The sequence below is a fragment of the Emydura macquarii genome, unplaced genomic scaffold (genome assembly GCF_026122565.2).
Source record: "Emydura macquarii macquarii isolate MOO-44397 ecotype Brisbane River unplaced genomic scaffold, CSIRO-AGI_Emac_v2 contig_3240, whole genome shotgun sequence".
Lineage (NCBI taxonomy): Eukaryota > Metazoa > Chordata > Testudines > Chelidae > Emydura > Emydura macquarii.
Genome location: NW_027133377.1, coordinates 3,259,495 through 3,403,673, shown reverse-complemented (window position 1 = coordinate 3,403,673; position 144,179 = coordinate 3,259,495). Strand labels below are relative to the sequence as shown.

General features: G+C 39.4%; 1 protein-coding gene and 3 long non-coding RNA genes across 11 annotated transcripts; 1 reads left to right on the top strand and 3 right to left on the bottom strand.

Moving 5' to 3' along the window:
- Nucleotides 1-34,879: 34,879 nt before the first annotated feature.
- Nucleotides 34,880-45,228, bottom strand: LOC137142684 (uncharacterized). Of its 2 annotated transcripts, none has more exons than XR_010916993.1 (3): nucleotides 45,216-45,228; nucleotides 38,351-38,522; nucleotides 34,880-35,364 (listed from the first exon to the last, which is right to left on the bottom strand). It is a non-coding gene; the product is annotated as an uncharacterized lncRNA (long non-coding RNA). The 2 variants fall into 2 exon arrangements; XR_010916994.1 differs by having other exon boundaries at nucleotides 34,880-35,361.
- A 24,064-nt stretch (nucleotides 45,229-69,292) lies between these two features.
- Nucleotides 69,293-115,895, bottom strand: WT1 (WT1 transcription factor). Of its 4 annotated transcripts, none has more exons than XM_067532131.1 (9): nucleotides 115,182-115,895; nucleotides 109,171-109,293; nucleotides 108,451-108,553; nucleotides 97,544-97,621; nucleotides 86,955-87,057; nucleotides 85,400-85,550; nucleotides 75,946-76,035; nucleotides 74,360-74,452; nucleotides 69,293-71,202 (listed from the first exon to the last, which is right to left on the bottom strand). In XM_067532131.1, the coding sequence occupies exons 1-9, from the start codon at nucleotides 115,570-115,572 to the stop codon at nucleotides 71,081-71,083; spliced, it is 1,254 nt and encodes a 417-aa protein (XP_067388232.1). In that variant the 5' UTR covers nucleotides 115,573-115,895; the 3' UTR covers nucleotides 69,293-71,080. The 4 variants fall into 4 exon arrangements, with proteins under 4 accessions (XP_067388232.1, XP_067388233.1, XP_067388235.1 ...); XM_067532132.1 differs by having other exon boundaries at nucleotides 74,369-74,452; XM_067532134.1 differs by lacking the exon at nucleotides 115,182-115,895 and adding an exon at nucleotides 113,850-113,949.
- An 82-nt stretch (nucleotides 115,896-115,977) lies between these two features.
- Nucleotides 115,978-137,304, top strand: LOC137142666 (uncharacterized). Its single transcript, XR_010916984.1, has 3 exons — nucleotides 115,978-116,197; nucleotides 116,428-116,514; nucleotides 136,935-137,304. It is a non-coding gene; the product is annotated as an uncharacterized lncRNA (long non-coding RNA).
- Nucleotides 121,267-140,843, bottom strand: LOC137142665 (uncharacterized). 4 transcript variants are annotated; one of them, XR_010916983.1, is made up of 3 exons: nucleotides 140,676-140,802; nucleotides 122,876-123,181; nucleotides 121,267-122,079 (listed from the first exon to the last, which is right to left on the bottom strand). It is a non-coding gene; the product is annotated as an uncharacterized lncRNA (long non-coding RNA). The 4 variants fall into 4 exon arrangements; XR_010916981.1 differs by having other exon boundaries at nucleotides 121,267-123,181; nucleotides 140,795-140,843; XR_010916980.1 differs by having other exon boundaries at nucleotides 121,267-123,181.
- Nucleotides 140,844-144,179: the final 3,336 nt, after the last annotated feature.

Sequence of the window (144,179 nt, the reverse complement as noted above, 5' to 3'; positions counted from 1 at the left end):
CTTCAGCCTACCTCTGGATCAACTCTTCTACAACTGACCTGAAGCTGTGAAACAAAGGACTGAGACCCATCCAAGTACTGGATGTACACCAGAGGGACTATACAAGCCTGCAAACTCCACAATTCTACTAGAAACCTGATATATATGGACTTTCCAGTAATTTGTATGTATGTGATTGCTTTAATCCTTTAACACTTCTCTTATAGTTTCTTTCTTTCTTTTTATAATAAAACCTTTGGTTTTATTTACTAAAGGATTGATTGGCAGCGTGGTATTTTGGGTAAGATCCAGACTTATATTGATCTCGTACTATGGCTGACCCTTTGGGGTCAGGAGAAACCTTTTTGGTAAAGAGCATAGAATTTTAAATAACTGATCTCTTTACTGGACCAAGTGGCTGCCTGGGAGCCAGAGACTGAAATGCAGTAAAGGGGGCTGTGTATGTTTTTATTTTGGCTTCTTGATAACCAGTGTGGGGAATCAGAAGTACTGTTTGCGGCTGGTTGGGAAGTCTGACTTCAGTGTCACCCACCAGTGTTGGGAGAATCTGCTCTCCTTTTACAGCCTGCCCTAACCTTGGCATTTTCAGGTGGCTGCCCTAGGCACGGACGGGTCACACCTTGACCCTACAATTCATTTGAGGCTCCAAGTGTGTGGAGCAGTGTGCTAGCATGCTGTCAGCTACAGAATTGCGGGCTTAGTGCATACATATAACGTATAGGATAAATATAGTGGCCTCAAAAGTTTAGAAGGAAAAAAAGATTATACAAGTTTCATGTATTGAACAAGCAGATGGACAACAGATTTATAAACTATCTCAAAGATCAGAAATATAAATTACTGGGAAAGGTTTGTGGCACCAGAAAATGTTTGAGATTTTTAACAAATGCTGCAAGATTAGAGTGTGAAGAGATTTGGATTATTTATGATGCCATGTAAGAGTATTTAATGGTGCCATTTTACTGGTGAAATTAAGAACGAAGAGTATAAAGCAGTGGTTCTCAATCTTTCCAGATGACTGTACCCCTTTCAGGAGTCTGATTTATCTTGCATACCCCAGGTTTCACCTCACTTAAAAACTACTTGCTTATAAAATCAGACATAAAAATACAAAAGCGTCACAGCACACTACCGAAAAATTGCTCATTTTTAGCATATAATTATAAAATAAATCAATTGGAATAAAATATTTTACTTACATTTCAGCATACAGTTTATAGAGCAGTATAAAGTGATTGTCCGTATGAAATTTTAGTTTGTACTGACTTCGCTAGTGCTTTTTATGTAGCCTGTTGTAAAACTCGGCAAATATCAAGATGGGTTGATGTACCCCTGGAAGACCTCTGTGTACCCCCAGGGGTACATGTACCCCTGGCTGAGAAACACTGGTATAAAGAACCTAGATGAATTTCAGAAGATAGGCACATCTGTCTGCCAATAACCACCATGTGTTTTCTTAAGCCCGTCTGTCATTAGTTGTACATATTTTCAAAATGATAATACCTATACTAAAATATGTATTAATTCAACAGACTGAGCAGCTATGGTACACTTGGCAACTTATTTACCAGATCAAAGCTATAGCAGCTGTTTAATCAAATTATATCCATTACAAGTTAAAGACTATTTCAAAAAATGCAAAGAATTTAGTTACAAAAATTAATGTCATATTCATGTTAAGGATACAAACCAACAAAAGTCAGATCATTCAGAGTTAAACAGCATAATCGGTTGTGCCTAGATATAGTGGAACATACCCATAGTAACATTACTCATTTCAGAATCTGTCAATACCTAAGTACAACAAAGTGGACTGGCTGCAAATTAAGCCTGGAGGATGAGTGTGTTTTACCAGAAGTTTTCCCATAGAATTTTCTCTCAGAAGAAAAAAAAAAAAAAATCAGAGATATTGAGTATATCTGTCAGCATTAAAAGAGTAAAATTCAAAGTACTTGGAAGCTGCTAAATGCAATTTACTTGGTATTATCAGTGTCAAAGCCTCATTTACACATACTTTTCTCATACATGGACATACACAAGTCCATGGGGCCAGATGCAATGCACCTGAGGGTGCTGAGGGAGTTAGCTGATGTGATTTCAGAGCCATTGGTTATTATCTTTGAAAGCTCGTGGCAATTGGGGAGGTCCCTGATGACTGGAAAAAAGCAAATATAGTGCCCATCCTCAAGAAAGGGTGGAAAGAGGATCCAGGGAACTACAGACTGGTCAGCCTCAGCTCAATCCTTGGAAAAATCATGGAGCAGGTCCTCAAGGAATCCATTTTAAGGCACTTGGAAGAGAGGAAGGTGATCAGGAAGAGTCAACATGGATTCACCAAGGGAAAGTCATGCCTGACCAACTGATTGCTTTCTATGAAAAGGTGACTGGCTCTGTGGATGTGGGGAAAGCGGTGGACATGATATACCTTAACTTTAGCAAAGTTTTTGATACGGTCTCTCACAGTATTCTTGTCAGCAAGTTAAAGAAGTATGGGTTGGATGAATGGACTATAAAATGGATAGAGAACTGGCTAGAGCATAGGGCTCAACGAGTAGTGATCAATGGCTCCATGTCTAGCTGGCAGCCTGTCACACGCGGAGTGCCCCAGGGGTCGGTCCTGGGGCCAGTTTTGTTCAACATCTTCATCAATGATCTGGAGGATGGGGTAGATTGCACCCTCAGCAAGTTTGCAGATGACACTAAGCTAGAGGGAATGGTAGATACCCTGGAAGGTAGGGATAGGATACAGAAGGACCTAAACAAACTGGAGGTTTGGGCCAAAAGAAATCTGATGAGGTTCAACAAGGACAAGTGCAGAGTCCTGCACCTAGGACGGAAGAATTCCATGCACAGCTACAGACTGGGGACCGACGAGCTAGGCAGCAGTTCTGCAGAAAAGGACCTGCGGGTTACAGTGGATAAGACGCTGGATATGAGTCAGCAGTGTGCCCTGGTTGCCAAGAAGGCTAACAGCATATTGGGCTGCATTAGTAGGAGCATTGCCAGCAGATCAAGGGAAGTGATCATTCCCCTCTATTCGGCGTTGGTGAGGCCGCATTTGGAGTACTGCGTCCATTTTTGGGCCCCACACTACAAAAAGGATGTGGAGAAGTTGGAGAGAGTCCAGCGGAAGGCAACAAAAATGATTAGGGGGCTGGAGCACAAGATTTATGAGAAGAGGCTGAGGGAACTAGGCTTTTTTAGTCTGCAGAAGAGAAGAATGAGGGGGGATTTGATAGCAGCCTTTAACTACCTGAAAGGGGGTTCCAGGGAGGATGGAGCTAGGCGGTTCTCAGTGGTGGCAGATGACAGAACAAGGAGCAATGGTCTCAAGTTGCAGTAGGGGAGATCTAGGTTGTACATTAGGAAAACGTTTTTCACTAGGAGAGTGGTGAAGCACTGGAATGGGTTACCTAGGGAGGTGGTGGAATCGCCATCTTTAGAGGTTTTTAAGTTGCGGCTTGACAAAACCCTCGCTGGGATTATTTAGCTGAGGTTAGTCCTGCTTTGAGCAGGGGGTTGGACTAGATCACCTCCTGAGGTCCCTTCCAACTCTATGATTCTCAACTAGGATTCCATCCTATATCACTAGAGATCGTTTCCATAAATGCAAAGATCACCTGTGTGAATGTAGTTTTCAAGACATGTCTAGCCCACTTCAGGGTTTCAGTTTTCCTCAGTTTTCCCCTTTGTGATGGCTCTCAGGACACCCAATACTGAGAGTCACCTTGTTATACCCCCCTGTGCCTCCAGCAAGAGGAAGATCTGCTTATGCTTAACTGGGTATCAGCTTCCTCACACCTCCAGACTGTTAGCTATCCAAGCACTCGCCTCTTGGCTATGCCAGCCCTTCCTTTACATTGCAGGTTAACAACAGGTGTACCCCACTCCCCGAGCCCCATTGAAGCATTCCCCTGTAGCATCCAGACCCTTATCTACCGAACACTCACAGAAATATTAGGTCTGCAGTCTGCAAGGGAACAGTGTAAGCACCAGCTGGAATGATCAGCACAGGATCAGCTCCTTGTATAATATTACAGCACTGAGAGGGATTTATAGTGAAAACAACAATAAGTTTATTATCAGAGGGTCAAGATTCAAGAGACAGCAAGGAAGGATAATGGAAACAAAAGAATTACATATAAAACAAAAACATGGAGTTGCACAGGTTATATTAAGAGCAAAATTTAGGTATTTTGAGATTTTGCTCTCAGAAAGCCCTCATCAACACTGCTGGAAACTCTGCCATGTAAGAAGAAGAGAACACTGGAGTTAAGATTCACCCTGTAGAACTGATAGAATTTTGCCCAAAGTTATTACCCTATTTCCACAAATTAATCCAAAATGACACTCCTAGAAAAAATTAATTTAGTTATTTACTGCTTAACTACTATAGTCTCATTGCTCCTAAAATATGCAAGATTTATTCTGATGACACAGAACAACATACAGCAAGTAGGTCAAATATCTCCACTAACTTTCTGCCTTTTTTTCAATTTGACCAGTTTAACTAGTTTGTACTAATTTCTAGGGGCTTAATGTTGTATTTTTTCCTACCATAAAACATATCCTGAGATCCATATCTAATTTTCAAACCCTCTCTTAATTTAAGAGGAAAAACAGCAGAACATTTGTTTAAAGAAAAAAATAAAACATTTGCATTTCACTTCAAGAACATCCAATCTCCTCTTAAATTGAGATGCCAGAGTAACTAGATTGCCATTTAAATCAGATAGCAAAATTAGTCCAGGTATAAGACAGTGGAGAGAATGTGGTAAATAGCTTATGAATTCAACTGCAGACTAAGGTTCCCTTGTGGTTTCTCAGTTCTAACAAATTAGATAGATAAATGGCAGTTCACCTACTACATATCGGTAAACAAACATTTTTCAGTAAAAGCCTCTCTCTCCTATGCATTAAGCTGGGCCAGTTTAAAACACTATCAAGAACTGTGGTGCAGTGATGTGTTTTAGTGTTAGAGTTCAGAGTAATCCTTGGCAAAGCACTAATGAAAAAACAACTAATTCTGACAATTTGCCATAGTAACTGAAGCATTCATATTATTAATGTCAGCATGATCTAAAACTGAAAGCACAGCCATAGCGACACACAGTAACCTACAATGGAAGCAAAACTATTTTCTCTTCTCCTAAATGAAGCTTAACAGTATTCATGTTTTGAGTTAAACATTGACATTGTAAATCTAGGCTGATCTGAGCCAAAAGCCAATGCAGAGGAAACAACCAAAGCTACAGAGGCAACAACTACCATCCAAAAAAGACCCTCTTCTGTTTACTTTGTAAAGCACACGCTTTTGGGGTCAAATCTTGCATGCCTTATTTTGGGCAAAATTCTCATAGACTTCAATAGCAGTTTTGCCTAGTTAAAATCTCAGTAAGGAAGGAAGGATGTGGCCCTCTCCTGACAAACAACAGGTCCTTCTTTTAACCTCTCAACTCTCTTGATTGCTATTTCTTGTAACGGAACAGTTAAGTTTATATGGTTTGTGCTTTCCTGTTGCACCAATGATCCATTAAGAGATGGCCAACTCTAACTAGATGTTATGAAATCTTCTCACAAGGCATTTTGAACAACATCCAATGGAATTCCCTTTTGTCATCTACAGCATTAAAGGCCAAGTCCTGCTCCCGCTATAGTCAATGGGAGTTTTGCCAAGGCCTTAAGTGGCCTTATAACTAGTCTTTCCCAGCATACATTACCCACACAGTCATGACTGGTTTAGAAACCTCCCAAAACTGCAAATATGCAATAAAGGGCCTAATTGCCTAAATAATTACAAGGATATTTAACCCACTATATTTCTCATAATCAATATTAGAGAATACAGTTGGTCCTAGGTATATCCATATGCAGCAAACAATTCAAAACAAATCAATGTTCATCTGGCTATATAAAGACTTATTGGGATTCAGAAAATACATACTTAAAAAAAAAATATTAAAGAAAATCAAAAGTGAAAATAAAGTGAAATCCAAAATAAAACTAGATTCTGACTATAAGAGCAGTGAGCAATGGTGCTGTCAGACTGTGTGTATAAATCTCTGACAAAGATTTTTGAGAAAATAGATGCACAACATTCTGTAATTTTGAATACTAAATACAATTCTGCTCTAGACTTTTTTTTCCCCAAGGCACCGGGCTGAGATGTAGCAGTGTACACAAGTGGTGTGTAAAGTCAATGGGATTACATTTTCCTAATTATTTTCTGCTTGAGGTTTACATCACATACACAAAATGAGATCAGCCGGGACTTGCCTCTCTAACAAATCACTCAGACTTAAACATTGCTCAGATAAACAAAAGGGGGAGGGGGCTGAGGCTGAGAAAAGACAGAGAAGTGCTTCTTCAATCACAGTTGCAAGGAACAAAAACCTGGAGGGGGAAAAAAGCTGTTGGACCGCCACCAAATCTTCCCCACTAGAGACAAGAGCCCATCTGCTGAGCTCTGCAACTTAGCTTTAACTACCATTCAATTCGCGTCTCTGCAGAGATCAATCTGCAGAGCTGGCAGATGGACCCCTGCTTCCCTGAGTTGCTGTGTTATTTGTTTAATAAATTTAATTAATATCCATACTGCATTGGATTGCTCCCAGAAAAGGAGCTGAAGCTCTCTCTTTCCCTGATAGCTACATGATGAGTGATTTCCCAGAAAAGACCAGATAACAGTGCCCTTGGGCTACTGAAAAATTAAAAGTGCCATGTGCTTACATTTCTTCGCATGTATTAATTTTTGCAGTGCACTAATGTGTTCTTGAAGGCTATTTTAACTTTATGACAGTATATGATTTTGAAAAAGTCAAAATTAATTTTGTTTTATATCACTTATAAAATTAGATGGAATTTTAAAAAAGCAAAAAATCGAATTGCACTTCCAACAATTTTATCTATTTGGGAAAAAAGAAATAAATTGATAATGAGGAAGTCCCTTCCGGCCAACACATATTCTTACAATTTTTGCTAACAAGTTACATGAATATGTAGTCCAGTTGGACATGTTCTATTTTAATGCTTAAGGATGTGCTTATTCTAACCAATGAAGACACATTCAGCCAATAAAAGTCAAATTAAAAGAACATTAAAGATTACACAAACCACCAAAAGCATTTTGATTTTCATCTGGAATATTAGTATTTCACATTCATTTTACTCCAAAAATTGAATTTTAATTCTAGAAGTAAAAAAATATGAGCGACAGGAATTCCCACTAAGTAACTCAGGAGCTAAGTATTAACATATTAAAAGATTGATGTGTATTGATGTTAGTCAAATCTAGTTAATTTGCTTAGAATTGTGCTAAGCAGGTACATCAATGGTAATACATTATAGACTGAACCAATGGTGTTTTGTTTTCTTTTAGGCTTTTTTTTTTCTTTTCTTCCCCACACTAGCCTTCTCCCCTAGGATTTCTCATCGTTGCTATCACTAGTTAAGCTTGTTGTGGAAACTCCAGTAGACAGGGTACCAGCAGTTGCCAGTGTTTTTAACATTCTATAATCCAAACCCAATTTAAATAAAATCAGAAAAAATGGCAATAAAAATAACCGGGGGTCACAGAAACCCTGTCTACCTTCAGTGGTAACAAATGGTGATAAATGTTAGGGAATAAAGACTAGCATAGACATAGCTTTAAAGTAACTGATGAATCGATTACAAATGTTTTCTAGTCTAAAGAGTGATTATGTTCTAGCCTAAGGATTAAATGCAAATTCACCTGTTGACAGAGAACCTATACAAAGTTTTTCATGTAGCAGAACCCAATAGTAGCCTTGCATGGAGAGCAGAGCAAGTGAAACAGCTGATCAGAGCTGTTTAAGTAGTCCCTGAACATCATGGAAATGGGCTTTGCACCAGCATATTCAGGGAGCAAAGCAGGCAGGATCAACCAATGGATGTAATCCTATGCCTAACCAGTGCCTCAGAAATTCATAAAAAAAAGGAAACAGAGGCTGGAGCAACAACTGTGGGAAGCTTTAGAGCTGCCCTGCCCAGGGCTTCAGGATATGAAGAGTTCATTTAGGGCTTCATGGTAGAGGATTTGGTGATGAATTTAAAGCAATGTGAATAAACCTTTAGAACACCAAAAATATTTGCACACATACTAACAGATTTTATGGAGGTTTTGGGCAGTTTGGTTTGTTTTTAGATAAACTATGTATTTTTCCCTTTAAAACATCAAAGAATTATTCCACATCGTGAACTCATTGTATGAAATGTTTCATTTTAAACAAAGGATTTAAAACAAAATCATAATAGCACAAGATAGCACCTTAAAAAAAATTTTTTTTGTTGTTTTTGTTTCCAACCATCTATGCAGAATGAATTTTTATTGCACATACTTAAACTTAGAAAGAGAAGTCTGACAGATACAGAATCATGACTGGTTACTAAGGCCTAGATTCTCAAAGGGGTTTAAGTACTGTTAGCCTCTCTTAATTGTGATTGTGCCACTGGAAATAAGGAGGAGAGGCAGGTCCTTTGGTCTAGCATGATCTATGTAAGCCATCAGCAATTACTCGCCAGATAATCAATGCTACACAGATTGCATCCAGGGTCCTGTTGAAGTGGGAGTTGTGTGAATAGGAATTCTGATGAGACGTTGTGGTGGGCACAGAGAAAATGGCAGTTTTTGTTAGGGGGCGGGTAAAATATTGTGATGCTCAGTTTCTCTTGGCAACCTTACAGGGGGAAACGTTCTTTGTAAAAATCAATGAACCAGACTCATAACTTCTTCACATTTCTTTCCAAATGATTTGCAAAGTGAATTGATACTACTGCCTCCAAAATAGTCAGAAAAATCCTATTTCCTTAATCAACTGATGATTTTATGAGAGACAGAATTAATAATTTTCTTGTCAACATAAGGCTTTGATTTAACTTTAATTCAGTTCAGTTCTGCTATTTAAATGACACCTCAGTTTGATGATAAATCTCAATCAGTAATGAAATACCATCAGCTTTTAGCATTTTATTATATAACTATATGACAAATAAAATCTGATACAATAAAGTTTACAAAAAATGTCATTTTCTTAATATAGTTAACATGTAGTTTGAATCTGCAAGAGTCATCTAATGGCAATTGTAAAGGTTGCATGAGTCACATGGCTTTCAACAAGATGGATAAAAGATCAGGGTGAGAAAGAGGTAAAGGGGAAATTTCAGGCTAGGAAACACATAATTATGTGTGCCTCTCCCAATTTCAGTGAGGGCAATTCACTTGAGGAAGACTAGTCCAAAAGACTCCAACACTCTTTCCAACAGCTACTGCCAGTTGCAGGGAAAAGACAGGGACTAGTAGTTAATGTTTCTGGTTTTTAAATACATTTTATTTTACATAATTTCATTTTGAACCACAATGTTAACCAAAGAGCAAGTGGCTAAGTGGCAAAGAGCAAGTGGCAAGTGGCTAAGGGGACATATTCCATATGTTTCAGGCAGTACCACTAAGCTAAGGTCAAACAAACATACAGAGTAGCTAATGAAAGATTTTACAGCAAACAGGGAGTTCTGTCTGCCCTCAGGGTGAGGAGGAATCAGCTATGATGAAACATTAGTAAAATATTTGAGTTCAAGAGAGCAAAACATGCTTCAGGGTGACCTCTCATCACAGCAGTATTACAATTAGAGAATTAATTTCTCCACACAAGGAGAATAAAATACAGGAGATTCTTTCATGGATTAACATTACAAATATGCTATAGCAATAAAGAATAAAAACTAAGTATGCTCTAAGGAGCAATATAAAGCAATGAAAATGGATTTACAAACATCAGACAGCACTTCTAAAAAATGCTTTCAACATTAAATTGAGTCATTGCAGATCAGCAATCATAACAAAATAATCCAAATTCCTATGGTTAAAGTCTCATGGAAGATCCACCACTTAATGCCATCATGCCTAAATGGACATTATCTTATAAGACTGAAAGAGTCTCTTGTTCCCTTGAAGTGTGGTTGACCAGGAGCCCACTCCTAAGCAGCAGCCTGACACTTGGACCATATTTTCAGAAAGCTTCATTGATATAAGTGCTTTATCAGCCACAGCAGCCAGAATTAGAGTTCTGAACATAGTAGTCTATAATAGCACAGTGTAGTTCCTATCAGATGAACCTACCTTCTCTAAGGGTGGTGGATTCATTCTAGATTGGGGGGTACTAAAACAAAGAAAGTAATCTCTTTTTTTAAAAAATTTTTTGCAGAGATCCCACATTCTGCAATCCTCACACAGAGGACATAGAAGCTGATAGTTCTGAACCTCTGTATCTAGTTAATGAAAGTTGATTATTTCTCAGGGAAGTTTTGATTGGTGTTTACTCAGCAGGCACTGTACCACCTGGGAGATGGATCATAATTTTACAGAACTCAGTACAATTAATCAGGATGAATTTGCAAACTGACAGGTTGATGTTCACTATTACTGATTTCTGTGGTAACTCAGTAGACTTGTTACAGGACTGTTTTCAAAAATTTTCTCCATACAGTAAATTACAATATTAACAACTATCTATATGCCACTATATTGGCTCACAGGACCAATGTAAAGTAATGAGTGGCAGACTGTACATATGACAATGAAGTAGTTAAGAATTACAATACAATATTAGAAAATATTATGCATTGAGAGACCATTGCAATTGGAAGCACATTGATTTGTGATGTGTTGTGGTCATCCCAATGTAATTTCATAGATTTTGACCAATAATAATGAAGGATATCCAGATGCCATTGTATATCATTTATTTCACATTTATAACTAAAATTAAATAGATGTAACACTAACTCCTGGCAGGAACCCATGTTCCAAACTAGTACCATTTTAATCAACTCACCTGTGGAATCAGTTCACTTGTCAACTGCTGCTGACTACGAGGATGCCTGAAAAGAAAACATGTCCTTTTTAAAATGAACAAGATAGAAAATATTGTATGGCTGGGATAAATAGAATAATACTCCATGCACTGACTGTGAACATGACATTTTAATCCTATAAAATACTAAAAGACGTGTTACAAAGATGGAAACAAGGAGTATGGTATTTATGCTATGATCCAAGTTTTCAAAAACAGCCTCTGATGTTGTTGGTGCAATTCATGCACATTTAGAAGCCTACCTAACTGATCAAACCTCAATCTGGCCTTCTGTATTGCAGGTACAATTTTGAACATGCAGTTAATTGCACCCAACATTTTGTAACTGCAATAAAATGCAGGGGAAAAATTGTATCAGTGATATTGGAAGCAAAGGTAAAGATTGGCCAACCATAAAGAGCCATTTATATGTATGTAAGGGACTGACTTTGCAATGGAATGGAGAAACAGGCCCTATATTTTTTAAAAGGAGCTCAAAAACCCACTACAGAAACAGTATACTTTGTAGGTCTTTGATCCCCACCCCTTGATGGGATCCAATTAGCATCAAAATATTCTAAATTAATGCTATATTACAGAAACTGAAGACCCATCCACTCCAAAGAGTTAAACAAAGTCCATAGGAACCCAAAATCAACAGGAGTTCAGGATGTTCTGCGCCTTTTAGAACCTGTGTGTGTGTGTGTGTGTGAGCAAAATGTTCATCTAAACATCAATATTTCATGTTAAAATATGGTAGCATTTTATGAAAACACTTTAAACATCAATTTACTGTAAACGTTATTTACGTGCCAAGAACATCAAATGTGTGACTGCCTTAGTCTTTGCATATGTTTTATTTTAAAATATATCTGAGTATAATTCTTTTTTTATTTTATCAGTTAATTAAAAGCAATTATGGAAGATGTCAAATTGAAAGCACTACAGATTTCAGATCAATCTTTAGGCACAGACTAGGTACGGTATTGCATTGGCAAAAGAAGCAGGAGTTTCTACCTATGAATTTCTAAGTTAACCATCAGTATAGTATTTATAATGTATATCTGATCCACTAATGAGCCTCAATATAAACATCCAATGTAGTAAGAGTAATTCAGTCTATACTTACTCAGTCTTTGTTCTGTCTGCTGAGACTGCCCATTACTTCCAATTAATGACAAACGTGGTTGTAGTTTTTATGATGTGGACACCTGTCCATTAGGAAATGGAGTAACACCAGCAACTTATTTCACATAGCCTTCCAAACATCCAGTAAATTACAAACTGGAATAAATTTGTGACCTAGAGGTGACAGACCCATTACTAGCCTCATAAGCCATTCACCTCCTTTCCAGTGGGTGTTTCCATTTATTTTTCTTCATTTTATGATGCTGCAGAATTTGGAACCCTGCAAGCTTTCCTAGGAAGTTTTTTAGCCAGTCAATGACTTGAAGCTGGATCTGACAACTTGCATACTTTTTTAACAAACTAAAAAAGTTTGTCATCACAGATAATATAAGCCCTGTGTTACTTCCAGATAGTGCTACACTAAGATAAACTGACTACCCAAATCAAACATCTTTTACACTAAATAACTTTTCTAAGCTTTTCATGATGAGAACTAGAATCTTTTCATAAGACGCTGTCAAATCAATGGGATTTTATTCAAATGTAGGATGGATCAAAATGATCTTATACTGAAATCTGAGTACTCTAGTATAAAATACTTATTTTAAAGTATCGTTATTAGATGGGTATTAGATCTTTCCAAATAAAATATTCTAAAGTAAACAAAACATCTGAATGATGGATGAAAACCATGGGACAAATCTTGAGGTACGACTAATCTGTACAGCCCACAGGGTCAGGGATGCCTGTGCAAAACTAGTTTAAGGCTCACCCTTGCACTCCTCTGATCCTCCTGCTGCACTTTGAAAGACCATTGCCCCTGAGCCAAATTTGAGCAGTCTGACCTTAAAAACATACCTGTTCTCCCTTAGTCTCTAGCTCCCAGACTACATACAACCTGTGTTGCCTGTTATCACCAAATAAGGTCTCCCTATAGTTGGCCTGGACTAAAGAGTGATGGAAGAAATTACACATCGACCTCTAATTTCAACCTGTTTACGTGCCTTCTGACCTCTAATGGAGAGCTGAACCTCTTTATTGAGCAAGAAGCCAGATCCACTCCTTTGCTAAGCAAACTGGAGTTTGTGGTCACTGTAACCCAGTTTTCTTCTGCCAGAGTGGTTTCTTCTTGCTACTTGAGAGATTTCCTCAATCTGATGTGTATTCTGGACCAAGAAAATAGGTTGAAGAATCGTGTAGAGTCCCAACCGGTGAAGGTCAGTCCTGGAAATTCTGCCCCTATTGGAAAAAACACTTGAGGTAGAGTGGGCATGAAGTTTTCTTTTGAGGACTTGACTATTGTGAGCAGCAAGCTTTTGCTGCATTGTGTTATGGTGCTAACCTCTCTGGAACTAGCCTCCCCTACACATCATCTATATCTCATAGACTGATAGACTCTAAGGTCAGAAGGGACCAATATGATCATCAAGTCTGACCTTCTGCACAACGCAGGCCACAGAACCTCACCCACCCACTTCTGTAATAGTCCCCTAACCTATGACTGAGTTACTGAAGTCCTCAGATCATGGTTTAAAGACTTTAAGGTACAGAGAATTCACCAGCAAGTGACCCGGGTACCATGCTACAGAGGAATGCGAAATATCTATATTGCATCCAAAAAGTTTGTTAAAAGAAAGTTATCTAGTTGTTTGCTATTCAGAGAAGATCCACTTTCCTTCACTCCATTTGTAATTTTTTTGCAAAAGGAGAAAGAGCTTTGTCTTCCTTAACTTCTGCAGAAAACTACAAGAGAAAATGTGGTTATTATGCATCAAAGTTTTCCTGGTAGTCTCAACTTCCTTCTGTCTATGCATCCAAGCATGAGAGGAGACCTCCTGCATTGGGAAGTAGCTCACAAGATGTTATTTAACTATGTGACAGTTTCTCTTTGTCAGGGTTAGGAGCAAATGACAGCAGTGCTCTGGGATCTGCACTGGCTGCCTATTAGTCTTCACATAGAGTTTAAGATGTTGATTATGATGATCTATAAATCCTTAAATGGCCTGGCACATGCCTAACTGGGAGATTGTGCCTCTCCCTGTGACAAACTGCTACATTTGTAGTTAGTGGAGGTAATCAAGTTAGATCCCCCTCTCTGCAAGAATGTGAGATTGCCAGCAGGGCATTCTCAGTGAGAGCCCTGGAACTGTGGTACTTGTTCCCCACCCCGCTTTGACTGAAAGTAGTCCAAATCTACTAAACCTTCTAGACACACTGCAAAAGCCATTTGTTTGGGGGGAAGAATGCTCCTGGGTATAATTTGGAGACGAGAGGATTTTTTGAAGATTTCTTTTATTTTTTATTTTCTGCTGGCTGGGGTAAATTACTGCCTCCTTTTGAATAGTGAAGACTGCTGGCTCATGGAGTTAATTTATTTGTATTTATGTTCCTAGGTTTAATTGTCAGGGTGCTCAGAGCTTTGTACTGACATTCTTTTATAGTGTTAATCAATTAATACAATTTATAAATTAAATTAAGTGCCATTCTAACTGCTGGTTAGTTACTCTGCAAATTAATGAAGTCACCCACAAGTATATATGTGATGTAGGCTTAAATGATATCGAACCCAACTGCTGAGTGAAATGTAGTAGCAAATCTACCATGTAGGCAGAAGAGAGAACATTTAGTAGGCACACCACAGGAGATCTGTCTGCCTACTTCAGTGGCTGCCTATGCCCAAGAGTCAGTCTTAACCCACGTCTCAGAGACGCTCCAATGAACTTCTGAATGATGGAGCATCTGCTTCCCTAGTCACCTTTGAGGGCCTCCAGCTTTACAAGCCTTAGATCTTCATACTCTGTTTCTATAGTGTTTATTCTGCAAACCTGGGAAACCTGTCTAAATAAGAAATCCAGTTCCTCACGCTCCTGGGGCTGAAAAGCCTTCTCCATAGATCAGGCTTCTTCACCTAGTATAGAGGGGAAGCTGTGTGCTGCCGTCTTAGGCTTTTAGGCGTTTTAGGCTCCTAGGAACACCTAAGTGCTGAAGGGGTATTGAGCTGGTGATTCAAGTAGGACCTCTGAGTCTTCACTGATGTAATAGCTTAGCATGCTACTTATGCTCCTGGAGCTATTAGGTTTTAAATGAGATGTACAACTGCAGTTCTGACCACTTACTCTGTAAAGACTAAGGATATTAACCCCAATGACCTAACCCAAGTCCAATGTGGGTACCGCAGTTTATTTCTGCATAACTAAATAGCCACTCCATTTTCAAATGGATAGGTTATTCTTCACTTCCTGTCCTAAACAAACATGTAGTTTTACTGTGCACTGTTAAACTGCTTCTGAGTTTCACCACAGAGGTGGTTGCATGTCAAGGGTGAATGAAGTGATCTTTTTTATATCAATTAGCAATTATTGTAAAGTGCTTTGGGGTGAAATGCCACAAAGGATGAGAACGTCAAGTGGAGAATCAGCAGCAGGAGCACACAAACTCATAAATGGCATAGATCCTATTTTTATGTAAATTGCCCTCATAATAAAGAATAGGCAAAAGGTCAGATAAATACAGAAACCATGACATATATGTAGAGTTCTCACTAAATTGAATTTTTCTTCCAGTTTTCTATGAGACGTCAGTGCGTCTTTAAGCCAATAGCACCCTCATCTGAGCACCAGCTAACTTAGCAACCATAACATTCAATCATGTAATACTCCTGGCTCTATGAAACTCTGAGCTAATTAATCCATCCTATAGCTGTGTGGAATTGCAAAATCCTGCACAGCAGGACTAAAAAATTCCCTCAATGTGTAATCAAGTCTCAAGAAACTTCTGGTCCTAAGAAGTTTAATAATATTGGAAGGATTTCAAATAAAGATCCATCAACCTATATATGGAAGAGTTGAAATCTAACAAACTGCTCACAAAGGTTGAAAAGTCCATGTAATCATATGCATTTGCACAACATATACTTTCCTGCAATTTGTGAAATCAAGGTATTCGTCAATAGGAATCAGATTTTCTCACTTGTGTCATGCTATTTTAAGACAGCTGAGTCTACAGATGCATGGCAAGATATGGTACAGCAACTACTCCACAAAACTTATGCAGAAAAACAATTGATCACTAGTGAAATCTAGTATACATTTATCAGATTATCAACATTTTGGATTCTAATTTCATTAGATGGCAAGTAAGAGTTGATGTGAAAAGGTGCCTCTGTCATTTACACCTGAAGTTTAAAACCATGGAAATAAAGGTTGATCCCCTGAAACTTGGTTGTGGAAAAAAATTCTCATTAAGAATTTTAGAAGTGAGGTTATTTGAAATGAATTCAACTCTGGATGCCATTAGCAGTGATAAATTAAACAGTAAATAAAAATTATAGATTCCATGTAATTAGTAACAAACTTTTACTGTACTATGCACCACTTCCTTTATTTTATTTTTCCTTACACACTTCTCATCAAATACCAAATGATATATGAAGATTAAAATATATATGTTGCTTAGTAGTGAATGTGAAATTACAATCCAAGTATGTAACAAAATACTTCATTACTTTATACTAAATACTTCAAAGCTTTAAAAAAAAATCCTTCAATGCATTTAAAACTTACAGATACTTTCTGAGAAGTAAATATTACAGCAATGAATGGCAAACAGAATAATCCAAACTCCATTTGTTTGTAAAATATACTCATTTTCCTTTAATCTCAACGTAAAAATGACCCCATGCAACGTGTTCCATTTAGCATGATTTTTAGACAACACATCTACAATTTCTAGATCATTAACTTGTCTTCCTATGTTTCCACGTCTTGCACATCTGCTGGGTAAGCATTAGTTCATTCATATTGGTAAAAATGTTACCTTTATATGTTTGATATTTTACTTGCTCAATTATTTAATGCACAACTACTGTGGTTGGAAAAAAATATGAATCTTTTATACAGCAAAAACTTACTATTTCTTCTATGAATTCAATTAAAAGGATAAATTGCCCTTTGCTAGACTTCATTTTAAACAGAAACTTAAATATTAGGATCCAATTATTTTACAGAATGATTTCTGATGTAACATATCCTTGTGAAGTTCTGCAGACACCTTAGATGAGCATGAGTGAAAATGCAGAAGCAGAATGACAAACAGGAAAGAGAGGAGGTGTTATGATTAAAGCACAGGATTGTGAGTCAGGAGATACAAATTCTATTCCCAGCTCTGCTACAGACTCCTGACATGACCCTGGGCAAGTTACTTAGTTTCTCTATGCCTTAGTTTCCCTATCTGTAGCCTATCTCACAGGGGTGATCTGACGCTTAATTTCTTAGTGTTTATAAAGCATTGTATGACCCCAGAAGCAGAGGATGTCATGTAAGTGCAAATTACAGTATTATGTAATCAGAAAACTATCTCAAAATACCCATAGTAGACCAGAAAGGATGATCATAGGATCACAGGTGAAATGTGATCACAGGTGAACCCATAGCCTTTTTACATAGGTATACGAGTCTTTTCTTACATTTAAATAGCACCTTTCATCCCAATGAGATTTACAAGTTATAATAAATACATTCCCTTTTATATATATATATATAAATTAATTTAGTAACATCAGAGACCAAAGTTAAACAATTAAACCATTTAATGCCAAAGAAATATTACACAGCCGGGAAGAGCAATATTACTTCTAATTGATAGTGGAAAAGTTTGAGTTAAACCATGTTGGCATTCAGTTTCAACACGACCATTACCATCCCTTGTCACCTGCATTGCTGCATCTTCTATATGTTCATTAAGCTTTTCCCTTTTGTGCCTCTAACTAGAGCCATAGACAACATACCTCGTTGGGAGAGGTCAATGCCCTTTTGACCCAAACTAACAGCCTCAGATACTAGTCTTCTTAAAATACAAGATGTGCTAAAAAGGGAGAAAATTACACTAAAACAAAAAAAAATGGTTTGCATAATATCTTCTGTATCTGACTCCTGTGAGGAAGACTCAGTAAACTAGATAGCAGCAAAGATTAGGTTTATTCTCCTCGTTCCTCCACAGAGCTCACATTCTTATTTCTCATCCTCTCTTCCTCTCCTTTTTCCTCCCCACAACCTCACTTCCCACGGGGCATCCTGGGAACTGTAGTCTCTGGACCGTAGGTTACAGGAACCACATAGGAACAAAACTTACAAATGCAAACTGGTGTAGCAATCTGTGGCTAGCTAGATGCAACAGTATCTAGATTTAAATTTCTCATAAGCTAAACTAGATTCAACATTCTCTGCTTAGTCACAGAAAGAAGAAAAAGTATCTTACATCTTTTGACAGGGTCCATGTCCAATCCACTAAGGTTAGACAGGTTTCAAGAGCTCCCCGTCATATCAAACAAATCCCCCTCCAAACTTTTGGCTGTTATTTTCAATCAAATATTTAGATGTTGAGTTACCACTGGCAACAGTACAGTCTGTGTGAGTGAAATATCAGCCGGGTCAACAATACCTCTTTTTCCCAAATTGCCTCACTAAGAAATTATTGTAGTATTTCAGTCACATGGTAAAAACAGGTAAAGTGGCAGCAGTATAGGATCTAGGAAGACTTAGGCCATGTCTACATTAGGGGCGCTATAGCACACAGGGATATGGATTTTTCACATCCCTGAGGGCCATAGCTATGTCGACCTACATCTTAAGTGTAGACCAGGATTCATGATGGAATCAAAACTGTTTAACTGTATGAATTAAAAGAGAAGCAGAAAATTAAGAGAGAATAAACAATTGTGCTAGAAAACATATCAAAACTAAAATGGTATCTATTTATTGAAAACATTTCTCCATTATCATCATGATGAAGAAATGCTAAGTTATCACATCACAGTTAAATGTTGACCTTCTGAATATCAAAGATGTAATTTGTATCATGTGCACGCTTGCCATCATGGCAATTCTTCATTTATAATGAACAAAGCAAAACACTAAATGAACAACCGCCTCAATGTTAAGTAAATAGCACACCTGCAGCTCCACAAATATTTGCTAATTGTTTAATTGATAGGTAGGTCATATAAGAGCAGATGTCACCATTCCTCCACTTCTCTAGCTATAATTGCTCTTACCTCTATCCCCTGCCCCTCCTTAATCCTTTTAAATCCCTCCTAAAACCTACCTCTGCCAGGATGCCACAGATTCTTCCTTCTGGCAACCTTTCGGCAAGTAATGAGCTGAGACTTTTGTTTTCAAGTTATACTTTGTTTTTCTCTTTACATCATACTCCCACTCCTACCTAAAACCTAGATTGTGAAATCTCTGGGAAAAGAATCTCTTTGTTACGTGTCTGTACAGTGCCTATTACAATGGAGCCATGGTCCTTGGCTGGAGTTCCTAAATATTACACATTACAAATACATAATAATAGGAAAGCCCGTATTGTTATTTTTGCACCTCATGGAGCAATAACGTTTTGAATTGAGGGTGCACATTGCAGGTGTGGAGAACATATGAACATAAGAATGGCCATACTGGGTCAGACCAATGGTCCAGCTAGCCCAGTATCCTGTCTGTCAACAGTGGCTGGTGCCACATGCTTCAGAGGGAATGAACAGAACAGGGCAATTTATCGAGTGAGCCAGCCATCCTCTGTTGTCCAGGTCCAGCTTCTGGCAGTCAGAGGTTTAGGGACACCCAGAGCATAGGACTGTGTTCCTGGCTATCTTGACTAAAAGCCATTGATGGACCTATCCTCTATGGATATGTCTAATTCTTTTTTGAATTCAATTATTCTTTTGGCCTTCACAACATCCCCTGGCAACAAGTTCCACAGGTCGACTGTGCTTTGTGTGAAGAAATACTTCCTTATGTTTGTTTTAAACCTGCTACCTATTAATTTCATTGGGTGACCCCTACTTCTTGTTTTGTATGAAGGGACAAATAATACTTCCTTATTCACTTTCTCCACACTATTCATGATTTTATAGACCTTTATCATATCCTCCCTTAGTCATCTCTTTTCTAAACTGAATAGTCCCAGTTTTTTTAATCTCTTCTTATATGGAAGCTCTCCACACTCCTAATCATTATTGTTTCCCGTCTCTGTACTTTTTCCAATACTAATATTTTTTTTGAGAAGGGGCAACCAAAATTGCATGCAATATTCAAGATCTGGGAATACCAAGGATTGTAGTGGTATTACGATATTGTCTGTCTTTGTTATCTATCCCTTTCTTAATGGTTCCTAACATTATTACCTTTTTTTTGACTGCTGCTACACACTAAGCAGACATTTTCAAAGAACTATCCACAATGACTCTAAGATCTCTTTCTTGAGTGGTAACAGCTAATTTAGATTCCATTATTTTGTACGTACAACTGGGATTGTGTTTTCCAATGTGCATTACTTTGCATTTATCAAAACTGAATTTCATCTGCTATTTTGTTGCCCAGTCACCCAGCTTTGTGAGGAATGTTACGTGTATAAGCAGAAGGTAAAAAGTGATGAGAAGGATAAAGAGGAAAGGGTAAGCAGTCCTAAATTTAGAAATCTGCTGGATGGCTATCAAGTTACTCCTGATTAGTAGCTGGAGTACTGTGTAAAACTACTTTGCTTTTAGTACACAGCTAAGTACCTGGTTAGCAACGTGAGGCTCAGACCTAAACCCACGTCTCCTCAGATATGCCCACTTCTCACTAGTGTTGCCCACATTCACAGTAATGTGAGTGCTGTGATTTGGGGCAGATTTTTGTAGTAGCAACCACAGGCAATTCAGGGTTTTGTCTGAGCAGTTTCCCACTTAAGTCACTAGAGGATGCTGTATGACAGGCAGCAGCCTGCCCCACCAGGAAGCCTCTGTGCACACGGAACAGTGCAGTCCCCTAGAGCAGGCACAGGACACCATCCCACCCACCAAGCTTGACAGCAGTGGCTTCCCTCTCCCCCTCCCCTACACATTACTATGGAGTGAGGGAGAGTTAATACAGCCAGGAAAATGGGGAAGCTCTCTCTCCGCTATAGGGAGGGGAGAGGAGGGAAGGGTGTATCTCACTCTCCACCTGAAGCCTATCAGTGGGGAGTAGGTGCACTGAAGAACTGCAAGGCAGCACAAGGGTAGGAGTAGGCAAGCAGATAAATAGGGGACCAGGAGAAGGCTCTGGATTAGAATGGCAGTGAGAGAAAGTCAAGGAGCAGGAGCACAAGGCAGCCGGGAGCAGCATCTGCATTTGTGTGTGAATATATTGGCTAGTCTTCAAATGTAATTTAAACAATTTTACAATGCTGTGTTGAAAAGCATGTTAGAGAACACAGCCACATATGAAAAAGTATAACATTTAATTATAGATGCCTGTATGAAATTCCTAGAGATGTATATTTATAAATATTAGTGCTGTATCCAGATAGTTATTTTTCTTCTCCTGTTCTTTTCCCCTGGGATCCCTGTCCTCAGCTACACTGCAGCTTCCTCTTTCCTTGATTGCTAGACTGGGGGTGAGGGGTGGGGAATGAGGGGGGAAATAGTAATGACATTAAAGATTCATTAATAACATTTTATACATTTTTAAAATCCATCCTCTGAAAGAAATCTAGATGATCCAGGGAAAATGGTAGTCTAAGAGCTTTAGTCTGCTCCGATAATCTGGGCACTTGATGGCATAATGCATGGTCCTCATCAGGATGAGCTGCTGCTTAATTATTGTGGTTTGCCCTCTCCTCATGAGAGCACAGAGACAAGGCAGGGCTGGAAGCGGCTGGATACCCTTGGGCACGTTCAGCTCTGGTCTTTTCTCCTTACCTCTCTCACAATCCATCTTTCATCTCTCTACCCACTTGTCATTTTTTGGTGGTGCTCACCATCTGTTTCTGTAGTTTTTCTGTCTCTTTACTGTTTAAATCTCATGCTTTGTAATTTTTTTTTTTTTTTTAAGTAGAGAGATACATTCTTCACTATGTAGAATCCTCTTCTTTTTTCCCCAATGCATTATTTCAGATTCTAAAGCCAGGAATATAGAATATCTACTGATATGTTCTATGGTCATAAAAAATGAAGGAACCCCATGATTGTGTTTGAAATGCCAGGTTTTCTATGGGTATGTCTACACTGCAATTAAACATGCGCAGCCGGCCCATGTCAGCTGACTCAGGCTCACACAGCGTAGGCTATGAGGCTGTAAAACTGCAGCTTAGATGTTCGGGCTCAGGCTGTAGCCTGGACTCTGGGACTCTCCCCCTTGCAGGTTAATAGAATATACATCTAAGAGATAGCTACACATAATCATTACCCATTGTATGCTATGCTGTTTTTAAGAGATCAGAGTTAATCATGTCAAAGTATTTTCAAATACTGTATTTATTTTTTATAAGCAGGATCAAAGGTTTGATCCAAGAATAAAGTGAGAGTGTCTTAAATTACGCAAAACTACTCTTCATTAAATTTTCTTAAACATATTTTGTTTCAGTAACCTTGTCATTGAAATATTAAAAGTCTGAACTGAAAATATTTAAAATTTGATAATCTATTAAAAATTCAATCATAAAGCTCCACCAAGTGGAAATTCTTAAAACTACACTAAGAAACCACTGTCTATCTTATATACCAGCAATTCAAAATGATAAAAATTAAAGGCAACAAATGTACTTTTGACTCTGACTGATTCCAATGGACAGCCCTACCTTCCCACTGCCCATCATCTTTACTTGATATAAGTACGGTCACTGATTTGGAAAAAATAGTGATAAAAATAATAATAAAATACACTAAAATGCTCTGCGTATCTTCTGATTGCATTTGGGCATTTTCAAAATGCTCCTTTTGCTATACTTGACATGAATTAAAAGGATCTGTGGACAATGATTTACTGCTTCACAGAAATCACCTTCTGGCTCACCGGAAATGCCATGGGCATCATTTAATCCCATTCCTTAATAGGCAACTTTGGTTATTTATTAAGAATTAACAGGCATTATCATTCTTTGTGGCATCAGAATCCAGAAAAAATGTAGTTTGTTAAATGATTTGCTCTTTCTCACTATTAAAATATTCATTATCTGTGTAGTTTTAACAACCTGATAAAAACTATTAAAAGCATAGCTGTGCTGCCCAGCAGGTAATGCCATTTTTAATGAAACCATAAGTGTCATAAATAAAAAATAACTGACTTATGTAGTATTAATAATGTACCTCAACTTCCATCAAGAGTGGTTTTGGTATGGGGAAGTGGGGGTTGCTAAACATGCCATGCTTCTTTTGACCAAGTAAAAGGCATTTTTAAGAACTCACAGTACAGGTACTAAGAGCCAAATTCTATTCTCAAAACATATACATCTGGAATAACTGCACTGAACACAACAGCTGTCTCTGTTTAACTAAATGTGAGGCCTATGCTCTAAACTGGAATACAGTTTGGCTTGTTTTACAGTTGTGTGTTCCTCACTTACCGCAGAGGCATAGGCTATGTCTACTCTACAAATGACTTTGGTATAATTTATGGTATAATCTACACCCCTGAGCGATGTAAATTATTCCGACCTAAGCGCCGGTGTGGACAGTGCTATATTGGCAGAAGAGCTTCTCCCGTCAGCTTATAGTGTCTTCACCAGGAGCACTACAGTGGTGCAACTGCACCGCTGTAAATGATGTAGTGTAGACATATCACTTTATGAAGAAGGCCATTTGTCTGTGGCTATCTCTTTCCTTCTGTGAGGAACACACTGTCCCAGTAATTCCTTGCAGTAGTTTGATGTAGACTAGAACATCATTTATCCAAATGCAGTGAGGAAAATTGATTATGTTCACATAATCAAGGTAGTTTTCAATAGGATTAATAGAAACATGCCCTCTTTTGGATAACAGGGATTTTCAGATAATCCACGCTGTACGGTACATCCTGAATAATGTAAATTTAGTTCAGCGTGGTGTTGCCAACTTAGGTGATTTTATCACAGGTCTCACAATATTGGCATTTTTCTTAAAATCCCAGCTCCTAGAGTCATGTGATTATAAGACATTTTCAGCTTTCACTTAAAATCAGTAGTCCTGATGGCTGTTGAGAAAAACTTAAAAACATGAACCCTGAAAGCTCAACAAAAAAAACCCCAAAAAATTATCGCAGAGCTTTAAGAATACGAAAACTGTCTTTCAGAGTAATGATGTGTCAAAAAACACTGTTGCCATTAAAAAGAAACTATTTACACATCCTAGCACTGGCATAGGGGGTTCTAAAAACTGGGGGTCGCGACCCCTCAGGGGGTCACCAGGTTATTATAGGGGGGTCATGAGGTGTTAGCTGTCAGCAATGCCCACGGCTGATAGCCTGAGCCCTTCGCTGGGTGGCCAAAGAGCCGCGGGATGGATGCCCAGCTCTGAAAGTAGCGCTGCCCCCAGTAGCAGCACAGAAATAAGAATGGCATGGCATTGGGGGGTCCTCACTTTTTTTGGGGGGGTCATAACAGCCTGAAATATTTTCAAAGGGGGGTCCCAGCAAAAAAAGTTTGAGAACCCCTGAAGAATAGTAAAATTCTTAATTGTAATGCAGAAAAGGTAGACAATTTAAATAATATTTCTGTTCTGTACTTGGAAAGAGGCAAGATCATAAAGTGATATGGAAATATTTAAATGTGTTCAATAACTAGGAGGCATGTTGGATAGCAGCTATTGAAGTTAAATCTTTTTAAACCTACAGGACCGGATAACTTAAGAACGGCCATACTGGATCAGACCAATGGTCCATCTAGTCCAGTGTCCTGTCTTCCGACAGTGGCCAATGTCAGGTGCTTCAGAAGGAATGAATAGAACAGGTAATCATCAAGTGATCCATCCCATTGGCCATTCCCAGCCTCTGGCAAACAGCAATCTCTGCCTATCCTGGCTAACAGCCATTGATAGACCTATCCTTCATGAACTTACCTAGTTCTTTTTCGAACTTGGCATTCACAACATCCTCTGGCAAGGAGTTCCACAAGTCGATTGTGCGTTGTGTGAATACTCTTGCACCCAAGGGTATTAAAAGAATTGGCCAATGCTCCCTCTGAACCATTAATGTTGATTTTTAATCTAATCTTGGAACACTGGGGAAGTTTCAAAGGAATAGAAAAATGATCATATGGTGTCAATATTTTAAAAGGGTAAAAAAGGATGATCTGGATAACTGTAAGCCAGTTAGCCTGACATCGGTGCTGAGCAAAATCATGGATAGACTAATATGGAACGCAGTTAGTAAAGGATTAAAGGATGGCAGCATAATTAATAGCGATCAACTTGGTTTTTGCTGAAAATAAGTCTTGCTAAACAAACAATTTCATTTGGTTGAAAAAATGCAACTGTGTTGACAGTTATAGAATCACAAAAATGTAAGGCTAGAAAGGCCCTTAAGAAGTCACCTCCCGGTATTGAGGCAGGATTAAGTATACTTATACTATCCCTGACAGGTGTTCATGTAACCAGTTCTTAAAAACCTTCAATGACAGGGATAATATATTTCGATTTCTGCAAGGCATTTGGTTTAGTCTTGTATAGCATTCTGATAAAAAAAAATCATCACTACACAAAAAATATCAATGAAGCACATATTAAATAGATTAAAAAATGGTTAACTGATAGACCACAAAAAGTAACAGGAAAACGCCATCCAACAGTGATGTTTCTAGTGGGGTTTTGCAGGGATCTGCTTTTGGGCCAAAGCTATTCAATATCTTTATCAATGATCTGGAAGAAAATAGAAAAATATAAAATAATTACTGGCAAAATTTGTATGAACAAAATTGGTGGAGTGATAAATAGTGATGGGGCAAGTCAATCCTACAGACCAACCTGGATTGCTTGCTGAGATGTATTTTAGTACAGTCAAAGCAAGGTCAAACATCTAGGAGCAAAGGATGTAGGTCATACGTATAGGATGGGGTACTGTATCCTGGAAAGCAGTGATACTGAAAAGAACTTAGGGGTAATGGTAGATAACCAAGAGAACATGAGTTCCCAATGCAATGTTGTAACTAAGAGAGTGAACGTCGTCCTTGGATATATAAGCAGGGGAATATCAAGCAGGAACAGATAAGTGACGTTACCTCGGTATACAGCCTTACTGAGCCTTTAGCCTCAGTATACAGCCTTGGTGGTGTTACCTCAGTATACAGCCTTATTGGAATACTGCATCCAGTTCTGGTTTCAACACTTGAAAAAGGATGTTGACGAACTGGAAAGGGTACAGAGAAGTGCTACAAGAATGATTTGTGGTCTGGAAAAATATGCCTTATAATAAGAGAGTTAAGAAGCTCAATCTATTAGTTATCCAGGAGGCATCTTAATTGCGGTCTACAAGTACCTACATGGGGAAAGAGATTTCTGGTTGTTGACAGCTCTTTAATCTAGCAGAAAAATGCATAATGATATCCAATGGCTGGAAGCTGAAGCTAGACAAATTCAGACTAGAAATATAGCAAACATTTTTAAAGTAAGGGTTATTAAGCATTGGAACAACTTACCAAGTGATGTAGTGGATTCTCCATCATTTTAAGCTTTAAATCAAGACTGGCTATTTTTTCTAAAAGATATGCTGCTCTAGCTCAAGCAGAAGTTATGGACTTGACTAAAACATTACTGGATAAAGTTGTTTGGCCTGTATTATGTAGAGGATCAGACTAGATGTTCATAATGGTCCCTTCTGTCCTTAAAGTCCATTAACCTATATTTGCATCTTAGTTAAAAACTGAATTCTTCACTCACAACTTAAATAACTTCTCTTTTACTGTAACTGTTTTTAAACTCAAGAAGCAGTCAGCAGTAAATTAGGCTAATCACACATGTTTTCACTGACTGGAAAAAAATAAAATAAAAAAAACCTATTTTCATCTACCTCAAACAAACTACTTCAACAATATAATGAGCAACTTTAGATCCTCCTACTGAAAGAGTTGACAAAAAGGCATTACACAGTTGTATTTCGCTAAATTGATGATTGGAACGCCAGTGAAAGTGTAGTTTATTTATGCCCATTGATGCACTCAAGAGTAATTTGTGAAGAGCAAAAATGTCAGGATGTATGATCAGAGTAATAATTATGCTTCTGTACTGTGCATATAAGTTTATCCTAGTCCGCTCACTCATCTGTATCACTTCTTCTTTCGTACTAGGAATATTTTGCTAGTATCATATAGTTTATGGATATAAATTAGCACTACAATGAAACAATGAGGTTTTTTTTTAAAAGTGACCATGGCTGTTGGCATTCATTCTAATAAAAGTAACTGTTGACCATTAATTTGCCATATGCAGTTTACTTATGCCACTTAATGAAAATCTCCGACAGGATTCTTCTTAGTTAAACTGATTTAAGCAATATTTCCTGAGAAAATATGTTATCAACAGCAATGAAGTGAAATGTTAATAATGGCCTTGGGTGCAATAACAAAACACACTGTTAATCATAGTGATGGCTGTTTAAAAGGCATTATTGGTCCTTTGAACCTACTGGACTGCATTCACATTGATAACCCAACTATGAATAGTAAACCATTGGGTTTTTTTCTGAATCTAAAAAACCCTTTCATTCCAGTATTCCCACTTACCCAAATCTCACTTGTGTTTCCTGTCTTAAATCATTTATTCTACTAGTTATTATCAAGCTATGGTCCGGCACATAGTGCTGACTTTTCCTTGTTTCATGCTGCTAAACTGCATCAAAAGAAGAAGAGAACATGTTAACTACTACTTTTCCATGTAAGCAATAGCTTCTACAGAGATGTTATGCAATTGTCTCATAGACCACCTCCCCTCTCCTTCACAATCTTTCTTAAATTGTGGTCCACCCCATGAAAACATTTGAGAATCCCTGAATATACAAAAAACTCCTGATTATCCAGCTGTTTTAGTGACATCAAAAACATTTTAGGTATGTGAGGCTATAGGTTGGATTCAGATTCCACAGCAGCTGGTTTGTTGTTTCACATAAATTCACAGATGATTTCTTCTAATCAGACAGATTAGAGAGCAATGTCCAGCTTATTATTCATACTCCCAAACACTGCAAAAGGCTTTGTCAATAGCTTTGCCAAACCCACATTGATTTGTCATTGGCATACTTAGCAAATGGCTAAGCATGATGAAACCCTCGAGTGCAGATACAGGCTGCATACATATTAGACAGTCTTGAATTCAAAATGCAGAATCGTAACTATACAAAGTCAAAATGTAAAGGACAGACCGTAAAGGCTGTATCTCACCACTTCACTTTTATTAATCTTTAAGTCAACATATGTAGGATGCAATTTCTCCAAGAAATGCAAATCTTATTTTCTTCATACCACTAACCAAACAACATTCAGATGGAAAATGAGGTTATGTACAAGATCTATAAGGTTTTGCTTCAACATCCAATTAGTAAAACTTCAGAACCAAAGCCAGTATTGCAGAGCTATTGTACTATGAAAATAAACTACCGGAGTCAGTGATTCCACTAAACAAACAAAAAACATTTCTTCTAATGTTCTTCAGTTACATCTATTGAAAATGTTAATCAATTTAATAGTAACTTGCAGGATTTCTGATTTTATTTTTCATCTCTTTTTCATGCCTTATCTGACCCCCATGCTGTATTTGATTCCTCCTAGTTCATACTGTCTATTATGAACTGTCAAACTGCATCACTATTATCTTACACTTCTCTACATTAGCAAATATCTATCACTGTTTACGAGAGTTGAAGTAATAAACCACCTCATTTTTTTCAGTCGCATTTTTGGGGAGACAGATATGGCAATGGCTTCACAAAGCCACACCTTCTATCTCATGTATTGCTAAAACTGGCTAAAGATCATTAGACAAGGAAGATTTTAAATTGAAAGAATTACTTTTGTAGGTCTTTCACTTCTTCTCTCCTTCTTCCATATCCCCCCCCCCCCCCGTCTTGCTGATGCTCTGTCATCAAACATTAGCATGTGAAATGAGAGCATCCTAATCCCAACGCACATTTTAAAGGTGAACATCTTTCAAGAGAAGCTGAACAAAAATTCTCTTTTATAAAGTTTACATCACAAAAGCCATATACATCTATCTGCCCACTACTAACAGAGGAGGTGGCATTAGCTCAAAAACACAGGCCATGGAAGATAAAAACAAAAAACAACATGAACAGTCTTCATGGCTGAATACTCTTCACTGGAAGAGTGGGCCAACTAACAGGGCCAAATACTCTGCTGGTGTAAATTATTGCAGCTCCACTGACCTTTGAGGAGCTGTGCCAATTTACATCAGCAGGTTTTGGTTTGTAGTGGTCCTCTTTTCTGAAATGCCTATTAATAGAGTTCAGATCCTAAACTGACCTTTATCTTTACACTAATAGCTTTTCTTATCAGCAGCTAGATCATTACATCTTCCACACAGTTTATCTGTCACTTTGTTTGGAATAATCTTTTACTCTAACATTCAGTGCTGACTATTAATAAATTGAGAAATAACAGCAAAATAATTACCCTTTCACCTAGGAAAACACAGGTGGGCACCACAGAATGTTCTCTATTTTGCCATTATAATTGTATAATTGATGCCAGTGTGTAACAGGATACTGGTATGTTGTTTTCACAAGCTGTCACTTTCACACACACTATTTGTCTCCATATTAATGCAAATGTGTTACTACATCTTTTTTAAGAAACAGCATCACTTTTAGCACTTAACTTTTATTTATTGTAACAAAACAAAAATTATAGAAATATGAAGCATTGTACTCAAATATAAAAAGTTACTGGTAGACTATTTTTTATGATCAGACAAACCTAACTTTCTACAAAAGCCAAAACACTTATTTCACATTTTTAAACATTATTTGCACTCTTTCAAACTTGCAACAAACCTCTTATGCATTAGCAGTAAAGTACAGGGATAGCTAAAACTTTCAGTACTGTTGTTGAGCATAGTGAAATGCTACATTTTGTGCAGTTAACATTGCTCTCCCTAAATGTTCAACTAATCCATAAAACATCCTAAATGAAGGCCTAGAGATCAACTTTCCCCAGTAACTAGAATCAGAATTCATTATCAGTAAATTAACTCAGCTTTGTCTCTTGCATGTTTTATGCATCTGCCAGCACAGTGGTGAACTGAGGTGTTGCAGGCGCCATTGTGATGGACTAAGGAAATGCTAAGGTCTGTTGCTCTACATCATCAATCTGAAACCTCAATGAAGCTTTCCCTAAAGGTTGACTCCAAGCACATTCCTGAAGAGCAGTGACTGGTGACCATGGGGGCTGAAAAAGTCCAAGTATTGCAAAGCAGTGCAGCAGCAGTTTAACTAGCTCTACACCAAAACATGCTGCCTTTTAAAGAAACTCTGCTTGTGATCAATAAAAGGCTATATACTTTCCATGTACAGGAGTTTATTTTTAATATTTTGTATTCAACGTTCATAATGTTTGTCAGTATAATGTTTTCACATAATTAACTAATGTGTTTTTCTGAGTTATGAGTTACAAGATTGATTTAATAAACCGGTTATGCAACACAACTTGTAATGTCTGTTGCCAGCTTTCGTAGCACTGGGAATGTTAGTAAAATATTGTTGGCAAAGTAGTCTGATATCTAAAGTACTGAACTTGAGTCAAAAGGCCTGGGTTTTATTCACAGCCTTGCCAATGACCTGTGGTTTGCCCCTGGCAAATCGCTTCCCCTCTCTGTGCCTCAGTTTCTGCATGTGCAAAATGAAAATAATAGTACTTCCTTTGTAAAGCACTTTGACATCTGTAAATGAAAAGTCAAGTATTGTTTTTAAATAAAGCAGTGAAAATGTTTTTATTATAGTAAGATTTATCTGAGTTCTATTTTATATCGATGATGAGTTTAAAATATTCAAGATATTAATAATGACAAATATCTTCTATTGGAGGGGAGAGGGGAAACTAAGCTAACCACACCTAACAGAAAATGGACTGATTGATCTAATAACTTTAGACCTTCCATCTTTAACTACTATAATCCAATTTTAGTATGGATTCACAATTGCTGCTAAATTCTTTAAACTATTTATAACTCGGCTAAGACATTGAATTAATGTATTTACATTAGAATTAATCATCATGCATTTAATTAATGTTTGCAAGAATCAATCTGGCTGAACTCCATCCACTCCCTCAAAAAATAGGAAAATAGCCCTACACCAAGACACTTTTTTGTTTCTATCTGCTTCTGGTAGGTGCATTCTTAAATTAATAATTCAGTCAAGATCTTTTGAATTTCTTTTATCCAGATAATGAGAGTCAGATGCTCACTATCCTGAGATTAGAAAACAAGCCTATGTGTATAGGCAGAAAGCAAACTGCTAACACTAGTGTAGGTGATTTGATTTCTTATAGACCTATATGAGAGACAGACAAAAGCTCACAACAGTTTGCCTGTGAAGGAGGTAAGATTATGTTTCCAAGTGACCTCCTTTAGGTATGTCTTGCCTTCTACCTGCTACAAATCATTATATCCGTCTCACTAGTGAAACAAATGCCATTCACAATTAAAACCAATCCAGAAGTCACAGAAATATGTAATTATAACTACTTCTGCTTGTTAAATTTACTTTTTAGACAGACCAAGAACTCTGTACAGATAAAGAATGTGCTGAAATATTTGAGAAGTGTTGAAAATAAAAGACATGTTGAAGCACATAATTTTCCTCGTACAAAATGAAAACAAACATCCCTTTAATGTCAAAACACTGAACAATTTATTCCAGAGCACAAAGATTAAGTGCCAGATCCACAGGTGCTATACACTGGGATATCTCCACTGAAAATCAATAAAACTATGCCAATTTACGCCAGCTGAGGATCTGGCCCTAAAATTATTGATTAATAAAATTATTTGAAGAATATATAAATTCAATCTTTTGCTAATGAGACTGGACAAGATGACCTGACAACTGTCCCACCTTCTAAGAATCTGTGATTACATTTTAAAAGGGATAGAATCTCTCTTTTGGTGCTATTTAAAAAAAAATAATATAGAATCAAACCCTTAAACAAGTTAAAGGCACTTTTCTATAATGGTGGTATTCTTTTCTATTTATTCCAGATGCAGCACAATAACCTTTAACACCATGCTGGGGTACGATATTTAATACTGACTAAGAAGGAAGAGTGCTACCTACAGCCTTATAAACACCACATCCAGGTGCATCTGGAAGATTGCCTACCCAACTACTGATCTGATCCAACCCAACTTTTAGCTTGTCAGATCTAAAAGGATAACAATACAGAGGAATGGATAGAGGTCAAGTGTATGTGTGTGGGCAGAATGGGATGGTATGTGGAGTACATGAAGATGAAAACTAAGACCTTCCAAAACTAGGACCATATCAAGCTCTCCCAATAAAAATAACATGAGGAGGAAGCTACACAAGTTTGCCTATCTGCAGAGCGGGCCATCCAATCCCTAGATGTATGACATGCTACTCCATACCCCAACTCCTTCTAGAGCCTTGCTGCTTGCCAGTGTTTCACTATCTTTGCCTACCTCCTACCTACACTTCAACAAAGCCTGACAGCATCAAGCAGGAAACCATTGAAATTAATGACACGATCACTGTTAATTCTTGCAGTACTATCCCACAGAAAGAATCTACAAAATGATGACACAGATAATTCCTTAGTTTGTTACTCTATTTAAACCCACTAGTTATCTTCAAAAGTGTAACAGAAAATGCACATTTGATGGAAGTCTGATATCTTACTGTTGCCCGTGATTCCAGGTTATTTCTGTAGTGTACTTGTGAAATATACTAAAGATGTTCAGAGTCTAAAAGGAAACCAGCATCTCAGAAATAAAGTTTTGCTTTCAGCTACGACAAAACAACATAAGTCATTTATCCACAACCACCAGAAACCACAAACAAACATGGGTAGCCAAACTGGGTATTACAGTTTATCGAGTACATAAGCAGAATTTCCTCATTTGAAATTCACTTCTTTCAGCCTCATAGCATTTTGCCAGAGCATGTTTTATACATGAATGTCACCTTCAGGGAATACTGCCTTGACAGGTTCCTGTAAAACAGCAATTCCCTCAGAACAGGATTCTCAGTTTCACTAGGCACCTCAAAAGTTGTTTCAAGATTCTTCTAGAGGAAGGTCATTTTTAATAAAATCTGGCACTATTTGTTTGTCCTGGGTAAGGAGACCAAATCAGAGAAGATCAGGATTGAGTGACCATCATTTATTAAAATCTCTTTTACCTCCGTGCTGCAAATACTCTCCCTAACATAGGCTTCTTAGACTCTACAAATTATTGGATTATCCCAGTGTTTCAGTTTCCAATCTGGTATTTACGTATAGCCTCTCAGACTGAGCCATCAGTTACACCCAAGCTGGTTTATTATAACAGGGAGCCATTCTTGCAAAGGTAAAAATAAAATTGATCTCTCTCTTTTCCATTAGGAAGGCTCCAAAATCGCAACTTATTGCCTCAATTCAATTTTGAAACATTTCCATTTTACTAAATATAACCCTTGTTCTTACTTTTTACAATACTTTTTGAAAATACTAGCTACTTGTTGACACACACACACACACACACACACACACACACACACTTCCCACCTTCGACCAAATCCTAAATTCGATAATCTATGGCAATTCGCTAAACAGAGAATTCAAGATTTGGTTCTTTTTTCTTCACGTGCTTTACATACCAGCCTCCCTATTTACTATTTATATTGCCTATTTGGTTTTTAAACAGTGCTTATACAAATCAACAGATTATGATGTTTCACATCCAAATTTTCTAGGTTATTAATTTCTGTAAGGAAAGTATGCAGCACAAATCTTTTTGTGATGGAAAACCACTGAAATCACTCGGATTCACAAGCAACTCACCCCAGATTTGCTGAAAGATTCACAAACCTTCAGGAAAACCTGGGCTAAAGATTCTGATTTTTAATGAAATACAAATAAAAATTCACACCACTTTAATCTCACAGATCTTAATCCTGACTCGCCAAACCCTTGTTTTGTTCCCGGCCTGATTCTGCCTTGAGCAGTGACAACTAAACATATGGACTTGTGCCAACCTATCAGGCAATGTTCTGATATGAATGGATGTCTAACTGAGGATTGTTTTATAACTAAAGTTATTTTACATGTGATGCCATCTAGAGTTTCACTGAGGTCTCAAGAGATGAAGAGCTATTGCATTAAACCACTGTCTCTTTGCAAACCAAAATAGATTTTTACTTTCCTTAAAATCCCAAACCAAAGAAACTCCAGGTTGACAAAAAAAAAAATCAGCATTGTTGTAAAAATTGTGTTACACAGTGTGAATCAACATATTATCCATTCTAAGAAAGAGGTCAGCCTAAGGCATGATTTATGTGTACTTCAGATCCCGCACAGGAAATAAGCCTAAAAATTACAGAGAAGGTCACCCAGTAGGCAAAAGTCAATTTAAGGTTAGAATTAAAACTTTAAAAGTGGGGGGAAACAATTCATATTTAAGTACATTCCACCACAATTCAAAATAAACTACACTGTGATTTCAGTATATCCTGATATATGTATATAAAACAATTGAAATCTGACTATACAAAATATTGAATATACTGAATCATGTTGTTAATTTTAACCATATAGAATCCTAAAAATTAGATGACTCAGTCCACTCCCCAGTCAGTACAGATTGAGCCCTAAAAGACAATATTCAGTATATTTCATTTTTATCTCCATCTTTGTTGACATTTAATAATATAATGCTAATTTTTCACATACTGTAAAATATATTGCCCATGCGCTCACTAATAAGCAAGAAGTTGCTCTCTACTACAACTATAATCTAACATTTAAAGATACATACACAAAGTACTACACAAAGGAGCAATACACTCAGGAGGGTTAATGCATTTTTATTAACAAAAATATGATTAGTATCTACAAGAAGTTAATTGTATTTGGCCAAATAAGAGGCACATGAAATCACAGTCTAAAATCTGGAGATGCTCTATGAGGAAGTTTGTTTGTAATAATTTGGTTATATACTGGTTTTCTTTGGGAAAAACATCTGACATGATTATGATTTTGGTGATTTGTATCCTTTTCATTCATCATTAGATAAATAATATCTGGGTTTTACACTCTGTTGTTCCCTTCCTTTTAATATAAGATTTTAAATCAAAATATGTACTCTCAGGGGGAAAGAATCCCATACTATATTTTATTTAAACAGTTCAAGAATCATTCAAGGTTCTGAAACAAATGAATTGTAATTTATAAGTACCCTCTGAGTTCAGTACAGTAGGTTTTGTCCTAGAATCCAGTCTGTTTTCTATTTCTTTGGTTGCTTTTACAAATGAACACAAGAGGGCACAACTCTTTGCAATCTTGAACTAAGCTGACGGCATTGCATTCGATGAATGTACCTTTCTAAAAATTAAGATTACTTGTCCACCTGCCAAAGGTCCAATTGCAGGACACAACTCTGCTGAAATGAGAGAGACAGAGAAAAAAAGATCAGGACTCTTAAAATAAATTGCTTCTAATAACACTGAGTTCATGAGTTAGTAATTCTGATGCGTTATATATCATTTAAAATATCAGAATGTGAAATAACATAAGGTTTCTGTGTAACAGAAGAAAATTTGGGTCTAAGGAGAGGGAAAGATAAGCAGGGTGTGAACTTACTAGCAAAAACCACTTGGCTCAATTAAATCAGACAGCAATAGGGAATTATTAACTCCTAAAGAAACTTGATATATTATATTGAAAAGGAAAGACAGAATGAGTAGGGAAAATTATCTTGCAGCTAAGGCAAAAATAAGGATCCATTCTATTTTCCTTTTCCCATTTTCAAGACAACTGTCTGTTATTTCAGTGACTTAACTTTTATTTTTAATTGATTGGGGCTGAATTTGTTCTTGGTACAAAGGGAAAAAATCAAAAGTTTGATAATCTGGTCATTTCTGTGCTATTCAATAGTGATTAAAATGCTCCATCTGAATGTGTTTTTTTATGCTCTTGGGTAACTCAAGAGTGGACTTTAAAACTTCAGTCTTGCAACAAATGTAGACATCAATGATAAATGTGGATTTTACTGAGTAATGAGAAGCAATTAATAACTGTAGACTGCATCTGTGGAGTACATTCATTTTCCTTAAAAGAAGCAAGCAAGTACTGAGGACCAAATCTCTTTGTGCTGTGCCACACAGGATGTTAGTGTGAAGCCAAACACCATGATGTGCTTCATTGTACTACCCCTTGCATTGCACTATTTCCATTGTCTGATGGATCTTTTTTACTGTCAAGGAAAGGTTTTGAGTACAGTCATCTACATATGCACTGAATTGATATGACTTACACTGACTTCTGGCTCTCTCTCTGCATAGGCTATTCCAACTCAGTGATTTAGACTCGCACTTTGTAACTAAAAAGACTTGCATCACACACATCTCACCTGTTTCCAAGGAACTGAACATAAGGGTGCTTCATAGCATGCTATGAAGAAAGGCGTTTTCTTACAACATATTATCTATTGTGTTAAAATCCTAGCAAAGACAAGGCAGTTTGTACTTTTTGCACATTCGCAGGTCATGGTAAACAAAAAACTGCCTTGTCTTCACTATGATTTTACCACTCATTAGTTAACGCATGATAAGAACACATGTTTTTTCCTAATGAAGACAAAGTCTAAGAGAGTCCACACTGGTGTAATTTAAATAGTGAAAGCCTGGATGAAAGACTTGTAGTCTGAAAGGATCTAACAGGAAATGTGTGAACTAATATAGGGGGTGGCATTAATTTCAAACTGTAAATTCTTTGCTTTAAAAAGGAACATTTAGTGAATTAATCTAGATATTTAGGGCTAATAATATTTCAAATACTGTTTTTTCTATGAAGCAGAAATTGAATATTTTTATAGACTCATGGAAAACAAAAAACTCCCCAACTGGTTAAACCGGGAAACAACAGAAACAATTTTAGTCTCAATATTATTATTCACGCATAATGAAAAGGCATTAGGATCAATTCCTGCCTCCTTCCTCAGAACATAAAAGTCGTAATTAGTGTGGGTGTTTGTTGCATAAGAAGAACAGGAGACGGGGAAGTCAGATCCACAAGGGCTCTCTCCAAAACAAGTGAAGATACAGGGCCAGATGATCTGCTGCTAAATGGATCCACAAGGCATTGCTACCCATGGAGTGCAATCACAAGAGCAGTAGAGGCTACCTCCCAGGAAAAGAAGTAATAGATCAGTCCATCCCTTGTTCCTACAAGGCCTTTTCTAGTGCTTTATCCTGTCATACTTTAAAAGGAATTCATTGAAGGAGTTTCCCATAGAAGACAATTTCATCCCTGTCCCATTGCTGAACCCAGCACAGGGACCAACAGGGAGAAGCAATGTTCTGCCCTAATCCTGGGACTGCCACAGGCCAATTCAGCCCCCAACACAGGACTGAGCTACCTCTGAGCCCCCATGACAGCCAGAAACAGCCAGGACATATGAATGCCCAGATTCCCATGGCACAAAAGAGCTCCATAACACTTGTGAATTTCTCCAATAGATCACACAGTGGCATGAGGCAAGTCACAAACTTTGCATTACTTTCCATTTCCAAGACTGGGAATAGTATTTACTTACCTCATTATTTAATATTTTCAATACTCAAAAATAAAAAACTATAACTGCAAAGTTATCATCATCACTCCAACTCCATCATCACCAGATATATATGTTCCTGCCTACTCTCTCGCAAACAAATGCTAACGTCTCCTGAAAATCTTTGATAAGCCTTCTATTTAGAAGGCATGTAGCTTACAGAAAAAAATCTCAACTGAGGGAAGTCTGGTGAGAATATAGGATATTGATTTGTTTGGTTTTTTTGTTTTGTTATAAGAACTTCAGTAGTTGAACACATACAACATGAGGAAAGAGTAGATGAGATGGGTAGTTCCTTATGTTAAAGATCTAGAGTGCAATCTTCAAACTACACAGTGCAACTGGGAGGGGAGGCTGTGTGCCCTATGCCTCCCACAACTGTGCATTGGCCAGGCAGCTGAACTGGCCCCCTTCCCAAATCCATGCAGCCAAAGAGTTACTTTAACTTACACCAGCTAGAAGAGGCCCTAGAGATCAAGTGGCAGAGTACATAATGCTCTGGCTAAAGTGCCAACCTTTTTGACCTCCTTCACGCCCTCCCCCCATCCTAGAATGCATACTCTTCAAAGCCAGGTGGCCCTTAATATGTGCCTTCAGCTACCCCCTGTCAGAGGAATTTTAGGGTTACTTTGCACTGCTCTGTATCTGGCCCCCTTCCATATACAAGTTGCCCATGAACTTTAGTGGAATTTTCCACATCTGAAGTCACCTTTAATATTTACTACACATTTTCTGCCTATATATCATTTTCTGTATTTCTCTTCCCTTATTCTTTTTCTTACTAAGTGAAAGAAAGCAAGATTTTTGGTTTTACCTGCTTCTGCTGCATATTCACCACTTGCACTGATAATCTTCTATTTGTTTATTCCCAGTTGACTAACATGGAATTTTTATGGCTCCACAAGCAAAAGAATAATGTATACAGCAGCTCTTTGAAACACGTAGGAGCAAGTGAACTTTCAGAGATCCTAGTTTCACATGAGCCTCTGAGAACAGAAAAAAAACAGAAGGAACAGAAAATGTTATACTACACAGAATAACATCTGAAGAAAAAACATTAATTACATTCCTTTCAAGTATCGATAAGGGTCAAACAAAAGGAAATCCACTGTTAAATATACCCTACAAGAACATGCTGAGTGTGACAAGTAGCAAAGGCAAGAGGAAGGAATAATTCAACAGCATTCAAGTTATTTTAAATGTATGTCTCCAATGAGTTCCTCCCCAATTTTAGGTTCCTCAGATAGGATTATTTGTTCCCACTGTAGAAGACATCCCAACACGCTATGTCCCAGTGAGCTGGGAGCTAAATCCAACCACCATACTCAGCAGTGAGATTCATATTTACTGTGTGAGCTTTAAGGATCACTGGTGAGAGTAATTACACTAGTAATCCCAAGTACTGCCTGAGAATGCAATGGACTCACTGTAACACCTGGAATGAACTCTAGGGTCAATCTCTTTCTAGGGACAGCTTGAATGTCTCAAAGTCCTAGTTAGGAATCTGAATGGGCTATCCCCAGGAAATTACAGTTTGCATTATGGCAGTGACATTATGAACCATGGAATTAGCTGATAGGCAGTCATAAGATCTGTTTAAAATAAAAAGTATGATTTTGCCATGAATTATGTTTTAAGCAAGCCCAATGACTATCTTTAAAACTTCATTTTTTAATTTTGTTATACCTAGATATTAAGAAAGCAAAGATTAAACTATGATAGAGATGTACATACTGTATACACTGCAATTCCTAGAGTCAGTTAAGAATGAAGAAGCAGACTTGACTATAAATTTAATAAGTAATTTGCTTCTATCTTAACACACTATTTCTAACCATTTAATTTGCTTTTGATATTAGTTAAAATACAAAAATCACACTGGACATGTGAGATATATTCCTATAATCCTAGGTCTTTGGCATTATTGTCCACAATATCTCTGTAGACTTTGGGTCAATGCACACTACTAAGGACACTTAATCCATGCAACATGGACAAAAAAGATGCTTAGTTGCCATTAACATGTTAATTTGAGACTGTTCAAAAAAAAGTATGAATTATATACTCTAGGTACTTATAAGGAACACTGATGAATTAAGAATACTTATGAAGCACTATTTTAGATTTTACTATTTAAAAATATTCATCGATACAAATTCCTATTTTACAGAATTTACAATGGAAAAATCACAGACCTTCAAATATTCAAATACAAGGCCAGTAGTAACTATGGCTGTACATTTTTCTGATGGTTTTCTACTTTTTTAATGGAATGAAACTATTGTTTTTAAAAGTACTGAGTTAAGCATTGTCAGGAAAAATATTTGGGAGATGTACTTGGGTTATGCTTTATCAATGAAATCAGTGGTACTAGATTTTATGATTAATGATGAGATCAACTAAGTAAGTCAAATACACACACAGTTATTCTGTCTCAAACAAGAATTAGTGATAAAAAATTAACCATACGCCCAGTACTGTTTACTTTAGCCAAGTGCATTGTGTCCATTTTGCCTCACTGTTAGTGATGCCTGAAAGGTAATAAGGCTTTGCAGTTACTTTAGTAACAATGACCAGACCAGTACCAGGCCTCCAGAGTAGAATGCAAAAGGAAAGGAAGTTAAGGGGCTGGGGTGGCAAACAGGAGCAAGTTATCACAACCAAAGAATGTTTCTTCCAATTAAGTTAAACAGTAGTATACAAAATTGATAAGTAAAGCAATCTTCTTAAAGATTAATCCGGTCTCCAAAAGTTACAATCATAAGTATTAGAGTTTGTCAGAATAGTCCATCCTGAGCTACTCCAGTAAAAACATGTTCAAACTTTGCCATAAAAACAAAATTAAATTTTTCTGTTTTTTAGAAGTTACCACAACAGAAGAAGTAACAGTCTTTAAAAAAAAGCAAAGTTAACATCAGTCTACATTAGTTACTGGCCCTGTTCTCTGAAATGCTATATGTTATCTTGCACATGTTTGTTTTTATCTGTCAGTGTGGTTTATTGTTAGGGAAGTGTAGTATCAGCTGTCTCTTCCCTGCCATCAAAGCTACTTCATTAAAGTTAATAGTGTTTGACTTGTAGAGGATCTTTTTCCAAGGTAACACAAAAAACTTCTGCTCTCGGTTATTTTTCCAGCAGTAAAGGCACCAAATGGATGTAATAACCCCCTTAATCTTAAAAAATCCATTGCATTAATCCACTGAAAGCATTTAAAAATTCTACTTGTCATTTATTATATGACCTTATCTGGGAATGACCCTTTGCCAAATGTTCTAAGAGAACACCATCAGCCAGCAAACACGAATGGAAATCTACTTTGGTCTGAGTAAGAACACTGCATATTGGTTACAATACACCTGTACTGTGTTTACTTACTATCTTCCATTTAATTTTGCCACTTTTCTAAAATGTTTCATTTCAATAAACACGATTAGTTAAAATTGCTATATCTTGTCTCTTGCCCATATGCACAGATCTTATTAACTAACTGGTTTGAAATAAACTGCATTCTAAAAATAAAATCACACTGGTTTTATTAAAAGCATACTCCTTAGTTTTGGCTCATAAAATTATTAGCTAAGCAGTCTTTGACAATACTTATTATTTAAAAACTCTTTGTTTGTGACTTTCTGAAACCTTATTCCCTTTTTATGATGTAGCGTCCCTGATTTTAGTCCTCTGCCTCTACATCTTTCCTTATCTCCATTTTCTGTCAGATACCTGACAGGCACTCTATGAACACATCCATTTCAGAAATGTGGGGTTTATTTCAGTTAATTGGCATTGCTTCAGAGAAACTGGCATTAAATTTTATTGGCTTCAATTAAAAAGCACTGATTCTGTGAATACCTATTAAATTAGTAAAATAAATCTGAGTTTGGAAAAGAAATGGGAAAACATAACCATACACACATCAAAATATATTTATATTGAAAAATGGTTTGTGTTAAAAGTGGATGAAAATAAGCTGCTTTAAATAGAAATCTGTTCATTTTCATAAAACCACTTAGGATCTGAGCATATTCATTTTAACACAGTACATATGTATCCAATTAACTGTACAAATTTAAATAGACATGACACATGCAACCTTGAGCTTGGGTTCATGTAAAATGTAAGTCCTCTTAAAAATGATAAAATACATTAATTAAAACCGGATCAAATGCAATCTAAAATGCACTAAAATGGTTTAATATATTAATAAACAGAAAACATTAATCCTGACAAAACCTTGTCAGACAGAAACTAACTAGTAGAGGATTAAGCATGATATCACTTTTTATTCCAGACACTACAGAGATATGGAAAGTTATAAAAAGCTCATGCACAGTACTGACCTGTAGCAAAAAAGAAAAAAAGAAAGAAATCATATACTTTATACTAAGAAGTGACCAAACTTCTAAAATAGTTACTGCTGTACTGGAAACAGGGACTAGAAGTGACATCCTTAGGGAGGGAATATGTCTAACATTTAGGACAAGGGAGTACAAATCAGGATTCATGGCCTCTACCACTGACGTGGTGTCTTACCTTGGGAAAGTTACATCTGTACCTGTTTCCCTATCTGTAAAATGGATTTAATACTTACCTACACCACAGAGATGTTGATCATTTGCTCATTAAAGTCTATAAAACATTCATATCTTTAGATTAAATTTGCTATAGAAGTATCATGTTTTATTACTAAAACATGTAATGCTAGATTTAATCTAAAGGACACTAGGACAGTCATCTCATTTACCATATGCTTGTATCAAAACTAGCACATACATTAAACATTAAATACCAAACATTAAATACTACTATTACCTCTCAGAAAATGCAAGGGTCACATTTTCAGAGGATTCAACCCAGCTTCCAACTGAGTGTGAATAATTCTGTAAACAGAATAACTTTCACATAAATTCTGTACATGTTATCATTTGCACAAACAAACAAAGTACACACACCAAATCAAAGGTCATGTATTGCATATTTGAAAAAATAATCTCCATACTGAGGTAGGGTTTTTTCTGTCATGATTTTCCTCAGATATTTTAAAGGGAGTTAAAATTAACTTGGCTGTTTTTATTTAAAGAACTTCAGTAGCACCTTATGAAGACATTTTGTGCACCAGAATAATTAGTAATACCTAGGAATACAGCTTGTTATTTAATTGCTTATGCTGAAAAGCCAGATGTCAAAGGATGGCACCAATGTTTTCAAGGGGGTTTATTCTTCCAAAAAGAATGGCCTTTTTAAAAGTTTTCCCATAATAGATTAACATAGATTATGTTTTCAATTAAAATTCGCATTTAAAATGTAAAGGACATGCATCACTATATTTAACTTTTAACTGTATTTAACCTAATTTTTAATTAAGTAAAATTTTAGATATAAACTACTTGACAATCCCCATAAAATGAACATTTTTAGATGATTAAAGCTAATAATAAACCAATTACATATATCAATACGGAATAAAATACAATTGTAAAAAATGTAAATAAATATGGTTCTAGATCAGTTAAGTTGTATTTAAAACCTTCGCTATCTCGCACAAGGGGGAGCAGTTGGGCAATGTTAACAATGGTGCTGCATTTCAAGTAGCTATCAAAAGCTTAACATGTAGGTTTACCACACCTAATTTGGTTAAATTATGCCCTGGTTTACTGCATAGATTATTTGGCTCCAGAAATCCACTACCATGCTCTTGAAAAAGCATCAAATAAAATATAAAAACCTGACTCTCTAAAAAAAATTCCCTTACATTTGCCTACTCTTATGCATATTTTCACTGATTTCTGTGTTACTGCATATTGCACCCCTGCAGAATCATGCCCTAAATAACAAAGAAAATCTTAACTGTTAATTACAGCCAAAGTTTGGTTGCTATTTGTCCAGATTTTGATATCCAAAGATTGGTAGCAGAGTATTTAGTTAGTTAGTTAGCTAGATATTTAGATAGTTATTATTTAACTCTAATAACAAAGGTACCTCACAAATCTTAGCTTTCTTTATTTTCTTATTAATTTGTCATATAAGATTATAGCTGCTGCTGTGTTTAAATACATTCCCTACAATCCTATCATCCATTGGGGTGTCATGACAATTTACAACCACTGAGGATCTGCCCGACACTAGGTAAAACACTAAATACTGAAACACGAAGTAAGAAACTATACTATTTAATTCCAAAGCAGTGCATGGAAAATGGTGAAAAGTTACAGCAAGTAGACACACGTCTGAAGCAGCTTAATAGGCAGGCAAGAGAAATGAGCAGCCTTGATCCAGCTGCAAACCAGAGCTTTCACCTATAACCACTTTTTAGTCAATGAACTAAACTCATCAAAGTTGTTACACAACTAATGTATTGGCCCTTGTGCCTAACAACTGTAAGAAAGAAATAAGTGACAATGAGTAAAGTCATTTATTCAGTGGCTCATCTCATTACTGTGTGCTGTGTATTAAGATTAGTATATAAGGGAAATTCAGACTGCTCAAAGGCCAATCCAAATTCCACTGAAGTCAATATGAGTCTTTCCACTAAATTCAGTGGGAGTTGGATTGGGTTTACAGTACTGTTGACTACAGAGCAGACAGCAATGCAACGGTTTGCATTTTCAAAGCCATCTTCACTACTGAACAGACTACAAACTTCATATTTTAAGAATATATTCTGAAAAATAAAAAAGGCCTACATGAAAGTCTTAAATCCAGTTTTTCATCAACATTTTCATAAATAAAAGGATCATTGTCACTATAATAATATCAAACCTTCAACCTGATATTACTTTTTATATCACTGACAGACAAGCAACTTTTAATTTCACCAGAATTGTTCTAAATTTCACCATCTATCAATACCATGTATATGTTAAGGTCATCATTAGAGGAAGTACAGAGATATCATTCCAGGGCAAGAGAGTCCAAATTACACTGAGGGACTAGTAACTCAACCACATGTTTCATCAAGAAAGCCACATGAAGTGTTATTTTTATTGGAGACATTTCAAAAACATTACAGGTAGGCCAAGTAATTCTGGCCCTTGCTCTGAGTAGAAGAGTATAGATCTTATTTTTACCACAACAGGTGGTACCAAACCTTTCATCTGGAAAGATTTCTCTAATTTAAATCTACAAAATGTTTTCCCTTTTCTTTTTTAATTTGCTTTATGCTCTTGAAAAGAGAATGAAAGATTTAAGAGCTTTTAAACCAAAATATCTGTTAGAAGTTCTGAGCAAGACTTGATAGCGTCCAGCTTGCCAAGAAATGCACTTTTCACCAGTAAGCAGGCAAGCCTACTTTATCCAGCTCTACAACCTTACATTTCTGTGGAAATTTACTCTATTTTTCCTTCTAATTATTCTTTGTGTTTGATGTCCAACATAAACAAAACATCTTTCATAAAGAACTCCCACCAGAAACCTTGGAAATCTAACAAATGCAAGGCATTGCTCTGAAGTGCTAAGGTTAGAACGTTTGCACTGCCAAACAGACGTAACCCGGCTTACAACTGTTCATTCCGGGGCCTCCATTTGAGCCAGAAGTGCCCAAATTTTGTATAACTGAAATCCACACTGGCAAGCTGCCAGAAGTCTTAGAGCTGAATCTCATTTTTAATATCTGTAGTTCTGCACAGATATAGCATATAAACAAACAGTACCCATGAAAAAAAGCAGACTGCAGCTGTACTCACTTTTAATATTGAGGTGTGACCAGTGGAGATTACAAGAGCAGACCTGGGTGAAACTTTTTTTTTTTTTTTGGTGGGGTGGGATGGGAGGGGCAAAAAAAGAATTGCAGATCTGGGTTGACCAAATCCACTACTACGCCTTGTGTCGAGTTCACCAAGTTGCTCTGGTTGAAAAAATATTTTGCTCTGGTTGAAAAAACTAAATATTTTGATCTTTTGATTCCAAACAGTTTTTGTTCCCAATTTTACTGCAATTTATTTTTAAGTGCATTTAAAAAAAAAAGCATTAAAAAAAAAATCTCTGAAAAAGAAAAATGTTGTATTTGGGAGCCACCCAAGGCGGGCTGGGTTGGGTTTTTTGCCCTGTCAGTGTGCGGAGGGGATGAGAACGCTTCGTTTCGGGCTCCCTCTCCCCCCCCCCAGTGCAAGTGACCTGCGCGGCTGCTCTGCCCCGTCAGGCAGCAGAGCTCTGCTGTGCGCCGCGGCACTGGCCGCGCACAACCGCACTGGGGAGGGGGGGGTGGCTACAGCCTCCCTTGGCAGCCCCGGGCCATGCTTCTGCCACCGAATCCAGCGGGGGATTCTTTTCTGCCGGGGGGCCGCGCGCGCCTGTCACTGTCGTCACCAGCCGCGAGTGACTGAGCGCCTGTCACTGCCCCCCGCGCGCCGCAGCCGGGGCTGCTGCTGCTGCTGCTCCTCCCCGCCGCCGCCGCATTGTCCAGTCCCGTCCGGCCAAAGGTCCCGCGGGGCCCTGCGCCGGCTGCGGGGCGGAGCCTTGGGGCAGGCCCGTAGAAACCGCGGCCCAGGGCCTTTCTGAACGGCCTAGGCACCCCCGCAGCCCAGTGATCCCCTTCCTGCCCCTCCCGGGCCCCCAGTAACCCCACCCCTGCCGCCTCCTCGGCCCCACCGCCCTGGCAGCTCCCTCTTCACTCCCGCCTTGACCCCCAGTTTGCCCCTCTGCCCCTACCACCTTGGGGAATTAGAAGAAGAGGAGTGAGTATAATCCATGCTCCCCTCGCCAGGCATCTTCTAGGGAGATGGGGCCGAGATGGGGAGGGAAGCGTTAATGAAGTCTACCCTAGACAAGGTTTGCAGGTCGGGATCTACAGGTACAGCCGGTATCAGCAAACTTTCCTAGTGCAGACACAGCAGCTTCTATCGGCAGGAAAGTGCCTCTGCCGGTTTGGTGAGCAAAAAAAGGTATAACTGCAAAACCACTTTTATGCTAGAATAATTGCACCTACACTCAAGCTTTTGCTGGTGCAGAAGTGTTGCAAAACAAAAACCACACTCCTAGCTGGCATTACTATACTGGCATGTTTCTAGTGTAAACCTGGCCTTAGATTGTAAACTCTTTGAGACAAGGACAATCTTTTTGTTCTGTGTATGTATAACACCTGATACAATGGGTCTAAGTCCATGAGTAGGGTTCCTAGGAACTACTGTGATGCAAATAATAAATAAATGTCACTCCCAACACCCAAGGAGTGAAAATCTTCAATGGAAGGGCCAACTATGTCTGACAGCCTTGCCTTTTATAGACAAGGTTATGGAAGCTCCATTGGTGTAGGGTTCTCGGCTAAGGCATGTCCTGCTTTCATATATGGGCAGCTGCCAAATATCTCAGCCACATACCCAGCTTTTGTTTTTGCCTGCTTGCTGCTTTCCCTCCCTGCCCTCTGTCTACTCTTTCTGCCAGCCTTCCAGCCGTATGTCACATCCTCCAACATGAGAGCATCCCTAGTGTTATTTTATGAAAATCTAGTCATTTGAAACACACCTTTGTAATCGAGTCAAGATTTTACGGAAAGGTTTCCAGTTTCATACCATTGTGTTAAACATACTTCATTTTTACTTCTGTATAAATCTAAACAAAATAAAATGATATTTCCAGTTCAATCCAAGACAAGGTTTCAGGAGTGGGTGTTCTGCTAACATGCTGGAAGTGAAGATCACTGCTTAGTAGCATCTTTACTGGTTCCCTTTAGAAATTTCACCAAATATTCTCTCTCTCGAGGAGATAGCAGCATGTCAGTTTTCAACAGGTGATACCAGATTTCAGCACGATACCAACATCTCATAGCTTTCAACAGCTCTTGCTTCTGTTCTGTCACTTTCCTCTTTTACCTACAACTTTCCCAGTAATTTCTTTCAGTGTTGGCAATCTGGCTCAGGAACAATACCAAAAAAGTACCGAGAATTTGTTCAGATCACTTCTTCTAGTAGTTATGAATTTCTTTCAAGTTGGATGTTGTAGGATGAAATTGTAGCATGCCTAATTACGAAGACAAAAACATTGAAGAACAGACATTATGCGAAACCAGAAATCTCCCAAAGACAGTTAATGATAGTGAGAAATTGGTTATTGCAGTTTTTTATAAATATGTAAAAGTAGAAATCTTAAAATGTATATATAAAATGTATATATAGATTTGACCTGGCTGTATTCAAAAACTATTACAGCCTTAAGGAAGTGTCCTTTCATTTCTACATATCATTTATTCTAAAATATATTCACCTTGTTGATATATAATTATGGGGTTTTTTTCCCTGTCGTACCTAGCTTTACGCAGTGCTCAGGTGTAAATCTACGTGCACCAGTGCCTTGCTCCAACTGTCCGTGCAGACCTTGCTGTTGTGCACTAAGAATGCCATAGTACACAGCTGGGAACTTTTAGTGTGTAGCAGTGTTCACACAGTTAATGCACAGCATGCAGGAGCACCGTAGATTTACGCCCCAGCGTGCCGTGCACTAACTCTCGACATAGACAAGCCCTTAGTAAATTATATGCACAGAATTGTGCTGACATCACTGATGATGTTATGAACAGGCACAACACTGAGATAATTTGTAATATCTGGGAAGAAACAAACACAATATCAGCTGACTGCAGACCAATTTAGCTAAAAGAGTGAACACACAGGCTTTTAAGTCTGTGATTTTGTCTTACCATAAGAGCTGGCATACATGATTATCGGAATTTTTCTTTACTGTAGTCTGTAAACTAGGCTGTATCAGAGGGAAAGATTTATATGATCTGAAGAGAAGCCAGAGTACGTATCAGAGCATACATGGCTTGCATGGCAGGATTAAATCTGGGCATGTTATTAAAGGGGTCTCTGGAGTGTAGTCATGAAAAGGGGGAGAATTCCAAAGGTAACCAAGTGCAGCCAATAGCTGAGTCTGAACAACTTGCTATAATTGCCAAGAAGAATATGGCTAATGCTCAAAAATGTTTAAAAAGCAGAAACATTATGATAAGAATGGAAAGGATGTTCATTTTCAAGCAGAAGATAAGATATGGATTAAAGTTCATTCTCAGAATAGTTTTTATGGCTAACCTAACCCCAAAATGGAAGATTCCATGTTGAGTTCTTTGAATTATAGAGTAAACTAATTGGATCATGGTGCTTCCCGTGTATGAAGCATAATGTTACTGGGATTTAAATCCTGGATGTACTCATGTTTCTCTAGACACTGTATAGCTTCACAGGCCACAAAAATTAGAGATCTGAAAAAATTAGGTTTCCCATTCTTTAAATGCTTCCATGCAATTTATTTTATCCTAAAAAACACTGAATTCAGTCATTCCCTGGTATCACTGTTCCTTACATGGATCCCACAGACTTTGGACTAACAAAAAGAAAATAACCTAATTATTATAACTGACTACAAACTTGACTTTTTAAAAAATAATACATTGCAGTTTATTACTTGTATTCCAGTAGCACCTAGAAAGTGCTAGATGTTGTCCGCACAGACACAGCGCCTGCCCCATTGAGTTTACAGTCTTAGAAGATGAGCAACATGAGAAGACAGACAGGGCAGGATACAAACAAATATGTACAATTTTTATTTGTAGTTTTAATGTCAAATTTTTAATTGACCAGTTTCTTATAGCCATCCTGAAAGAAGCGGATCTTGAGAAGGGATCTGGAGGAGAAGAGTCTTGGCCTTCTGGGAAAGTTCAGAAAGTGCATGTTCTGAGCCACACAGAGCAAGCTGCAAAGACAGCTATGAGAGAAGCCAGCAAGTGGGCAGTCAAGGCCATTATCATTGGTGAAGCAGAAGGGCAAGGACAAAGTGCTTGGAAACAACAGCCAATAGGCAGGGAAGGGCAAAACTGGGTAGGTCCTTAAAAATAAGAACAAGAAACTTGAACTTGATGTGGTGGAAAAAGGAATCTTGGGGACAAATTTGTGAAAATACACTAAATTTCTCAATGCTCAGGCAATGGAGTGAGCCGTATGTAAGTATATATTTATCTCCCAAAAGTGATTTTGGCCCTCTAAACCCTCAAGGTGTACATAGTGCACATTTACCGACTGGCATTATGCAAAATGGGGATTTGGTATTCACTTTTGCCATTAGAAAAATGATCTTATGATTAAAGCTCTTAACTAAGACTCTGGAGATTCCTGAGTTGATTCCCAGCTCTACCAGAAACTTCCTGCAAGTTGAGCAAGTCACATAATCTCTCTGTGCCTCAGTTTCCTATATGTAAAATGGGGATGATAACAATACTTCCTTTTTCCAATCCTTTGTCTATTTAGAATGCAAGCTCTTCAAGGCAAGGAATATTGTTTACTATGTGTTTGCTTCAAGGCACTACTGCCATAGAAATAATAATTTCTCTTACAAGTTTTAAAACTTTGAACGTTTGGTTCGTTGAGGAAAAATAACATTGTTGGAAAGACTTCAAGGTCTTTCCCTCAGCATTAGGTTGACCTAACACTTTGCTGGGTCACTTTAATTAGTTATCTACGCCCCCATTAGGTAATACTGGTGTATCAATCAGAACTCACCAGGAGGTTGGTTAGTAAACATATGGAGACTGAAGGGGTTCTTTCACAGCAGGTGGCACCTCCTTGTGGCTGCATCTGGGGATCAGCTCTTACCTGGTCTGGCTCCCCCTTCCATCAGTTACTCATGGTGTGACCCCTCACTCTCTTCATGACTCTTGGTGCTCCCTCTTCAAGACTTGACCCTCCAGCCATGTCACCATAGTGTCCTCCCCTTCCAGGATAACAAAGTCCTTCCAAACCCTTAATGCGGGTCCTTCTCGGGCACACATTAACCTCTTCATTACATGTGCCTGGTCAGTTATCCCTGAAAAGGACTAGCAACCCTCCACAATGTCTCTCTTCTCCCAACTGAACCCTTCATCTTCTCCCACTCCCGGCTTCATGCTTTTTCCATGTTGCCTCTTACACTAGAAATAGCTTCCCATCTACAGGATGCCAAGTCTCCTTCAGATCCCTCTTTAAAATCCACTTCCTTCACATAGCCTACTTGCACTGATATCTTCACCAATGATGTCTCCATTCCTTCCCCATCTATTGCCCCATAAATCATATTTGTCTTAGATTGTCAGTTCTAAACATAAAGCATGTCCAGTATATTACAGCAATAATTCCTACCCTGCCTGAATGATAAAGGACCTTGTATCACTTTCTGTTACATTTCCCAACAGGATGGAGAAGAACAAAATAATTCATAGAGCTAAACAGCAGCAGTCAGGGCTTGTCTATACTACACAACTGGGAACAAACATTTGTTCCTTCTCTGCACTACAGTTTACAATTTTGTTAATTAATCCTAGGTTAAATACAACTAAGAACAAATGTTTGGTCCTTATCTATATTACAATTTACAATCACGTTAATGCATGTTAAAATGAGATTTGAAACATTGAGAGAGAAAAGCCTTGACTTTCTTCATGGTTCCTTACAGGTGTGTTTAAAAAATAGGGGCTAATTCTTTCTACTTACAAAATTATTAGCCTCTACTAGTCAATAACAAGATATATGAATTACCGAAAACTTGATGAGAAAGATCTCTGAACAGTTTTGAAAATTAATTTTGTAAGGTCATTTTGTGTCAACAGCTCTCTATTTCAGTTGTAAAGATAAATGTTTTTTCCATGAAACTATGCCAAAAGTTTGACTTGCTGGAAATAAAACATTATTTTAAAGAGCCACTCATTATCATTTGTTTTACAGTAAAAAATAAATTTCATGAATTAAGATATAAACCATTTTGTCACATAACAACATGCTGGGAAAGACACTGAAGGTGACCTGAATACAAATAGTTCTTCCATCATTGCCAAGTTCCCAACTACTGTTACACTTGCACAATTCATATGAAAAGCACTTTTCACATGCTCAGACTTTGGATTTCTATAGTTTCCCATCTCTAAAGTGGCAATAGTGATACTGTACTTAGTTACCTTACAGGAGTGTGGTGAGGATTCATTATCTTTTATCATTATTTATACTCTGTGGCTATGCATGTTGCAGAACAGATTGCTAGCTGGGGTCAATGCCCAAAGAGGAAGAGCATTCTTGCATGGAATCAGCAAATCATTACTCATGCGAATAGACCCATTTTGAATTGGTCTATTCATGTGAGTAAGGACACCTCATATGCATAAGGGTCTTCAGGATCAATTCCTATATAGGTGCAAAGAGTCCATGCCTATGAAGTGATGACCACCCCCCTACTCTCATTAATTGCTGATTAACTGAGGGTACTGAAAACCTTAGTGGACTGGACAATTACAGGCTGATATAATGTCTGATCTTGAAGACTCTTACTCACCTTAATAGTCTTCACTAATGCAAAAAAGGAGCCTATCTTACAAGGTGCTGAACGCCTCCTGGGAGATGTTGAGTCCCTTCAACTGATTTCAGGATAGACACATTGTTAGTTTATTAAGACAGACAATTTTCATAGCATTCTAAATTGAAATATTGTGTTAGCTATTCTAAACTTCAAATGGTGCATTTTAAAAAAAATGTATTTAAAACCCAATGAGACAAAACAGTAAAGAAAATCAATCTGATTGTATACCACTATAGAATATCATCTAGACAAAATATTACAGATATAGCGAAGTACTCAAAATAAGCAACAGGGGATGCACTAGGCATTCTTAGAGATGATTGACCAGTGGCAGGAGATGTCCTATGGTGTAGTCAAGAATCATTAACCCCAAATGGATGTTCATTTCCAACAAAATGCCCTCAAGGTTGTTATTGTATCATACATTCAGTAGGATATATTTAATAATACATGTTTGTTGTATATTTTATTTTTATTTTCCATTTTGGGATATAGCACAATGTTTAGCTTGATTCTGCTCCCAGTCCCAGATTTTTCTCTTTGAGAACTTTTTAAAATCCACAGGAGATGCTGTGGACCATAGAAAAATCCCTTTTGGGCCTATGGTTCCTGCTAACCTACCGAGATCTGTAGCAAGTCCTTTGGATTTTAGAAGACCTACCGGGAAGCAAAGGTGGGAGGCAGAGCATGAATTGAGATGTGAAACCTCTGTGAGTAGAGGAAGCTGTTTTGCGAAAGCTGGAAAGCCAAAGAGTGTACTGAGTTCCTAAATTCCAGCGGTTTCACAGCTCTTTGCCTCCCCGTAGCTATCAATGTCCTGAAGAGTGTCCTGTTCCCTGACTTCACCAATCCCAGTACCCTGTGAAATTTAAAGTATTCAGCTTCCCACTTCCTAATACATGGCAAACATTTTAGGGTTTTTTTAAAAAAAGTCTCTGAGGAAATTCCTAATAAAAAATGATGTTAAGCTAAAATTAAGATAGGGTATATATGAACCTAAAATGTGTTTCTGCTGTGAAAACTGACTTTGGCCACAAGGTTTCAAAAGTAGCTAATGATTTTGGAAGCCTCTGTTTGAAACACTTTGAAAGGGAACTGATTGTCAGAGGACAGGCAGCAATGTCTGAAAATCAGCCCCCGTTGTGGTGTCTCAAGTTGGGTCCCCAAAAATGGAAGCACTTGTCACTTTGGAAAATTTGGGTCAGTAAAAATGCCATTATGGGTTTTCATGTTTATTGCCTCTCAATGATTTCCATAGCAAAAGTGCTCAATTTACAAGTAGCAACCTGCTTTCTCTAACTGCCAGTTCTATCAATTTGGACCCTGAGAGTAATGTGTGGGCTCTTTCCCTCTTGCACATCATTACAAGCAATAATGGTAGTATTAGGCCCTCACAGTTACACCTCTGAAACCTCACCGTCATCTTTCTATGCTCTCAGGCTCCAGTTCAGGACAACACTTAAGCACATCCTTAACTGTAAGCAGTGTGCAAATTAAGCATATGCTTACATGTTTTCCTGATTAGGTATGCTTTCCTGAATTCGGGCATGTGGCTAGAACATTTCTGCTGATAATGCACAAGAAAGAGTTGAATCCAGTTCATGCAATCCTAGCCATGTTGGCTCTGCCAGGAATAAAAATGCAGAAAAAAATATTTTTCTAAATGGAGTTAGCAAATATGACTCTGAATACACAGAAATAGTCCTGTTGAGCAAGATGATACCATTTTTTACATCATCACTTTTCACAGTAGAATCACATTTTAAAGGTTAAAAAAAATCAAGAAACTGTACAAGAATATTGTCATGATCCAAACTCCAAACATTACTGAATCAGAAAATTCAGAGCAAAGGATAAACTTAGAAGAAGGCCACCTGGGGCTGACAGAGGATTATGATGTTTTGTTATGTTGCTTCTGATGTCATAATACCATGCAGAACAATGAGCTAAGCAGTTCATAGAAAAGCAGCAGAGGATTGGCACAGTGGTATCAAGTACCAAGCACAGTTTAATTGCAGAGGATGTAAAAAAAAGAGAGATCAGTGCTGAGATCTTAGTCTACAGAGAGGACAAGAAATCTACAATTCATGTCAGTAGGAAAGATCTCATTTAAATTTTAGAAGAACTAGTTTGTTTTTACTTGAAGAACCAGTCATCTAATCCAGATCCACAGCTTTGTGGATTATCTAATAATTGTGTCTTCAGTCTACAGCACTTGGATTCATTACAGATTGATTGGATTTGATTTATTGGGACCCAGATTTGGATTTCACTTATTGGGCCTTTTATTATAGTGGCTTGCCCACAGAGCACATAAGGGATCTGACTAGTAGTGTTAGCTGCATCCTGTACTCAAATGGTAAAGGCTTTTGCAGTTCGAGGACCAAACCTTTCACCTGTATAGAGCCCAAATGCTCTGTCTTTATCAGGGTTGAGTGTATTTTGCCCACAAGGAATATTGTACTGACTGCATTGTTCTCTTTTATATTTAATTCAATAAAAACCTTTGTTGTTAAATTTACCTGACGATGCCACAGGATTTCCAGTGCTGCAGAATCCAGGGGGCCTTTGTTCAGACTTGCCACAGTGTCTAGAGATCTTGTTGGAAACTAGTTTGCAATAGACTGATTTTATAAATGTGTGTGTTTATGGTTGTGTACTTATGTAAGTGAATTATATATAGTACATCAGAAAGCCTAATTAAATTGCTGCAGACCCAGTTAGCTTTTGTATTCATCAATCCATGAAAGCTTGTTATTATTTTTACATTCTATAATGAACTCCAACTGATTCTAATAAACCAGAGTATAGTGATTAATAACTAAAAATATCTGGCACCTTAGCAATAGCTTTTATTTGGAAAATTTAACAAACCCACTCACCAGAAAACTAAAATCTTAACTTCTCACTTTCCCTGGTCACCTACAAGCACTGAAGATTTATGTGAGCAAGAAATGTGTTGCTATTTTAGGTGGTGGTGTTTTTTTAAGCAGTGTATCTCTGTTAGAGATTTAGTCTCATGATGCCTACAAAGGGCTTTTGATATGAGAGTATTTGGTATGAACTGGGTCACAAAGGCAATTAAAAGTTGTAAACCAGATGTGTCATGTCTGTCCAATCCCTTTTATTTGTGTCAGAGGGTGAAATTGTTGCCTGGTATGCACTGGTGCATTTTGTCATTCTAAAACTGGAAGTGATGTAAACAAAAAAAGCAACTTTCTCTGCTTTTGTAATACTGAAATGAAAAAGATATTTATTAATATACATTCATCTGAAATCCTCAGAAGTAACTAATAAATGTGCCTCTTCTAAAGAGTCTTTGTAAACTCAATTCTATGCTAAGGAAATGAATGTCATTTAACAGTGATCTGTTTACTTTATTGTTTATAAAAATAAAATAATACTAGTAAATGAACACATCTGATTAGATTACAAATTAAAGTTGGGTTTTCATATGTATCCATCAATATAATCAGTGACTATAAATTCATTTATTTAAAATTTGATTTTAATGTGAACAGGACTGGGCTCTAAATACTTATTTTCTGCTTCCATGGACGATCAGTTTTAACAAGTAGGAATAAATGAACCATTTATGTGGATTACACACTAATAAGCAACTCAAGTCAATTATAATTCTGTTGCTTTTGGCAAATACCTAGTGCTGCAATATTTACTGTAATAATCTGGAGGGAGCTCTAAGCCTCTTTTGAATCACACGTACTGTGCATAGTTCAAAAACTATAAACATATTGGAGTGAGGTATTTGGATTCCAAAGAAGGTTTATTGGCTACTTTGCCAACGCAACCCACCTGCAACAAAGTAGGGTGAAGGTTCCCCAAATCCCACACACGACCTAATCACTGCAACAAAAGTACTTAAAATGGGCAGAGCTAGCTACACCTGTTGAGGACGGGTCAGGATGTATAAGCAAAATTTTGTACAGTAACCCAAGAGGGCTTCTTAGTAAAATATCCCCACTCTCTACCACCCAGGAGTGGTGGCAGGGACCCTTATTGCTCCTTGAATCTTCAAGGGCACTGGCAGCTGCAAATGGAGGTGAGACTCTGTAGGGCCATCTCTTCACTCCCATCTTTGTATGTGGGGCTTCTTCCACATGTGGGTGATATAGTCATGTGAAAAATGGAATATGTGGTCTCTATGCAGATTGCTTTATTTGTATATCCATACACATTCAGTGATATAGCTATGCTTTTTCTTCACCCTGACAGTATTTTTATCAGAGGAAACTTTTGGGGGCATTGAAAGTTATTTATTTTCTCCTCTAGTTTATTGGGTTATTTCCTGTTTTTCTTCATGTTCCCTTGCTCTTTCTGATTTGGCTGATTGATTTTCCTCCCTCTCAGGCTTGTTCGCCCTGATCTACTCACCTCACTTTTTCCAAATGTTCATGTTTTAGGTTGAAACTTAAAAAATAGAGCTGGTCATACCTGATCATTTTTCAGCCCATTTCAATCTTTAAAAGTTTTGCAAAAATTTGGTGCAGTTTTTCAACTTGATGTATTAACAAGTAATTTCCTCTATTTTTGCATGTTTGTTATTTGACATTTTCTTTAGAATGTGTTTCTCCAACACTTGCACTACCCATTTCCTTATCTTGCTCCTGCTCCCACTGAATTCAATCGGAATGAGATTGGGCCCAGTCCAATGCTTTGTTTATCTACTGCAGGAAGCTACATAGACTTCATTACCGTATCCTCACAACATCCATATGAGGTAGGGAAGTGCTATTATCCCCATTTTATAGATGGGGAATACAGAGGCTAAGCAACTTGCCCAATATCACAGTAAATCCAGGGTAGGGCAGGGAACTGAACCTGGGTCTCCTGTATACTAGGCTAGCAGACTAACTGCTGGCTGGATCATCCGTTCTTTCTCGATCAATTTTAGTGAGCGTGCCCTATGTGAATAGCATTCATTTTCAGCTCAGTGGACACACACTTCAACTTTGACCTCTAGCTCCATTTCTGCTGTATGTTGCGTATTTTATAATGATGGTAGGAAGTGAAAACTGCTCATCATAGTGAGGAAATGAACCAATTTTCTCCAATCAACAGCTGAGTTTTCCAATCTTCTCCCAATAAACCTTATTTCACCATTTTCTAATGATATGCAACACATTTCAGGAAAATAGTCACTCAGAGCAGTAGCATCCCTTTGAACAATGTCAGCTGTATCTACTCCACCTGAGGGAGAGAGACCATTAAGCTCAGCTCATAAAAGGAAAAGTGCTTGATCTTGGAGTTCTTATTCAGGCTAAGCACAGACCCTAAATCAGCACAGCAAAAATTCCTAAATTTGGCATACTCAGACTATTGTTTTGAATTCCCAACTGGCCCTCAGACGTACTGCTTTGGAACCCAGACACTATATATTCTGTGGTTAATCTCACTCATCAGCTATATTAATAAATGTTCCAGGAAAATGGGTGTATTACGTTATGACAGGGGTGTACTGAGACTTATTTGCTTCTTATGGAAAATAATGCAAATAATTTTTTTAAAAAATCAGTTTTAATTATTGTTATAACTCTCATAACCAAAAAAAAAAAAAAACCCAAAGTGATTCAGTTCTAATAATACAGAAACCAACAAGTACATGAAAGAGGTCTACTAAAACCCCTCTCTCCAAACCCCAAAATGAGAAAAATGAATTTATTTAAAAAAAATATTTAGTTCTAATTGTACTCAGTCCACCAAAACTGGAGAGGAAAACTCCTAACTTATTGCTTTTTTAATCTGTTTACAAACGTTATCTAAATTTCAACATTCATTCTAAGTAACTAAGCAAAAACGTAACACAGTTTGATAGGAAGACTAGAAATAGATTACAGAGACAAAAATATGCTGATACTAAAAACAATGAATATATATTTTCCATGCCAAAAAAGAAAAAATTCTTGGGGTATGACCTGGAAGTTTGAACACTTGAACAAGGGTTCAGCATATATTTATTTTTTTGGCACACTCTCTGTTCACTCCAATTTACTGCTTGTGTGTTTGGATACAGACTTCAACTGTCTCTTGTATCCAAGGATAATGACCTAGCACTCCAGTGATTTAGTAAACCTCAACTCTGTGTAGCCACTCGATCAATGATGGGCTAATCCCTTAATGGCCATTCATGTCTTTCCAATGCCTCTCAGAGAATTCTGCAACACTCCAAATTGTACTGCGTGGAATTATGTGCATGTTTTCCACCCTCGTTATCTTATCTGGTAGCTAATTCCCACAAATTATCATGCAGTTTCAAGTAAAAAATTTAATTGCTGTTGAATCATAAATTTGTCACTTTCCGGACAGCTGCTAAATCAGTAAAATCTTGATCAAGTGGGGATTAGTCACTGGATTGAACAATTAAGACCTGTAAGTGCATTTGGCCGTCTGTCAAAGAAATGTTTATTGATAAAAAATAGTTTATGTAGAGATTTAAAGTGTTATTAATTCTTAAGCGGGGCATAATCCTTTATCTGGTATATTGTGACACATAGAACACTATCCCACTAAAGTCTAGTTCAGCTCAGCTGACTGTTTTAAACATAATTTTTTGAAATAATGTGTGAGTCTTTATAAATTACCAGCAACTAAAGAGATGTCATTTGCTGAAATTGTTTCAGTTTTTAGTCTGTAAAGGAAAACCTGATTCCAGATTATCATTTAGGTATGTTTCTTAATGCAGTTCTTGTACAATTTGGGTGAAAGACTTCCTGCACAAGGAAATTGAGTTTTATACAATGAACTAACATACACACACACCCCCACACTTCCCCCTCAAACGTATTTTAAAAATATATTAGGGCACAAGGTTGGATTGAAACATCACTTTGTAGTGATTTTTATATAATAGAAACATCTAAAGGAGGTAGCCCCTCTTCTTCAAATTAGCAAAGCTCAAAACTTTGTTTACCTTTCAATTTTTTCCATTTTATCTTGTATCCATATTTAAGCACATAGTCCATTTTTGTTAATACAAGGTATATGTGTAGAAACTAGAGATCAGACTTTTGGATCCCAAAGCATGGAGTATTACCGTTTCCATTGCATTAAGACGAATCTGGAAACCCTTCCTATCTGGATCATTAAGATAATAGTGCCTTAACTGAAGATATATCTGAATAAGGATTTGAGTTACTTATATGTTAGTTTAATTATTGAGGTTTTTGTGATGTGGACATCACATCTCGTGTGATGAGACCACCAAGCTCATTTCACACACACACACCTGATGGCAACAACTTTTGGTTATTGTTGTCCTTGGCTGGCTTTGAGCCAACTACCTAAAGCTAAAAGGTTCTAGTGAACAGCCCATTACCAGAACCCCATTTAAGTAGCTCCTTAGAAGATTCCTGAATGTATTCCAGAGAAATACTGCTTTTGTGTGTATGTGGGTGGCATCAGGGGGATAATCCAACTCTTCCAATGCAATTGATACCTTTTTTTTTTTTCCCCCTGGTTTGAATGGTGTAAGGAGATAATCACACCATGCTATCTCTTTGGGTTAATGTTTGATTTACTCAATTTCTGGACATGTCTGTGTAGTACTCAGTGGTTTTGAAAATTATTCTCTAGAACAACTTCGAAATATGTTATTTATATTATAGCCACACATGTGCTTTTAATAACAATAGTGTTGCAACAGCTCAAAAGTCACATTAATTTAACAACAACCTAGTACCCCGAACACAAAATAAATGGCTTAGTCTCTGCTAGGGAGAGAACTAGCATCTGTTATATTAAGGCAGAAATGTTTTTCTTCTTGTTTCTGTACAGCACCAAACACACTGTCACATGCAACAAATATAAATAATAATAATGTTTAGCCTTATAAATCATCCACAGCACTTATATGGAATTAAAGGCATATATAATTTGGGCTGTTCAGCATTATGTAATGTATCTTCAAAATACTATCTGCCTGGGCTTTTAGTACAGACCTTGTTATGACTTGTGCATAGTTTAAATTAAGGGTGAAAAAGACGAATGCATTTTTTTTAAAGGATCCAGAACTCTGGGGGAATATTTTTAATCTGACAAACACTTAAAATAATACAAATAAATATTCTAGCAGCATTTTGAATGTGATAGACAAATGCAAGCCCAGCTCAAACATAATAACCCTCTTAACTTTATAAATCACCCCTCAGTCCAGAAGATCCCAAGGCACGTCACAAATATAAGCCCCTATTCTGCAACATCTGCCTATGCAAGTAATCCGTCCACCTTAATTTATCTTGTGAATGTTACCAATACTCAAGGCTGGATTAAGGCAAACCCTCACCCCTGGTGTGTCCCCATTGCAGCAGCAGAGGAGGAGGAAGACCCCTCTTGACTACTTGGAAAAAGCAACGGGTCGTCATGGTTTCCAGGATTATGTGACAATATTGTCTAAGGCCCTGAACTCCAGGATACAAGTCATGGGCCCATTGGTTAATCCAGTCATACTAATAATTATATTTTAATTTTCTTTTGCTACCTTAATGGTTAGGATAATTTCCTGCTCTCCTTGCCTAGGACTGATAATGTAAAATAAATTTCATACTCATCAGCCCAAGCAGTTTGCATGCTATACAGATGTCTAGGATTTTCACGAGAGTGCAAAAAATATTTTCACTGTTATGATTAATGGTTTCTGAACGGTCAGAATATTAAGGGGCAGGTATCAAAAAAGAGGACGTGAAAAAAAGGAAATCATGTTAACATTAGATCTGAAAATATTATTTTAAAAAAAATCTACTGGGTCACTAATTCATTTTCCTGAGTTTAATGTGTGTCAGATCAACAATATTTAACAAGCATAAAAATAATCACGCTCTATGAAGGTGGTTTTTGTACAAAAAAAGCCAGGCATGCCATAAGCTATTTCCAGCAAATGGCCAACTTAAAGAACATGCCATGATAAAAGTTCCATTCACATTTAAAAAAAAAAAGTGGTACTTTTCATATCTGTTCAGTACTTGTTCTGCTACTCAAACAAGTTAACTTTTTAAACCAATATTCATTTGTGTCTGTTTCTCTGTTCTCTGTTACTCCTAACTTCTTAAATTAAATGCTCATTCCAAGTGAAGAAAAAAAAAGACAATCTTAGTTTTTTCTATTGCCTGAATTTTTACTCTGTTTAGGAGCAGCCAAAGTACTTAATGAGATATATATATTCAAGCATATATCAAAGGGCCTAGTATCCTCCAAAATTGAATGACTCATATTCTATATATACAATGTGAAACCACTTCCCTATTCCCGATAACTCATCCACAAACTATTTTATGGTTCATCCTCTAAAACTGGTACTAATCCACACCCTTTGGACCAAATCCTGCAATTCTTAGGCAAAATTCACACTGATATTGGCTGAAGGGAAATGGGGTGCTTTCCCCACTTCTCAGCAAAAGGATTAATAGCACATATAGGTAGTTAGTAAGGCCTTCTATTACTAAAACTGTACTATGTTTAAATTACTGTACAGTACATTTATTAACACAGGATTAGCTTATCAGAAATGGTTAAAATGACAGTTATCAAAATAAATTCACTTAGTTCATTCTGTAATGCATAGACTTTGCTTTTAGTGTTTGTAACTCACAAAATGGACTAATTTGCAGTGATTCTCCCCATTATCATTCATACAAAGTTCCAACAAGTACTGTGGCCAAAGGAGCGTAGTTTTCTAACTCCCATTGATTTCAATGGAAGATAGGCACCTAAATACCTTTGAGGACTGAGCCTGTGTAGTCATTATGAGGTTCTATTGTATAGGTTGTAGGCCCTTCATCCGCATGAGGCATCTCATGTTAATGATTTTTAAGTTTTCAGCCCAGTCAGCTTTGAATCTGAGTATGGCACTATTCCAGTTAAAATGATCATCACTGAGGTACTAATTCAGGCTTTACATTATGACTATGGAGTGTTTCACTATTAGGATAACTGATTTTGATTTAGTCCAGGTTAATAGTAAGAACTTTGGTACCATCTGATGGATGATCAATAGTTTATGTGCAATAAGTATTGTGGTTTCAGTCCAGCTCCTAGTGGACCCATGCTTAACTCACACAGCCCCTACAGCTGCAGATGGCACCCTTGTTGAGAGCCTAAGCACAGAGGCCAAAGACTGGCCTACTATCTCACTCCCTAAAAATGGACTTTCCAGAAGAGAGTTGAGATCCAGTGGTAAGGCACTGCAGTGAAACTTACACACTGCTACTACCTGTTTCCTACTTGTGCTATGGATAAAAGACTCCACGCCTGAGGGCTGGCATCTTTCATGAGCACTAATTTAACTCAAAACTTTTCCCACATGTTGAGATGGCAGAGAAAAAAGCCTCCAGTGGTTTATTCAGCTTTAGAAAACTGGAGATTTCAGAAGACATAACTATTAGACAGCTATGGTTCAAGTGAGACCCAAGAGGTTAACAAAACTCTAATCACATGCTACCATCAAGCAGCAGAGAGTAGCAAATGTACTGGACATAAATAGGTGATAAAAGCTGATAAGAGAGATGACAAAATTAAGAAAATAAAGAACACTGTTTGAAAGATTTATAGGTCAGCAAAAGCAGAGCAAAATAAATGATAAACACTGAGAGAAAGAAACGGGATATCAGCCATATAAACACACAGAAAACTTCAATGCTTCTGTATAGTACTATGACACTGGTTTGTTTACACCAGTATTGACCTTTTGCTCCCAGAGAAGTTTATTAACCATCTTGGTCTTCTTTTGTGTTGCTTTACTCATCAAGAGAAAGTTGTTCGGGATTGATTCTGATTAATGGCTTTTTCAGAAAGTCAAGTTATCCTTGACTGGAGGCAGATGGCCCAGTAAAAAATGAAGACTGCCAGCAGACTTTGTCTTTATCAGTTGTAAAAGTTCAGCAGGGACTAGACTTCCTCATCTCTGGCCAGAGAAACATAGCCTTCTGTTTCAGCACCATATCACATATTGTCCTAATGAATTCTTGTAACACACTGCAGCCCAGATAAATATGCTTATAGTAATGTTTTTGGCAGTCTGGGGCATGGTACAGAATTGACACAAGTTTTTGGATTCTGCCTAAAGCAGACATCAGGAATTTATACAGTTTAGGAATATTAGACTGTTGTTAGGCTGTTTGTCCTGTGTGATGATCCTCAGTATCATAAAATGTAGTTCATGCTCCCTGAACTGTCTACATATGGGGGAAGTCTGCATCATGCTTGTGCTGAACTCCCAGAGCTCCAATCACAAGAGGGTGAGAAATCAAATCAGTCACTAGAAGGTTCCATTCTTTCCAAGGACAACACAAAAGACTAGAGATACATTTTTAAAGAGGAGCACAGGGGTTGAATTGCATTTCAGTGAATACATATCATGATGCTAAGCCGCTCTACAGTGCTTTGAAATGATCACATGACCACGTACCCCGTATTGTTCTTTCTAATGGGTTGGGGAAGGGATTGTCTTTTTGTGATGTGCGCATGTGGCTTCTAGCAAAATGAGGCCCTGATCCTGGCTTTGGGCCTCTAGGCAACACCAGAAATAATAAATAACATTTTTAAAATTTTGTCTGTATAACTATCAAGTACATTCCAATTTTTATAGTGCTTCATTATTAACTATTAACAATAAAGTGTTCGAGCTCAGGCTGCTGGAACACAGTTCAAAATGTGTTATACAATCCCACGTGGCTCTGATTCTTCCATTGTAAGCGCTGTAACTTTCTGTTGCAAGTTAGTAAATTCCTCCATGTGATAAGAGTTGGTTGAGTTAGAGCATACACATTGCATTCCCAGTATGGTATACACATATGTATAATATTGCATCCTGTATAGTATATACATTGCTTTCCCAGTAATGTGTAACAGTTTAAAGAGAATAAGCCATCTGGGATGAGCCATCTAGTAGCTAAAAGTTATTATACCTAAGTAGGAACCTTTTAACTTTTTGCTAAGCTAAAACTAGTTCTTTGTTAGGCTGGCTTACCTATCTTTTGATAGATTAAAATTCTCCCTTTGTGCCTAATATGATACTCTGTTAGCATGCAGCCAGGCCTATCATTTAATTTACAGACCAATGAGTTAAAAGAGACCTTCACAGGAGGAAATCCAGTGAAATGTGTGCAATTATTATAGTACTATAGTAGTTGCCCAAGGTTATATGCAGTTTTCCAGGGACACTTGAGGCAGGGATTTTTGAGGAGGAGAATTTAGTTTCATGCTTTTTAAAAGGCTATATTTCAACTCTGCATTTATATTGTCCATGCTGCAAATAAAAGTCAATGAGAAATAACCTGCAAATAAAAAACCAAAGTTCTATCCATCCCATTTTTTTCTTGGATACCTTGGCTCCGTTACAGCAGTATCTGAGCACTTCACCATATTTAATGTATTTAGTCTCACAATGGCTCCTGAGGGGCAGGGATGTTCTTCTTTGAAATCCTCTAGTACCACATCAAGTGCTTTTATGACCCAGGGGAATGACAAGCAGGTTTATATTAGATTTATTTGGAAACTGTTACCTTCTTAACACATTCCGTTTAGCCAGTGACAGTAGTTAGTATTGTCTGTCTAGCACTGTTGCAGCGCGTCATGCAATATAGTGGGTACTGCTGTGCAAAACTTCAGTTAATCAACTAGCAACATATTTCAGATGAAAAACAATGATGCTATTAAAATATTTGGCATTCCGTTATCAGGAATGGGAAATCTCTCTTAAAGCTATATTTTATTCAAGTCTTTCAGTTCCTTAAAAAACTTTGCATATCACAGTTCAAAAGAAATATTACCTTACCTTTCCTTCAGAGTCAGGGACGTCCAATAGATTGAGTATAGAACTGGGAGTGGGGTCAGCTCTGCCACTGATTTGCTGTTTGACCTTTGGCTAGTGATTTAATCCCTCTGTGCTTCACTTTCCTCATTGGTATAACAGGGAGAATACCTACTTTTGCAAAGTCCTTTGAAAAATGCAGAGAAGTATATCTTTGAATATTCACCTTTGTTATTAAACTGTAATAATATTACACTTTTAGAAGATTTTCTCAATCTATTTAAACAAATTGGCTGTGATAAACTCAAAATAGATATACTGCTGATATTTTGTAGCAACAGATTGATAGCTATGGCATGAAAATTGGAACTGCAAAAGATGAGAGGAAAGATGGCCTTGAGGTGACAGCACTGGACTAGAAATTAAGAGATATGGGTCCAATTCTGGATGACACACTTCCAGTGTGAACTTAAGCAAGGCATTTAAGGCCAGATTTTTCACTAGGAGCTACTGGGACATTGAGCATTTTTTAAAGTCTGGCCATTAAACACTGTGAAAAATAAAAATAAGCCATCCATCCTCCAATGTTTTGTCTGTCTTGTATATTTAGATTGTAAGCTCTTAGGGGCAGGGACTGGCCCTTACTAGGTTTTTTGGTACCATGCTTACCTTGTAAAGCTTGTGAATGGGGCTCTGATAGCAATTCTAGGTGAAACTGTAACACAAATAATAAATAAGTGCAAAATGAAATAGATGTCATGTCAACTGAGGTTCTGAGTATTCATGATCATTTGAGATCCCAAGGCTTTTTTTTTTTTTTTTTTTTTAAGGAGTAAGAGTTACCACTTCTGTTTTGGTCAAATTCCAATATGGAAAACTGCATTCTACTTAACTAAATCCTCTGACCCATATCAACTGAATGTGCTATTCCTGATTTCCTAACCTAAACCATTTTAGAGTGCTGCTGGGCCTGTGAGACAGCTGCTGTCTTTCACCCCAGAGATGGTTGAAATGATCCGTCCATTAACACCAGGCTTAACCAGGCCCCCACTTAAACCAATGGGAGATTTGCCATGGTTTCTAGTGGGAGCAGGGTCGGGCTCTTTTTACAGTGTGGTTTGGGATCCTTTGGGATGAATGAAGCTATGAAGATGATATCTTATATAAAAATGTATCTCCTTGTACTTTGAAACCTTTAATGGCTATCTTCTAGTTCACAGTGTTCTTTTCTGTACTACAGACATTCTTAGTCCTTTAAGAAAAGTTGATAGAAATACCCTCTTTCTTATTGCAGTGTATCTGCTTCCCACATCATGCACTAGTAGCTAACAAAGCCCCAAGTGCATGGTACAAGTGCTTCACCAGGTCTGTGCTGTCAAGCTAACTTCTTGTAGTGAGTCTGTCACAGGCATCACATTAACAAGGCTGCAAGCAGCTATAATGAGCAGTGCTGCTGATAGCATACAGATTCTTATCTGTCAGATTCATCTTCCCTTCAAACCATTCCGGCATTTTATCTTCAGTCTTCACATTTGCTGATGTGTATGTTAGTCTCCTCCCCAGGGCCAATAGCCTTCTCAACTACTCTACAGAACTCCTGCAACCCACAGCACTCTCTGAATTGTAGAGTCGCTTGGCCCACCTAGCCTGTCCTCAACTCTTCCCCCTATTTTGTCACCATATCCTTCAATCCCTTCTCTCCCCATAAAAGTGTCTAGCTGTCTTTTAAACTCACTTTCCCATTTGCTTCTTTGACCTCACTTGGCAACTTATCCTTGTATTTATTATTTGAGGTGGAATAGTTCTGGCTGCATTCCTGGTTTTCCTCTTAATGATCTAATTTTTAGATGGTCTCATTGTGGTTGGGATTTTTCTTAATTAATTTTATTATTTACTCGTCACTATTGTGACCAGTTCCATAGTGTCAAACTCCTTCCCAGTTCTAACTTCTTTCAAATCTTCTATCTTGAAAAATTCTTTCTTTCCAAGGTCAATCCATTGGGTCTTGCCAAATACATATGTTCATAAGGCCAGATTCTCTGACCCATTAATGCCACTTTGCACTGCATAAATTGCCTTAAGCCAGCAAGAGATGACCAGTGGAGAATTCCCACTCTGCAGGAGATCACGCCACAAGTAGAAAGCTGGTGGAGGCAGCTCCAACACCTCCTGAGCCAGCTTACAGCCCCTTGACTTAAAGGGAAGAAGGCAGCATGTCGGGGAGGGGCACGGGCAGGATAGGGATGAGCAAAGCTCTACTACTCCCAATCCTTGACTGGCATTCTCTCCCTGAGGAATGTCCTTGTGCAGCCCTAACTTGTACCAGGACGGGCAACCCTGAATCTGGGAACTGCAACCAGCTCCTTGATGCTCCCTCTCCACTCTGTCCACGTGCAGCTTGACTCGCCTGGCGAACAAGGCTCAAATGTGTTTGAAGCAGGCTAGCTGGACACACTGCCTAGGTCCACTCACATTGTTCCCTATGTGAAAGGCAGTATGCTGGCTGTAGTTGACAAGATGAGGTTTAACCAGTGCCTATTCAGGAGGGGAAAACATCTCCAGTCCCCAGTTATCTTTTTAAGGCTGGTTGATAGAGGAATTAAGTCCATTCTATTGTCATCTTGAAATAGATAGAGATAATTGTAGGGCCATCTAAAAAACACACACACCCTACCTGGCCCAACGTGAGAGATGCAAATAGCCATAAACTCATTCCTCGACACTGTCTCTTCTCAAATGAATATACCTATGACTGTGGGCTAGATTATTCAGAATAGTACTCTAGTCCTAGCAAAATGAAAACTTCTTTGTACCTCATCTTGATTTACCATAGTCTGAAAGATTTACCATAGACTGAAAGAATAAGATGCTAGCCAAAAGTAGGATACTGTGATTAAATATACAGGACATTTTAAGTCACTTCTTGTCATAAAAAAACAACTGTTTAGCTGTATTCGTCTGTCTTCAACAAAGATTTGGTTTAAGTGATTCCCCTGGATCTCAGCAGCCAAGATAAAAAAAATAGGAGAGACCAGGCTGTTTACCATTATATGTATAGAATTTGCATCATAATGCAACCAAGTAAATGGAAGGCCAGTGAAGTGTGAATTCATTTTATGTAAGTGAGACGAGGCGGGGGAGGTAATATCTTTTATTGGCCCAACTTCTGTTGAGAGAGAAACAATCTTGTCATTCTCACCAACAGAAGTTGGTCTAATACAAGATATTACCTCCCCCACCTTGTCTTGCTCCAAAATCCTGGGACCAACATGGCTACAACACTGCATATTTTAGGTAAGTAACACATTACTATAAGGTGTATAGCTACTTTTTTTTTTCCAGGAGTTACTGACACTACAGAGCAGGAATGTTAAGCTAACCACAGTAAAATACATTAAAAATGGCCAAAATAGTACAACTCACTATTTTCAATTTAAGAACACAAGGCAGAGGCATAAAAGATGTACTCAATTACTTGTTGCATTGACAACTTGTCCAGAGATCTCAGGCCACATGTAACATGCCTAAACTATAGACTGCAGCATCCCGCTGCCCAACTTTCCCAAGGAGGACTAGCTCACAGAAACCGAGCCCACTGAACAGTTTCTGTGTGGCTCATTAGGAAGCATTACATGCTTTCAGAGCTAATGTTTGTGGACTATATTTGTACAACTAGTAAAGCATCTCAAAAGTTAGATTACATGTCTGATATAATCTCTAGAACAAGAATGAGGTAACAAGAAGAAAGGACATAGAAGTCCTCTTTTGACAATGACTGTAAGAAGACTAGAAATAAAAAACAGTAAAAAGTTTAACACTATTCTCATTGTAGTCTGAATGTTATGGGTATGATGAACACCATAGGTTACTGTACTAAGGGGTACTTTCTTTGAAAAAGTGGCTATCATCAAAACACAAAGGAAAAGATATTCAGCCCCCATCAACCCATTTTTTGTCTACACAGTTGTGTATCCTCCTAACGATTATTTGCCCTGCAATTCACAGATGGAGAACTGTTGACACACTTATTTGTAGGGCAGTGAAAGTCTGGGCCATGTTTTCCTGTAGCTTTGGTTATATTTCAAGGAGGTAGTTTTATTTATGTTTGACTAATGTAGATATAACTAGAGGTTGGAATTTTTATTTTGTTTTGGATTATAGTATAAACACATCTGGCACATCTCTCTTTTGGGTGCAGACTAAAAAAAAAACCACCCTGTTTTATAGTCATCATACACTACCGGGGAAATCAGAGGACATTCTTGCTAAATCTGAACTTTGCCAGAGGATGAGGTGGGGCTGTTTTATTTGTTTAATATTGCAGTTTTACACACACCATTCACTCTAAGTATTTGAGGTTTGCCACACTTATAGGTTTCTCAAGAGAGATGCTATCTTTTGGCAGCATAAGATAAAATGATATAAGTGAGTCACAGTACTCCAACAGTAATTAACAGTGATGCAATATTCATATGAAAAAGGAGAGTTGAAGAATTAACTTAAGTTTTCTTGAGTATGCAGCTGCCAAAAGCTTAACCCATCATAGCTAGATCTCCATTGTTTTGCACTATTGCGAAAAAAAAAAAAAAAAAAAAAAAAAACCCAAAACCCAAAACCCCACACCTTGGAAAAAAAATCAAAGTTAAAGAAGGGAAGTAGGATACAATAATTTTGCAAGGTCAAAATATGAGCTTGACAGCAAAAAGTCAGGCTGTATTTATTTACAAAATAAAAATCATGCAGGTTGACAAAGTAACCATTATTTTTATCCTCATTTTCACACTTTAGGAAAAGAATGAGTGTTTTTTCAACCTGTTGAACTGATTTAGTGCATCAAAGTTGTAAATTAGGTCTTACTTGGTATCCAGCCTATGACCTCTAAGCTAAAAAAGGTATCCATGCTAACTATTACATGTGGCTCTATAAAAGGCCAATATTTTCTGTTTCAAAGATTTATTTTACTAAGCTGTCGTGTTTTCACTCACATTGTGTTGGTCTAACCCACTAAAAGACAAAAGGAAAAAAAGATTGAAGCAGCTGTTTTATAACATAATATGAAACCTGATACTGTTTTCTGTTGCCAGTACAATTCCCCAGTCAGATGGATAAATTGTGGTCAAGACCTGGACAGGTTAACTAGTGGTCATCAATGCTGGTGGTACCTTTATATATAAAAATGGAAACTATTGAACATGGCATGTGAAATCTAATACCAGCCTGAAACAAGACAGCTGTTGGACTCTCGTTTTTTTTCTCTTTGAAGGGGCTTTAATTGAAAGCTTGGTGAAAAATGCAGGTTACATTCTTAGTGTTATCAATAATTTGTAACAGCAACAACATCAGAACAGTGATGCATCTAATATTTATACACTTTCTAATTTTAGTTGTCTAAGAGCAATACATTATCAGATATATATACACACACACACACACACACACACACACACAATTTCAAGCAATTAATAGGAAATAATAAACCCCTCCTCCCAAAACAATATATTTCCTCACACTAATAATGTCTCTTTTCACATATACTTGACGAAGAGTCTTTTTAAGTTACTTATTTTAAGAGTAATCTGTTAATGGAGATCCTGGACCAGCCCCGTTTAAGTTCAGTTTTAAGTTTATACAGCTTGCTAGCCACATAACCAGTGTGGCTTACATTGTAAACAAATCCCAAATGTCTACAATGACTGGAATCCCTTTGGGGTAAGAAGGAGATCTGTGAATCTCATGATGGAATAAATTTAAACCAGTACAAAAAAAACTAATTTGAACAGAGAGAATACAGTTTCTGGGGATCAATGCTGTAACGTAAAAGCAAGTTAACTTAATCGTAAGATTCTCAATTTCTGCACAAAGAGGTACTGATTCATCTAGCCTTCGCTGCTCTAGAAACATGGGTTTTTTTAAAAGTTGATTTGTGAAATTCACAGCAAAGCTTACATTTTAAAAATGGGCCCTTAGGCAGTACAAGTACAAAGTTTACCAAAAATGTCTCAGGTATATTTTTGGAGTGTGTGGTTGTATCAGAATTTGGAAACCTTACTATAAGCGCATATGCAGTAAGCATAAAGCTTACCGTAGCAGACGCATGCCCTACACACAGTTTGACTGAATAAGGTGCAATAAATTTGCACCTGGAAAAATTCAAGTAAAAAATAAAAATAGAAAGCTTTTTAGAGAGGAAAAAACCAAACATTAAAAGTAATTATAGTTCATAGTAATATTTAAACTGTAACAGTCTTTGTAATTCCATAACAATGTTACAAAAGAAAATCACTTAACATTATTAGATGGGAATTTTTTTTTAAGTCCAAATGGATGACAAAACTGAACAGAATCCTACAGTTTAGTTAACTTGTCTCAACTGGGTAGTGAAGACAGCCGTAGCTTTCCTTAAGAGGTGGTCAAGGATGACTGAAAACGTTTGCAGTAGTTCATAATGTCCCATCTGGTTTATTCATTTGTTTGAACTGTCTAAAGGGCCAACTGAAGTTTAGTCATGTTCCTCTGGTGCATGTTGTGATGACGGACTAATTCATCAGATCTGGCAAATTTTTTTTGACAGCTGGGCCATCTACAGCTGAATGGCTTTTCACCTGTTAACAAAAATAGCCCATTATTTAACTGGCATAAAGATGGACTAAAACATTTACCATTTATTTTGTTTCTTTTGAACTCCTTTTAATAGGAAACTAACTGTGGGCCCAGCCCTATAAGGTGTTGAATCCCCTGAACTCCCATTCACTTCAATGCTCAGCCCATTGCAAGACCAGACCCTAAATGAGGGCATTCCTCTCTCAACCCACATTTTAAAGATGCCCTTTTAAGATTAAGCTAAACATTTTGCAACAGCACATTCCAAAAGGAAGCACGCAGGCCTGGAACACCAGTGGTTATTGTTTAAAGCCTGATCCAATGTCCATGGAAGTCAGTCATTTCCAATTACTTCAATAGGCTCAATCGAGCCATCAATGCTCAGTGAAGACCTATGGAGCTGGGTAAGAAGAGGTCTATGGAGCTTAGCCTCACGCTTGGTGAGCTGGTACAAAAAGTTCCTCACTGCTTTCCAAGTCAAGCAGACCTCACATGTCCAACTGAGAAGAAAAAATAGGAAATTATTGGAGGTCCAGAATGTTCCATATTTCCCTAGCGCTCCCCTAAGCAGATCAATAATAAAACACCAAACAGACCCAAATAGAAAAATAGTCTTTCTGCACTTTTATCTATTCTTCAATTTACCACAGCATGCAAATACAGTAGCAGGTCACATTTCTGACAGCGCAGAAGTCCTGGAGGAATGTCCTCAGCAGCCCAGAGCAGGTCATAGGTCAGAACAGAATCAGAAATTGTATTCTTTTTCTAGAGTTGTAGTTTAATTCATATAACTTGGATTTTCTATTTGTTTCTTTGTTTCTCTAAGTAAGTATTGGTCTGTTTCTGGACCTGAACTCATCTGTGCTGGCTAGAGGTCCGGCCTTCTCCAATTCAATATACTCTGGAGTTGGTATGAGCTTTCCTAACTATCACTTCCTTGTCGCCCTCTTCCTTGCCCCACAACTTGTGCAGATCATTTGTTGATCATCTGAAAACTTCCAGGGGAAGTTTGGATTGTGGTGAAGTTTAGTTTGTGTATTTTTTTGCAAAATGTCAAGCAATTAAATGGGTTTTAAGGTCTGATTAATTCTGATTTAATGCTTCGACAAGCTCTGATTATTACAGAAAGGTATAGAATGGTTCAGAACAGAGTTGAATTTGTCAGAATTACTAATAAAATCCCAAACTTGTGTAAGTGAACTTCATGCCATCAGTTCTCAGCAGCACTGGCCAAATCATCCTCAGTGATGTGCATTAATCATTATGGGCTAGATTGTACTTTGGGACAATCTCTGAGTAAGAGTAGCATGTAGTTGTGCTGCCTCAGAGACAAATTTGCTTCTCCCCTTGCCACAGTCCTATCCTGGGTGCAGATTACTTTCCCTTCCATGCTGGATCAGCGGCACAATCCTGCACGCTGGACGGGAGGGGACAGTCAAAGCTCTACACACTCCTGTCTGCTCCGGAGGAGGACTAGCAGTCCTGTGAGGCAATACAGGAAGCAAGGCATTGCTTCCTTACTCCCCTGTGCAGATGTCACGGGCTACGTCTTCACTGCCAAAACAGTCGTACCTTTTAGAGTCAGATGGCTAACTCAATTTAGCTGCCTCACTATAAAATCTCTGGGAAGACAAGGCACCTGTAATTTCTACCTTGATGTAGCTAGTCAAGGTCAACTCCAAGGGAGGGGCTATGGTACTGACCTCAGCTAGTTACATCAAGGAAAAAACTGTGTCCCCCTTTGCACTCTTGAATGGAGACATCTTGAGTTAGCTAACTTGCTGTAAAAACACACCTTTTTTGGCAGTGACGACACAGGCACAGCTCATGCTGTGGCTATAAGGTGGGAAGGCTCCAAGCTCTAATCTTTCTTTGGGTTTTAATCATCTCACTCAGGCACAGAACAGAGCTTCTGGTCTTATCTTCACTGGGGGGGGAAAAAAAAGTGTTTTCTTAACTTGAATTAACTAACGTAGTAAAATGCTAGCGAAAATAAGGCAGTGTGTAGTTTTCACATGTTAACAGGTCGAAGTATAACCTACACTTCCCCCATAGCCTTTAATTCAATCTACTAATTTATGTGAAAACTACATACTGCCTTGTCTTTGCTAGGAATTTACCTCATGTTAACCCATGTTAACTATGAACACACCTGTTTTCCAAGAGAAGATGCACCGAATTTCAGACCTCACTCACACACTGTGACAGCGGGCATGCACTGGGGGTTAAAACTGTGCCCCTCACTATTTGCAGACAACGAAAATGTATGTAGCACATTGTCTCAAGCATCCATTTAGGCTGGCAGCCTGGAAAGTGCCAGGCGAATAATTCTGATTGTTGTAGGATCACGAAGTGGGTTTCTGCCCACGAAAGCTTATGCCCAAATAAATTTCTTAATCTTTAAGGTACCACAGAACTCTCGCTGTTTTACAGAAAATGTAGATTCACAAAAATAATTCTAAAATTACCCCCAGAACGTGACGTTTCAGTTAAAATGCAATGGAAAGGGTCTATTTTAATTTCATCTTTGTGTCTCTTCAAACGTTCCTTGAACATTTTGGCAAGTTTTTACTTTAGAGTGTGTGTGCGTGACTGTTTAGTGTTGGCAAAAGGTGCTGTCTTTATCCACAGGAGAGATTACAGGACAAACAACTTAGTAGTGGTGCCAGACCCCACAAGATACCTTATATTAGGCCTCAGCCCTGACCTGTAGGGGCCATAAGTAGAGATGAGAGGATCCTTTAGACTCCACGGCCTCTCTGCTGAGACTGGCACTAAATGGTCTCTTTGTAGGCAATTGTGGTGGTGATAGTTTATGTACAATGGATGCTTGTGGGCTGAGACCACTAAAGCCATTTCACAAAAGCTGACCAAATACATTATGCCAAACTGACACATCCTAAAAGCACAAAGTAACAAGAGTAACCTTTTCTACAGTGCCTAAGTAACAAAAGAGCCTACGTCCTAATTTGAAAAGTGATTTAAGCATCTAGGAACCATGTCTCACTGACCAACAATGGGATTCAGGCTCGTAAGTCACTTAGGTGCTTTTGAAAATTTTACCCAAGGTTATAAGACTCTCTCTAAACATTTAAATCACAATACAATTGATTTAGCTTAAATAAATAATGAAATAAATGTGAAGAAAAGTTTACGCACTTGTTTTACCTGTATGAGTCCTGGTATGAGTCTTCAGGTGATCAGATCTGGAGAACTTTCTCTGACAGGTTTTACACTGGAAGGGTTTCACACCTAAACAGATAAAACAAGTCTATTCCCATATTCCAGCACCTTTGGGAGGGTCAATCGTTTCTGAATTTTCAAAATACTGGAATTTTTTTTTTTAATAGTTACTGTAACTGCTCCTCCCAAGCTACCCGCCTACATGTCTCGAAAATCATTAATCAGGCAGCTGCACATCTTAACCTTTCATAACCCTCTCTTTCTCCTAAAGACCAGTTAACACTTTCAGGTATAATGTGTCCCAGCTGCAGCCTGTGAAAGCAAGCACTAACCAAGATTCAAAATGTGAAAAGTTATGGTCAAGAAAAGCTCTGCAAAGCTTACTAATTTTTTGGTGCCTGTAGTTTGGTGCCACTGGCATTCCACTTTAAACTTTGTATATTTGGATTCAATCTGGTAAAAACAGATTGAAAAAAAAACCACAACCCATCTGACAAGTTTTATTAAACAATATATATTGTACCTGGATCTTTAAGTATACGTTCAGCCCAGAAGACCTATCCATGTGATTGTCAAAAATGTATATATTTAGAAAAAAAAAAAGAATGAAGCAAAGCCACATAACTGAGTCTCAAAAAATGTCCCTCCCCACCCCAAAAGAACCAGCACTGAGCATGTCGATTAAAGGTTTGCAGGACCCAGATACATTTTACATGCAACTGCTGGTTTTCATGTTTTAACCCAAAGATTCCCATAGTTTCAGGTTTCATTATGGAAAGTTTCACACAGCCAAAGTTCATCATAATTCTCCCATTACCTCTTAGGGGCCAAACTGCCTTCTTTAGGACAAAAACTGAACAAACAGACTTTGCATAAGGAACCCTGTAATATTCCTCAATCCAAAAACAGGCCACAGAGCCACTCCGGGCTGCTACAACGTTCTCCGCCCTGTAGCTAAGGACTGCTACATGCTTCCTGCACAGAGTTTTTGGCCAATGTAACCATATGCTTAAAATCAGTAGGATTTAAGCACATGTTCACAATTAAGCACTGGCCTAAATGCTTTGCTGGATTGGGGCTTGGATGCAGAGCAGTGCTCTATAGAGTGCAATGGGTGTGATGTAGACTTCATCGATTTCTCCTTTCTGCACAGCAAACACATGGTAATTCCATTGCCTTATGAGCCTCACACATGGGTGAGTGCAGGTTTTTCTCTTACATATTTAAACCATAAGCACCAATACATTATTAATTGCATTACTTGTTTTTAAATTATGACTTCTATCAGATTACTAGAAAATGGTTTTATTTTGTTTAATCATTCCTTGTTTAAAAGAGAGAATATTTCCCATCCCATGCATGCCACTCCAGAGAGCAGAATGTTTCATTTTGGAGAGTTTTAATAAAAGTTCGCAGAATCCAAAAATTCTATTTTTCAGGCATAAATTCGTGATTCTGAAACACTATTAAAAATTATTTTATTCCTGGAGCCCAACTAAGGATAAATCTTCTCTGAAATAGAAACTTGCCCGTTAGAGAGGAGAGATCTATGGCCAACAAACCTGTGTGTCGTCTTTGGTGTCGTTTGAGTTGGTCTGACCGAGAGAACCTTCGCTCACAGTCCTTAAAGTCACACTGGTATGGTTTCTCACCTTAAGAGGGCAAATGTTTCATTAGAAAGAGATTGCTGAATTTGGAAGCACATCAGTTTCATATTTAATGAGTCTCCCCATATATAAAATGTATGATACTAAAAGGCTAGGGCTTCTTCTCACATATTTTTAAGAGTTAATGGGCCAGATTCTTAGCTGATTCAAAACGGATATAGCGCTGTTGAAATCAATCGAGCTGAGGATCTAACACAACTCATTTACATTAGGTGAATTTGATCTTGAATCAGTTTGTGCAAAGAAGGGATCAAATAGATTAAAAGTACAAAAACTGAACACAAAGCGGCATGAACAACATTTATTCCAAGATTTGACAATAAAAACAGCAACATGTCTTTTCTCTCCCCTGAACACCATATTCCAACCCCTTCTACAATTTCCACAAGGAAATAATTTACACAGGTGAAAGATTTATAAATTGCTTCACCATGAAAAGCAGTGTTTCACATTTCATTTGCAAACACCTCCCTCACCCAAGCCTTTGAGAGCCTCATACAAAAATTAGGTAAGCTTTTCCTATGTGTTTTGTACATGTCTACTTAGAACCCTAGACCCCAGCCTGCATGGGACCAAAGGTGATCTTCTGGCCCTAAAACAATAATAATGATGTCTCACATTCATACAGGACCTTCCATCATAAAGGGCTTTATAAAGCATCTAAGCATACAAACACCATGGAAATGCAGCCATTTCAAGAGAGGAGAGTGGAAACAAATTGTTATACAGCACGCTATGTAATAGTAGCGCAAGATAAAATTTTGACCAGCACAGAAGGGCTAACCCACGTATTCTTGCTCTTACTGATTTAGGATTTTTAAGGCCTGATTCTCATGTACACTAAAGGCCCCTTTACACCACTCTGGCATGCTAGAGAGCCATAAAATACATAATTATATTTACACCCACAATAAGGCACTTTTAAACTGCCAGCCCTTTAATGTGTATGCAGAGCAGGAAGGACACTGGTTTTTTAAATGCCCTCATTTGAAAGATCTACACAGTAAACTGCATGGAACTAATTTTGTCTGCTTTGGAAGGGTGAGTCGTACAACAAAGACCCAAAAGGAAGGCATTAAAGAAAAATGCAGCTTCAAATGAAGTGGGATGGATATTTTTTTAAATGTATGACATTTCTAAATGCCTAAGTTTCAAGATTCAGTGTTTGTGATGTCAGTTTATAACGACAAGCAGATAAATAGGTTTCTGTTAGCCACATTTGAATCTAGAAGGAGTTCTGTACCTTTTGAGATGCAGCAGAGGCACATGCTGAGATATTTTGTTCATGTTGCATGTGATCTACGAAACTGAACTGACCCTTCACAGACTATTTTTGATTGCAATTACAGTGTTAGGAAAGTTAGAGACACTCCATGATTCAAGGGAATATAGCAGTTTCTACCTTGAAAATATTTATCTTTGTATCCTATCCTTACTCGTTTTAAAAAGTACAAAATAAATAATCTCTATCATTTTTGTATTAAGAAAATTATGATTTTGGTTTAAAGCAAATATGTGACTATTCTGGGATGAGTCATATTCTGATCTCAGCAACACTTCTGCAAATGTCGAGTAACTTTGTTTATATTAATGGAGATATTCCAGATTTACATTGGGTAGCCCAGATCAGAATTTTAAACATACTTATTGAATATCTGCATAAAAATCTTTATAACTTCCTGTGGCAGTTACCCAAAGGGATTTGCCGACTTTTAAACCTAGGCATAAACTATTCCATATCTGTTCAGTTTAATTTATTTATGTAAATTATTACATTTGTCACAAGTGTTTAAAATGACTCCTTACACTTTGACCACAAGCACTTCCACAAAACTGCCTCCTTCTAGGAAACCACTTTCTTTCAAGAGATTCAGCCATTTGACAGATTTAAGAGAGTGAATGTCAGTGAAACAGAATGCAGTGACAGGATGATTGTCTCCTAATTGCAATATAAATGCAGAAGATGTTTTATCAGACATTTGACTAGCATATTGTAATAGGCTTGAAGGCATCCACTTTGAAAACAAAAGGACCTTTATTATTATTTTACACAATGATCTATTCACCTTAGAACTCTGATGCCTTTTTTTGGGATTACCCCTATAAGCAACCTTCTTCTGCTGGAGCCAAAGCCGCTCACTTGCATTGAGATTTGTTTGGATAAAACTGTTATGCAATTCAGCCACCAGAAGCCAGTTTATAGATTAAAGTAATTTAAAAAAAAAAAAAAAAAAAAAACTAATTGAAATTAGTTTTATTTATTAGAATAAGGAAAACACCAACAAATGGACATACTAGGATCAGCCAATCCAATAAGCTGACACAATAAAAGTGTGTTGAAATTGGGTGCAGAAGGAAGGGGAGTGAGCTTTGGAGAGGATCGAGGATTTATCTCCCCATTCTTCTTGGGCATCAGCAGAAGCCTAATTAAATTCCCACGGAAGTCAATGGAGACACAGCCTATGGACTTCAATAGGCATCAGAACAAACATCCAATTAGGAAAAATCTATTTGGTGTTCAACATCAAGCACTCAGTGGGCTCTCTAAACTGCTGAGCAAAAAGTTTGTTTGAGAGTGTACTTTGCCAGGGCTCATTGGGGTATCCCCAGTAAAAGCTAAAGCCTTCCAGTTTGAGGGACGCTCGACTACAGGTAAAGATCCAATATTGTTACTTTCCTATATGACAAAAACAAAACCTCAAAACAAAACAGAAAGGAGTTGCAGATCAAACAACAGCTGCCCTTTACACTCAGATTTCCTTGCTCAGTTTTTCCACTATTATTTACATTTCAGTACTAACAAGAAGAACATAAAGGCTGACTATAATGCAAGATACAGTATTAGACATGGGGGCAACAGAAGGACAGTTAGTTCAGTATGAAACCATTTTTTCTTTTAATATTAAAAACTCAAATTGCACTTTAACTTTAGGCCTAGTTCTGATTTGTTTTGGTTTTTTTAACTGGAGTCAAATATGTGTCAATGTACTTTTTCAAAATGGGCCAAATTACACCAGTGTAAATAGAGATCAACTTCTTTGAACCCAATGCAGTTATTCCAGATTTATCCAAACATAAGTGGGGAGGAGAATTTGGACCTTCTTTCCTATAAATGCACAGTGTATTATAAATTATAATTATAAATGCACAGTGCATAGTACTCTCATTCAAGTATACTTTTGGTGGAGGAGTTCTGGAATGGGAGAAGGCTAGTGCTAAGACTAAAACATTAGGTGAGTAGTTGAAGTTTGACTTGGAACCAGAGAAAATCAAGTTTTGTCTTCCACTCAGGAGACAGCGAGTTTTACAGAGAAAGAATCTGAGGCTGGTCTATACCCAGTTTTGCACCAATCTAATGAAATGGGATTCCGTTAAATTGGTGCAATCCCCATGTGTGGGCGCAGTTAAATATAAGTGCAAAAGTGTTTATACCGTTATAACTTGTTTCAATACATTTTTTTACTTTTTTTCTTTTGCAGGTAAGCTTTAAAGATAAAGCTTATGTATTTCCTTTGCACAAGAAACCAAATTGGGGCAGGGTACAGATTTGTAACTATTGGTGAAAAAAGAGAAAGACCTTCTATGCCGCGCATTATCCAGTGAGAATGAAATCTTACAAGGTCTATCTTCAAGGAATGTTAATCGAGGAAAGATGGTCTAGGGCACTGGCCTGGGACTCTGACGTGGGTTCAATTCTCGGCTCAATCACAGATTTCATGTGTGACCTCAGACAAGTCACTTAATCTACCCTAAGTTCCCCATCTGTAGAAGAGGAATACTATCTCTCAGGGATGTTGTGAGGATAAAATCTGTTCATGATTGCAAGGTGCCTAGACACTATGGTAGGAAGGTCATGCAAATAACCAGATAAATGAAGGCGACACAGAAGGGATATCAAGAAGACATACACCACACTGAGTGGGTTTTGATGACAGTGTATAATCAATGGGGTGCAATTATTGTGAAATACATCACCTATACATACCTTCTATTACAAAATGTAAAGTGTAGCAAATCCATGGATATCTACTTTCATACACAATTGTGAACCTTCAACACCACAAGCTGAAGCCCCTAATACATGAATTAAAAGCAATAACTCCATTAATTACAGGCTCTCATCCTTCACTGAGGGCAGCTACTAGACAGCATCACCACATACACACTAACCCTGTACATTACAAAATCCTTAAAAAGCAAAATTCTTGACAATTACTGCTGTCTCTCTCTCTCACCTTTTTTTAAATGAAAGATAGTTTTTACATATCCAAGGTCCATAAAGCTATTTTCGGTATAAGATGGTCAGTTTCTACTCGGAGTAAATTCATAGGTTTATCAGGAATTGGAATATCACCAGAAAAAAATTGGAAAGAATAGTGATGTTTCTGCCAAGAGGAAGTTCATGAAGGTAGGTAAGTGTGTATGTGTATATATAAAATATGTTTGATCAGTTTTCACAAAAAAATCCCTGAAATCTACTCACCACATTATTTGCAGTATCGTTTACGATTTATATTTATTTCTGCATTTCTTTAGGAGCCCAATCTACTACAGTGGACTATTCCAAGATAACAAGTGTGCTTGTGTGTATGGTTATATGTGTTTCAATAGTGGCATTGTTAACAGTGGATAAGCAATCTTCAAGGGTACAAAATGTCAATGTATTTTCAACAATAACTTTGTTGAAACATTAGTAAAAACTTATTAGAGATTCCAATTTTGTGTTTCGGAGCTCTGCTTGATTTTGCAATATAGCAGTTGGTAACATTATCTGAAAGAAAAGGACATAAGTAGAGGATCTAATGAGTCAGTTGTCTATAAATATCTAGTTCAGGGGTAGTCAATAGGCAGACTTTGGGCCAAATCCAGACTGCGAGATGCTTTTGAATGGACCCCCAAAATCTTTTTATTTAATTATCATTATTGGGGTTTTTTATTATTATTTTCTCCGGGGTCTGGACCTTGACTATATCTTGATCAAGACATTTGGACCTTGCTAAAAAATAAATTGACTACCCCTGATCTAGGTGATGGGAAGAAAAACATCAGAAGCCAAAATTATTTTGTAACAGCTATTATTAACAGCTAGTTTGTTTACATATTAAATATTTCATCCCATTTCATATCAAGTTTCTGTTATTGCAAAACCTGATCTGTTACTATATTAAGAAAGTCGGAAGGGTACTACAGATATGACATTACACCAGGAATAGTACAACTGTATTTTGGCCACAGAAAGAAAGGCCTGATACAACCTAACGTAACCTGTATAGTAGTTGGCCCCAGAAAGCTCTCCAGCTTTCCTGCAGCTCTCCAGAGTACCATCTACACAAAGGCGTATGTGGGAGTGGAAGAAGAGGAGGAATCCACCCTCTTTCTGTGAGTGCAGAACATCATGCTAGGACATTCTACTGCTATTCCCCTTCTAGGTGTCTGACTCCACCCAGTCTAACTGGTATATTTAACACTGAACCCTAAATTTACAACGCCCAGGTGTTGCTCAGATGCCTGATTAGCCTTAGCATAAGAAAAAGTTTAAAAGGACTGTGGCTTTACTCTAATCAGGTGTTCCCTAGCTGGCAGCTTCATTATATTCAGAATGGCCTGATTCTAGTCCCTTAAAGAGCTCTTGAAGACAATGCCTTGTAAGTGGGTCATGGAAGGAAAGTAGTAGTAAAAGAAGCTTTCACTCAGTAAGCATTGCCTCCAGGAAGAGATACTCCCCACCGCAGTGACTGAGAAAGGAGAACTCCTCCATAAAACAAACAAAGACTGGTTTCCAAAGCTTTCCACAAAAGGCTGCACAACCCACAAGCTGGGAAACAGGGGAAAAGTCAAAGATACAAAGAGGATGGAAATGGGATCTTGCCACAAAGTTCACATCCTAATAATCAGATACCACTGAGTATAGAGGTGTTCACATCTGGGGGATGGGCCTGCCCTTTTATAAAGCTAAGAGTAATTTGCAAAATTCAGAGCCATATCCAGGTCTGGATTTAAAATATCTCAAATTTCAGGGACATACAGATCTAGGGCCGCATCTGAAAGACAGAAACCATTCTGGAGGAAAAACCCCACAGGGTTTGTGAAGCACAGAAGCCAGGGAACTCACTCAAGTGAGCATTTATCTCTTCTCCCTGGCATCTCTACAACTCACTTTAGAGGAGTAAGGGTGTTTACGCCATTCGAAGGCAAGTCAGATAACTCCCTCTGGAGCAGATGGCCAGCTGCAGTCCCAGCTTCCTGGAGCTTCCTTGATGCCAAATGTTATCGAGCAGGCCCTAAATAGCGTGTAGTTTAATGCAGGACAACTCTTGCCATTAAAGAACACAAGATTCAGGAGTAACCTTGTGAGACATCCAGAAATAATATGATGTAAACCAAGCATCTATGTGTAATAAAATAAGAGCGGAATAATTAACAATTTTAAGATTATGGAAAAATCAAGATTTAGAGCAAACAAATTCAGCGCTGAAGAAAACAGGACTGATTGTGAGGACAACTCAAAACTGTTTAGACATTGTCAAGGAAAATACTGGCACCAGCAGCTGTTAAAGGCTCCCAAGTGCCTACAAAACAGTATTTATGGAGACTAGAGTAATGTTTGTGTACAGCTTGAGCTATGAAACCTAAATTTCAGTTGCAATCTACCATGTCTTGATATGTCCAGCTGAATATTCTAACTGCACATGACGAAATTAAAAATGCATTGCAGTGGTTATCCTTAACGTCTTTACAACTGCTGTGTGCAGTTAACATTACCATAGTATTCAAAGTGCTTCACAGGCCTGGGGTTTGCAAACGCTTTTTTATAGTGTGAGCGCCACATTTTAATAGAGATAGCGTAGGATAGACCATCTGACTATTTACAATGGCCTGGACCGCTTCTCCACACTCTATTTCATCTCTATGATAATGACAGCAATTGCTGACATGGTAGAGCAATAGCAGGAAAGTGTGTAGTGTGTTTTTAGTATAGTTGTGACCCTAAGAGCATCCCAATGCAAGAGGACCAGGGGCTCAGTGATATCTCTTAGTAAGTTTCAGGTGGCCTGAGCAGTCCCAGTGTACCCCAACTCACTAAGGTCATACCCTGTATGTAAACGGTGTCATGTAAGAGATCAATCGGAAGCGAATACCATGCTGATCTTTAATAGGATTGTGTAATGTACATCTGGAAGACAAATTCAAAATTACAAACTTATGGGAAATTATGTTATCAAAGTGTGTCTGCCAGACAGTGCTGAAGTTCCCCCACCCAAAGGAATGTGATTCTGCCATCTTGAAGGTATTTCCAAAGTACACTAAGAGACAGTGGGAATGCAATCTACACAGATGGTAAAGAGGCTCATCAAGCCTTATTAACCACAGAACACCACAGCAGGGGAGGAAATTGCAGGAAACAAATCAATTTGCATTTTAGCAAACCCCAGCAGGGGAAGAGACTAGCATGGAATTGCCTTCATCACTAGACTCTCATCCCCTTCCTCAGAACTTGAATGAGCTTTGCTTTAGGGGGTAACCTTCAGAAAAATCCATTACAAAAGTTCACTGGACTATACAAGAGAGGGGCAAAGAACCCCCAATTTTTTTTTTTTTATTTTTTTTTTTAAAACCTAAAATGACAAAGGAACTGAGCACTTTGGACTCTGGAAAATCCTGACCAGAAGAGTGGTCAGCCATCTTGCTGGAAGGTAGATTGGTAAGGAAACTACCTTGAACAAGGGCTGTAGCTTGTTGTGTTAAATCTTAGCCTCTAGAAAGCACATTTCACTTTTATTTGCTCGTAACCATTTCTAACTCTATCCTTTATACTTGAGCTCACTTAAAATCCTATTTCCTTTTGTTAATAAACTTGTTTTACTGGTAATCTAAACCAGTCCAGTGTTGTGTCTGATTTAAAGTGAATGTTAGCAACTTGCCACATGCACTGGAGTTGAGTACGGTCTCTTTAAAGGAACCAACAAACCTTAATATCTCTCTGAATGGTCCAGGAGAGGGCTGGACATTGCAGAGCACATGATTTGGGGAAAATTCAGGACTGGGATGGGGGGTGTTGGGATCATCTTTCCAGGTGTAGCCAAGGTTGCTGGAGGCCAGAGTGTGGCAGTGGTGTAACAATCAGGCTGTTGGAATTAGAATTTCTGAGTCAGAGCTGCTTAACACAGAAGCACTCAGTGCATATATGTTTGCTGGCTGGAAGCATTCAGACAAAAGAGCTACATTAGCAGAGCATGCTGAGGCACTCAGAGTTACAGGGCAGGCAGCGACACAACCCCTCAACCAGTCTGATTGCACCTCAAAATGTGACAACAGCATAACGATTGGATGGCTATCAATCTTGTTTCTAAGTGTACCCTCCGGAGACCACTACCAATTCTCCTGCATACCGCAGTTTGGGGAACCTCTGCCATACAGTGGGTACAGTAGAATCATGCTGCAGTAACATTGCCTATTCTATCATACCAATGTAGACAGAGAGAGATAACTGAACACTGATGTCTGTAGGTTTTATCCATATGTTTCCAGAAATAGTCAAGATAGTTTTGCTCTAAATCACATGCAACATGCAGTCAGGGAGGGGAGAATGCAAAAATGAATACATCTGAAAATATATAATAATTATGCATTTCCTCTCATGTAGAAGTCTGTGAATCAGAACTGATTCAGTTTACATTTTCTTCAGTATGCAGTTGGGTATTTGATTACTTTCACTACTTTGGACATAACTTGCATTGCTTACGTACTCCCGACTGACTTCAGCAGCAGTTGTGTGTTCAAGGAATGTGATATCCAGCTCTTACTGTAGAGATTACTGGCTTCCCCTCTATATAATGCATGCAATGGTCCTATAGTAAGAAGCAAGATTTCTTTGGGTCTTGTCAGCACTCCCCCCTCAAAAAAAAAAAAAAAAAAAAAAAAAAAAAAAAAAAAGCCTGTGGAAGCAGGATGGGGATGGTAAATGTTGAGGTTCCCCTCAGAGTGTTCTCTAAATGCTTTCATTTGGGGGAAGACTTTGCTCTTCTCATGGAAGAATTAGTGTTCCTACCCCCAGTATGAACTCAGTGATATCCCTCAGTACTGGGGAGGAAGGCAAACTGTGTGCCTGCCCCCTTGGCACCACTCCTTGCTCTTCCCTTCTTCTGTAGATCCAGAGAGAATCTTCTACATCCCCAGGACAGGTGCTGCCTAGATGGTAAACCACCTTCCCCCCTAAACACACACACCATCATCATGCAGGTTGCCTCTGCACACGGAGCTTCAGGTTGCCTCTTCTGTCCAATTTTGACTTCAAAACCATCCCCTTTTGTCTGGCACCTTGCTTAGACAGGTCAATGCAGGTACTTACCGGTGTGCTTCCTGCTGTGCATCTGTAAATGGGACAACTTAAAGTATCGTTTGTTACAGCCGGGGTATGCACACATGAAGGGACGTTTTTCATTCGTCTCACTAGCTGATCGGACAATAGTTGGAGCTACTCCTGGCACTCGTCGAACATCCTACAACAGCAGAAACAGCAGTGTGCATAGCTAATGAGACTAGCGCATATAGACACAAGCCTGTTCCTATTTTAATCAATAGTAACACTCGATCAAACTTCAACATGAGTAGGATCCTCTGATGTACCATACTACAAATTACCATTTTTGTATTCCATTAACAAAGTACAGCTGTATTTCTTCCCCTTTTCTATATACAGCACTACAACTGGGTGAAGGTTAACTCTACATGCTAAATTCCCTCATATATTTATATCGATGATTAAATGGGTCAAGTTCCAAACTAATTTCCAATAGCATAAATGTGGAGTAACCCCTTTAGCATCAATGGACTAACTTCAGAGTTACGCCAATGTAACAGAGATCAGAACATGACCCAGAGTAACTTTTTTATACTTAATTTTACAAGCTAGAAATTAAGTTAATGTAATGTGTTAGAACAAAGAGAAAAAAAATGTTACTATTGGATACTGCTCCTTATTCTGTCATCTACTATCACTGAGAACAGCTTAGTTCCATCCTCCCTGGAACCCCCTTTCAGGTAGTTGAAGGCTGCAATCAAATCCCCCTCATTCTTCTCTTCTGCAGACTAAACAAGCCTAGTCCCCTCAGCCTCTCCTCATAAGTCATGTGCTCCAGCCCCTAATCATTTTTGTTGCCCTCCACTGGACTCCCTCCAATTTGTCCACATCCTTTCTATAGTAGGGTGTCCAAAACCGGACACAATACTTCAAATGTGGCCTCACCAGTGCCGAATAGAGGGGAATAATCACTTCTCTCGATCTGCTGGCAATGCTCCTACTAATGCAGCCCAATATGCTATTAGCCTTCTTGGCAATAAGGGCACACAGTTGACTCATATCCAGCTTCTTTTCCACTGTGACCCCCAGGTCCTTTTCTGCAGGACTGCTGCCTAGCCAGTCGGTCCCCAGTCTGTAGCAGTGCATGGAATTCTTCCGTCCTTAGTGCAGGACTCTGCACTTGTCCTTGTTGAATCTCATCAGATTTTTTGGCGCAATCTTCCAATTTATCTAGGTCACTCTGTATCCTATCCCTACCCTCCAGGATATCTACCACTCCCCCACAGCTTAGTGTCATCTGCAGACTTGCTGAGGGTGCAATCCATCCCATCCTCCAGATCATTAACAAATATGTTGAACAAAACCGGCCCCAGCACCGACCCCTGGAGTACTCCGCTTGTTACCGGCTGCCAACTAGACATCTAGCTGTTGATAAGTCAGCTTATCTCAGGGGTTTCTTAATGACACAGGGAGATCTAAAGTTGGCAAGAGAGTTATGAATATGAATCAAGTAATCAATAAGTAACTGGAACCTTATAAAAAAATAAAAATAAAAAAAACCAGGAATTCTACTTTCCTATGTAGAATGTCCTAATATACTTACTTGTATTCCTCTAAAGACTCCATGAGTGTGTATTCTATATTGGGCCCCACAGCTGTATAACATAGGACCAGTGTGGTTGTCATTCTCATATCCTGTTGCATGGCTGCAAATAAAGAGGGAAACAATTCAATTGTTTATTTGATGATAAATTGTTTAGGCTTTGATTTGGTAGTCAGGAGATTCATCTCCAAGTGAAAATTACTGGAGAAAGATTCCTCTTCCATTGCATGGGTCAGATCAGGATTATCACTTTTCCAGCACAATGCATTGACTCAATAACATAGTTACATCTATTATTGCCCAACAAATACTGATCAGAAAAAAAAAAAGAATATTGCCATGGTCTAAAGTTACCACAAAGATGTTAAGAAAAAAAGAGACATAGGAACTTAACAAGTTATGTGCATATGTGCAAGTTATTTATCAGCTAAATGCCGAGCTGGCTATTGCTAATATCTTTGGAATGAGCAAAATGCCTCAAGTTTCACATTAAGTACAGTGGATTTTGTCAGCACCTCATGACTCAGATATTACCAGATAGTACTGAGAAAGTGATGACATTTATAAGAATAGCAGTCATGTACTCATAAGTACAGATTACAAATCAGTGTCCTAACCATTTAACTCACATATCTGTTTGCAAGAGGCACTGTAGTTTAACTCTTTGTAAAAAAAAAATAATTAAAATTAATCTATGCTAAACACAAAGGGGATGATGTAAATTATCAAGATTCCCCATGCAGCAACATGGCAACATTTGAAATAAATGCTTTTTCACAAGTTTATTTACCCAGTTAAGATGTATCTTGCAAAATGTCATGTTTTGTTGTGCAGAAAGGAAGGAACACTGATGGATTTTTCCACTTGAACATCTCACCATTGTTAAAGTGATACATGTACACTGCAGTTTTCAGTTCTGAATTAATAGTCATTTGTGTTAATATATTAGGAGAAGTAAGTGTTTAAATTTTAGTATCATGAAAATTCAAAAACTCCAGGAGTGGAGCCCGAGGAGACACAGTGGAGGAACAGATTAGATGGCTGAAAAGTTGCAATCCCCTGGCAAAGCCTAGAATAATAAGATCTATTGCCGTCATGATTGGAGCCACTGAAGCTCCTGACTTCTGCCTGAAAGGGAAAGAAGGGCCCACTGAAATAAAGCAGTCCATATGAAGGGCCAGTCTTTCAAATGATTTACAAGAATAAACAATGGAATTGCAGGGTGGGAAGAATCTAAAAGTTTCATGAATTTGACCATAGGGGGGAGAGCTTTTCTGAATATGTAATACTTGTAAAGTGTGTGTGTTGCATTCTTCTTTAGCTATCAGGTCACGAAGAGACTAGCAGTCTACTTCTGCCATCTAATAGAGGTGTTTCTTTAGCTCATGTAGTAGAATTCTGTGGGTTCAAACACTGCTAATGACACCCTCTTCTACTAATTACACTAAACCCAAGGAAAAAACTCTTTTGCTGGGGAGTTTGCCATCATCTACATTTTTACCTTCTTATTCTGGAATAAAATTGCTAATGAGGTATCCCAATAACAGCCTTTTTTTTTTATCCAACTATTCAGGATGGGTCTGCACCACAGTTACCTGCCTAGAAGCCACAACCAGCTTTCTTGAAAGCAAGCCAGAATTTTAGTTTAATTTGTTTTTTTCCAGCACCAGGTCTGCAAAGCTATGGCCTCACATCCTTGGCTGGGCAGGTCAGTGGATCCAAAATTACAGAACAAGCATTTCACTTCTTCACAAATTCTATGACAACTGTGATTTTCCTAGTTGTGAAGGGTTAGTTTTTTCAAGAACTCCTACCCCGGCAGAGGCAAAGGGTCAAAGACTAGACCTCAAAGGAAAATAGAGTTTGGGTTTTTTTAAAGTTCAAAATGAAACAGGATACAAAGGTGAATAAAATCTTTTGATAATGGCATTACCATTAGTAGTAGGGAGAGAACAATCCTGGCACCTGTTCAGGGCAGGAATCATCTTTTATCTATGTATCAATGCCTAGCACAATGGGACCCCAGTCCTGATTAAGGCTTTTAGGTCCTATCATAACACAAACAATAAATAATCATTTTCTCAGTTACAGCATGCACCAATATCAAGGAGCCGCAGAGGACCCCATCAACATTGAATTTTCTGTTCATTTCAGAAGGACAGCAGCAATGAAATCTGCTACTTGTGTAAAAGCCTGTCAAAGGGAAGGCACATCTACCACATGGCAACATCTGTTTTAATCACAGAGTACATTATATGTTTTGGGGGGGAGATGGGGAAGGGAGTTAGGATGTTACAACAAGGGAGAGACATCTCTGCAGTTCACAGCAGAAGCAGTTGCTGATCTGTAGTGCCATAGAAAATCAAGGGCAAATGTAAATTTTATCATTATTAGTCACCCCTCTGAGTAGCCTAGTTTAGTTTTATAATTCCTCGCCTTATCTAACTCACACCCTGGATGGCAGCATAGACAGCTCGAGAGACAAGAGTGTATGTAAGAAGATCCCTAAACATATGGTAAACTTTACCTTTTCTTCCAGGGGTACAACAAATGACAATAGAAGTCGCTACAAAACACAGACTAACTTGCACTCTACACTGTCTGAAATACAGGGACTAGCAAGGTTTTCATTTGTAGGTGCTGAGCGTTTTCTGAAAGACTATTCAGTTCTGAAATGGGAAGTAACCAGCAGAACCCACTTCTCCTAGGAATTAGAAATGAGCGAAAGCTATAGAGATCCTTAGGGATACTCCTCATGGTATTTTCTCCAGTCTTTTAAAATCTCTCTATGGATGGGGCTGCCACCAAATCCACAAGCTTAAATTTCACTGACAGGAAGTTTTCCCTATCATTTCTCATCCATTTTCTTATTTCATCCCATTACTCCTGGTCATATGCCCTCTTTCACCACAATTGTACACACAACAGCAAAGGCTTGTTCACATTAGAAATTGTTTTCAAAGCCACCTGACCACTAACATACTAACTAGTGAGCAAACCACCCATTTAACAGCTCCCTTTGAAAGGCATCTTAGTAAGAAGAAACCGTAGTTCCAGTTTCTTAAAATCCAACAGCACTGTTGGGGACTTATCATATATGGCCCTATTTTCTAACTTTGTTCATGCGGAGTAAGACTTCTTGGATAGGAAAGCACAACTCAACATGAGTAAGGGAAGAATCACCTGACCCTAAACAATGCTAATATTCTAACACAGGGGGCACTTACTGGAAGTCAATGGGACTATTGGTATACCAATGGAGACTTTCACAAATTGGGCCTGGAAGTGCTGCTTTGAATAGACATCTCACTCGCATTGATAGTGACTGTCACACAGCTTGTGAAATAGACTGGATTTCCTATGTCTGTCATGATCTTCCTTTCCTATATCTGTCATGATCTTTATTTTATTATTTTATGAATGATGATACCAAGCAAAATGGCTATGCTTTGCACTGTGAATTTTTGTTACACCCATAATTTATTTAGCATAGGATGTGGAGGACTCAATGGAAGAACTAGTGTAAGTCTGGCAGCTCTTCTACAGCTTCTCAGACTTTCCAAACTACAGAATCACAACCACCTGTTTCATTTCACACAGGAGATAGCAACCAGAGGAAACTCCAGCCTCTATCAGCAATACAAGTCATCAGTGAGTTCATGCATGCAGTATGTAAAATAATTGCAAATACACATCTCTGATTTGGAGATCTTAAAAAAAAAAAAAAAGAAAGAATGGAAAATTCTTTGACTTGAAGCACTTTGGAGCAGAGACTATATTTACCAGGGTGAGTGGGCAATGCCTAGTACACTGTGACCACTAATGGAAAGTAAAAATGAAATAATAAATAATAATAAGTCCTGCTTGTTTACCAAGGGATCAGCTGTCCTACAGCTCTACAAATACATTGTTATCCATGTAATTTTGCATCTGAGCTAAATAAATACAAACAAAGATGATTTAAAATGAAGCAGCATGGAAGCCAAGGTGTTAATTGTAGAGTGCAAAATTGGAATCCTCAAGAAGTCCATGCAGAATAAAACGGGAGAAAAAACTGTTTCCCCTGTTTAATGTTTAAAGTCATACTTATGACTGATGGGGGAAAAAATCCTGAAAAGAGTCAAGGCTAAGCAGAGCCAGATGCAGTTAAACCTGTTATCAGGACAGTACTATTTTAGTGACCTAGGCAAAACCCTACAGGAGTTCTTGATTGAGTAAGGACTTCAGGACTTGGCCCTAAGTGTCCCAATTCTGCCATTATTGGTGAATACACAATTCCCTTGGGACTTCAATGGGAGTTGCACAGAAGCAGAATTGGATTGTAAAATATTTAGAGTTCATCAAGTTGGTTGCTGAAATGGCCCCATTATATATTGTCCTTTGGTTCTACGCAGCAGCAAACCTGGAAAAAAATGCATAAAATGTATGCAAAACAAAGATTGATACTTATGCAACATAAAATGCTAAGCAAGCAGTGTATACTGTAGAGCATTTAGAAACATTTGCCTTTAGTATTAAGCCAGAAAATCCTTAACACTTGGAGAGTAGCTCTTTTAAAATGATTAATCTCGACTCTGTACAGATTGTACAGAGATTAATAAAAATGAAGGTTTTACAGATGAGAATGTGTGATGAAAAACAGAGCAGCTTTAGAGAGTTGTACCAATCTAAAGAGGTTATAAAAAAATATCTCAAAAGATTACATTCTAATCTGAATATTTAAAAAAAAACAAACTCTGCAATTTCTCTCTCACACCAACTTTACTTTGTTATTTTAGCATTGTCTGATTAGTTTTCATTTAGCCTCAATGTAAATCTGGAGAGTTAAGCTTCATTTTGTTGTTATTATTTCATAAGGCTAACAAAGGGAAGTTATAGGACATATTGAGAAGAGTTAGCAAATATCAGTATGAAACATGAATACATATTGACTCAGATTCAGACATGGAAGAATAAAAAAAAATCAGAAAGAAAGATTACATAAAACAGGCACCACGGTAAGCTGCAATTTAATAGTGTTTCAGAGCAGGAACTGGAATTTTTGGGTGTGGAAACAGAGCCAAAAATGAGGCAGAAGAAGGGCGGGGGCAGTCCGTATGATAATAGGGTAGAAGGGAAATAGAGCTAATTTCCTTTACTAAAATATTTACCTCCCAATCACTATGAGAGTATATATGCCATCACTGAGGCAATAAGGAGAAGTCTGATTAATTATACAGATGATGTTTCTACCTGTCGGTGGTGGTAATGCTATTAAGGGGTGGGGCAGAGCACAAAGTTGCTGCTTTGTCTGTATTCTCCAAGGAGAATTAGAGAATATGATTTCACTTACTAGGCCCAGTGGGTAATCATCATTGAAAAAGAAAAGCTGGGTATTGAGATTAAGGCACTGGACTAGTATTCAAAGACCTAGATTCAATTCACAGCTCTACTTATGTCCTTCCGTGGACAGCTCATAATCTCTCTGGTTGAAATCCTGGTCCCACTGAAGTCAATGGTAATTTTGCCTCTGTGCCTCAATTCCCGATCTGTGAAATGGGTTGTTACTTCCCTTCCTCCCTGAGGTAAGGATAAATTTATGATTAGGGCACTCTGACATGAGAGAGAAGGGGGAAATATTAACAACATGAAAAATACACCATTGTGTGCTCCAATTCACATTTGCTTTAGGACTGAGTACAATCAGGGATATTTTAGATTTCCAAAACTTACTAATGAGGTTTTATAAGGCTGTGAGAAAGGTTATCTATTATAGAAATCCTAAACCTTAAGAGTCTTGCGTTAAAATGCTATTTTAATAGTGCTTCGCAAAGGACATCTTTATTGTGCTTTCCAGTGAGACTAAGCAAATGGCAATATATAGTAGTGTGCATTGGAGCCCATTGATTACATACCTCAAGAACAATGAAAAAGGCACTGAGCCAAAATCTGCCAGTGTACATATGTGACTTGAGTGGGACTGTATGCGTTAATTGAGAACAGACATTGATTCATAGCTTTCATTCAATTTCCAGACAACATGGCCCTTTTTCTCCAATTTTCTATCTGCTTTATGACAGAGACTCTCTCATCTGGTAGAATATTTAGCTAGTCCTGGGTTCAGGTTCCACATCATGGTTTAGGCTCCTATCCAATACTGACAGGTCTGTGCAAACCAGACTGCACTAGAGTCTTTTTTCAGATCATGGCCCCAATTCTTGGGCCCTCCTGAGTGGCACTTCTGAGACTGCCAGGGACTAGATCAGACAACTGAATAGGTAGCTATTCAATATTTATTCTCATTATTCAGTGTGTGGCCACATTATTTATCACACACTATCCAAAATCTGTACTGAATAAAGAAATATTAATTCCCTCACGGGCTTTCCAAGATTCTCTTCACCACAGCAGTGAGTACTTAATAGTCACCAATGAAAGTATTTTCACAGCTCCTCCTGTGAGATGGTATTATTTTCCCTATTTTATAGCTGTGAAACAAAGGCTCAGAGATTAAGGCCAACATCATCAAAAGTGTCCACCAATGTTGAGTATCCACCTTGAGATGTATAAGGCCTGCTTTTTCAGAGTAATTAGCATCTTTATAACGCTTTATATTTTCAAAGCACTGTGCCCATTGACTTCACATGTAATTATGAGCTCTCAGCACCAATATAAATCAGGCCCCAGCTGTCTCAACTTGGGTGGGCATCAGAAAATGAGGAACGCACAATCAGTGATCACTTGTGAAAAGTTTGAAAAGATCAAATCCTGTCCTTATGAGTGACATTTGACTGTCTTAACCATGAGACTATCCTTTCTCCTCCTGCAATCCGTTGCTTCATTCACTCCACACCTTCCAATTTTTGTAACAAATCAGGGAGGAGTCCTACAGACAACAGCCTCACTCACTATACAACCCGGATCCATTCCCTGACTCCTGTCTATCCCGTGCACTGAATAAGGCAGGGGTCCTGTGGATAAAATAGTGTGTATCACCTAATCAAAGACTAGATCATAATGCATATGCATAAGGAGGGCTGAGTAAGGTTACATAATGGAAAGTGCCAGGCAACCTTAACCCTAGGTGTCACTGCCAACTCTGCCTAGAACATATGGTTGTGGTTTTATTTTAAGCTTAAGGTGAATAAAAACCCAGGAAAAGGGCTACTGAATTAAGCTCATGTAAAACAAAGTTTATAGTCCCTAATCATCAACATATAATTTTAGATTTCCCAATTTCTTTATAATACACTGCATAAAAGAAAGTTTAGTTGAGTCATGAGGAAGTGGTGAGGGAAGAAGGGAATATCTATATAAGGATTGTCATCTTTGGAGAGAAATGAAGCTCTCCATTTCAACATAAATATGCCAATATTCATAAAATACAACTTCAAGATTGAGAAAAGTATCTGAAAGAGTAAACGCCTGGGAATCACTTATGAACAGTTCATATATTTTAAAGATGTAAATCTTAGGAAGAGTACCTTATGGTCATGGCAACAGCGTTTGAAGGTACTGTGTTTTGTAACTCTCAGCCAGAGAAGACAGATAACTATTTTGGCTCATATTACCAGTGATGAGGCTATGTCTAGCACTGATTTTCCACAGATTCTACAATCTTGGCCTATACCAAAACTTTCAGCTTTGTTTTACCATAGATCATTCATCTTGATTTCTTCTTTTTTTCCTTTCAAGAATTCTATGTCACATACTTTATACTGCTAACTGTCTGCACTTTTGGACAAGTAAAACCATTTATTTTGTTCAGTACTCTTTTAATATTTCTATTGTGTCCCTTTTTTTTTTTTTCCACTGAGTTCCCCAAAGAATAACCTCTTCCTTGTTTTAGTAACTTGGACCTCGGTCAAGGTTGATGTGTTTCTCCTTTTTGCAGGATATTTTCTTCAGAAGAGACAAAACAGTGTCTAATAATGCAATGAAGGATTTTTTTAAAAAGGAGGCAGTTTAAAGAGGAAATTACAAACAGTTATGAAAAAAGTAGGAAATTGCCTCAGCAGCAGAGTTGGTCAGCTTGAATTATACACAATAGTTGGACTGCAGTGGGAGATGAGAAGGGGCTCGAGCAAGGTCAGGTTTTCAGGTATACCTGGCAGATTTCAGGTATACCACAGAAGACGACCACTTCAGTTTCACTGCTTTGCTCTGACACACATGGTTTACTACACTACTATCTAGTGCCTCTCGCCTTCAACTACCATTAATGAAGGAGTGTTAGAAGCAGATCAGCAGTACTTCATATTATTGTGCAATACTGAAGCCAGCCTGCACATGATACCATATTGGATAGATCTGGAGATCTACATATTAGTTTGGGCATCTCTCTTTTTAAAAAAAAAATATATATATTTACTCCGAAGAGGGTAAAAAGCATCTATTGTTCATCTTATTCAGAACACAGCAGGCAAATGTTGGCTTTGTCTGGACTAGGATCAAAAGGTGGTTCTTGAGGACATGTTATCTAGCATGTTATAAAACTCTAGGGTGGACCAGGCAAGTTCTAGGTTAGCAGAAGCTAGCTTCTTGAGTTGAAGTCTAGGCTCCCCCCAAGCCTTCAACTGAACCATGTAGCACTTGCTTAAGTACAACTTGCCTTGTCCATACCAGAGTTCTAGAATGGGTTAGTTACACTGTGCAACCCAACACATTTGAAGAAAAAAAAAAAACCAACCCAACACATTTGTACCCTAGACCAGACAAACCCTTTGATGTACTCTATCATTTCCTCTGAGTACATCCTCTTCCACTGTCCCAAAGTGCTGTCCCATTTGGGAAGGGCAGGAGTGGTTAAATTTTACCGACAACTCTCTCAGGAGATCGGGGAGACATCTTTAGAATCTCTCAATACAGTTACTGTCCTGCCTGCAGGAAGGGAGGGACAGAAGCCCTGGTCCTGTAGGCACCACACCCTGTGTCTCTGCTATCCTACCAATGCCTCTGATCTGTAGCGCCTCTGAGGCGGGCTTCCTGCTGGCAGAGCCACAGGAAACCCATACTGGACAAGCGGCAAACAGGCTAGAGTCCATTCCCTGCAAGTGGGAGGGTGACAATGGTTTGAAGGAAGGAAGTCAGAGAAGATGGAAAGGGCCAGGAAAGGCAGGGACAGAGGATGTGGGGCCTGGAGAAGGGAAAGATAATAAAAAGGAGGGAGAGAAGAACTGGTCTGAGGAGCAAAGTGAGGTTAGAACTAGAGAAAAAGGAGAAAGGAATGGAGGGAAGGAGACACAGAAAGTAGCCGCAGTAGTCTATGCCTGTAACTCTTTCATTCGTTCCTGCTCTCTAGAGGAGTTTGGAGACCCCTTTACACCCTGGAATCTGGGGCAGGCCAGTTTGAGGTTCATCATGGCTGGGATGGTGAGAGCAGACCAGGGCCTGATCATCACAGCATTGCTAGTCAGGCAGATAATCAGCCCCTGCACACTCCTCATGCCCAGAATGCTGTTCTCCCAGTTTTTTATGACCCTTTCTCTATTCTGCTTTCTTGCTCAGGCCACCCCCTGCACTGTCTCATGCCCCAGGCCTTCTCCAACCACCACCATTGGTATTTCAGACACCTAGCTACGAGCTAGGCCCAGCACCATTGGCAGACATTCTAGATGCTGAGCATGCGCTACACCAGGCTGAACTGGTGCACAGGATCTACTGGGCAGCCACAGTTTGCAAGTTGCAGAAAGCACATTTCCAAATTGCACTCCAATCCAGCAGTGGTTATTATGGGGTCAGAAAGACAACACCTTGCAACAAGGAGGGCTGAACTAATCAGATGACAGAATCTTAAAAAAAAAAAAAAAAAAAAAGCATATATTTTAAAAACTTATATTAATGGAAGAGAACAGCGCTGACAAGCTCCATACTCAACTTTATCATTCAATTTTACAAGTTTTTCCATTGTTTCCCATGCTTCATTCACAGGTTTATTTTGTAGAGCTTTGGAGTAGGGATCTACCTGTCTTCATATCCATTTATGCAGTTCCCATCCCATATTTGTGCTGTATATACTGAATAATATGGCTGCTTAGAGCTATCTAGAATATAATTAGACAGGTTTTTGCATTCCTGTTACCCCAACCTAAGTTCAGTTACTACTAGTCTATTACTGGAAAACACCATGATCACACAAATTAAAAGCTATTGCATTTGTTTGGCACCTGAATTGTGTATCCTATAATGAAGACAGTTTGTTTAGACAGTAAAATTGTTAAAAATCAACAACCAACATACTGTTCTCCAAGACACATTGGTTTAAGACAAAAAAATAAACCGAACACCCCAAACAGTTTAAGAAAATATTGCTAGTTCTTCCCCCTTAGACTTTTTAGTCTAAAGTTAGTTAAAGAGAAAACGTGACCATAAAATTCTTATTAAGTGTGAACTGTCTAGTAGGACAATACTTTTAATAGTTCAATAGAATTATATTTTTAAACTAAAAACCCAACATGTTAATTAAAGACAAATAAAGACCCCATCTTTCAGACAGGTTAATATTTTGTGTGCCAGTGACCTTCTTCCATTCATAAAAATAAAAAATAAAAGTAAAATAAAGTTAACTACACTAATGCAGAAGAAGATTACAAAATAATAAAACACCTTACCCCTTTAATGTAGATCCCAAGTTCATTTGATTCCATGTCATGCATTCAAGCTGTGAGGTCATTTGGTATAAATTGTCACTGTTATGAAAATATCTAGAATTAGAACTAAAATTACTTGACCAAATTCAAGTAATACTTAAAAAAAGCAATAGTTATTTTTGTTTTTTAAAAAGTCTTTTTCAAAATACATATAACAGTACCAAATGAATTTATTTTATTTCAACCCTTTTTTTGGTTTGTGACATTAATTTTAAAAGAAAAAGAATGAATGATTATGTGGTAAAGGACAAGGTGTTCATTGTGATTTAACTTGTAAATTATAAATGGCTGAAAAAGTATACACAATAAAGTTATTTTAAAAATATGCTAGATACTCTGTGCAATTAGATTAATGAAACTAGTATATACAGACTTGTGGGTTAGCAATAAAACAGATTTCTTATTTTATAAAAACGAAAACAAGGGAATTAACTTTTAGTAAAGTGTGCAGAGGATCACGTGGTTAATGGACTGAAACAGCTATAGTGACTGGTGATGAATGTTATTACATACAGTGACTTGACAAGAAAAAAATGGAGTGGTTGAACAATAAATTAAACTCACAACAGGAATACTAGTCTTGTTTTGTTTTTGTAAAATTTGATAATCTTTGAACAAACAAGAACTCAGCAGACACGAATATTCTCAGGAACTGGTTGTCAGTTGCTTACTTTCTATTTTTAAAGAAAATACTTTAATAGTTTTTTATTTGAGATCAGCTGTAACCAAAAGAAATGGAGATGTCAGGTCTACTATTATAACAATGCTCAACACTTATTACAAATACATTTACAATAAAAGTGAACAGTATATATGATTCGAGAAGAGGAAAAACAGCTGTGAAATTGCAACACCAAAAGTAGTCCCTTTTCCTAGGATTCTTAGTAGGTTAGCAGTAGGAGGAGAATCTCACTATACAGACAGGGCTGAGTAAACTGCTTTCCATCTACACAGCATGCTTTCAAATGCAAAATCCCTGTGTGCTTTTTCTCGGTTCTCCTGGACATTCAAGTTGCCACACATGTCCGATCAGCTGCAGAGAATCTTATTGAAACAACGTTTTTAGCAATTCACAATAAACCAAAGATTCCTGGTTGATTCATAATAGCTAAACTCACTAGACTTATGTAGTGATTGTATATAATTTTGTTGTTAGAGTTTTTCATGGCAGGTAGAAGTGATCTAGAAAAGTCAGATTCCAGTGGGAAGCTTTTGCATATAAAAACAAGTTAAATTACTTCAATCTTAAAGTATGTGTAATATCATTTGTCAGTATCGCTGGACACTATTATTCATTAGAATGTCTGAACTGCTATTATGCTACTACAATGTCCTGCATATCAGCTCAGAAATTGTTAGACTCTCCTGCAGTTTCCCCATTTGCTACAGCAGTTCGTGCTGGTCTGTGCCACTACGTTTTGCAATTCCACGAATTCTTCCTGTAATGCTGCTGTAATTAATTCCTCCAGGACCCTGATTTTTATTAGAAGTGCCCGCCCGATGCATTTACAGCAGGAGATTTCCCTTTAACTTTCTTTCGCTTGACAGTTCATTTATAAGAGCCTCCTCCACAATATCCACTTTTCCCCCTCCTTTGCTTTTTCATCAAGCAATACACTTATTCATCTTGTCACTAGCCAGCAGCCACTGTATTCTATACCGGTTTTGGTGACAGTGCACAAAACAAATCGCTTAGGAACCATGACAGTTTTCAGAGACAAGTTGCAGGTAGTCCTGGACTCGCTGTTTTAGTACAATTCGAAGTATGGCTGGCTCATGCACTCCATTCAGTAGGAGGTTTACAGATTCAGAATCACAGACTCGCAGGACTGGAAAGGACCTTGAGAGGTCATCTAGTCCAGTCCCCTGCATTTAGGGCAGGATTACGTATTATCTAGTATGACTCCTGGCCTACCACAGCCTTTCCAGCGGAATCAGGAAAATTCTCTGCTTAAGGGAGAGTGAATTTACACTTGTCATAAAATATTCGGGAATAAACTCCAGAATGGTTGGTCCCTGTGCAACAAGTACAGCGGCAAATTCTGCTCTCATAAAAACGGTGCTCCAAAATCCTTGGAAGTCAATAGAAAGTCTTCCACGGACTTTAGATCAAGTCCTTTTCGTTGGTAATTCCAATGAAGTTACCCCCGTCCCCCATGCAGGCCGGGGTAATAGAGCAGAATTTGGCCCACGTTTCTACCAGAGAAGGGGCCGGAGAGGGGACAGAACCACTAGTCACTTGTTAAATATTTGCTGAGAAAAAGGAGGAGGAAAAAATAGCAATAACACAGTGCCACCTGAGAGGCCACCCACTGGCAATTCAAGTACAAGGCACCATGGGAGACAGGGGCTGGAGTTGGGGAGCAGGGGAGGCAGCTTTGTGACAGTTAAAGCATGAAGCTCCAAACCGGAGTTGCCGCCCGATCCGGCTCCCACCGAAATGGAAAGCAAACTCACTGCACTTTACTTCGAAGCGCTCCCGTGGTCTGCGTACAACACACGGACACCGGCCGGCCTGGCACCGGAATCACCGTCTCCCAGCCGGGAAACCCGAGAGGGACGAAGGCAGAAAGGGACAGAGGAGCAGCCGGGGAGCTTTGCCCTTCAAAGCGCGCTGCCCCCCGGCAACCTGTCCACGGGCTTTTTATTCTCTGCCTTTGACTGGAGCCCGGGATAAACACCCCAGCCCAGCCCCCCAGTCCCGGGCCTCCAGGGGAAGGGAAAGTGGTAGCTGTATAGTCCTTATCCTGCTGCTCAGCCACAGGCTCTGTCTCCCTCCCCGGAGCTAGTCTCCAAGCCCGGTTGGCCTGGAAAGCTCAGCTAGGTGAATGGCCCTTCTGCCCTAGCCAAGGAGTGAGGGCAGGGGTCGCCCTTCACCCCCGTGGGCCCACTGCAGCCAGGACCGCTTCCTGCAGGGCCCCTGCTGCTGATCGCCCCCCGCCACCACTCCGGAGCCGCTTCCTTGGCTCAATGGCCAGTGCACGGTTGGGGTTTGGAGCCCTCTTTGCTCCGGCTCTTGGCTGGAGGCACCGGCCGGGTTATCTCGCAGTGCTGGTGTCTGTGAATGCCTCCACAGCTAGAACTTGGTGTTTCCATCTCTAGAGCGCGGTTCTCCCGCACGGACCTCTCCGCGGGACGTCTCCTCGCCACCCGGACGAAGGAGCAGAGTCCTCGCTGAAAACCCCCTTCTCCCCGGAATGAGGGATCCACACAGCGCCCAGAGGAGGAGCCATTTCTTTAGGTTTTGGGCCCCGATCTAAAAAACCGACATGGTTTAAAGCCGCCAGTCTTCGATTTAATCATCACACAAGAAAAAATACGCGTTTAGAGCCATCGGTTCCTAAAAAACTTTGGAGACCGACCACCTTCGCTAGGCAGGGTTGTTTGCTAACCTCAGCCCTTCAAAAGGAGAACACCCAGCGGAGAGCGGGAAGAGGTGGTTCTGTTTCTCTTTTACATTCAGGATTGCACGAGCTCTGGCTGGCTGGGAAGATCCCCCATTCAGAGATACACGCTCGTTAAACACTCCTGTTAAAGACAAGGATCAACACGAAATGGCTGTGGCATGAGGCAGTACTGTGCTTCAACACGGGTGTGGGGGCGGGGCGGGGCTGGGCGGTTTGAAAGGGTAACAAGCCCAGTTTTGCTCCAGGTGCAGGGGGAGGAAGGGCTCACCCCCATCCAAGGAGATCAGAGGGGCCTGTAGACCCAGAGAATGGTTCATAGGTAGGGGTGACTATCAAGAGCCCAATCCTGCTCCCATCGAAGTCAGCGACTTCTCTCATTTACTTCAATTGAATCGGGGTCGAAACGTAATAATGCATCCGTCCCTACAGCTACCGCTCACATCACATCCCGGCTGGAAAGTGTGGTGAGTCTCGGCCCGAATGGAAGCCCCCTCCGCTGCCCTGCTGAAAACAGAACACACACACACACACACACACACACACACACACACAGAGAGAGAGAGAAAGCTGCTGCTACTGCTGGGGAGAGGCTCCAGATGCCAATCACAGCGAGCTGGAATGCAAGTCCCGCGAGCTCCGAGCCCCCAGGCAGACTGGAAGCAAGCAGGAGGCAGAAAAGGGCCGGCTTGACCAAGTTTGCCGAGTGCACCCCTCAGCCTTCTACCACTAGTTAAATACGGTGCATCTAAGAGAGGAAATTTAACAAGGTACCCATAAATCCATTTAAAAACTGGAATGGTTTATTATCGCCAGTATCACAGGACGGTCTCAGAGTCAATATTTCTGTTCAAACCGTAGTTTTAAATACAATTTGAATTATGAGAACTGGAACTGGAGTCTCTGGGGATTTGCCTGCATGGATTCCTATTTGAATCACTCTTCCCCACAAATAAGACACTAAAAATAACTTATTTTCATTACAGAGATGTTTTTTAAACGAAATAGGAGGGGGGGGGGGAAAACTTTTCTACAACGGGGATTGATGTAAGTTGGAGTGAAATAAAAGGAAGTCAACCCTGAGCGAAAGGGGAACTTAAAAGGAAACCAGTAGTAGATCATATAGAGTTTGTTTTGGCCTGCATTGCGGTATTACCGAGTTCTTGACCTCTGCACAGAAAGAGCCATAATCTGAACTGAAACTCCTCCACTCTTAAAGTCTTTGTAAGTGTGACTCACAGTAAATTTTCAACATTAAACATGTTTACTACATTAAACAGCATGAGGTAGAAAAGTTCACATCACCATCTTAATGGAATCCCAAATGCTGGCCTTTCAATGCAGGCTTGCAATCTGCATAGGTTTGCCATCAATAACTAGCCATCAACAACAGACAATATTTCTTGGCAGATACGGTGCTTGTGTCATAAGAGAGAACAAGTAGTTGCCAAAGCTAGAGATTTGAGAGATACTGTTGCTTCCATTATAAGAATTATGGTCTTTTTAATATTTATTTCAAGTTACCGCCTTTCTTACTGTCTCTTACCAGGGCAAAACAATGGAAAGTCTTCAGTCTTAGACTTGCTTGCATATTTTCTCCTTACTTCCTTTCTTTATTATGAACAAATTGGTTGCTACTAGCTAACCAGTCTTGGGAATCTCGTTAAGAGCAGTATATGATGAATTACTATAGTGTATTTAGAACTCTGGGTTTTTTTAATATATTGTTAACCTGTTAAAGGCATCCTTATGAATTTTTGCATCAAATTTGTTACAGGATTTAGACATTGATCAGAGCGATAAGAAGCCCAAGTGATTGCTGATGGCTGTGAAATTATGATTAACGACTCTCTGCTTTCAGAGGTCAAAACAGCGGTTGCAGCAAAAAAAATTTAAAATTATTTTTACAACACACAAAATTTACAATTATCCAGTGGAACTCATTGCCACAAGATCACAGAGATACCTTTGTAGAATTCCGAAAGGATTTTACATTTTTATGGATAGTGAGAACATTAAGAGTTACATTAGACAGGATACAAAAATAACTAGTAGGAATATAAACCCCCTTTATCGGAAAGCATAAAGGCACCTCTAAACTGATGGAGGCTAGGAGGAAATCTTTCCTATGGGCAATTTATTCCCTAAACGCCCTCTACAAGGTTTCTTACACCTTCCTGTGAAGCATTTAGGATTGGCTACCGCCTGAGACAGGATTCTGAACCGGATGTATCCAGTATAACAGACAACTCCTATGCCTCTAGTGCCACCAATTGGCTGTTGCACTTGATTTCCTCTCCCGCTCCTCCATCTTCAAACAAGCAAGCCAGCAAACAAACTAATGTGTATATGCACAGTGAAACGGGTGTTAAGCAACCACTACAGGTACTGACGAAAAGAAGGGGGTTAACACAGTTGGCCTCTTAATAAAGGTGGAGCATTACCGTACTGCTCGCCTTTGGGAATACTCCGTGGCTCTCTCTTAAGGCAAAGCAATGCCTTGTCTGCACAGCAAAATCACATGTGTGTTAAGGAATGTCAACACTTCTATGAAACTTACATAAATACTGCCTGGCATGTTAACCCAAGGGTCCGGCATAGGGTTACCTACCCATCACCAGATGATAGGAGGACAACAGTCCTTCTCTACATTGAGTATTATGTCGTGTTTAACACGGTGTTAATACTTGTTCTAACACAAGGCAATTTTCCAGTTTAGACACAGTCATCATGGAGATTTCACTCACACACACACTTTGTAGGAAAGTCTCTTCTCTATCTCAGGATTTTGGTACCTTTTTGCCACTGTAGTTCCCCTGTTGTATATAACAAAGTTTTTCCTTCACGAACTACAAATGCCTATGCAGATGCACTTGAGCATCTGACAGCATCCAGAGATAGATCAATCTAGGCATTTCCCCCAAAATTTGTGTGCCTAAGATTAGGCACCTAAAACAATGGCCTGATTGTCTGAGGGGCTGTATTTGAAGTCAAGGGAAGCTGGTGGAGCTTTAGACTCCTCCACTCGGACTCAATAGTCAAATTCAGAGGTGATGTCTGTGAGGGAGGGATGAGGGCTGAACCATATTACTGCCCGCAAGCTAAGAAGTCCCAGTTGGTGTAACATACAAATGGAGAGGCCAGAAGAAGGTGTAAATTACACCAGTTTGGACTCCCTTCGATTTTGGCAGTCTTGGTGTAGTTATGCCTGGGGTGGAGTGAGGAGAGAGCCGAAAAGGCACAGGTTTTCGGAACAGGAATGAAGACATGGAACAGGAATGAAGACAAGGGTCCATGAAGCCCTTCCTGGTGAAATATTTTGCAGTGCAGGCGCTGGTGGTCCATGAGAGGATCTCTCAAAGAATGCAAAGTTCGAGAACCCCTGGCCAAGAGTTAGTTTAATCTGTTCCACGCATCTGTACTCCCTACCGTCTCTCTTCTCCCCAGCCGCTCCGCTACCATCTTCCGTGGCGGAACTAAGGCACTCACGTGAAAAAAAATCCTCTGGTTTGTGAGATATGTTCGTCATAAATTCCAGTCTATGTACCCCAACCCTGTGCTGGCTAGAGGCAAACTGGCTCTGCCTCCAAACACGGCACCAGTTTTCCTGCTTCTAACACTCAGAGACAAAGAGATTATTATATGGATCTGACGCACTCTCGGGGATGAACCAGGTGATCCAAGAGGATACTTACAACCACATCAGCAAGTGAACCTTGGGTTTATTATGATCACCCCGGCACGGTAACTTTTCAAATACAGGGTCATTCTGGAACGTGCATTAAAACCAAAATTGTAGCTCCACTGTCTAACTTGTTTCCAAGTGTAATCTACAATTTGTGCAGAAGTGGTGAGAGAATAGTCTCCACATGTGCCTATTTACAACAGATAGTTGCTAAGGACAAGAACTAGATCCAGCTGGATTAAGTCAAACCGTGATCTCATTAGGAGGTTTTATCGGTGATTCCAAAGGCCTGACGGTACCGAAAGAAGAACAGCCCAGCAGCCCAGCCTCTATTTTCAAGAGAGGCTCGTATTAAAATGAAGCTCTGGAGAGCTGACACATTGAACATCTGTCAGTGTGTCCCTCACAAATTGTTGAGAAACTGGAGTACTAACGTTTTTAGTCTGACATGGATAGAGCTATCGATACATACACATGCTGCTATCTCCAAAAAGAGGTTAAGGGATTAATCCTTATCCCACGGCAATCAGCGTTACAACTTTCATTGGCTTCAATGGCAGCCGGATCAAGGCGCAAATCAGGGAGAAATTGACTGCAAATTACAATGCCGAGTGGTAATAGGGGGAGTTAAGGATTGAGTTTCGGCTACCCATGAAATTAAGGGTCTAATTCCAAAACTCACGGCAAGAGATTTTAAGTCACAGTGTTACTGGCGGTGCGGTGTTTGCGCCTTGTTCTATGCATTAAAGTAAATGTCCTAAACGCTTCTGAAAATGACTCTTCTACAGCCCGCGTTGGGAAGGTAGAGAGACACCTTCGGCTGGAGCTTCAGAACAAGCAACAGTTCTTCTCTCTCCTACTGGAATGCACATCTCAAAGTGCTGGACTTGCTTCATTAAACATAATTAGTGCACTTGTAAAAACGAGTGCCTCGACCGTGGAATTAGGAGCATCAGTTGGATTGTGCTTGCGCACATCCCAGCGTGAGAAGTAACGCTGCAGCAGACAAGGGAGAGCGGGGCTTTAAACAGAAGCTTTGTACCTACTGTTCCAAGAGTGCAGGTTTCTCTTCTTATTCAGTGAAGTCCGCTTTATTAATTAGTGTTTGTGTTAAATCTAGACTCGTTTAGAGGGAGTCTCCAAAGAACAATCTCTAGCAAGAGATCTCATTTCTAGAGGTACCGGTAGTTTCTAAAGAACTAGTTTAGCTACTGGTTTCTGGAGGAAAAAGTTTTCTGGAGTTTCTCCCGATTCAGCGACCAGCGTTTTGCCCTGTGGTCCGGTCCATCAACAAAATCAGGTTTCCGGTAAAGTCTAGCCCTGATTTACTTTGTGCATTTAACATTATAAATGTAAGTTCAAGATCGGCAGAGGGCGAGATGAATTCAGTGAGCTGTCTGAAATCCAAGTGTAAAATTCAAGGAGATCTTATAAGGCATAGGAACATGAATAATCTGCTAAACAAGAAAACACTTCATCAGTGTCTTGAGCTGCCCCCAAATTATTCAGAGCCACACTCTTTTTCCTTTTGAGGTTTCTCTACAAATCATATTTATAGATTTTCCCGAGAGGTGAAGGATCTTTGTCAGTTTCAGCGAAGGAATTCTCCCCGCCAGTTACTCTACAACTAATCTATCTGGATAGGCTTCTTTCCTTCCTTCATTACCTCATTCCCCCCTTCCCTTGACGTCAGCTCACGTTAATTAGCGAAGGGGCTTCTGGAAGTGACAGAATTTTGTTGTCCCATGTCCAGTGTTGATTAATCAAAGACGCTATAGCCAGCCTAAAAGAAGAATCAGTCGCAACTTCCTTTGCAGAGGCATATTGTTGTGTGCGCTCAGGTTACTTAGCAACTCCGAGATATGGGATTGACTCCAAGTTCACAAAAAGTTGAAGAATAAATTTGGGTAACTTCTTTTCTCACTCCCAAACACATTGTAAAATTGAAGGAGACACAACTGGCCTCCGTGCCAAGCTAAGAAAATGGGAAATAGCTATTGGAAAGGGTCCATTGTACACGTAGGCCATTTAATACTGAAACAGAAGACGAGATCCATATTTTGGCAGCAAGCAGAGCGGGTATTAATTGTCTGATTCTGCTCTTTAAATATCCATTTAACCTATTCTTGTAGCACACTAGGGAGTCATAGGAAGGGAGTTTTAATTTGCGATACAAAGCTACATCCCGGGGGAATTTTTTTTTTAAATGAACTGGTTTCTGAGTTAGTTATTTTCGTATGCACTGTCCAATGCTGTCAAAGGACCTGCTATTCTCCCGACACTCCGACACCTCCCCCCCCCCCCCTTTTAAGAATAGGCAGGGATACAGGTTTGTCAGTACCGAGGGAGCGGCCCAGAGCTCACTGAAATGAAATTCAGTCGTTGAAAGACTCCCGTTAATTTGAATTGTTTCGGACTAAGCCCCTAATCATAGTTTGGAGCAGTTAAAACTGACCCCACCTGGAATAGATGGTGGGTGGGGCTGACTGGCCATGGGTCAAAGGACTGTCAGTTGCGGGATCGGGACCTGTAATGTGCAGAATGTTTCTATGAGAGCCAACAAAACAGTAAGACATTTTATACCCTAGACCACGATCCTACAGATCCTACTCACTCCAGGGGAACGAGTCCCTTGCTTAAAATTAAGCAAGTGCCCAAATCTTTGTAGGATCTGGCCCTAATCCTTAAATTTGGGCCCCATTCATTGTACGTCCGATTTTTTAATCCGAACTCATTTCAGTAGGGAGCTCTGCTTAAACACCACTGCTAGCATATGGCGCTGTGCATTTCCACAAGAGATCACAAGCCCAGAAAAAAGCAACTGGTCTATTTGGTCAACAAGCATGGAAGGGAAAGTCGTGTATTAAAAAGAATAAAAAAAAACTCAGGACATGCAACTTTAGGGAAGGAGCATCACCATTAATTCAGCATATCTTGGTCTTTGTCAGTTTCTCATAGTTGCTATTAATCTACCATAGAAGCACATTTATATAAATCCCCTTGCAGCCTTCTTATAAAGTGCCTATCAGACAATTCCAGGACACGTTATATACCCCTCCACCCTCCCGCCCAGTTTTCAAGCGTTCATATTTTGTGGTGTGGCTCTTGTCCCTCATATTCACTTCAATCTGATCAATCCTTTCTCCGGACCTAATCCTAGTCCCACTTCATCCAATGGCAAAATTTCATTGGGAGCGGATTCTGGCCCTCAGTTAAAACTGCCATCGAGTCACTGGTGGGTAGAGAATCGGACCCTTCATTTACAGAATGGCTCGCCTGGTACATACTAGTACATTCCTTCTCAGGGTGTCCAACTTGACATTGCTAAACCGTTGCTTTCTAAAAGTGTCTCTTTATAAGGCCATGTGATAGAGCAGTAGTATCGATCAAGAAGGAGCGCCAGGCCCATTATCGTTCCCACTCTAGGGAGAAGCAGTCCAAGTAAAGTCGGTAGGGGAAGAACAGCATAGAACCTTCATAACTAAGAAAACTTTGGTGCCAAACAAAAACAAACAAACATGAAATACATCATTAAAAATAAAATAAAATAAAAAAAAAAATCAGTGAACAGGACAAAAACAGAAAATGCATAAAAAGGTGAGGGAAGGTCAAAAGAAAAGAAAATCTATTTCCCCTAAACAAGGAGTTGTTTGCCAGCGAGCAAACCACACCTACCCCCCCCCCCACCAACCCAAAAACACAAGTACTTGTCAGTGCAACAATCACGGTGAAATGCAATCAAAGAGGAAGCGAAGGGTAAAGGCTTCCGCGGGAGGTACCTGTTATAGGGGGTCCTCAGGAGCAGGGCCTGGCTGCCTGTGCAGCTGTCTGTGGGGGTGTGACAGCCGTACACAGGGGGAGGCACCGAGTATTGCTGATCGCCTGTAGACAAACCACAGAGAGTTAACCACCGCCAGGCTCCGAGCTGTTAGTGTAAATCTGGATTCTCAAGAGAGCAAGTCATTGATACTATCTGGCTGGGAAAGGGGGAACGCTACTTTGAAAGTTATGAAAATAAAGTTCCAGGATAAGACACGTTAGCTGGTTAGTCCTGGAGCCAGACAGCCAACAGTGGAGCCAGAATTCACGCACTCCAGGGTTGGGCCTGCATAAAGCAATAGGTACAAGCAGTTTACTTATGGGTGCCGGCCAGAGTTTGCTCTCCTTTGTCACTTGTGTAAATCCGGAGTGACTCCACTCAAATCACTCTGGATTTACAGTGAGATCCCCGCCAGCCGTGTAACAGCTACTAACCCAAGTGGCATTTGAATCCATTACCTATCAAGTCTCTCCCATCGTTTGGAGCCCACAGGCTCAGATAACCCGTGTAACTAACTCAGTAGGCAGTGCTGGAGCCGAGAGTAAAATAAGAAAGTAATAATGGGAACCCTCAGGTACAGAGAACCAGGGTAACAACCTGGGTAAGTACCAGACCGAGGCTACTTTTGTGCGGGTTGGATGTTCCCTCTTTTCTGGTGCGGAGCGGTCTCTAAAGTTACCTAGAGAGGTCTGTTGACTGATGGGGTCCTCGTGTTTGAAGGAGTGGTTTGTAAACTGTGCTGCATGATGAGAGGGAGTGTGGCCGTAACTTGGAGTCCCATCAAACGCCACTGTGCTGTAACCTTCCAAAAGAACAACAACAGAATCAGGAGTTAGTTGCCTAGCCTTGAACTTTCTCATGAAGCAGCTTCCTGCGAAGTGTCTCCAAGCAGGCGTCGAAAACTGAAGCCTACGCTCTCGCAAGCGCTCGAGCTCCCCATGGCTCCCTTCTGCCAAGATAGCCATCACAACGAACTCCGATAACCCAAGGAGTGGGTCACCAAAATAGCAGGCTCTGTATTTATGGCTGCGGTTCCAGCTAAAGTCTCCCCCTTGGCGCTGCTTATGTCTAACTCTCTCATTGCTGCTCTACTCGGTTACAGACCCCTCCGCATTGACCATCGGAAATGGTACAGTTTTGCCCCACCGCTCACTCTCCCCATTGCGCTCACACACAAGCGCCCTCTCCAAGCCATCTAGGAGAGAGGCGTCGAGCCCCAGAACCATCCATTATCCGCCGGCGAGACTTCAGTTTTAAAAGAAAAAGAATCAAAAGGCTTTGCTGAGAAGGGCTGACCTGGGTATGTACTGGAAGGGGGGGAAGGGGCCCAAGAGGGTGCAGGGCCGGGGAAGGGGGGCACATGCCCCTTGGCATGGTACAGCTGGGGCCCAGGAGCAAAGCCAATGCTCTGAAGAATGGAAAATCGGAAGTCACGTTCATGTTTAAAGAGGACAGATCGGTTTCAGTAATAAAAAGGATGTTTTCATTAATTGTTGCTCATATTAAAGAGGAAGATTCCCATCTGCTGTGTGTACTTATCTGCCCTTTCCAGTTTTAAAAGTCACCCTTTCATCTCTCTCTCTCTCTGTTTTTAAGAACAGCTCTTCTGAAGAGTCTGCAATAAAAAGGTGGAATGTTCAATGAAAAATAAACTCCTACTTTAGAGTGAAAATTGCTGGCCAAAATAATAAACACCTAATATTTTTAACCGAGTAAATTCAGATGGAAAAGGATCACCTCTGCTGACCCGAGGCCGACACCGAATCGTAAATCAGGCGTTTGGACACCAACTTTCATTAATTACTTGGAGCCAGCTAAACAACTTCAGCTAAAAAAGTAATTACAAAGTAATATTATCTTTGAGGCTTCTCGGCTCATCAGCATTTACTCCAAGACCCAAAGATGTCAGCGCAGCTCTTTTGAGAACAAATGTGCACGTTAAATCTTTCTTGGCCCTCGAACTCAGCTTCTTTATAAAGATCACATCTTCTTCTAACCCCTTATTATTCTAGCTCTGGCATCCTTTGGGGGAAAACCATTTTGACTAAACATGCGATTGGACATTGGTCTTTACGAATCTCTTCACCACCATTATTATTACGTGTATATTTCATTAGCCTCAGTCCGGCTTGGAACCCCTCTGTGCTAGGCGCTGTACAGACACATCATAAAAACAACCCCTGCCCCATGGTCACTTATTATGATCAGTTTCCAATGACGTTAACTTGCCTTTTCTTTTCTTTTTTTAAATAAAAAGACTAGAGAAGACATATCAGTAGGAGGCAGAAGGTGGAGATTACAGAAAACACTGGGGTAAAGTAGCACTAGTTCCATGCCTCCTTTTTATAATAAATCATCGGACTATGAAGTTCCCTCATTTAGAGGAAAGGAGGAAACTCCAAAATAGCAGAGATCTGGATTATCCTGCCCTCGAAGTAATTTTAAAGCAACCCTTTGCCCAGGGCTTCGATTAAACACCGAGTCGCATTTCTAGACCAAGCTATCTTTATCCACCCCCTTGCTCTGGGAGTCTAGTTTCTCTTCCAGAGGATGCTGGCCCCTTTGGTAGCGATGACAGCACGGGTACCCCATGGACTTCCATGTTACAGCTGTTTCTCGCCCTCTTATCTCCTTCCATGACCCACAGACTGCAGGGTTTTTTTTTTCCTTCTCCCTCCTTGTTTCTTTTTAACTTTCTAAAACACTAACACTTTCTTAGTTACTTTTGGCCTGATGCAGACATTTGGTGACCTTCAAAACTCTGCTCGGAGCAGAATGATGTTTTGGCCACATTTTCCGGTGTTGCCTGACCCGAAGCTTCAGGAATGTGATAAGAGAGTTTGGTTCTGAACAAGCCTCCTGATAGCAAGGTCTCTTTAATTAGGACCTTATCAGAGGCTGGGCTGATTAAAATGTGCTGAAAATAATTGAAAGTTGTACATCTGTTGGAGAATGAGATCTCCTGAAGGAATCCAATTGTTGGAGGAATCCAGCTGGATGAAAGGACAGGGGAGCGAGAAGAGAAAATGGGCAGAGGTTTCAAAGCCTTGTTTTCCCCCCCAACACTCAGCACACACAAAAAAAAAAGTTATTGCTGAGCCAAGGTAGCGTCTTTCCCACGGTCGGAAAAAACGTCTAAAAAGCAAAGTGCAACCTTGAGTGATTCAAAGCAAGAACATTGTATTCAGCCCTAAAATACTGTTTGCGGCCTTACTAAATTCCTTTCGGCCCAAAGGAAGCGTTATGTGCTGCAAAACATTTGGGCTTAGCGGAGAAGATGCTACGTATCTGTTACTGGTTTGGAATGTCACTGTGCCGTGCGCTATAACGTGTACCAAATGTGGCACTAATATGTACGTCCTGAAATATTTACTGCCTGGGGGCCCCACCGGGGAACATCACCAACGGTTTAGAGATCAGAGTAGATCTTCAGGAAGCCTACATTTAGCGAAAGCTAGCCCTCTGAACACAGAGAAAGTGAACAGGTAGGAGCCATACAGAGGGTTAGTCGATACCACCCATTCCTTCCCCTAAGACCTAAGTTACTATGGCCAGTCTGGAAACTCTTTCAGTATTTGCTCAATCTAAGTACAGTCTTCTCAATCCAGAACAAAAGCAAGAGAGCTCGAGTGTGTTTGTAAATATCAAAATATGTAAACCACCGATTATGTGAAGCTCGATCGAAATTCTCGAAGAATGCGCACACCTGCCTGTGTCATGAAGCGATGTTTTTAGCCGATCCACTTACAGTGTGGTAGATCGGATTCACCTCTAGTTTTGGACGACTTTTCTGTCTTTTTATTGCAAGATAATTTGCTCCCAGAGCGAACTATATTTTCCCATAGAGATAAGCTACCCGGTTTGCCTACAGTAATACCGAGGTCCAGCCAAAGGAACAATGTATACTGGTCTTTGGGAGAGATACACCAGCTTTCTCTTTTAAATAATTTCTTTTAATCAAAATGGAGAGAATTATAAATTTACTTTGACGAATATTTCTCTCAGAATCGAACAGAGGGAATCGATCTAACACAAATTGCCCTAGTTTCACCACTGCCACCAACACAAATGGGCTTAATTTATTTTTATAGTTAAAAAGTTCTTAATGTCGCACAGACCAAAATTTCCTTCCCATCTGACGCAGCTCTCTCCTCCTGGGCTGATCTACAAATACCTTTCAGCATACAGATAGAAAATGTAACCGAAAATTACTGAATGTATAGTCACAGAGCTCAGAAAAATATAAAGCTAGCTTGAATCTGGGGTTGAACTATTAAAACGGAATTACTCTTATGTTGAGCAAAATGTAGAATTCAGCTCAGTTCGGATAGCCACTGTAAATGGGTATTTAACATTTGCTATGTATGCTGCCCCTGTCAGTGTCTTAGAATTGGTCCGCTTCTCCTAACCCTCTCCGTTGTCTCTGCTTGTTTAATTTTTCCTGGAAGACCCCAGGAATGCTGCATATATAATTTTAAAAAGTTTAAGCAGAACTTCTTTGGAAACATTAGATTACTTCAAAAACTTTCTTCGACTTTACAGCTAAACATTAGAAATCCAACATCCGCCCAGGTGCACAAACTTAAAAAAAAAAAAAAAAAAAAAAAAAAAACCCCCAACAGACCAGGTATTTGAAAAGGCGAATCCTTCTTAATTTGCAGCCATGGAAAGCATAAGTCCCCTACAGCGTTATTTTACTTAACATGTAGGAGAGTACATGATACCCTGAGATGCCCAACTACTCCACTGCCCAGCAATCTGTGCATTCATTTTTTTAAAAAAAATTAAAAATCAGTAAGACATCCTTCCGCCCCCACAAACGCCCAAGTGTCAAATAAATCTGAAACATCCCCCCCCCCTCCCCAATTCCAATAGTTACCGAGTGATCTCTTTTCAATAACAAGGCGTTTGAACTATTTTTGGAACCAAGTAAACGAACGCTGCTCCGAGATCCCTTACAGTTACTACTGCTCAGCGAGTTTTGTATTTTGCTGTCCAGGACTGCATTTCTGCAGGAATTGCTCCAGTAACTAAGTATTACATCATGAGGCTCAAATAAAGCTAAGAATATATAGCAAAATAAAACTGGTCTCCCCAATGCCCAGTCTACAACTCACGACGTACTTCAACTAAAGCCCAGTTTCTTTATCGAGAGCGTGGGCTAGCGATATGCATTACAATGAGGCAATTTAGAAGGTAAACAATTCAGCTATGCAAATATCGCGTTTATTCCACAAAAGAAACTCAGCTCCTGAGGTTGACAAGTATTTTATAGCTATAAATTAAAATAAAAGAGCCCGAATTGTAACCGATCTGGTGCAAGACAGTAGTCCTCCTCTTAAAAAGAGGAGTCCATACCTTTGAACGAGATAATGCAACCTGCCGGAAGGTCTCTTCCCATCTGACTACGAAAAACCGATCAGGCCTCATTTAATTTATTTTAAAATCTCATTAGATTAAATCACTGATGTTCTCTATAGTTTATCATTATCTTTTTAATAGATTTCCTGTGGGTTTTGATATGCGTTTAAGACGATAATTAGTTAGTAGTTGATTACATTAGGTATTTCTACTCAGGAAACCCTTAATCAAGGAACCATTGCAAGTTTTCAGATGCACCCGGAGAGTGTTGCGCATAGACTTACAAAAGACGCACTTATTTCTTCCAAACGGGGTAAAAACTGAACCTTAAACGCAGTGTTTTATTATATGTTGCTTGGTATTTTCCCACTTCCCCGGTTACATCTGCAGATGTTTAAATTACAGCAGTTGGAAGGGAAATGATTAGGTTGTAACTACCTTTCCACACATTGCTGGATTTGTGCTAATAGATTTTCCTGGTAATTTAATGTATGCAAATTGAATGGCTACTGGAAGCAGTAGTTTCTCTGTTAACATTTCATTTCCAAGGAAGGGATAATACCACATTGAGATGATCCTAAATTTCATCTCCACTGTTTGGTTAGTTTGGGTTATGTTTTTTAAAATATTTTCCAATAGCAGATGCCACAATTACCTGTTTACTGGAGAGGGAAAAGTGGGCGTGTTAGTTCAGTTTCTAAACGTTAGTTTAACAAATAAAGGGCTTCAGATTAAAATATATTCTAATAGAAGTGACTGATTTACGATCCATTAACGGTTTAAGACAATTCCCCACCTAACACCAGAGATCTTAGAAGTAAATCACCTTGAGTGTAACTTCGCCGAAATGTGATTGTCTTGAAGCCCGTCCCACTTTAAAGCAAAACTGCAAGGAGAAAGTTTCAAGGTCTGCGTCTCGCCAACCGACAAGAGCGAGCCACCCTCATTGCGGAAGCCAGAATGCAGTTTTAAGAGGGAGTGGAACAGCAATGTCAATTCGTATCGTACTTTAAAGAAAGCCCGAGTTAGAGACCAGTTTAACACCGGTGTGCAGTGGAAGTCCCTGCAGAGTTACGGCTACCAGAACCGGTGCGATAGACGTGGGTCTAAAAAGACACATCAAGTCAGTGGTCCAGTTTAAAGGGGAGGAGGGGGGACACTCATCTTGGTTGTGCACAGAGCTCTCCGAGGAGGAGGACGCGCTGCTAAAGGGCTTGGGTGTTATACTACCCCAGCGGGGAATAGGCGAGGCACAGCTCCGTTTACAAGCCTGTCGGGCTTGTAGCACGAAGAGGCAGAGCCCCAGAGCCGCGAGCGAGCGGTCCTTACCCTGGTTCCGGATGGCTTGCTGGCTCTCCAAGCAGTTGGGCAGATAGGGGCCGTTGGGGAACATCCTGGCCTGGCTGGCGGGCGCCTGGCTGGGCGGCGGGGCTCCGAAGGGTCCGTAGCGGCAGGCTCCGGCGGTGCCGGTGAACTGGCCGGAGAAGTGGACGGTGAAGGCGCTCAGGCACTGGTCCTCGTGCGGGTCCGAGGCGTTCCAGCTGGGCTCCTGCTTGATGAAGGAGTGCGGGGCCAGCGAGCCGTAGGACGCCCCCGGGGGGAAGTCCAGGACCGGCGCCCACTGCGCGGCGCTGCTCACCGGCATGGTGCAGTTGCTGTTGCCCGGCAGGGAGGAGACGGAGGGGAGCAGGGCGTTAAGATCTCGCACGTCGGAGCCCATCTGGTCGCAAACTTTCCTCCGGCCGGGGAGCCACTCTGCCCCCGGGCCGCACTTGTTCCAGGCCACCTGGCCCCGGCCCGCCAAGCCAGAGCCCGGCTCCGGCTGCAGGCACCAGGCGGCCGAGCCCAGCCCCTTGGGGGAAGCTTGCTCCGCCACGCACGTCCCCGGATCCAGCCCGGCGGGAGCCGGCAATAACGCAAGGGCAAGGTTGTTCTCCAGGTTCGCCCCGGACTCCGCCAGCAGCGGCAGAGCTGCCCTCGGCAGGCTAGGGGGAGGGGGGCAGAGCAGCCGGGAGCGGGCGCCGCCTTGAACTCCTTACCTTGGATGCCTGCTCGCCCTGAACTTTCCAAAGCTCAAATAGCGGGGCTTGCACGGGAGGAGGAGCCAGGGCCTCTGATGCTCCATTCACACAAGCTCAGCCTGCGGGCTGGCCGGAGACTGCTCCGCTCAACCAAGCCAGACCCAACCCGCGGGGGGGAGGGGCGGCGGGGGGAGCTGGGAGAATCTCTCCCCCCCTACCCTACACCTTACTCCCACCGCTACATCTACCCCTAGCGTCCCTGGTGTTTCCCTTTGCCTGGAGAGGGAGTCTGCGGCAGGCAGGGTAGATGGCTCCAGGTGGGCAGTAAGTACACGCTAAAGGATTTCAGATCCGAGCGGCTTGCCTGTGTAACACTTATTGGCACAATTGTGATAGGGGCGGAGGGGGGGATGGGGACAGGCAACCCGGGGCTGTGGGAAAGTGGGGGTGGGGGGGGGGGCGAGATCTTTTCCTTGCCAGAAGTAGGAGTGAAAGGCGGCCTTTTAAAGAAGCAGAACATGTGTCTTTTCATTGCAACTCTCCCGTTACTCAAGGTGCCAAGAGGAATGAAATGCTCCTTTCTCGGGCACCTGTGGGGAAGCGGACGCTCCCGGGAAGGGCAGGAAGAACTCAGTTCTACAGTAAGTGTGATAAAGAGCTCAGGGTAATAAGATCCCTTGTGACCTGGTCGTGTAATGCCTAATCGGACTGAGGTTTTGTGGCAGTCCTGTGGGGCGGAGGGCGGCATTCATTGCCCGGGTATTGGGGAGACATCAAGAACTTCCCCCATGGGCAGCCCCTATTTCAGCGTGACAGTTGTGAAGGGCTGCTGAGGGTGTCAGAGTACCGAGCTAGCCGCAGGAGAAGACCAGAGCGATGGAGGAGGCTCACAAATAAGGCAAAGGGGCGAGTCACAGAGGAAGGGCCAGTGATACTTCCATGTGCGGAGGAATATGGTTTTCGGCCTCTTGAAAACGAGGACCCACATTCTAGGAAGCCAACTGGTATTGAAATGAAACAGCCAGTCCCACTGAAAGGACTCCGCCAGGCAGGCTGCAGCAGAGCATGACACATAAATAAGCGGGGCTGGTGTAATCTTTGCTGTGAAAGGATTCACCTGGCTCTCCCCCGAGAGAAGCCCTGCCTCACCAGCCCTTCTTCCACGCGGGGCTAGGAAAGGAGGGAGGATCGCGTTTCCCCGGCAGACCAGCATCCTCCGCAAAGGAGGGCAGCTTCTAATGCGCGATCCCAAAGTGGCAACCTAGAAATCCACGTCAAATCTTAGCCCACCTGCCCCTTCCCTTGGTGTGCTACCAGCTGAAATTGGCTCGCAGGGAGGTGCGCCTGGTTAGCGCCCACTCGGAGTTAGCGCAAAGCACCCGGGCTGGCGTCCGGCTGAGGTTAGCACCTGCCCTGGCCAGGTGTCCCCGGTCGCCTTCTCTCCTACCCCCTGCTCTAACTCCAGCTCTCCCGCTTAGGTGCTCATCCTGGCGATGAAACGCGCTCAATGTAATCCAAACAAACGGCAGGAGGATGAGCAATTAGGGCCTGATCCACACCCCGCAGCAATCAATGGGGACCGTATGACCATTGACTTCCATGGGCTTTGGATCAGGCCCTTACAGCGGAAGGGGTCACTAAAAAGTCTTGGCCGGAAACACCCACTGACTGGTCCGTGTGAAATTGCCCCCTAGAAAGGGTGCTCCTGGTACAAGCGGCAGTTTCGCCCATGGGATTGGATTTTGCCTGCAGACACTGCAGGGAAAGAAACCGATACAAACCCATCTTCAGGTCTCCCAGTGGTTTGTCTCAGTGGTTTTCTCTTTCCCACTCACCCAATAAAGTATTGGCGGTTTGTTCGGTTTTTTAAAGCAAGGAAACTCTTTCCAAACACGAAATAGGGGCTCCTGGGCGGGTGCCTCCTTCTTTCAAAGTTACCAATACATCATCTGCTTCTGAAAGACGCTTTCAACGCCTGATATAAACCGGGTTCTGATAATGCCGCGAAGGTGTTTTTTGAGATTCCATGTATATTTCATTTGATATTACATGAGAAGTGAAACATTCCAAATCCCTCTTTCGGTGTACTTTGCATTTCCCCCCCACATGTCTACGGGACATGTAAAGTATTAAATAAACAGCAGCGGTCACACCCGAACCCCCGCCCTGCAACTTTCTGCTTTGGGAACTTTAAAAAAAAATCTCAAAGATCCTTCAACCTCAAAGAACTCCAATTAGCATTTATCTGTAAAACCGAACTTGTCTATTCTACATAGCAATTTTCACTTCAGTCCTTTGGCATCAGAAGTTATAAAATCGGAACTGACAATCTTTGTGATGTTTTAAAAAACAAAAGAATTAATGCAAATAACTGAATTTAAGGATCAGGATCTGAATTTGTTTTCTCCTTAAATAATTTAACACAACCAAATGTTTTTAGTTAAGTGATTAAGCTACATAATTTTCAGAAATAGCGTTTAAGCAAATGTCTTCTAAATCACGGTTTGACTATGTAAATTGGTCTTGCTATTCTAAAAGGAAACACGTATTACTCCAGAGGCAATCAGCGAAACGTTGCTATTGCAATAATCAAATATCGCCTCGGTGTGGGGGGGTTATTTTTTTAAGTGAGGTTTAAACTAAAGAGAACTCTGTATGGTATTTGCTCCAGAAAATTGCTTATGAAATTAGAACCAAGGGAATCCAGGTGATTCAATCTTCGATTGCATTGATTAGTTTATATTTTTATTTCTGTTCCCTCTCCTACTTCCTAATGTGGTACAAATTAACCTGGTCCTGAAAAAGTTATCGTCATCTGTTTTTGTTCCTATAACTCGAGTAGCGTTTTTGAGCCAATGAAAGGTAAATATTCTGCTGGCTACAGTTTGCTTGTTTCAGTGATTTGTAAGTACTTTATCATTAACCTCCGGTACTGAACAGTACAACACATAACGTGGAAATGGATTGTTTATATCAAGCATTTTATTTCCTCTGAAAATTGTCCGATTAGGGATCTCTTAATACAAACGCAAAGTCTTCCTAAAAGTGGACCATCTTGTTCTTTAAACTAGTAAATTGTTTGCTTATTTAAGTAGCAAGAAATCGCACTGAACAGAAAAGGTAATTTCCTCATTTGGCAGGATTGCATTATTCAGACTGTCAGGAAGATTTACTAAAGCATTTCCAAATCTTCACTTCTCTCAGCTGAATACATGTCTAAGTGGATAGACTCAAACAAACAAATTTTGAGCCAAAACAAGGAGCAAATAAATCCCAGCCTCTTGCTTCTGTCTTTATAACCAATACAGCTGCTTCAGCTGTGACTAGGGGCTGACCGGATGAGGTGAGGGTAGGGAAACAAGTCAGTTTGTACTCCCAAAAAACAAGTTTAATTTGTTAAAACGATGGTGTATTACAGATACATGTGGAGTTGGGTGTGATAGAAGTTGAAATGTTGCTTGCTTGTGTGTGATCTTCTTTGCTGTAACTGGCACAGGTTACATACAGTCTTTACGAGAGTTTCACCTGACCCCAGCTGGAATGCTAAATCTACATAGACTGTCTAGAGGCTAGGAGGACATCCTGAATCGATCAATGCATCGCTTTTAAAAGTTGGGGTTTTTTAAAGTCAGATTTAGGGGCATGTACCTCCCAACAGCGATGCCCAGCGACTGCCACCCGAGAAGATCCCACAGATCAAAGCCACAAAGAAGCATCAAATGGGAGACTTCGATTTTTGTCTGTACCCACTGGGTTAAGCATGGAAGTGAAAAGGCTGGGTGAAAATCTGTTCCCGGTCAACTAGCTCTCCCTTGCCATTCACCAGGGGGAAAAAGTCAACAGAGAGATCATAGCGAGCCCATCTCCACCATGTGCAGCAGCCATTTCCTCACATTCAACAGGGCAGCAGGTTAAAAATACTCCTGCCATCGCCGCAGTTTATTGTTGGAGTTGTTTTCAAAGAAGAGCTAAATGTCAAGGTCAGGAGTCTGTCCGATAACTCAGGAAGGGGTTAGTACATGCATCCAAATCTACTGAGCTCAGAGTAGCCTTCTTCCAGAGTTAAAGCGATTCCAGGGAAACTCGGTGGGGGGGGGCCGCGAAGGAAACGGGTCCTTCCCAAGTGCATTTTCAGATCTCAGGAGCAAAGTCCTCCGCTAGAAAAGGTCCAGGGACCGTCCCTATTTCAAAAAGAGCCTTTACATCTGTCCCCGTTTTTAAAAATGGGGAGCTCTGATTCTAGTCAAACACCAGTGTAAATCAGGAGTAACTCCACTGAAGTCACGGAGTTACTCAACATTTAACAGTTCAGAACAAAAGATAGGAACATCGATAGTGCCAGACCGGATCAGCCTTCTGCTCCATCTAGTCCAGTAGCCTCTCTGACAGTGGCAGATGCTTCAGAGGAAGGTGTGAGAGCTCCAGTAGGCAGGTGCCCCATTCCCACTTTAGGTCTCACCCAGCCCTCTCATACTTAAAAATAGGTTTAACCCCTGCAGCAGGTTTAATCTCTCTTCCAATTTTTTTAATAATTACTTGCGAAAGCTCTTTACTAATGCCCAGAAACATGTATTATTCCAGGGCTCTGGTGCAGAGATTCCGTCTAGATCCCCGGCAAAACTGGCTTTGGGAACCAACTATTCACACTGCTGGAGTGTCTCCTCTTCCTGCGTTTTCCTCTCTTATTTTTCTCCCTTCCATCCCACCAATTAATGGACTGATAATTCTTATTCCGCTTTCCTAAACTCCATAAATGATCCGCTCATGGCTTGGGGATGGGGGAGAATGACTTAAACAGAGATAAATTCCCAACAATCCCAATCTTTGTTCTCGCTGTTCAGCGCAGACAGAGGGATCTGTCTCCTTTCACTCAGGGAGCTGATCAGGGTTTGATTATTTAAGTGCCAAGACAGCAGAAACAAAGCTGCGAACCATCTCCAGGAGTCCAGGGCGCAGGGAGCAAAGGGGCTGAGAGAGGCAGAGAAATTAATCACAGCGGGCCCGATCCTGCATTCCTCCCGAGCCTCAGGGGCGAGCGTTTATTCTGGCGTTTAAAATGCGCCTGCAGCGGAGGTTACAGTAACACGGGTTATTTACAAATCAATGCAGCATCAGCCTGAAGGGAGCGGATCCGCCAGTGACTGGGCTCAGAGGAGGATTCAGGCAAATGTGGGGTGTGGAGACAGATTTTAAATGTGAGCGTCTGCGTTTCGAGGACGAGCCTCCTCTGTAAAATGTTCCTTCCTCGCCTGCAAATACGCGGCCGTGCTCTCGGCTGAGCACTAGAAAACTCAGGGCAGATATTTATTTTCCACGTAGTTCATGGGTCAATTTCATTGAAACCGGCTGGGAACCCGTCGTGTCCCTCCCTTTGCCCTTTCGCTGTCAGCCTCTTGCCTCAGCTGAATAGAAATAGCCGGGCTAAAAGGACCAGCAGGACTCCTGCTAGCCTGTCCCTCGTTGTAGGGCTCCCTCCTCATTGTACCCCCCTCCGCCCCCAAGTGTGGAAACAGGGGAAAGCGCTGCTCTAAAACGAATGGCACGCTCTGGCCCCACAGCTGCTGCGAGCCAGCTGTGTGTCCCCGCGGGCAGGTGATGGGTTTCAGAACGCGCCCCGCAGCCGGCTTAGAGAGCCGTGTTGGAAACAGTTATCATCTCCACCTCCACAGCAAGGTACAAGATCTGGGACCCAGGCTGAGCCCAACTCGAGAGGCTGGCGTTGGCCGGGATCAGGAGAACAGGATTTTCAATGTCCTTGGGGGGAGACAAAAAGCTTCCTCAGCTGGAGATTGCTGGAGAGGGGCGAAATCAGAGGTTGTTGCCAGCATGGAGTGGTCCATGCTCCTTGGGCTCCAATCTGCAACAAAGCTTTAAGTTCACTCTTCGACCAGGGAAGATACCAGGGAAGGGGGGGGGGGGGGAGATGACTTTGCGAGGGCAGGAAACAACTGTGTAAAGGAATGTTTGATACAATGAGTCTCCAGTACCTGTGATATGTATATATTATTGTGAGATCAAAAGGAGTGTGCTCTAAGGGAAAGGGATTCCCTCTCCCCCCAGCCTCCTCCTTTAAACTGTGGCATGCTGTCATCAACATATAAGGAAAGCACGGCTGGACTCTGTTAGCTCATCGGCACCAGGGAATTAGAAGCACTCTCAGCCAGTCTCTAGCCTGCTTCCTCTGTAACCTTCCAAGCCATGTACAACTGTAAAAACAGACAGGAACCCAGCTATCTGTCAAGAATCGTGTACTCCTTAGTGAAGGAACTTCAAAGTAATAAATAGTGCCAGTGACCTCCCTGTGGCCTCAGCAGAGTACCAGAGTATGCGGGATTAGATCCCGGAGCAGGCATGCAATTGGACTGCAGAGGCTTTGGAATCCCAAGATGTGGGCCAATGAAAAATGAAGCTGAAGCAATACCGCTTCATTACTGTCCGTGCCTCTCCTGCCCCGCTCGCGGGGTAGTGGCGGTGCAGTGCTCGCGGCGGTCAGCGTGCACGGCGAAGTGCCCACGGCTAATCACCCCGCAGCAGAGGAAGCGATGCTACTGCACTATACAAGCGGGACACGGCAGAGGTTTTTGGGATGGAGATTTTCAGCAGCGGATTTCCTTAAATCTTCCCTGCGCGTTGCTTTGAAAAATCTCAAGCCGCTGCCCTGCCTGCGGTTGTCTCCTGGAAGGGTGGGTGGGTGGGGGGTTGAGGGATCAACTGTTGTTTAAAATGTCTGACCCAAGCACACAACTCTTTCCGCCCAACCAAACAAGCTCTGGTTCCACGCACACACACGCTCGCTCTGCTCCCGAACAGCGTAACCGAGCCACACGTGGCGTGTAGGACCTAAAATCCCTGCGCTGGGGTTGCCCGAGAGAGCGAGGCCGAGCCAGTTGTCTGGATATTTATGAACAGGCCAGTCCACTATAAGGAATTCCTTTCCTAATGACAGACTGTCTCTGGCCTGTAGGCACTGGCCAGATCCCAATGCTGCAGGCTGCTCCGTACCTTCCTGTCGAGTGCAGAAATCCACTGGCTTTTGCGTGGAAATTTCCCGCTGGTTCGGTGGCTGGTTTCTTCTGCATTGTCGTTGTTGTGCTGCGTGGTCTTCCTTGGGAGTCGATTCACGGCAAGGAGCTGACTGATCACTCGGGAACTGCTCGGAGACCGCGCTGGAGTTTATAGAAGGTTGCGGTCACCAGTATTAGCAACTGACAACAAGTTTGCTGCAGCTCTATTTCTTCCCTCACTTGCTCCAATGTCAGTGCTGTACAGCACTACAGTAAATATGCCACAGCAAAGTGTTCCCATGTTCTGTAGAAGCCAAAATAAGACAGATTTGGGGAGTTTACTCTATTATTTTACCGTAAATCTTTGAAATTCTGGAACTAATTATATAGAGGATATGTCTCAATTTGTTCTGCATTAATGCCACAGTGGGAATGGAGTCAGGGCCATAGCCAGAGCAGATACTCGAGCACATGAAATTGATGAACTGAGACTTGCTGCTAGTCCTGAACACACCATCTGGAATTCCAGTCTGAGGTTACAATTAGAACTTCTGACCCCAGATTCAACTTTGTGGAGAAGGGGGGGGGGGAGTTACTTATTCTGCACCTGTAGGAAACAATGTTCTTTTGGAAAAAAAAAATATTTCTCGATGTTTGATAATACTTCAGTGCTTTTCGCTCAGCCGAGGTTTATTTCATTGTTTTACATTTTCTTCGCCTAATTTTCTTGATAACTGGGTTTAATTGTGTAATCATTGAAAGATTTAACCAATATATAGGTTTCCTAAGCGTTCTTTCACCTTGAGGAATCTGATAAAGGCTACAATAATGCTCTATGCTTGAATATTTGGTAGGAAAAACAACAATGTGTCTGCCCCTTTTAATGGTGCCATAAATAACTGGGCGGCTATCATTCCACTTTGTGTAGTAACTCTTCTCCTATTATTTAGTCTCACCTTGCACCCCTCCTGGATGGAAATAGACTAAAATGAAGTACTAGGTAGTACAGGGGTTCTGTTAAATTTATTAGCATACTGCTAAGACAAAACTAATGTAAATCATCGAGCTCCATAAGGCCATAAACTATCCCAATGCAGCTCGCCCTCGCCAAGATTCTGGTGAATAAAAGTTCATATAGAACTAGATATCAATAACAGCTTTCAGATCTGGTATATATGGCATTTTAAAAGTCTCAGATGTACAGAGATATACTTAGTGTAGCTAAAACAATTATATAGAAATTTTATTAGTAGTTGGCACGTTATATGCTTTTTTCCTTTAACTTTAGGTAACATGTTGCAGCTTGATTTCATCCTTTTCTCTGACAGATTTGAAATTAGTATGTAATTTATTACATAGTGAAAGGATAATCTAAGTCATTGAATGAATCAGAAATGACTACTTTCAAATATGCTAATTGGGAGCCAAGGAATTAATCTGATCTATAGCTTGGTAGAATACAGTTTAAAAGCAGATTCACCTTTAAATATAATAATGTAGATGAAAGAGTAGCAAGTCACCCTTGTCCCCTATAAAATTTATGAGAACTCAGCCATCTGGCATTTTGTCTGTGAATCCAGATACACATCTGGAACGCAATGGAAGGATTTACACATTCAAAAGAGGTGGGAAAGGTCTAGCTAAAATAAGCACATTATGCCAAGTCACTAAAACGGAGCTCAGAATACTTATGACAACTCTGAAGAGTAAATGAAGCTTGGTTGTGACTGGCACTGATATAGAAGATAACTCAAGGTCTCACTAACCTTAGCAAAATTACAGGGCAGCATTGGCCTAAGGGTGAATTATTCTACAACACTGTCTCCAATGGATTAGGCCCAAGCGTTTTTTTCCTACCATGTATGGCATCATGTTTTGTTTTTATTTCTGAATAAATGTTTTAACAATGCAAGGGAAGTCCTAATTTCAGTTTAGTCTTGAGCACCTCTTTGTATAGTAACCTACACAAAGATAAACTGATTTACACCAGTTGAGAATCTGGCCTACAGTGTAACGCCATTGGAGTTCTGCCAATTTCCTCCAGTTGAGAATCTGGTCCACTTCTCTAGAATCTTGTTCTAAACCTATAGATACAGAGGAAGTGATGTCAAGTGAGTGGCTGCATCCTTAGACTTCGGCAATGCACTTTAGCACCTACTGAACTTTAAGCACGAGTAGTCCCATTAAAGTTAGGCCCTTGTTTAACTGGGATCTTGGTTCCATTTTGTGGGGGGAATTCAGAGAGTGTCCTCTTTGTCCCGCTGCATAAGGATGTTCAGTGACACCAGAACCAGAGAATATGAAGGCTGTAGCAGTGTGATCAGTGGTTAAAGCAGAGACTATGAATAGAATCCAGGAGTTTTAGTTCCGTGTGCCTCTATTTACTCACACGTACAATGGAAATAGTGATATACTTACCTATTTCACAAGGGCATTTGGATAAAGAGTACTATATACATGCATACTGTTGTATTTTGTGCAGCATCAGTGAGTCAGGTCTCTCCCAAAACTGTTTTTTCTCTGGTATTTCTGTCTGACAAACAGGCATTGGTATATTTTACATATATTCATAAATTCAGGCTTTCACTGTTCCCTCATTTTAAAATTAATGAGCTTGTCCGTATTTAAAATATGCAATAACCAAACGTTGTAGGGACAGCAGTGGTTGGTGACATGTTTTGATATTCTGGCTGAGAAGGAGAGCCACAGCAAAAATGATGTCCCAGTGCTATGGCCTAAATAACAGCTGTGGAAGACTTGGGATGTGGTAGAACCAGTGGAGTCCCATTGCATGATGGGACCTCATGCAGCTAACCCATGCAAGATATTAGTACCCCCAGGGCACCACAGAGCAAAACTCTGAGATTTGCTTGTTCCCTAGTGTGCAGGAGGAGCAGATGGATTCGCATCTAGTGGCCAACACATGCAATCTGCTAAGGGGAGAGTGCAGAAAGTGCCAGGGCTACTGTAACCCTCATATTACAGTACCAGCCACAGAGTGTCTATACTATGGCTTCACAGCTTGGGTATAGGATCCCATGCCCTCAGGCCGTAGGGGCACAATCATTTTGACGTCTATCAGAGTAAAGGATAGATCCTTTAATTCAATCAAGGTTTATCATGCTTGGAATTCAAATGCTCCCTATGCTTAACAGAGTACTCCATGCTTAACAGAGTACTCCTATACAGGCAAATGTTTACAATGCTTGCCGACACACTCTCTCTCTGCCCTGTATAAATGGATCCACCTAAAACACTCATTCAAGTATGTGGAAATGAAGTCTATATACTGATGGCCAATACCTTAATCATTTATGTATAGTTTTTGAAAAATAAATTGCTGGAAGCAATTAATAAAAAGCAACTTCAAAAAGTGACTTCTCCCAGTCCTTTATCTGGAATCATTCCTTCCCTCCCCAAAACAAAAAACAAAACAAAACAAAACAAAAACAAAAAACACACACATAAAATTTGCTTCCCTCCTTCTTCTTCCCCATTAAAGCCAACTCTTCCTTCAGGTGTGTGCTGTTGCACATACATCCAACCAATTTGCTGAGGGTAGACAGTCAATTGTAACTCCCCTCAACTTCAGCTCCTTCCTCTCATCCCTTCAAAAGTCTTTACTATCAGTGTTCTGAGTAGGTTTTAACAATGGGTTCTGAAATAATGCTGAATGCAGTTTGTCTGTTCTGGTATTTATATGGCTCCCAGCACAGTAGTATTGCAGTACCCCAGCACAGTAGTATTGCCTGTTTGTCAGCCTTGTTTACACTTGCAGCTAAACTGGGTTCAGCAGCACACATTGGTTTCTTATAGTTCAGATAACGTCAATTCCAATTCTCCCAGCCTCAGAGTTTAAGGGGGAAGGGGAAGGGGAGAAATCACTCTTTAAAGCAGAGTCTAAGGGCCAAATTTATCTCTAGTGTAAGCCTAATGGAATTACATTAAGGATTAAATTGGCCTTTAAAAAAAAAAAAAAAAATCTTAAAAATAACCAATGCTTACATTCTGCTATTTATTTGCAAAATGTTAGAACACAGGAATTAAAGAGAAACATTGGAAGTCTGCTATAACCATTGAGTCAGGGAGTCTTAGACCAAACAGAGCATTATTGGTCTTCTTCCCCCCCCCTCATTGCTTCATTGTGGAGCTCAATGGATGTGCAGATCAGAACTAGGTCTACCTAGGTGATGCCTTAACCTAATCTCTATTCAAAATATTAAACACATTGGTGGAAAAGAAACAGAAAAAGCAAGGGACAAAGACGCTGTCAGTTTGTAATTTATGCTTTGTAAGAAACAATGAAAGGAACAACAAATAAGTGCAACTCATTTCTTTAGATTACAACACCATTGATTAATAGCTCTATGAATAGATTTGCAAGTAGCACCATCACGCTAATCAAGATATAAAAAAAAGTTTATGAGCAGTTGCTTAGAAAAAACAAGATAAAACCAATGGAAATCTGATACTGGTCAATAGTGCATTTATTCAAAATGTAATACTGACTTCAAGTCTCCATAAATCCTTTATAAAAGAAACTTCCGTTGTGATCACTGTTCCAGATCTAAGTGATTTATTTTTTCCCTTTAGTAGAAATTAGATATATCTCAGTAAATCCAAGTTATATATCTATTGATATAGATTTAATCATGCCCTCATGAGATAATAAATATTACATTCAAATAAGAATATACTCTTTCCTTGCATTATCTATAAGAAATGGATATTTTGATTTATTCATGGATTAACTCACATGAAGAAACTCACATTTCTTGTAACTTGTTTCCAAATTCAGAGGATCCACATTTCCAAACTATTAGCTCTTGGGAACAGAGCAGATGTTGGATTCTGTACAGTTTCAAAAAGGTTTCTTAGCAGTTATTTATCTCATTGCCTCACTCTAAGAGGCATAATTCTTGGCCTCAGGTGTGGATAGGGAGGGCAATGAATTCTACTTGTTTTGATGATCTACTTGCATAGATGAATATTTGTTGTGTGTGCCTGCACTGCACACAAGCAGCATACTTTGCATAGTATATATAAAAAAAGTACACTCAGAAAAAGGCATCCTGAAATATCTGGCTGTCATTCCTTTTTCTCTATCCAGGAATTTTGTTCCCCAGACCAAACATAGTATTTTGTAGACATCGTCTTTTTGACCTTTATACAGTTATTGCCTTGTTCGAGATCGTTTAAATCAAAATGATTTTTCAGTCTTATCAATTAACTACAGAAAATCCTGGACAGCAGTCCAGGTAAAAGCAGCAATTGGTTGGTAGGTTTAATTTCAGCTAAAACTTGTGCAGAATTTTTAATCCAGTACTATTCTTTCAGATTTGCTGTTGGAACCAGTTTCAGCCAAACATGGAATTAGAAGTGAAACAATGCTATTCAGAAGTAGCAAAATGTTCAAAAAACATTGGTTATGATGAACAATGGGGAAACCAACAAGAGTACTAATTCTTTGGTACCTACATTTGCTGAATGAAAGTTCTTGAATAAATTGTGGTAATTTACCAGTATTTTATCAATTTCTGTTTAAGACACATGTGCGTGCATATACACCTTCAGAATTCCTGACACTTACTGCAACATTCCATATAAGCAATTTCCATACAGAATTGTTAAAACTAGGGCCCAAAGTTTCAAAACTGCACATACAAATGCACATGCATTTGTGCACCTAATTTACATGTTCAAATGGGCATGCAAATCAAGTAATTTGTGTATACATGTGCATTTGAGTCTAACTGCCCAGCTGCACATGTAACTACCTGATTTATATGCACACAATCTGATTTGGAGTCCGTTAAAGTCAATGGCAAAGCTCCCACTGATTTCAATAACACAGGATCAGGCCCATACAGTCTGCACATGCACATTTGAAAATGTAAGCCTAGAAAAGCAAGTTTAGATCTGTCAGTAGCAACACAACATTAATGGAGAAGCATCATCCATTCAGAAGTTCTAAGAGTCAAGAATTCCATGGGAAGCCCTATGATTTGGGAAATGTAAGACTATTTCATAATATAACAGATCTCATGGTCAGGAAGCTTTTCCTCTGTCTCTTTCTTTCTTCTTGGTCATTTCATCTATTACTCATTGTACCCACTTGTAAGATCCTAGATAGTTCTTCTCCATCTTTCATGTTTACATGCTTCAGATAGCTTTAGGCTGGTTTGTCCCTCTACCACAATCATTACTTACCCAAGCTGTATGTATTTAGTTCTCTTAATCTTTCCTCATAAACCTTCTCTTTCTTCTATGAGCTCCATCCACCCAAGGTTTTCTGGTGTAGAAAAACTCAGAATCAAACTCAATATTCTGGGTATAATGACATCTGGAGCTCCAGAATCATGTTGAGCGAGAATCATCTTGAGGTAGTCCAAATGAACACAATATTGTCACATCAGCATAGGAAGCTTTGAATGGCATTGCTAGATCATTTTTTCAGATAATATTTTCTCCAAACAATGCCCTAACTATATTAGTTCCATTGTACTAGTCACAAATTAAATAAAAATCACTGTAAATGGTATGTATGTTCAGAGTACTTCACAAACATTATCTAAATACCATTAAGATATCTTATTCCAATTTCTGAGATAGGGAAACTGAGGCAAATACAAGTTACTTGCCCAAGGCCCACAAAGGGAGAAATGAAATGGGACTAGAACTCAGGAACTCCTGTCAACCAGTTTCATGCTTAAAACACTATAAAAACATGTCACTTTGTGACACAGTGACCCTTTGTTTTGCTCCTATCATCATACTAGATCTAGTGAGAGCCAGTAGAAACTGTTTTAATGTTGGAATTGTGTGATGCATTTCCATGAGTTAAAGAAAGATCATTCCACAAATTAGACCTTATTACACAATTAAATCTCACTTACAAAAACTTACAATTTTGTAAGCTCAGAGACTGAGAGACTTCAAATATAGATAACCAGATAAGTTAAACTGCAGATGCTGAAAATCTTATTTTGGTCCTTCGGAACTTAGCAGTACCATCTATCTGAAGTTGGGTCCAAATCCAACTGAAAAATACACTTTTATAGAAAGACCATCATATTTTTTTTGTAAGCGCAACCATTTTTCTTCAAAACATGCACCTCCCCCCTTGTGAGATTTTCACCACATACGGTCTCTGAAGAGGACATTTTTGGAAGATGACAGAACTGAAACAGATCTAGGTTATAATAAATATATCATTCGTGTCACTGAGCAAGACAACTCAGAGTCTGGATTTTTCACTTGTAAGAGAAGGGATAGGCAATGTCACTGGAATCCCAAAACACCACAGTCCCAGGAAAACACAACAGATGTTTATGAAAGAGATTTCAATGTAGAATACACAGTTTTCAAAGGTGCAGTAGATGCACATAAAAGCCATAGCACCTTCATGTTTAAAAAACAAGCAAACAAACCAACCTCACATACACCTTCATGAGCTCTAGATTTAGGGCTGGTCCATGGCAATTGTACGCCCCGTGTTGTACGTTTGAGTCTGACTTTTACAATAGCACAGTACAATTGGGATTGGTCAAACATTCACCACCCTTTGGAAAGAGGTTTTGTCAGAAGTATTTGTACATCTGGTAAGGGAATTGGTGCACTTGCCACTGTGAGAGCCAGAGTTGACTGGGCCCCAAGTTCACCTTTCAGAGTGCAATGGGAATCATTGTTGGCTTTCAAGTTTAGAGAGAGGGCCTGCTCCCCTTCTCACCCCATAATATGGGTCCCCATAAAGCAGCAGCAGACCCATAATATATATTCTGAATCAGCCCCGACCATCCACTTAGGAATTATATTAAAACTTGAATCTTACAGAATTGTGTCTTTTCTTTAAAGATACAGAGCGAATGGGAGTATGCTTTGATTTATGTGCCGTTTTTTCCAGTTTGCTTTCTTTATAGAAGAGAAAAATGTGTTGTCATTTAAATCACTGATTCTTTTCGGCCCATCTTCCCCCTTTAGAAGAAACTGGAAGGATCTTAGAAGACTATTTTAATACCAGGTACATGAGGCTGCTCCATTTTGGATTCCCCCTTTTATTCCTCTTATTTTCTAGTAGACCTAGAGAATGCTAGTGTCTTATGGCCTGGCAACCAGTAACAAAACTACATGTACCATGTGGGCTATGCTGGAAGCATGTTCCCAAGGACATTGCTTGTGTTTATAAGAAGGACTTTTGAGGTGAGGGTTGCACAGAAGAAAAACATAACAGATATTTAACAAAGGCCACACTAAAAAATGTGAAAACAAAACAAAAAAAAAAGCAATTCTCCCACAGGAACCAAAAGGCATTTCATACATGTCCAGTGAGACATTAAAAATAATTATGTGGAAAAGTAATAGCTCCCTTGGTTGTTTTAATGTATTTTTGTCTACAACCAAGAAAACTGCTGCCTTGGCTTTGCTTGAAAGGTCTCTCAAACAAAGCCCTTCAAATGACCCTCATATTATTAAACAGCAGTAACAATGAACGTGGTTCTTAGCTTAAAAAATGTGTCAAACCAAAAAGATTGACAGTTTGGATCTTGGAAATAGATATTCAGTGAAACTGGAAATGTACAGGATGATTTTTCAACAGGGAGTTCCTTCTCTAAAAACAAAAATACATAAGAAAAATCTTTATCGTTCTCTTGTCTGAAGGGACTCTAGAAATTCAGGTAGAGTGACTTTTACTTTTGGTCTCTCGCTATATCTTTGTTTTCAGTTTTTTTTATTAGAGATGGGTCCAATTGCGAAGGTTGGATCTGGTTCCTAATGTAAACTTCTCCAATGTTCTCACAGAGGGCAGTTCAGCTCAGGAAGGCTGTTTTTGGCTTCATCTCTCATATAATTCCCTCAAACTAGGTAAATGTCATTACTAATATGAAAGAGATTTGAAGAGAACAAACCCCCCTCCCCCCCAAAAAACACAACCACAACCCCCCCCCCCCACAATAAAAAAAAAGCCCACCTCAAACTGCCAATAATGCCAAAATATGAAGCCAAAACAAACAGATCCATTTCTGCCATTAGAAAGATACACAGGGGTTGAGATGTTCACTAACATACACTCATGTAAATGTAGGAGAAGCAAACGGGGGAGGAAATAGTAATTTATGCCTGATTGAATTCTTTTGTTTAAAGTAATTGATCATTAAAATGGATCTTTATAATCAGATATTAAATGTTAAAATCTCTGATGTTTTCATTTTAAGAGATTTCACAGAGAGACTGTGCACTTCCATTGGCAGCTGGAGTCTGTGGTGCTAAGAAGCATAAATGTGTTTGTGATCTGTGGGCACAGTTTCCGAATAGCTGCCTGTGGACACATCATCAGCTGCCAGTCAAGCATGCTTCTTTGACTAAGGAAGGCTGTGTGGTGCCAGTCAGTCAATGTGGCCTTGTCTACACAGGGAACTTAAGTTCCCATTATTCCTCATCAGTGGTAGCAAAGTTGGAGGTTGCAGTTTAGACAGGACACAGGTGTTTTTAAACTACCTCTGAGCAGTGTTAGATGATACAGCTAATTTTTCTACTGTATGTTCTCTTCACTATGGCGGCCACTGCCCATTGTAGAGGTATTCTGTGTGTGCCCACAAAGATCTCAGACATATGAGATGCTTGGAGATTATTTATCTAAGACACATTTTCCATGGTCAGCACGGTCTCTCCTTTGTAACATTGCTGAGAATTAAACTAAAATGATGTCAGATATTTGTAATAGTAAAAACACAGTGACAAATTTGTATCTTTACTAACAAGCCCCTTTAGTTTTTGAAGCCAAAATACCACTTTGCCATATATAAATGAAGGTAGTGCTTCTGAATGGCAATGAGGTCGCAGCTTTGCGGACCAAACCTTTCCATTTGTACTGAGAACTGCTGCAGTGTGGGTAGCAGCAATATAAGCTGCTTTGCCATAGTGCCCGGCCCCTGCCCTGGAGGCACTGGCTTAAGGGGCAAAAGAAGAGTTCATTCTCCATAATCATGCTAACAAGACTGACCATTATTGTCAAGTTTGGGGATTTATGTGACCTGGGATTACACTATATACTCTGTTTACAAAGATCACACAGCAGCCATCAGATGATACTATCACCTGGGCTGGATTTTAATCAATACAGTAATAGTGAAAGACACTATATCCCACCAATGTACTCCTTTCCCTCCCTCTGACATATTTCAAGACATTCATAATTCCCTCAGAATTACTGAACATCCATTTGTCCTTTTTAAAAATCTAGAAAATACAACTGTAGGCCTTGATTTGCAAAGCATATAGTTACTGTATAAACTGAATTTTTCTATTTGAAAGTGATATAAAAAGCAGGCAATAATACATTCTGTAAACATTATTATTAGTAGTAATGCTGATTTGTTGCTGGGCTTTTTTTTTTTTTTTTAAAGTGAAATTTGTTTGTAGAAAACCTTAGTCTTGTTGTTTCTAAAAACATTTAAAATCTGGCACCAAAGATCATGGAACTATTGAGTTCTTTACAAAACCTTATTTTAGAGTTACTGTTCACTTCATTCTAACTGCGTCAATTTCAAAAACTGCATCACTCTTCTTGTTATAAATCTAGACAGGTGAGGCTGGACTGCAGTACTTAAATTTTTTATTCCTGTGCTTTCAGTAGTATAATAGTTAGTGAGCTCACTGGTCACAAAAGACCTTATGTTGTTTCTGCAAATACAAACATAATAAAAACAGCTTTAGAAGCTGCAGTACATTTAATTCGTTTTGCTGTAATGATACAATGGGTCAGAAAAGGAACGTCAACATGATCATTTCCAGTTTTTGCTTCAATGAAATGTGCAAATTTAAGGATCTAATCTCTTGTTGTGTATGCAATGCCTGTTGATTCCAGTGGGTGTTAGGTATGCACACAGAGAAGGCAATTAGAAACTCATTATTAAACTTTTTGTATTGCAATATTACCCAGAGGCCCCAGTCCAGATCAGAGTCCCATTGTATTAGGCACTCTACAAACAAGTTCACTGACCAAATGGCAACAATACATTTTATATATTAAATGCTGTTCCTTTATAGTTTCATAGGTTCTATTTTTGACATTCCTATATGCAAGAAAGGAGAGACTCAGAGTCATTCTGGAGAACTTATCGCCTATTAACAAAAAACTCTCACTGATATTCCTTGATATCAGCAACAAAATGGTATATTTCGGCAATTTCTTTATAAGTTTTAATTAAGAAATCAAAGTTGCTTAAAATTAGAATATCTAGCACTACACTGAGGTGAGAAGACAAATGTCTTGATTACTATCAAGACCTTCTAAAAATACCTTTTATCAAGTCAACAAGAGGCTGCATTGCATTTGCCTGTAATAACTGTAATGAAATTGACACTTCACCATGGCAACAACATTTTGACATAAAAGGACAAATATTGGGAAGCCCTACCCTGGAAAGCTGTAAAACAGCTCCATGGGAGGCTGTCAGTCATTAACATGATTGGCTGACCTAGTAAAATATTTTCATTTATGAAAAGATACATGGCCACACTGACACAATGTTATAGCAAATGTTTATACATCATTTGAAATGGCAGGAGAAATGCAAGAAGAGTGGAGTCTTCCTGACCTCAGATATGAAATAGCTAGAGACTTTATTATAAAGAGGACCCCAACGAGGAAGATCAGGTTCTACTACTTTCCTTGAAAAAACATTTCTTTTCAAGTCTTTAGTAGTTCATAGATGAAAAGCATCCTTAAAGAAAGGAGTATGCAGTATTAACACAAAAGAATCCTGCACTGCCTCATATTTTTATCCTCTTCTGACTATTCTGCTGCCTTCTGACTAAGGCTGCCTTAGCAGAACCAGTGCAGTTCTGCTGCAGAGAAGGCTAACTATGGGATATGAATGGAATATGGGGGGGGGATGTGTATGGAGGACATGGCATCAAACTCAGCTCAAGGGAGAGGAAGCCCCCTGAGGACCAGCACAAAAGGAGGTTTTAGATGGGATTGGCTAGAATACATCTGTAAGAGAATAAAACCCTTTAAAAAAAAAAAGAAGTATGCATAGCTGCTTCAAAGGTGCTAGGATCTTTGGGCATATAAGCAGAGGAATGTTGAGTAGAAGAAGGAGGTGGTAGTGCCTTTTTATACCGAGTTAGCTAGAACATTACTAGAATACTGTGTCCAATTCTGGATTCCACACTTTTCAGAATGAATATTGACAAAATGGGAAAGGGTTAGAGTGCAAAAGAATGATTCAAGGTCTGGAAAACCTGTATTACACCTAGAAGTTAAAGAAGGTCAATTTATGTAGTTTATCCAAGAAAAGATTAAGGGTGAATCGATCACAATCAAGTATCTACTTAGGGAGATTTCTGATTGTAGAGGGTATTTTTAATTTAGCAGAAAAAAAAAAAAAAGACATGACAAGATCCAATGACTAGAAACTGAAGGTGGATAAATTCAGACGAGGAATAAAATACACATTTTTAATAGCGAGGGTAGTTAATCATTGGAACGACTTAGAGATGTGATGAATTCTCTAGCACTTGCAGTCTTGAACATCAAGATTGGATGTCTTTCTAAAAGGACAAGCTCTAAATCAAACAGAAGTTATGGGCTTGATGCAGGTCACTTGGTGAAATTTTATGACCTGTGTTATGCATGAAGGCAGATTAGATGATCAGCATGGTCCCTTCTGGCCTTAAAAAATAATGAATCGTGTACGAATTCCCATATTAAAATGAGTTTCCCCCATTTTGACCTACTAGAATGTGTGTCTATTCTTAAGTGAGGTGCTGGGGATGGAGAAGTCACAAGGAAGGCAAGACAATTTCCACAGCCATCAGCATATGTTTAGGAAAGTGGGAAGAGTCCTCAGGGATGCTCAGAGTTTGGATACACTCAAATTTTTCAATACTCAGTAGACATGACCTAAGAGATCTGGATTTAGAGTTGGTTTTGCAAATCCTTGTTTGCTGGTGTCTCAGATCTGGCTTCCGAACTGCTGAAGTTTGTGAAAAGAAGATGTTTGGATAAGATTTCAGCTTTGGCCCATCCTCAAAAACTATCTGAGCTGAACCTCTGAATTGCAGGGAGAAAAAAAAAAAAATCTATGTGTGTTCTCCACACTAATCCAGGAAGCAAGTGCAGTAAATATTACTCTGCAGTAAATTCTTACATCTCCAGAGCTGCATTTGCATCCTTCCAAAGGGTTTTATTTTCTGTTTCTTTTCATCTCCACCACTGTCCCCTATAAACCAATTCTTTATTCTGCCTGGGAATAGTAGAATGTGTGACTAAGGGCAGAGTTTACTAAATCCTGAATTAGCTGGGATTGATTTAACTATGTATGCATTTATTTGTTCTAAGGAAATCTTGTGTGAACTTTGAAGAAGTTGTTTGATGCCATTTTTTCTGAGCAGGATGTAAAATGATTCTCTCTCATTTCCTATAAAGAGCTCTAATAAAAAGCAGCCCTGTGACATACACAAGAAAAGGACAGAATAAAGGCCCAGTTGACAGAAACCACTCCAGATTGACATATTTGTGAGCTATGTATCATTTCCCTGCCCAGTCTAAAATGAATTAGATCATAAGGAAATAACTATTGGCTCTTGTACACAGTGTACTCTAGATTATCAATAGCCTGTCATACTTCATAGTACTAGGAGATTAAAAATTCAGTACCATCACTCACATGGAATTCTTGCCAGATGGTAATACTTGTGAAATTCCATGTCACTTCAGATGTGTGCCAGTGCAGGCTTCATTCCTGAGACCTATACATGTTGAGTGTCATTACAAAGTTATTGGTATCATTAAACAACCTCAGTCATGTTCCCAGAAGAGGAGCGAGCAAATATAGCAACACTTTCCATTGAGGACCAGAGCAGTACATAAGGACAACATTATTTAGTTTTAGTGTCTAAAGGATCAGCATTCGCTGGTTTGTTTAGACTCGTTAGTATCAATAACTCCTTTAAGAAACGGTAAAGAACCTTCTAAAGCCTTTTTCTGTTCCATATATTTTTGTTTAAGTGAAGCAGTTCAACTCCTCCAAACAATGTCCTTTACTTCCTAGATCGGCAGAGGTTGGGATTACTGAGGAGACAGCAAGCTCATCATCAGAGGGAAGGAGCACTTACAATTGAACTTCAGTGACTGGCCAAATAAAGGAATGGAACTAATGGACTCTGGGTCCAGTCTTCCTTGACTGAAAGAACTTCATATCAATATGGTGCCTTCGTGGGAGAGGAGAAGCAGCAGGGTTTGAGCATGAAGCCGTATTAGTTGAAAAGCCGATTAAGTGCAGGGTGCAGTGACATTGATTGCAGTGTTTGGGAGAGGCAGCAAAGTAGAAGGGTAGGAGAGCAGCAGCTAGGGGAGTTGGGTGAGCAGTTAGCTCACTGGTATGTTTTTAGCAGATACATCTACACGTGTCGGTGACCTTGGGGAGAAGCTGCAGCTGTGTGCCGGCTGTGTACGGCAGAGGAGTGCTAGAATAGCTAGCAATAGGAGTGACAAGTGAAGAGGCAAGTCTTAGCGGGAGGAAAGAGAGAGGAGGTGGGAACCTAATGAGGAGAATTGGCTCTGTGACAAGAAAGGGTTGCAGAATCCCTTATCTTGGAGCTACTCCCATTAGTGTTGCAGCAAGCAAGAGGATTAAAAATATGGGATGTGTGTGTGTGTGTGTGTGTGTGGAAATAAACTAAATTTGAAGATTTATGGGTGCTTACTGGGTTGAAGCTCCCTGAATAAGAGTTTTGCTTTTCCTCAGCATGCTGGTCCTTCCCTTGGATAGATTAGCCTTTCAGAGATAGCACTGGTATTCTTCTAGGGTTTGCACAGCTGAGAAGGTCACCACTATTTTCTGCTAGCCCACACCCACATAGCATCTTTTTCCTTCCTTGGACTTTCTGCTCTACAGCCAAGGGCTCTAAAATGGTTAATCAAATACCATAGCCAGTGAATAATTCCTGCTCATATCATGGTCTTAGAAAAAATGCCTTTGACTTCCCACACTTTCAGAACAGAATGGATCCAGCAAAGTCACAGAATACAAGAACTTCTATCCAATCCAAACCATCTTCTGGCTGGGAAGTAAAGATCATAACTATGCAGATGGCCACTTCACTAACAATTGTTTTATAATTCATTAGGATCTGGTATTGCATCCAATTAAAAAGAAAGGAAAAAATGCAGTTAAAGAGTTAGTCCGGGTGAATTTGGAAACTTACCTTATTAGCTATATCAATGTTTTCCATTAAAAAAAGCAGATGTTTACTTTAACTGTGAGATCATGTAGGATAAGGAACAAACTGACTTGGGGGGTTGTGGAAGCTTCTTCACAAGAGGCTTTCAAAAGGAAGTTGAATAGCCATCTTTTTGGATGGTTTAGCCACAGCAAATCCTGCATCTTGGCCTAGGGTTAAACTAGATGACCCTTGCGTTGTTTCTAACCCTTTGATTCTAGGACAGGCAGAATTTTTGCTTGGTTTTTCTTTTGAAGATTCTACAATCAAAAAGTTACTTTCCTGTATGTTTCAGAGCAGAGAAGTGTAGTCTCTCTGAATTTAAAGAGAGAAACTCCAGATATCTAATTCTAGCTCTTACACTAGGGCCACGCGCCTCAGAGGGATTTAGGTGCCTAATTCCCTTTTGATTTCAGTTTGAGGATCTGGGCTCAAGTCCCTGCATAGTCTTAGACAAGTCACTTACCCTCTCTGCCTCAGTTTCCTCGTCTGTAAAATGGAGAATTGTGAGACTTAACTGCTTTAAAGATGAAAATTGCTATATGAGCACTCAGTGTTATGAGGATCCAATGTAATCCACAGCAAGCTGGACCTAATTTTTACAACTAGGCTCACTAGAAATTTTCTGGTGGCATCAGGTAAGTGTTTTGTTTGTTTGTTTTTTTTAGGAATTATCTTTTTTATTTAATTTGAAAATGAAGAGAAGCTTTCATGGGTTTTTTAGTATTAAAAACAATTTTATTCTGCCCCCAAATTTTCACTGTGCTACAGAATGCATTGAAAACACATAACTGCACTGAAGAAGTTGCCAGTGGAAGGAGGCTCGGAGTTTTGTCATTGAAATAGGAGTCCAAAGTCTTAACTATCCTCTAAGTAGGTGTGAGGGACAATCTCGGTTTGGAGCACTCATGAAACTTTTGGCAATGAGGGAGGGATGCATTTCATCTCTCAGACTTTTGTGTACAGGGCAGAAGTGACCTGGATGGGGTACAGGAAACCTGGTTCTAGTCCCAGCTATACCACTGATTAATTGTATGACCTTGGGCAAGTCACTTCCCCTTTCTGGGCCTCAGTTCCCCCCAATCTGGGTAATGGGGATGACAAAACCTTCTTAAGGTGATCAGATTTTAAAAGTCAAAATCTGGGACACTTTTATGACAACATTTTAGGTCTGTGAATGTCATACTAAAGAAAAAACATGTTTAAAAATGTTGCTACTGCCAGCTTCTGACTCAACAGTGACGCATACATGTTTCTCAGAACCCACTGTTCTTTCCCCAGTAATTTTGTGTCTAAATGTATTTATCATGAAACACTGAACAAGTTTCTTTAGCTTTCACTTTCAGCAAACGAACAGCTTTTATGTGTTTTTCTCTACACCCCAACCACTGAATGCTTCTTCCACCAGATTGTTCCTAAACTCTTTGGCGGCAGAGCCATCTTTTTGTTCAGTATTTGAACAGTGCTTAGCACAATGGGATCTTGGGATCCCAGGAAATATTGCAATACAAATAATAAGCTAATATAATAATTAGAGCATATCCTACTCAGTATAGCAACAGATCTTGAATATTTTGTAGTCAATACAAATATTTTGATAGAAGGAATTAAAATACAGGACATATGTGTCTTGAAGAAGTTCCTGGGACAATAGAAAACCATATGAAAAATCAAGACTGTCCCAATAAAACTGGGTTATATGGCCACTTTACATCTTCCTTTGTAAAGTGCTTGAAAATCTATGGATGCAAAAAACACTATATCAGAGCTAACTATTGTTATTGTTTCAGGCTGCCTACACTAATTTACACTTGCTTCATGTTTTCAAAGTGTTCTTCACAATCATCCGTCATAGCGACATACTTTTTAAACAATGAAAACTTAAGATTCTGAGGCACAATTCTGCAGCCATGAGCGGGTGGGGAACGGAACTTTGCAGCAAACTCCATGCTGTGGAATCACAGAGTCATGAGGCCTTGAGTATTATCACGGACATTACACATTAATTTCACTCCATATGATGATTTCATTCCCTCTTTATGAACTGTGACCCCCTCCTTACCACGAGTCATGTTATTTAGAGTTCCACAAATACATCCCCCAGCACCACCACTGATAAGTCTAGCTTGCTGTACAGTTACCATTATAATAAACAATAGTGTAAACATCATAAACATCACAAACATCATATATTCATTTGTATAGGCCAAATGAAATATTAAGAGGCAAAATAAAAATAGCATTATTAAGAGGAGGGGATGGGGGCACCTTTAATGGACACAAACAACAGTTAAAACAGAAAACACCCCAGTGAAATATTTTCTGTAATTTTTAGTAACAGGACAGAGATGGTCTGAGCTGAATATCCAGGGGAGGGAGTTCCAGACTTAACAAACCAGCACAGCAAACATTCTGTCACCTACCTGTGACCTAGGGTCTCATGGGAATACCTTGCTTTTCAAAACAGCAGGTTCAGATTGGTAAATACATTTTCTTTAAGCATCCCCCTCCCTTTCAGGTCTTATAGCATTTGAAAGCTTATTAAACCTACTTCCAAAAACCCTACTTACCCACAAGGTGCAGGTGTAAATGAACTGGTGATAGTAGACTGGGTGCAAATTGGTCACAACAGCTCTAAGCAAAACAAAAGCAAAGCAATGTTTGTGCTGTTACTGACACTATGAATTACCTTCTTCCCCTGCTCCAAAGACCTGGCCTCTCAGCTCTCCTTAACGTGGTTATGTAATAGCAGAGTGAAAGTAAATGGGCAGCTTTTCAGCAGAACATCAACCAATGAGTGAAACCAAAACAGGCTTATCAAAGAAAATGTGACTGATTATCCCTAGAGTCAAACCAAAGAGTCTCTGATGGCGGCAGCAGGTCTCCAAGAGGAAAACACACCTAAAATACTTTTAAACAGACAGGAAAAGGAATAATGGATTTTGTTGGTGGTCATTACCTGCAAGTTAATGATTAGTTACAAATATTAAGAGCCCTTGACTTGGCCTGAGTCTTTAATTCCTCAAAATGGTCATCATTATCTGCCAAGTAATGGCTTCACTCAAAAGCCATAAATTATTGTTCATTTAAAGATCCAGCCCTGCAAGTTCCCTGAGTGCTGATTCTTTCAATGATCGTGAATGGGAAAGTAAAATAGGAAAGCAGATTATTGTAGACTCAAGACCATCCAATCTGCAGGGAAGACAAAAAAACCTATCATCTCAGAGAGTACTAATCTGTGTGTTAACAGACAGTTAAAAGGAATCAAAAACTGTTTAATAACATTCCAGAAAATGTGTGTACTCTGTACTTGCACATGGATAAGAACTGGAGGATCTGCTTCCAAGCACAATGATTCCAGTACAATCTTTAAACCAAGATTTTGGGAAATGACTAATGATTATGCCAGCCTTACATACTTTAAAAGGGCCTGATTTTCAGAGAATGCTGATCATCCACTCTGTGAAAATCAGGTGCTTTTCAAGTATCTAAAGCTGGGCAGCCCAAAATGAGGCATCCAAACCCACTAACTTTAATTTGCATGGAATATTTTAATTTGGAGGATAAACAACCTAAAAAGAAAAGCCAGTAAAACCCAACTCTAAAATGACAGTATGTAGCTGATGCTGAGATTTATACCAAAGTGCTAACTGAAAGCCCTACTTCTAGGTTTAGAAATTAATGGAGGAAAATAAAACAATTTTGAAAATATCTAGTTAAAAAGAAAAACTATCAGCTAACTCATTTTATAGTGATCAAAGCAATAGATTCCACTTCCTACAGTGGTGTGGTTATCTTTGGATGCCAGCTTTCCTCCTGCAGCAGCACTACAACCACTAGGAAACCACTATGGTTAGCTGAAAATTCTACATCTGACGAAGTGGGTTACAGCCCACAAAAGCTTATGCCTGCAGAAATCTGTCAATCTTTAAGGTGCTACAAGACTCTTGTTTTTTCTGTCAGAACAAGTTTGGTTTGTTTTTGTTTTTTTACAGAAAATTGGGTTTTTGACTAAATGAAATTTTTTACAAAAATGTCTCCTTCCCATGAAAAATGTTTGATTTTTCATCAAAAAATTGAACTGAGCTAAACTTCCCAGCCAGGCTTCAGCTCCTAGGATGCATCACCTCCCCTCACCAAAAGGGAGACTGTAGTGCATCATGGGGGATGTAGTCCATCCTCAGAGTCCACTTTATAGATGGCATTGGAACCATAAGATACTGTAGCATCATTTCAGAATTGAAATATTTCAGGTTTTCGCCAAAATATTTTTATTTTCAATTTTCTGCCAAACATTTGAAATTTTCCATGGAGAAAAAAAAATATTTTGACATTTCCTAAAAACCATTACTTTCTCTCCCAGCACAGTTGCATCCTTCAACAGGTGATTGGGCAAATTTATAGCTAAAATTTAGGTTAAATATATGAACTGGGAGTTGATGTAAGCCTCCCAATTCAGTTTCTTAAACCATAAAGAAGAAGTACAAGAAACATGAGAAAAGAAAGAGGTAAAATGGGCAGAGTTGGAAAAAAACTGCAATTTTAAACAGCTCTCTCTTCTTATTGTGCAAAATGTTTGTTGCCCTTTCAGCAGCAGTTTGTGATCCAACGGACACTTTTAACTCACTTTCTACTGAAAAAGCTAAACTGGACTCCTATTATTCCCAGATATAGAATATATTAAGAGGCAGTTAAGGTTGAGGATACATATCAGTAAATTAGCATAAAATACATTACAGTGATGTTGTAATTCTCCTAAAAACAAACACTACAAACCTAGGAAATTCAGAATTAAGGTTAAAAGCAATCCAAATGTTAAGGTGTGGAAATGCACAATTAATGCATCCTTAACAAGCTTAACTCTGCCTTGGAGTGATGCCATGAAATAATCATTAGTGCATTATATCCCTTATAGTCCCAGATTAAAATTAATTGATTTTTAAAGACACAATATTTTTCCCTCATGGTGTAATTACAGAGAAGATAATAGTCCTCGATAGCACAAGGAGCCACTATCTTCCCTAAAGGCAGCTTGTCTTTAATATTATTGGGAACGACAGGAAGCAATGACCATTTTGAAAGAGGGACCCACCATCTTTCCTCTGTCCTCTGTCCCACTGAGAACAATTGGAAATTATAGCCATTTTGGAAAAAAGGTATTTCTTTACAGAATTCTCTGTAGATGAACATTATTCTTCACTGTTGAAATAAAATTTTCAGTTATGAAGAATAACAACAAAGAAAGATGATTCTAAAAATAAAATAATATTCAGGTATATCCTCTGCTCAAGATTTCAGTGAGTTTTAACTATTTAGAAAGTTTACAGAGTCAGTTATTAAGATAATTCAGGACAAAGAAATGGTCTGGCATAAGGTGCTAAATTTCTTAAAGGATCCATTTAAAATTAATTTTAACTCATAAAGAACGAGATTTTCATGTATATTCTTAGAAAATTAATTCTGTATTTAAAAAGCATGTGCTATAATTTTAGGGAGGCTATGCTATATCTTTCATGTGACAAAGCTGTTGAATCCGTGTTTTAAATACAAAAGTCAACACAACCTTAACTGTGGAGTCAAGACAAGTGCTTCCGTAATCATTTTTTTTCAGTAGAAATTGAAATTTGAAAGTGGATGTTGGGTCACAATTACTTTTAGAAAAAGGATTCTGCCACAGAGAAGAGGTTCTGATGACTCCAGAAATAAGAAGTGTTTTTTTTTAAACAAAAAGGTAAAAAAATATTCACAATGGTGGGAAACCAGTGTTCTTAGCCTTTTCACTAAAATTTCCTCTTAGTTTTCTAATATAAACTATTTTTTCTGTGAAAGGATATGCTGCACAAAGTTCTTCACCTTAGCCCTCTTAACCCATTTCATCACAGAGGCTTTTTTAACAACATTTTTTTTTAAATGCAATTTTAAATGGAGACATACTCTAAGGCGGGGGTAATCAATTATTTTCTGTCAATGTCCACATTTTTGGGGGCAACGTATAGTCAAGGTCCAGATTCCAGAGAAAATAATACAAATATTATAATAATGATAATAATAAGTAAATGCAAAAATGTCATGGT

Excerpts from the sequence above, each read along its gene's own strand:
- WT1 (XM_067532131.1), bottom strand. The coding sequence starts at position 115,572 with ATGGGCTCCGACGTGCGAGATCTTAACGCCCTGCTCCCCTCCGTCTCC. Across the intron at positions 85,551-86,954 it reads GAGTCTTTAGAGGAATACAA|GATGTTCGACGAGTGCCAGG; the intron begins GTAAGTATATTA and ends CTGCTGTTGTAG. Across the intron at positions 76,036-85,399 it reads GCACAGCAGGAAGCACACCG|GTGAGAAACCATACCAGTGT; the intron begins GTAAGTACCTGC and ends TGCCCTCTTAAG.